The 110,653-nt window shown below is 40.7% G+C and overlaps 2 protein-coding genes across 2 annotated transcripts in view; both read left to right on the forward strand.

Annotated features, from left to right (window-relative positions):
* Positions 1–5,966, forward strand: part of DMGDH (dimethylglycine dehydrogenase) — a gene marked incomplete at its 3' end in the record, with an annotated part of 43,812 nt that extends 37,846 nt beyond the window's left edge. Inside the window, exons 15-16 of the mRNA XM_081319740.1 lie at positions 4,416–4,550; positions 5,751–5,966. Of these exons, the coding sequence (XP_081175866.1) occupies positions 4,416–4,550; positions 5,751–5,966 (351 nt within the window). The remainder of the gene's footprint in view (positions 1–4,415; positions 4,551–5,750) is intronic.
* Positions 5,967–10,274: 4,308 nt separating this feature from the next.
* On the forward strand, positions 10,275–91,766 carry ARSB (arylsulfatase B). Its single transcript, XM_081316556.1, has 8 exons — positions 10,275–10,538; positions 16,523–16,709; positions 17,672–17,862; positions 18,978–19,185; positions 42,981–43,224; positions 45,275–45,345; positions 88,955–89,080; positions 90,855–91,766. Exons 1-8 carry the CDS (start codon positions 10,278–10,280, stop codon positions 91,118–91,120), a joined length of 1,554 nt encoding a protein of 517 aa, XP_081172682.1. The 5' UTR covers positions 10,275–10,277; the 3' UTR covers positions 91,121–91,766.
* Positions 91,767–110,653: the final 18,887 nt, after the last annotated feature.

The raw sequence follows: 110,653 nt of genomic DNA on the forward strand, positions 1-110,653 counted from the left end.
TTTTAAGGTGGCAGTCAAAGCAGATTGCAGCAGATGCTGTGCTCTCATGCAGCTGAGTAGTTTTGTGTGTATAATTTGGATCTATTCCAGCATTCACAAGTGATTTAGCAAATAAATCATGCTATTAAAAGATTACACATATCTTTTGACAGATTTCGGCACACTAAAAACAGAGAGGTTTTTTATTGTCCTTAATTGCCTCGTTTTATTTTCCTCACCAGATAAAATAATAATCTTATAATCTGGGAGTTATTATCCATATTCCATGCTATTTTGGGTACTTAAATTCTTCTAATTTCTACAGCTATTGAGGCTGGGCTAGTCCTTATTATCTTTGGGAATTATCTTTGATAATGCACCACAGAGTATAAACAGATTTTATCACAAAAATATACTGTAATGAAGGAAATAAGTCTGGTCACCTCTTGCCTTCTTTATTTCTATTACCATTACAATTAGGAAAGAAAATACCAGAAAATACATTTTCAGAAATTAAATTATGAAAGCAAGAATATAAATTAAAATGATTTGCATATGTTGCATTTAATTTAACCACCAAAAGACTTTTTAGAACTAATAATGAAAAACATACACAATATTTTCTTGATTATGTATCTTTAGAAAAATACATTTGGCACAACTATTTGAAACATGAATCTGGTTGCCTTTAGGGGTAAAATGCCATATCTCTGTTTAAATTACCAGGATATTGAGTTAACATTTAAGATTTAATTTTAAGAGTAAATTTGTTCATTATTTATTTACTCCATTTTTTTTTATTGAAAAGTTTTAACATACAATTTTCCTTTAAAAACCCCCCTCCCCCTCCCTTCTCCCTCCCCCCTACCTCTCCCCCCTCCCCCCCTCCCCCCCCGACTTCCCAGAGCTAAATACAAGGTATATAAAAAAAAACAATCATAAACAACCATATACTAACAACTATAAACTCTAAAATCCATCACTCTCTAGCTTATATAGGATAAAACAAACCTTAGTAATATTGAATATATATAAAAAAAACTAAAAGAAAAAAAGAAAAAAAGAAAGAAGACTCATTCAAATGCTACATAAAATATATAAAATATGCTACATATTTACTCCATTTTTGTCAACTATCCAAATAAATAAACCAATAAAATGAACTTAATAGAGTATCACATTCATATAAAAGAAAATGTACAATATAACTTGTCAGCCAAATTCAAGTCTTCAATTACAGCATACCTTTCCCCCATACTTAATAAAATTACCAAATTTTAACAGTTCTCCCCCCTTCATGGATTACTGCCTTGTCGTGGCGAAGGGGCTTGCATAATTCAGTGAAGCTATGAGCTGTGCCATGCAGGGCCACCCAAGACGGACAGGTCATAGCAGAGAGTTCTGACAAAATGTGATCCACTGGAGAAGGAAATGGCAACGCACTCCAGTATCTTTGCCATGAAAACCCCATGGACAGTACCAAAAGGCAAAAAGATATGACGCTGCAAGATGAGCCCCTCAGGTCGGAAGGCGTCCAATATGCTACTGGGGAAGAGTAGAGGGCTAGTACTAGTAGCGCCAGAAAAAATTAAGCAACTGGGCCAAAGCCGAAAGGACGCTCAGATGTGGATGTATCTGGTGGTGAAAGGAAAGTCCGATGCTGTAAAGATTTTTTCTCCATAGGAACCTGGAATGTAAGATCCATTAATCAAGGAAAGCTGGACATGGTCAAACAAGAGATGACAAGACTGAAAATTGACATCTTAGGAATCAGCGAACTAAAATGGACAGGAATGGGTGAATTTAATTCAGATGACCATCAGGTATACTACTGCGGGCAAGAATCCCTCAGAAGAAATGGAGTAGCCTTCATAGTCAATAAAAGAGTAGGAAAAGCAATACTGGGATACAATCCCCAAAATGACAATGATCTCAGTTCGAATCCAAGGCAAACCATTCAATATAACAGTAGTCCAAGTCTATGCCCCAACCACCAGTGCTGAAGAGGATGAAATTGACTGGTTCTATAAAGCCCTACAGCACCTTATAGAACTAACACCAAAAAATGATGTCCTTATCATCATGGGGGATTGGAATGCTAAAGTAGGAAGCCAAAAGATAACCAGAATAACAGGCAAGTTTGGCCTTGGAGTACAAAATGAAGCAGGGCATAGGCTGACAGAATTTTGTCAAGAGAATACGATGGTCATAACAAACACTCTTTTCCAACAACCCAAGAGACGGCTCTACATATGGACATCACCAGATGGTCAACACAGAAATCAGATTGAGTATGTGCTCTGCAGCCCAAGATGGAGAAGCTCTATACAGTCAGTAAAAACAAGACCAGGAGCTGACTGTGGTTCAGACCATGACCTTCTCATTGCAAAATTTAGGCTTAAACTGAAGAAAGTAGGGAAAAGCACTAGGCCACTCAGGTATGAACTAAATCATATCCCTGACAAATGTACAGTGCACAATAATAAATTATTAAATTTCTATTATGATAATCCATAAGATGCCCAAATCCCAACAAGTGATTTACAAAATAAATAAAATAAAATAATTTTGTAAATAATTTATTTACAAAATAAATAAACACTAAATTTTTAAAAAGAAACAACAAATATAGTAAGGATGACCAAATTCACCCCCATGTTGTGCATCAGTTGTCACTGGGAAAGTGCACCTCTAATGCACAGTTCAAACTCTTCTCCGATTAACTGGGCATGACTGTGTTGGGCACTCTGTGATGCAATAAGAGCAGAGTAATAACTACTTTTTGCTGCCCTTATCACCATGAGGTAATCCCCCCAAAAAGGCTCTTCTCATGTTCAGTTGGGTTCACTCTTTATCCTCCAATAGCATTTCTAAGCATCTCTCGTTATCTTCTCAGCCACCATTTTATTAAAGTGAACTGTAGAAATTGGCCATGATTACTGCAGAAATCATTGTTGACCATATATTTAAGCAGACTTTATTGTTTTCATTTTTTATGGTTTGCTCTCACTTAAAAAATGTTTCTCTTCTCTTTTCTGGCCCAGAATATTTATACAAATTAGCTGATTCTTGGATGACATATGATGCTGTTGTCACTGTTCTTTTTATCTGCAAATTGAATGATCATGATTTTTCATAGCATAGCCTTCACTTCTGACTAATGCAGAGAAAAGCTAAAATAAATAGGAGGGAGAGATAATGAATACAGTAGTATTCACAATATTTCATAATACTATGTTCCTATGGAAAGAAAAAGGCGTCATATTTTCTTCCTACCTTTTTATTTTGACCCCTTGCTGAGGAGGTAAAATATACATCTTTTTCCATTGAAAAAAGACTGGCTGAAAAGCTGCTCGTCTGAATGTGTTGCTTAGGTTGTGGAACTGCTAGAAGGTTTTCTCCACTCTGTTGAATATATAATTACTTCATAATGACAATCTGGCACAGGCACTTCTTTGTAATCTAACCAATGTAAATTGCAATTCTGGAGGCAGGAGCATAGGCATCCGTCTCTATTCTATTCCAGTAACTAGTGGAAGTGCCATCTCTTGATAAAATTGTTCCTGTTGAACTCACTATTCCATAAAAAGTCCTTATGGATAAAAACAAGAAACTAATTAAATGGCTTTGGGAAGCCTTCCAATTGCTCTGCGCTCCAGTAACTATTCAGAAGCATCCAGGTTTCACTTAGAAATCAGGCTTCCAACTGTAGACAGATTTATGTGTCACAGAACTTTATGGCCTTCCGACCCTTAGCTTGCGACCTGCTTTTTCAAAAGGAGCTGAGTCTAGGAAGACTCAGGGCCCAGTTTCAAATAAGAACATGCCACGCTGTTTAGTTCAAAGGTGGAAGGTTCCTAGTAGCAGGAGGCCAAGGACCAACAGCCATTCAATTTTGTGGTAAAGGTAAAGGTTCCCCCGCACATGCGTGCTAGTCGTTTCCGACTCTAGGGGCCGGTGCTCATCTCCGTTTCAAAGCCAAAGAGCCAGCGCTTGTCCGAGGACGTCTCCGTGGTCATGTGGCCGGCATGACTAGACACCAAAGGCGCACGGAACACTGTTACCTTCCCACCGTAGCGGTCCCTATTTTTCTACTTGCATTTTTACGTGCTTTCGAACTGCTAGGTTGGCAGAAGCTGGGACGAGTAACAGGCGCTCACTCTGTTACGCGGCACTCGGGATTCGACCCGCCAAACTGCCGACCTTCTGATCGACAAGCTCAGCGTCCTAACCCACCTATTCTTCTCCATGAAAACCCAGCCTCCAGGCATTGGACATCCCCCACCATCCTGGCTCTGCAAACCAGCACAACCAATGCTGTCTTCCACATTATGTCCAGACCTGAAACCTGACTATTAATTTCCAGTTAATTCTCCAAAACCTACATCTATAGCCTTGTCAGAATCTACTAATCACTTACTATCATTTTTCCCTAGCCAGCAGACTTCATAGGAAAGAAAGCACTGGAACAAATTAAAGAAAAGGGGCTTGAACGAAAACTTGTGTGTCTCACCTTGAAAACAGACGACGTTGACCCTGAAGGAAATGAAAGTGTCTGGTATAATAACAAGGCAAGCAGATTTCAGTTCAAATAATTGAAGAACATTTTTCTGGATCCTCCTTTGTATTTACTTCCATTTTTAAAAATGGCTATCATTTTCAGTAGATTTTGTTGCAAAAGCTAATGTGCTTTTCAGAAAGCAGAAGGTGTGGGTGCGTGTATACTATATTTGCTGTAAATCAGCGTTTCTCAGTCTGACACACCCCCCACTTGAGTTGGGATTGTAGCTTTTACAGAAGTCAGAGAATATTTAGCCTCTAGTAGAGTTTTTGTCAAGCATGGGAATTAACTTGCAATATTTTCCCCATTGGACAAAGATGACCCAAACAGAATTATATCATCTAAGCATCAATATAATCTCAATATTTTGTCACTGTGTTTAAACTAATATATTTGATTTTATTACACACTATATATGTTAGAGGTTAACTATTTAGAAACCCACATTTATTTATTTTTTATTTATTTTATTTTATTAAATTTATATACCACCCTTTCCTGAAGGACTCAGGGCGGTTTACAGGGCATTTAAAACAACCAATACAAAAGTTAAAAACAAATTAAAAAAGATTAAATCATCCCTAGAATTGAAAACCCCAGTTAAAAATTCTCAGCCTGGGCCGGAGAGCTCAAAGAGCCAGGTTTTCAGGTCCCAGCGAAATGTGCGGAGGTTGGGGGCAGTCTTAAGCTCCACGGGCAGCTGGTTCCAGAGGGCAGGAGCACCCACAGAGAAGGCCCTACCCCTGGGTGTTATCCGCCGACAATCTTTTATCGGCGGCACCCTGAGAAGACCCTCCCTGTGGGAGCGCACTGGACGAAGGGAGCTTGATGCCGGCAGCAGGTGTTCCCTCAGATATCCCGGACCCAAGCCATTCAGGGCTTTATTTATTTATTTATTTGATTTATATACCGCCCTTCTCCCGAAGGACTCAGGGCGGTGTACAGGGCAATAAAAATAAGAATACAGGATACAAGATTTAAAGTTAAATGATTGTGCCCAATGTGGTAAGTTAGTTAAAAATAATGTTAAAACCCTGAACCCATCAGGCCAGGCCGGCTTGTTCGAATAAATAAGTTTTTAGATCACGCCGGAAGGAGCGAAGGTCGGGGGCCATCCGTAGTTCAGCCGGTAAGCTAGGTCATCACCAGCATCAACTGTGTATTTTATACTGTAAATCTATAGTGATAAATTTTAATTTTAATTTTTCAGGTTATTGGCAACACCACATCTGGATGTTACAGCTATAGTACTCAGCAAAGTCTGGCTTTTGCATATGTTCCTATGGAACTCAGTAAAGTTGGACAGAAGGTGGAGGTTGAGTTGCTAGGCAAAAATTACCCAGCAACTCTTGTTCAAGAACCACTGGTAATGACTGAACCAACAAGAACACGGCTTCAAAGGAAAGGCAGAAGTTCTAAAGTATAAATAAAGGATCACATAATTGTCATGATTGACAATTAAGATGGGATTAACTTGATTTGAAATATTGCTATATTTGAAATCTGTGTGACTTGAATTACATAAGATAGAAAATACAAAAGTTCATTTGAAAGAGCTTGTCTGGAGTAAAAAAAATGTGAATATTTGCATTTCATTTGGGGAAAAATGTAACAAAAATGTCAGCAACAATAATAATCGTCCATAAGGAAATATTCAACAGAAAAAAAGCATGTTTACATACTTAAAACATTCAATACTGTAGTGTTTAGTAGGCTCCCCCAAACTGATTTTAAGAACACTGATTTTATCTGTATGCCTATATCCAAATTACCTGTACCTTTATTGTGTGAAGTATTTGATTATGTGCCAGAAATATAATAGCTCATCTCCAAATAATTGATAAAAGGGACGTGGTGGCTCAGTGGGTTAGGACGCTGAGCTTGTCGATCAGAAGGTCGGCAGTTTGGCGGGTCGATTCCCGAGTGCTGTGTAACAGAGTGAGCGCCTGTTACTCATCCCAGCTTCTGCCAACCTAGCAGTTCGAAAGCACGTAAAAATGCAAGTCGAAAAATAGGGACCATTACAGTGGGAAGGTAACAGCGTTCCGTGCGCCTTTGGCGTCTAGTCATGCCGGCCACATGACCACGGAGACGTCCTCGGACAAGCGCTGGCTCTTTGGCTTTGAAACGGAGATGAGCACTGGCCCCTAGAGTTGGAAACGACTAGCACGCATGTGCGGGGGAACCTTTACCTTTACCTTAAATAATTGATGAGTAATTCTGATCTAAAGCAGATATTGATATCTTTAAAAATCAAGGGGAAAAGAAAGGGAGAAGAATTATAACTTGCAAAACAGTATAGTAAAAAGAAAACAAGGATTTTGCAAAGCTACTGTTTTTGTACTGCTGGAACAAAATATGAGGTTACAGGTAGTCCTCAAGTTATGTCCACACGTTTAGCAGGTATTCCAAGTCATGATGGTGCTGAAAACAGTGATTTATGACCAGTTCTCATTTTAACAACCTTCCCAGTGTCCTCACAGTCATGTGATTGCAATTTAGGCACTTGGAAACCAGAATATAATTATTTTATGATTTGCTTAATGACCTGGTGATTTACTTAACAATTGTGGCAAAAAAGGATGTAAAATTGGGCACAGTCCTCCGTTTATTTCAGTCCTAATTGTGGTTATAATTCGAGGACTATTTGTATATAACTTCCTTCCCAAAATAACAAGCAGACAAAAATTCTACCTGTTTTGAAGTTACACTATTACTTGACGGGATTGAACAAGACCAATGAAGAAGATACTAGTTTCTGTATTTCCTATCAGTTGAAAGAACTTGAGTTTGAAATAACTTCATGAGTGCTTCCATCTGCCACCAGAGCATTAAGAGCATGATCAACTCCTTGTAAGATTTTTTAAGATAACAAAATAGCAAAAAAAAGTGGATTTTATTGCTTATATTTATGCTTGGAATGTTTTATATTGGCAGAAAAAGTTGTTGCATTAAAGATAACAGAACTATTATAAAAAGAAAAAGGCCTTTTCTGGACAACAAAATATTGTTGGGAAAATGTGAATACTGCCATCTGGATATACTATTAAAAATCGCATATCAAATCAATTTAAACATATATTTTTTTCTTTTATGCTCTGCTCCTGTGAAGCACCTGAAGCAGGTTAAAATGAATCACATAACTAATGGACATATCTGATTCAATCTGAACAGAGGAAATTTCAGCAAAATTTTGTAAAGCAGAAAATTCTGTGTGAATATTGAGAATATTCTATTAGGACTATAAGTAGTTCAAATGGCATTTGGGACTGAATTTTCTGCGCTAAGCAAGGTGACCATATAACATGTCACATGACAGAGTCACTTAGTGATAACAGTTCCTGCTTTCTTCTTCCTGCATCCTGAATAACTGGTGCCTTCTTCATTACCTTCCTCTGATCTCCAGAAATGTTTAATCTCACAAAAGGTCAAAAATGTATCTTTTTGTTATTGTGGAAAGAAAACTGTAACACAATCTCTGCATCAAGAAGTTTGTAGTTTAGAAAATTAACAGCCTTTTCACATAAGGCTTCCTACTCCCCCTCTCTTTTTTTAAAATAAAAAAGCATATATATTATACAGGAAATCATCTACACAGCATGAAATATTTTTCTGCTGCTTTCCTTTAAATATCTATAAAATTGAATTAATAAATCTATCACATAACCAACTTCAAAATTTGTTTTATGATATTAAACAATTCTGTTCTCTTTGAACATTCAGTTAATATAACTGCTAAGCTTGTAAGCCGCCCTGAGTCTTCGGAGAAGGGCGGGATATAAATGGAATTAAAATAAAATAAATAAATAAAATAATAGTTGGGAGATTGCTTATATAAAAAAGGCATACATACTCAGGTTCTTATAAGATATATGAGTCCATGAGTTTTGCTGTCAGTAAATAAAATACCTTTTTATTATAAGTCTTTATTGATTAGCCCTTGGGCCATATCAAAGTGCAAAGTTCCAGCAACAAATTATTACTAAAATTAGATAAAAGCAATTTAAAATGTAATTTGATAAAATACAATTTAAAATGGAATTAGAATAAAATACAATTTAAAATGAAATGGGAATAAAATACAATCTAAAATGAAATTATAATAGTGTACAATAATTTAAGATATAGATAAAATATTATAAAATTATATTTTGGAGTCGCCCTTGCAATCTACCCCAAACAGTCCCACATATGCAGATCTCAACCGAACCATTTTAAGTATTGTCCTACATTAAATAAAATACCTTTTTAGAGGTGAAACTAGCTATCAATGTCAACTGCCAGAAAAAATTACTATCCCTTTATTATATTATCTATAATATGAAAAAGTGATGAAGCACTGAGGACAAACATGCAGCTGAATTCTACAGATCAAATATATTTTTAGTCCGATTCAGCGTGACTATACTTTTAAGTGACTTGAATTTAATTGGTACTTCAGATTATTCTTGCAGATATTATTGCAATTTTATACACACACATACACAGTATAGACACCTATATGTGTATGTATATGTATACATATATATAGTATAAGGTAATGTGTCAAATGGACAACACATATCTTTTCTATTGACTTAATTTCATTGACTGGATAATCATAAATCAGCTGTGAATATTGGTCTAAAAGCCAACTCTTTAATGTTTAGATTAATATTTATATATTTTCTCTGATAAGCACAATAGGCATTACTATTTCCATGTTTTATTACAACAGATTTTTGTAAGAAAATAGCAGCAAAGGGTCTGTGGATGCAATAGTGTTGAGTGATTATTACACTTCCTGACCACTAACTGAAATTCTGTACATTACAGCAAGAAAAAAATAAGTTGTTTGGTAGATAGAATCCTGCCACAAAGTTTACATCAGACCATGCTTCGATTACAGTTCCCTGAAGTTTACGCCAATATTAGTTAAAATCATTCTTGTGGCTAATTCCATGAAGCATATTGTGTAGCGAGGTGTGTGCGTCTGTGTCTGTGTAAAACAAGTGGAGTTAATCTAGGTTCAGCAAAGCGGAGGGCGAAGGATACTTGAGGTTGTCTTCCAGCAAGATTGCACTGGTGCAAACCTGCTCTCTGAATGGGGATTTTTTTTTAAAATGGGAACTGGGCATAGCTAAAGGTGCACAAAACAGGCCAGCGGGTTCTCGGGGTTGTTGAAAAGAGCCTTGGTGGAGCAGTGGGCTAATGCCTCCTTAAGTAACACCAGCTGCCTGCAATTAGTGCAGGTTCGCGTCCCACCAGGCTCAAGGTTGACTCAGCCTTCCATCCTTCCGAGGTAGGTAAAATGAGGACCCAGATTGTTGGGGGCAATAAGCTGACTTTGTAATAATGCCGCTTGGGGGGGGGGCAAAAGCCCTAATAAGCAGGCATATACATAGAATGAAGGCTACTGCTAAGCTTGTAAGCCGCCCTGAGTCTTCGGAGAAGGGCGGGATATAAATGGAATAAAAATAAAATAAAATAAAATTCTGCACCCAATATTCACTTCATCACACCATGGGCTACTAGCCCAATTCTCCCAACCGCATCTCGGTGAAGTTCAGCCAGAAAAAAAGGCGCTTCAAGCGAACCAGCGGGCTTCTAGTTCCGCCTCCTTTTATTGCTATGGGCGGAGACGCTTCGTTCGGATTGAGCGGATACGCTAAATCTGATGGTGGTCCCGCCTCTCGATCATAGTTCTTCCTTATAGGCGGGCGATCGACCCAGTTCCTGCTTGATCAGGCGAGAAGCGATGGTTCGGCGACTCCTGTTCCTAGGGTTGCAGGTCTTAATGCAACTGTGTCGTCTGAATGCAGGGTCTCCAAACACGTCACCGCATCTGGTCTTTATCCTGGCCGACGATCTCGGATGGAACGACGTGGGCTGGCACGGCTCCCAGATCCGCACCCCGAACTTGGACGCTCTGGGTGCCGGCGGAGTACGTCTGGAGCGCTACTATACGCAGCCCCTGTGTACTCCCTCTCGCAGTCAGTTGCTAACCGGCAGGTACCAGGTAGGAGCGAAAAACAGTTGAACTTGTCCCCAAGAAAGTGAGATTTATAACAACATTGGCTAGTTCTTTTCTCACTCTGCTCCTCTTGCAGGAGGAGGTAAAACTCTGGTGTTCATGCTTTGAATGTCCCCAGATAGGATAAAGCGTTTTATAATAGAGTCTCCTGTTATAAAATAGCATAGGGTCTCCTGTTTGAATAGAGCAGACATGTCAAACACATCCCAGAAACATTGTGGCTGATTACACACACCCCTCATACACACTCTTCACTCTTTTGCCATCTGGAAAGAGGTACAGGAGCATTCGGGCTCGGACATCCAGATTGTGTAACATTTTCTTCCTACAAGCCATTAGAATTCTCAACACGAAGAAACTGGAACTATAAATACTTGTATTTGTAGTTTTTTTTAAGTTTTTAGTTTAGAGTTATGTGTAGTTTGTGTTCTGTTCTTTTTTTGATTCATGTTGTCTGATGTAGCACCTTGGTCCGGGGGAAACGTTGTTTCATTTCACTGTGTACTGTACTGTATATTGTTGAAATGACAATAAAGTCGTCTACTACTACTACTACTACTACTACTACTACTACTACTACTATCTTAGGTTGTTGATATTTCTCCCGGCAATCTTAATTCCAACTTTTGATTCATCGAGCCCTGCCTTTCTCATGATGTGCTCTGCATATAAGTTAAATAGGCAGGGCGACAGTATACAGCCTTGCCGGACTCCTTTCCCAATTTTGAACCAATCAGTGGTTCTGTGTCCAGTTCTCACTGTTGCTTCTTGACCCGCATATAGGTTTCTCAGAGTTGGAAAAGTTACGAAGAAGAGCAATAGTCACTTCTAAGGAAATATTGCAATATTTGGGGTATTTTGGTTTTTTTAAAAAGCAAATAAAAAATAATAAGAGATGTGTGCAGGTATAGTTAGTGCAGAGAAAATGAGAATCATCCAATCGTGCTGAATTATGGCAGATTCAGGTTAAATGAAAGAATGCATTTCACACAGGATACATTTAAATGTTGAATTCCTCCAACAAAATAAAAAGATGCCTTGGATAGTATTAAAGGGAGATGAGAAACATAATGATTTGATTTGTTTAGCCTCACTTTGTATAAATTCGGCTAGTCTGGTTATTTATTCAGTATTTTTTTTTATTTTAATTCCATTTATATCCCGCCCTTCTCCGAAGACTCAGGGCGGCTTACAAGCTTAGCAGTAGCCTTCATTCTATGTATATGCCTGCTTATTAGGGCTTTCACACACACCCCAAGCGGCATTATTACAAAGTCAGCTTAATTGCCCCCAACAATCTGGGTCCTCATTTTACGTACCTCAGAAGGATGGAAGGCTGAGTCAACCTTGAGCCTGGTGGGATGCGAACCTGCACTAATTGCAGGCAGCTGGTGTTACTTAAGGAGGCATTAGCCCACTGCTCCACCAAGTCTCTTTTATGTTCATTCTGTTACTTAAATCAGCCTTAAACGTATGTTCATTCTGTTACTTAAATCAGCCTTAAAAGATATACAGGTAGTCCTCAACTTGCAATAGTTCATTTAGTGACTGTTCAAAGTTATAACAGCAGTGAAAAAAATGACTTATGATCATTGCAACCTTTGCAGCATCCCCGTGATCATGTGATCAAAATTCAGAATGCTTGGCAACTGATTCATATTTATGACTGTAGCTGTGTCCCAAGATTATGTGATCACCTTTTGCGACCTTCAATGGGGAAGCCAGATTCACTTAACAATCGGGTTATTAACTTATCAACTGCAGTGATTCACTTAACAGCTGTGGCAAGAAAGGTCATAAAATGGAGAAAATTCACTTAACATATGTCTTACTTAACAATAAAAATTTTGGGCTCAGTTGTGGTCATAAGGTCAAGGATTACTTGTATAAGAAATTGTCTTATGCTCTTAAAATACAGTCAAAATGGATAATCTCCTTTACAGAATCCTCTTGTGGCTTTTAATTTCCCCCCCCCAAAAAAATAGAAGCATTGTGCATTCTTAAACTTCTCTAATCTGCTATGGAAACTAACTTATAAATGGAAGCAAAGATATTTTTCCATATTAGCAAAATGTTTAGTAATAAGTTCCTTTTGCACCATGTGCCTTTTAAGATAGGAGATGAGAGAGCAGAAAACCACAAAGCCTTTTATACTTTTTTGTCAGTATTGTGCCCAAAATGTGTTAATAGTAGAATTGAGGGGGAACTAAGAAAAACTAACTGGGGTAGTTTTTGCAATTAGCACCTCTGACTTAAGTAACTTTGTGTTTATAAGTGCTTCTTGTTATCTAAGATTTTGAGGTGATTCCCTGACTCTCCCCCCCTTTTTTAATGTATTGCACCTAGGAAGTCTGAAGTTATCCATTTGGAAATAGATTAAGGAGAAGCAAAAGAATTGCGACAATTCTGAAGGAACTTGTAAGAAATTTCTGTTTCTTACAAAATCCCAAATTGCACCACACTGATTGGTTTCTGTAAGATATCACGGTGATTAACTTCTCTATGAGAACATTTTTGCAGGAGGAAATGTATGCATAAATAACATGCTGGCTTCTTCAAAAGTCTTGCTTCAAGAGTCAGAATTGTACCTCTTATTTTCCCCATTGCAAAAATTGAGATGGAGGCCAAGAGGTTGCTTCAAAGTGTTCTCAGAAACTTGGCACAGTGGTTGTTCTGGATACCATTCACCTTTTCTGTATGGAAGATTGTGTCATGAAAGCTTTGGCTCCTTGATTACAAATCAACACATGAAGCCAACTGAGGCCCATCATACAGAGAACTACATTTGTAGCAAAGATGTTTATTTATTTTATTTATTTTATTTTATTACGTTTATATACCGCCCTTTCCCGAAGGACTCAGGGCGGTTTACAGGGTAATTAAAAACCAAGATACAAAAGTTAAAACAAGTTTAAAAAAAATTATATTTGTCCCTATATATAAAACCCCAGTTAAAATAAGATTAATCCTCAGCCTGGGCCAGAGAGCTCGAAGAGCCAGGTTTTCAGGTCCCGGCGGAATGAACGGAGGTCGGGGGCAGTCCTCAGCTCCACTGGCAGCTGGTTCCAAAGGGCAGGCGCCCCCACTGAGAAGGCCCTATCCCTGGGTGTCGTCCGCCGGCAATCTCTTACCGGTGGCACCCTGAGAAGACCCTCCCTGTGGGAGCGCACTGGACAAAGGGAACTTGATGCCGGCAGCAGGTGTTCCCTCAGATATCCCGGACCCAAGCCATGTAGGGCTTTATAGGTCATCACCAGCACCTTGAATCTCACCCGGAGGGCAACCGGAAGCCAATGCAGCTCGCGGAGTAGAGGTATTACATGGGAGTATCGGGAGACCCCCATCACAACTCGCGCGGCCGCATTCTGCACCAGCTGAAGCCTCCGAGTGGTCCTCAAGGGCAGCCCCATGTAGAGAGCGTTGCAGTAGTCTAAACGGGAGGTCACGAGCGCATGAGTGACTGTGTGTAGGGCATCTCGGTCCAGATAGGGTCGCAACTGGCTCACCAGGCGAACCTGGGCAAAAGCCCCCCTGGTCACGGCTCCTATATGGTCTTCAAAATTGAGTCATGAATCCAGGAGGACGCCCAAGTTGCGAGCCCTATCAACGGGGGGTAACACCTCACCCCTCCATCGTTAGAGATGGAATAGTCTGGTTGACCCGAGATGCCGATAAGCACAGCCACTCAGTCTTGGCGGGATTGAGACGAAGCCTGTTTCTCCCCATCCAGACCTGGACCGCCTCCAGGCACCGGGACATCACGGCGAGGGCATCGCTGGGTTGGTTCAGGGTGGAAAGAAAAAGTTGGGTATCATCAGCGTACTGATGATACCCCACCTCAAAACCACGAATGATCTCACCCAGCGGCTTCATATAGATGTTGAACAGGAGGGGCGAGAGAACCGACCCCTGAGGAACTCCACAAATGAGAGGCCTCGGGGCAGATCTCTGCCCTCCTGTCAACACCGACTGCGAACGGCCCAGGAGATAGGAGGAGAACCACCGTAAAACGGTGCCTCCCACTCCCAACCCCCTGAGACGCCGCAGTAGGATACCATGGTCGATGGTATCAAAAGCCGCTGAGAGATCTAATAGGACCAGGACAGAGGAGCAACCCCTGTCCCGAGCCCTCCAGAGATCATTCACCAGCGCGACCAATGCCATCTCCGTGCTGTATCCGGGCCTGAAACCCGATTGGTACGGGTCCAGATAATCAGCTTCCTCCAGGAACAGAGGAAGCTGATGCGCCACCACACTCTCAACAACCTTCGCCAAAAAGCGAAGGTTGGAGACTGGACGAAAGTTATTTAAAACAGCCGGGTCCAGGGCAGGCTTCTTGATGAGGGGTCTCACCACCGCCTCCTTCAAGGCGGCAGGGAAGACACCCTCCTTCAAAGAAGCAGTTATTACTGCGTGGAACCAGCCTCGTGTCCCCTCCCGGGCCGCATAAGCTAGCCAGGAGGGGCACGGATCCAACAAACAGGTGGTGGTGCTCAGCCTCCCCATGATCCTGTCCACATCATCAGGGGAAACAGGGTCGAACACAGTCCAGATAACATGCTCAAGACCGTCCGATTCCTCCACATCAGACTCTGCCCAGTCAGAGTCCAGACCGGTCCGGATCTGAGCGATTTTGTCCGCCAGATGATGACTAAACTCCTCGGCTCGTCTATTTGAGCAAAATAGAGTTGTAATATTAGTACTGTATATCCTACTAATGTATCAGTTCTTTGAACTTAATAAAATTTGAGAATGAATGTAACAACCTCTTTTTCCTGCTCATTCCCCAACATCTGACAATGATCAATATTTTAATATTTAATACATACTCGGATAATAAATACAAATACAGCCATTACTATTTGTATGTTCTGTTCGAGTTACGATCACATTTGGGATCAGAACTTCTGTAGCTAAGTGAGGTCCTTAAGCTCCAGTTTTATGACCTTTTCTACTATGGCCATTAAACACAACACCATAGTCATTAAGTTAATCCACAATTGTCAAATGAGTCTGGCTTTCCCCATTGTTGGAAGCCTCCTGGAAAAGTCACAAATGGTGATCACATAACCCTGGCACGCTGCAAGCATACATGCCAGTTGCCAAGTACCCAAATTTTGATCATGCAATCATTGGGACGCTACAATAGTCATAAGTGCAAAGTCCAGTTGTAAGTCACTTTTTAAATTGTTGTTATAACTTTGAGTGATCACTAAATGAATGATCGTAAGCAAAGGAGTATTCTCTCATAAGACTTCACAAAATCTCAGCATTCATGAATGAACCTTGGGATTTTTCAAGATTTGAACAGTTAAGGGAGAATGTTTCCAGTGAAGGTCTGCTGTTATATCTGTAGCAGTGGAATAAAATATACAATCCTCTAGCCGAGTTTCCATTATTACTTCCCTTCTGCCTCTCCCTTCCTTGACTCTATCATAGAGGCAGAAGGGAAGTAATAGGTAGGGTGTTATTAAGAGGAAGAAGACAGAGTTCAGCCAATTTCAAACATTTTCTGTAATAAGATAACTGTGCCTAATCTGAAGCAACTGGAATAACAGTTCTGGGTTTGACTTCCTTTTATTTAGAATCAAACACAAATGTCCTGGTAAATGTAAGTTAACTATGTTTAAGTATTCTTTTACAAATACATCGTGCAAATTACTCTTTATCTTCATATATTTCTTTAATTTGTTATATTTTAAGTTGCCCGATTGATTTTTCCAATGTTAGATTTGTGTTGTGATAAAAAATGTCACTCTAGACCAGTATTTCTCAACTTTGACAACTTGAAGAGGTATGGACTACAACTCCCAGAATTCCCCAGCAAGCAAAATATGGAGGAATTCTGGGAGTTAAAATCCACACCTCTTCAAGTTGTCAAGGTTGAGAAACACTGCTGTAGACAGAACTGGTTAAGCTTCCTAACATTGTATGGGAACTAATATGTGAGGCACACTTGTTTTCATTAGATCCATACAGGTTTACAGCATCAAATAATTTGGGCTTGTCAGCCAAGCTGTGTCCCGCTGGACGAAAAACTCCTGCCTGAGTTGCTTAAAGAAGCAGGCTACGTTACTCACATGGTGGGGAAGTGGCATTTAGGAATGTACAGAAAAGAATGTCTTCCTACCCGTAGAGGGTTTGATACTTACTTTGGTAAGCAAACTTATTTTCATCCTTTCTTTAAGCTGAATGTTAAGAATGTTCTATCATTTCTATCAGCAGCTTGGACTGGTAATGATTTTTTTTAATGACCAAATTGTAATTGACTGACAGGAATTCTATCCTAAGGGAAACCCCATAGGCTTCAAACTCAAGGCAAAACCACACAAACCCAATGGAAACTTAGTAAGTTGGGAAATTAGGTAATACTGCATTGTTGTTTCTGTAGAGATGTTAGTTTCTAATATAATGGAAATTTACTGCGCAGTGATCTTCAGCTTTGTTGAGGATAGCTTCAGAGGAAGAACTGAAAATGAAAACCATATGCATACTCTAATTTCTTTAATCTCTCTCTTTTAAAGCTGGAGAAGTCTGTTGAAAATAGACAGAGAGGCAGAGCTTATCATTCTGTTCATAAATTGCTAATCATTGATGAATTTATTAGTTTTAAGGATTCATAATATTCCAGCAATAATAAGAGAAAAATAATTTTTCATTATTTGATAATGGTAATACCTTATTCTGATGAGACAGTCTCTAGATGACCAGTGGGTGTCAGTAGTAGATCAGACTTTTTTTTAGGTTTGCCTGAAGAATGTGAACATAAATAGCACAAAAGTTCTATGAGCAGCTGTTGCTGCAAGCCTGATTCAGTTTATTCTGGAAATTTCAAAACAAAAACAACTGTTCTTGCCTTCAATATTCTATAATTTCAATATCAATGTTTCTGATATATTAAACCACTTAATATTACTGCATTGCTTTTAATAATTTTAGCTAATGTATCTATTTATACTTTTTCTTCTTTAAATAGAGGATGGAATACATTGCCAAATAAATGATAGAGTTTATTTACTTGTTTAAAAAGAAATCTGAGAAGTTTTTTTCAGGTTTAGGGCATCCCTGTATTTTTTTCCTCCTGAAATTATATCATAATTGATCACTCCTTGTTTTAGGCTACCTTCTTGGAAGTGAAGATTATTATTCTCATGAGCGCTGCGTGCCTATTGTGTCTAAAAATGTGACCAGATGTGCTCTCGACTTTCGAGATGGAGAAAAAATTGCTGGTGGATATAAAACTATGTATTCTACTAATGTATTTACAAAAAGAGCTCTTGATCTTATAGCAAGTCATCAGACTGAGAAGGTATAATTGTATTTATTGGACATACATCCATTTTTCAACACAACTAAATATTTGAATGTTGTAAGCAGAGGATTATCTTTATGGATAGGTTCCTTATTTAAACATGCATTATTTCCAAGAGAAATAATAGTCTGGGTTCTTCCATTGCAGTAAGTGAGGTGCCGTCAATTGTTTCAAGCATGAGCTGCTATTATACAGTTTTATATGGTGTTGCAGATGCCAGTAAATAATTCAAAATGGCAAAAATGTTAGGTATTTTGGGAATTAATTCCCCAAATCCATAAGACTTTAGTTGGGAACTAATATCTCATGGGATTTGAGGCAATCATGCATGATTGTAAATTATTTTAAAAATAAATAAGATTTTTATTATTTAAAGCTTCTGAATGCTATCTGGAGGCATTGCAGCTGACATGGCATCTGTTGATTCTATGTTGCTGGTTCCTATGCTAAAGCATGATTTATTTAATTATATTTCATAGCTGAGCCTAGTTAGCTAGGATCACATGTCATACTAATCATGGTGAAAGGGACAATGAGGTCATGTGTTTAGTTACATATCCGTGAGCTACTGTTTCTCTCCTGCCATCCTCACCTTGCCATATCTTACATAATTATATTAGGGTTTTATATCATTTTGAATCCTGGGTAATCTGGATTCTAAATTGTGGGTGGAAACTTCATGAAGTTTCCTTTTGCAAAAACTAAAATGAAGGACGGAAGTCATGTTGGAAGTTATAGAACCATCGTCCAACTGTCTTTCAACTAGTCATACCTTATTGTAAATGTTTGTCAGTGCCTTTGGCTCCTGAACATTTGTTTCTGCAGGAAATGTGTTCCTCTAACTCAGCTGCCATATTCTCTATATTCTAAATATTTTTAGAATAATGCTTTTTTAAAACTAAACAAAAGTTGTATTGAGAGATTATGCTCATTATCAGAACTTCACAGACATGGAAAGCAAAGCTGTTTTCTCAAGTGCTTTTTACCCGAGCCAAGTGAAAATATAAGGAAGGCAGTATATATAGATGAAAATGTTATCATTTTTTCTTCTGACAGTTTCATTTAATGCTATGGTATCTTTTTTTTTGGTCATGTGTATGTTTGTGTCATAGCCATTATTTCTTTACTTTGCCCTGCAATCTGTCCATGAGCCCCTTCAAGTGCCTGAAAAATACATAGAACCATATTCTTTTATCAAAGATGAAAAGAGACGCAAATATGCTGGAATGGTTTCCATAATGGATGAAGCTGTGGGAAATATCACTTCAGCCTTGAAGAGATATGGCCTTTGGAATAATACCATACTAATCTTTTCTACAGGTAAGAATGAATAATTAAATATATACATACACAGTGATATATCTTCGGATACAGAAAGTAGAGGCCAGATTGCTGTGAACATGGCTACCACAAAATAACAATTCTGTATAATATCAGGACCCAATTCAGAATACTGGTCATTAACAATAAAGTCCTATATGGTATGGCCCTGGATTACATCAAAGACCACCCTACTTGTTATGATTCTGTCTTATCTAAATGTCCAGAGAAGGCCTGTGTTAAATAGTGGGTTCTTTGGCGCAGGAATGAAGACGCGGAACGGAGTACAAGGTAACTCATCGTTTATTTCGTGCAGGAACTGTTCTGGCGAAATGGTTGCAACTAGCTGCAATATATAGTCTAGCCCCTAGGTGGCAGCCAATAGGTTTGAATCAACCATTGCCGACTGGAGATAGCCAATTGCAGCAGAGGAGACTTGTAGTCTGGGTTGCTGGAGAGCCGTTAGCTGCTCCAGCAACCCACGTGGTATTCCTCAAAGAGCCCAGTACATAGCCTGGTTAAGGCCCAAACCTCAAATGAGATAAAAGATGTGTAGGCTACAAGGAAGTTGGTCTTGGTACTAGTCTCCCCATTGTGAAACATGTTGCTCTCCCCAAATACCTTTGCCCCTTTAACTTTAGGGGTTTCAGAAAGCATTAAAACTATTTTTAAGAAAATCTAATAGGCTTTCAGCTTCTATCAAAAAACATCCAGTGATTTTTTAAATATTATTTCAGGGGGGGCTGTTTAAGTTGGTACTTTTAGATGTTGTTTGTTACTGACAATTTTTCTGTATATCACCTGATATTGACATGATCAGGTCATATAGAAATAATCCAAATGATAAGTTAATAAATCTATAGAAAATGAGGAATCATAAATAGATGATTGGAATTTGATATCAAGGGCAGAATTCTGAACCAATTCTTCTTTGATTTGATTTGCTGCAGTCCTAAAACATTAAGGCAATTTGCAACATTTAATGTACTTACATGGATAAATATGATTGTCACTAATCCTACTTGTAATTGCTTTTTACTTTGGCAATTTTTCTGGGGTACCTTTTATTCTATTTTTCTTTACAAATATTAGGAAATATTTTTCCCCAAACACTCGTGAATGATGCAATACATGCAACAGTTGATGTAGTTGCATAACATACAAGTTCCAACACAAGTTTGTTTACTGTATATGGATGTATTGAGAATTTGTTCTCTAACAAGCCTATTAATGTGTGTACTTAATGTAAACTAAAATATAGTTGACTAAATATTACTTATAGGGTATGCATTAGTTTTGCCCAACTTTGCCGTATACAGGTGTTGTAAAAGTATATATGGAAAACTTGGCATGTTCTTTACAAAACTGATCTTGTGACATTTTAAATATAGAACAATATTTTTATCCAGTTTTTATTACTATGTCAGTGAACAGTTCATTTTATGTGATGCTTTCTCGAATTGCCATGTAGTTTCTCAAAAAATGTCTTCCTCTGTAAAATGGGTTTCTGTTTTTCTCCCATAATTAAGCATCTTTGAAAAATTGTTTTTAATTTCTCTTGGCAATTTTAGGTTACTTTATTATTGAAAATAATGAAGAGTGTTACTGCTGGGTTGTTTGTCTATGGATGTTCTTAGTCATCCAGGTCATAGTTGTCCCAAAGGTGCTTTTTAAAAAGGCAACTGGACTTGGTTTTTCCTTTGAAGACATTTTGGTTCTCATCCAAGAAGCTTTTCTAGTTCTAGGTTGTAGTTTTTTGTTGTATGTTACTCTATACTTCTTGAAATGGGAGAAATCAAGAGAAATACATCAAAGACCAACTTACCCATTATGATTCTGGAGAGATAATTATACAAAAAAACAAACAAACATACAGAGCCACAGGCTGGGCTTTTTAAGACATGTAAGAATATCATTCCTGAGAATTTAATCAGAATTCTCTTTATTTTTCTTAGAAAAGTGACATAACCTTTTTTTTGCATGACCATTGCAGCATCCCCATGGTCACAATATCAAAATTCAGACACTTGGCAACTGACTCATATATATGATGGTTGCAATATCCCTGGTCATGTGATCACCCTCTGCAACCTTCTGACAAGCAAAGTCAATTGGGAAGCTGGATTCATTTAACAACTATGTTATTAATTTAACACCTGAAATGATTGACTTAACTGTGACAAGAAAGGTCATAAAATGGGGCAAAACTCACTTAGCAAATGTCTCATTTAACAGCAGAAATTTTGGGCTCAATTGTCGTAACTGAAGGACTAACTGTATATTTATATTTTCATATACTTTTAAAGATTTTTTTGAAATAGTCCTGGTGTTTTTAAGAATTTCTCTTTTCAAGGAAAAAATAACTTTAATTTAGCATTATATTCACCCTCATAAAGCATCCTTAGTAATATCAGGAAAATTTTCACAGTCCAGCCATGAGATAATTGCAAAGCTCTTTACATAGATTTATACTTTTCTTTCATAGGAAGCTAGCTTATGCTGAGTCAGATAATTTATATCACTATTGTCAATTCAGCAGCAATTCTAAGTTCCAAATAGGACAGACTGTATTCAACAGATTTAACCTAGGACTTTTAGCTTACAGAAAATGGATTCTGCTACTGAAGTAAGACCAATTTTTGTTTTAGTTCTCATCTTAACCAAAATAATAGAAACCTGTAAATAAGGTGGCTACTTGGCAGACCCTATATCTTTAGCAACTGTGTGAAATGTAGAAGTTTAGCACAGTCTGTGCTCCAAATACAAATATAAAGCTGTGGAGAAGGTTGTCTTTACTACTGTATATCTGGTAATTTCCAGAAGAGGGTGCTACAAGATATGAAATTTTACTATCATGGTCAGAGATTAGTTTCATTTACATTTTTCTTTGTTTTGAAGTGTAACCTTTTCTGTATTACTTTCCTACTGTTATGATACCTTGTAGCAAAACAATGAGCTAAAAAGAGCTGAGTACCTTCTCTTCCATCAACAGCTAGAACAATTTAGTAAACATCCTGATCTTTGGTATGCTATTTGTAGTTTGGGTTGGCTTTCTGGTGCAGCAGTGAAAAATGTATTGCTGTGCAGATGTTGCTGCCATTCAGCATCCCTCACCATAGTCTTATTAGCTGAGCTTGGTGGGAGTTATAATACAACATCTGGAGGAATGTAAGTTCTTCATCCTTGTTTCAGTAGAGAGTACCAGAGAGTACTAAGTAATCTAGCTGAAATCATGAACCCAGTTGTATGGTTACTGAACTTCTAAAATTAGGACTTGAAGATCTAGGGCAGGGGTGTCAAATTCAATTTCACTGAGGGGCACATCAGGGTTGTGGTTGGCTTTGGGAGGAGGCATGCGGGCGTGGTAGGATGGGCGTGGCCAGGGTGGGTATGGCTAGCTCATTCTCACTTGTGTCGGGGGCACCTGTGTGGTCCAGGTGGGGCTGGGGGGATCCACTGTCTTCAGCGGAGGAAGGCGAGACCAGGGCGAGTGCCAAACTCTTTTCCACCAGAGGAGTCTTGCTGTCTCTCTCAGGCCACACAGAGGACCCCTGGACAGGCTGCCCGAAGCCTTGGGCAGTGGACGGCAAGCGCCCAGCTTGGTCCTTGAGCTCCCATGGCATCGGGACCCCACAGCCCAGCCCAGCCCTGCTTTCCCAAGGGGCCGCTTTGCTGCGCTTACCTCCTCCTCAAAGCTGCTGCTGCTGTTCTTACTGTCCTTGGCCAGGTTGTTCATGGTGTGCGTGGGAGGACAATGTGTATGGGACAGAAGGAGGCCCACTCCCACTCCATGCAAGGAGATCCAGCTTTGTAATTAAAGCATCCTCAGCAATAGGATGGGAGACCACCAGGAAAGATCAGGAGGAGGGAACAAGGGGATGGCGAAAGGGCAGCAGGTTTGCTGGTGACCAAGTGCCAAGGCACGACTTCCCTCAGACACTCCCTCTCTCTCATTATAATCCCCTTCCTTCCTTCTTTCCTTCCTTTTTTCCTTCTCTCCTTCCTTTCTTCCCTTTTCTTCTTTTTCCTTCCCTCTTTATTCTCCTTTCTTTTCCTTCCCGTCTTTCCTTCTTTTTCCTTCCTTGCTCTCTTTCCCTCTTTCCTTCTTTTTTTCTTTGTGTTTCCTTTCATTTTCTCCTTTCCTGTCCCTTCTTGGATGCTCAAATGCAAAAGGGGAAACATTTCTTGATGCCTGCTTGCCTTGTGATCAAATGCCACTTTTGCTAGTAGTCTGTGGCCACTTAAAAGACTGAGAAGAAACCAGGCTCAGTTTATTCCATGCTTGCATTTAGTGGGGGTGTCCTCAGACAACAGTATAACAAAACTGTCAAAATGGTGGCTGTGATAGTTGATCAAAACCCGTCTGTTTTTTATGTGCAACAGCCTTAGCATTTAGGAACAGAGGTAAGTTAGTTGCTTTTCTATTAATACATAATCCTTAAAAGGGCTCTCCTGTAAGGACCCTGTCTTGGTCTAATTCAGACTGGAAATATACCAAAGGAAAATATTTTCCCCACTCTGCTTTGTCCTCTTTTCCCCACTGGAAATGGCTGCTTGCAACATAGAAGGAGGGGATACTTTCCTAAGAGCTCACAATTCAAGAATACCAATGTTAACTTGAATTGCCAACAAGGTCCTGTCTGTGACAAAACAGAACAGAAAATTGCTTTCTCCCTTGAACTGGGGCATCTCCAACCAAGTTGCCTCTCCTTTCTTCCTCTTTCCCTCCCTCCCTGACTCCTTCCTTCCTTCCTTCCTTCCTTCCTTCCTTCCTTCCTTCCTTCCTTCCTTCCTTCCTTCCTTTTTTTTAAGCTGCCAGAGGCTCCGGGCAGGGGTGACAACAGGCAGCGGTGGGCAAAGGCTTCTTCTTATCATTGCCTCTGCGTGGCTCAGCTCACCTCTCCCAGACCCACGTACGTGTTTGTGTGTCTGTGCGCGTGCACGGTGTGTGTGTGTTTCTCACCCTTGCAGCCCTGCGCCCTCAACAGAAACTTTCTGCGATGGCAGGCTGTAAACTAATGAAAGCTGGTTTTTTGGTGTGTTTGTTTCTTTTCCTCAACATGCCGCCAATCACATTGTGCCCTGCCCACCCCCTCAGCTCCCGCCCACACCCCATGGAAGGCTGCAAGAAGGTACCATCGCAGCTTCTCTTACCTCTCCCATTCTTTTCTTCCCCAATATCACATTGTGGGGCTGCAAGAGGTGAGACCCCTCTTGTGCACGTGCACACACACACACACACACACACACATGGGTCCCATTCTGTCTCCTCCACGCTCAGGCAAGGGGAGGGGGAGAGATTGGCAGCATTGCTGGTTATGCTGCCAGCGGCCGTGTCTTTCCCATTCTGGGGTGGGACAGTCCCAGTGAAAGGGAAGCCTTGCAGGCTGCGAGGCCAGGCCAGCGAGCAGGGCATAGAGGCGCTAGTGCTGATCTACAACTTGGTGTGGAATGCGGTCAGCCTTAGATCCGCGACGCTGCCCTGTAGCCAGTGAAGGCTGACATCCTGGGTGGAAGGGAAGCATTCAGAACGCAGTCCCCAGGGATACCAGGCCTCACACATTCACTACCTCCTGCACACGTGCCCAGAGGGGGCGGGAGTGGTCCCTCATTGGTTCCAGGGCATCACGGTGGAACTAAGGCTGACCACATTGTAGATCAGTGCCCAGTTGCCCTGGACCAAGGCACTGTGGGCCAGTCCTTCGACGTTTCCAAGGTGGCTCCTTTACCGCATATGATTTAACGCATCCTTTGGAGGCTTGAAATAGAATACATATAGATATAATGCTGTCACGTAAGTTCCATAATCATCTATGGCAAACCAATGTAAGAAATTGGAGTGATGGCTGCAAGTTTGAAGAACAGCTGTTAGAAATGAATTTCCTTCTATCTAAAACATATTTTTCAAACTTGGGAACTTTAAGACATGTAGATGTTAATTCCCAGAATTCGCCAGCCAGCATGCTAATTCTCTACTAGAATCAGAGAATGGAGTATAAGAGAATTCATTCTAATTTACCAATGAAAATTGGCATTTAAAAAACTAACAGTTGCTCTGCCTGATGGCAAGGAAGTAGTCCCCCTCCCACCCAGAGCTGGTCCTCCTTAATATAGCATTTGTGTGCCTGTCTGCAGATTAGTTATATTACTACAAGTTATAAGTGCAGTTATTTATTAAATATGTGCCTTGTATGTTGTCCCCTTGTTTCCATTTTTGTGATTTCCTTCCTTGTTCCAATACATAAGCCTTGCTTTTTCATCTACAAATAAAGGAGTTATTTGCAAACTAATCAAATAAATTTAACAAATAAAATAAAAATTTCAGTGTACTGATTAATTTTTCAAACAATATATGTCTTCTGCTTTGTTCCCATGTACTCAGGACTGGATTGGGATATAATTTAAATGCTTCAAATACTGATAATGTGCAATCACCTAATCATGCATTAACAACATTTTAAATTTTTTCAGAAAACTGCTGTGTATACTCTACACACGTATCACAAGTAGGCTTTAAAATGAAAGTTGTAAAATGCATAATGTTGGGGGTGATTTTGAAGTTCAGATGGAAGCAGAAGTCTTCAATATATGGGTTTGTGTGGGTTTAAAAATGGGTGCATTTTAAAAAAAGTTTAGCAGGATGAGTGGGAAGAAGCTAATCTTGCTAGGAGAAGAATATACTTATTACAGAAATTATTCATTGTGGACAGGATTGAAACACACAATACACAAAGACCAAAAGGGAGAGCGGAGGGAGCTGCTTAATCCTTGAAGTACAGAAGTTGAAGAATCCAGGTCATTGGGAATGCCTGAGGTTAGAAATTAAGTGGCTCAGTCAAACTCTGAATGAAAGCTTTCATAGAAGCTACATAACTAATAAATATAGTGCATATTACTAACCCTTCCCTTTTATAAGTTTTGGAAGGATTCACTCCCACAGTTTAAAAATTTATAATAAAATTGAAATCGCAGGCCTCCAATGCTGTTTTTGGCAGTCAGTTCTAAATTCTCCAAGCTGATGTGAACAGAACAACTTGAATTGGTGGCAGGTTTGCCCCTTGCTTAAACTATAGCCACATGCCTTTTAAATAAGTATATGTTTCAGACATTTCATATTGGTACCGCCGTGTATAATTCTTGACATATTGGTGTCTCTTTATTGCTTTTAAGGTGTGTGTGTGTGTGTGCGTGTAGCCAGAGTCGAGGCTCAACAGATGGTCCCAGTTCCTTTTTTCAAAGTTACATTGTGCAGCTTGCTATTGATTTCTTAGCTTATTTATCTCTTATTAAGGAACTAACTTTATGCTAATATGAAATTGCTTTAAAAAAATAAATCAATACTCTTAAAGCAGTGCAATATAGTGCTATTAATTCCCCAAGATTTTCCCCTTACCTTTGATCTTACTAAGGAGAGGCATCTGAATGACCTTCAAAGGTTTTAGGCTCCAGTTGCTTTTAAACCCAGCTACTCTAGCCTGTGGTAGGAAACTCTTGAGAGATGTATAGAAAAATTAGTTGGTTCCTATGTTACCATCTCAAATTATGAGACTCAATGCTTGTATATCCATATGAATATTTTATTGATTTTTCTCTTTGAGTCTAGAACAGATTTCACCCATTCTTATCCAAGATGATCCTTGGAATACAGAGAGGAAACAAACTAAGGAAGATGTGTACATAGGTTCACACTAACCAATAATGCATTTCTTTTGATTTTGGATTAATCATATTTCACATGAATCCATCTATTTCCTTATATAAACTATAGATTGTGGGTTAGGGTGCTGTGTTGATTTTTACTTATTCGGCAAATTATTAAAGCATGGCTGACCACAGTGTACAAAGTGAATATAACATAAAAATCTTATCATAAGGTGCAAAAGATTGTGGGTTGCATTAAACAACGAAGCGCCCAGAGTCACTTTGGCTTGTGAGATGGGTGGTATATAGAAGTCTGAAAAAATTGTGCTGGCTTTAGAGGACTGCTTCGTTAATAATGCCTCCAGTACATTAACTTCCCCTTCATGGATTACTGCCTTGTTGTGGCGAAGGGGCTTGCGTAATTCAATGAAGCTATGAGCTATGCCGTGCAGGGCCACCCAAGACGGAAAGGTCATAGCAGAGAGTTCTGACAAAACGTGATCCACTGGAGAAGGAAATGGCAACCCACTCCAGTATCTTTGCCATGAAAACCCTATGGACAGTACCAAAAGGCAAAACAATATGACGCTGGAAGATGAGCCCCTCAGGTCGGAAGACATCCAATATGCTACTGGGGAAGAGCAGAGGGCTAGTACTAGTAGCGCCAGAAAGAATGAAGCAACTGGGCCAAAGCCGAAAGGACGCTCAGCTGTGGATGTGTCTGGTGGTGAAAGGAAAGTCCGATGCTGTAAAGATTTTTTCTCCATAGGAACCTGGAATGTAAGATCCATGAATCAAGGCAAGCTGGACATGGTCAAACAAGAGATGACAAGACTGAACATTGACATCTTAGGAATCAGCGAACTAAAATGGACAGGAATGGGTGAATTTAATTCAGATGACCATCAGGTATACTACTGCGGGCAAGAATCCCTCAGAAGAAATGGAGTAGCCTTCATAGTCAATAAAAGAGTAGGAAAAGCAATACTGGGATACAATCCTCAAAATGACATAATGATCTCAGTTCGAATCCAAGGCAAACCATTCAATAGCACAGTAGTCCAAGTCTATGCCCCAACCACCAGTGCTGAAGAGGATGAAATTGACCGGTTCTATGAAGCCCTACCGCACCTTATAGAACTAACACCAAAAAATGATGTTCTTATCATCATGGGGGATTGGAATGCTAAAGTAGGAAGCCAAAAGATAACCAGAATAACAGGCAAGTTTGGCCTTGGAGTGCAAAATGAAGCAGGGCACAGGCTGATAGAATTCTGTCAAGAGAATACGATGGTCATAGCAAACACTGTTTTCCAACAACCCAAGAGACGGCTCTACACATGGACATCACCAGATGGTCAACACAGAAATCAGATTGACTATATGCTCTGCAGCCAAAGATGGAGAAGCTCTATACAGTCAGTAAAAACAAGACCAGGAGCTGACTGTGGCTCAGACCATGAGCTTCTCCTTGCAAAGTTTAGGCTTAAACTGAAGAAAGTAGGGAAAAGCACTAGGCCACTCAGGTATGAATTAAATCATATCCCTGTTGAATATACAGTAGAGGTGACAAATAGATTTAAGGAATTAGATCTGATAGACAGAGTGCCTGACGAACTATGGACAGAGGTTCGCAACATTGTACAACAGGTAGCAACCAAAACCATCCCAAAGAAAAAGAAATGCAAGAAAGCAAAATGGCTGTCTGAGGAAGCTTTGCAAATAGGTGAGGAAAGGAGGGAAGTGAAAGGCAAGGGAGAAAAAGAAAGATACACCCAATTGAATGCAGAATTCCAGAGAATAGTTAGAAGAGATAAAAATGCCTTCTTAAATGAACAGTGCAAAGAAATAGAAGAAAACAATAGAATAGGGAGGACCAGAGATCTTTTCAAGAAAATTGGAGAGATGAAGGGACCGTTTAATGCAAAAATGGGCATGATAAAGGACCAAAATGGGAGGGACCTAACAGAGGTAGAAGAGGTTAAGAAGAGGTGGCAAAATTACACAGAACTATACAAGAATGAGCTTAATGTCCCTGATAATCACAATGAGGTGGTCACTGACCACGAGCCAGACATCCTAGAATGTGAAGTGAAGTGGGCCTTAGAAAATCTGAGCAACAACAAAGCTAGTGGAGGTGACAGTATTCCAGCTGAGCTACTCAAAATCTTAAAAGAATGCAGTAAAAGTGCTACACTCAATTTGCCAGCAAATTTGGAAAACTCAACAGTGGCCATAGGATTGGAAAAGATCAGTTTACATTCCAATTCCAAAGAAAGGCAGTGCCAAAGAATGTTCAAACTATCGCACCATTGCACTCATTTCACATGCTAGTAAAGTCATGCTTAAAATCCTACAAGCTAGACTTCAGCAGTATGTGGATCGAGAATTACCAGAAGTACAGGCAGGATTTCGAAGAGGCAGAGGAACTAGAGATCAAATTGCCAACATACGCTGGATCATGGAGATAGCTAGGGAGTTCCAGAAAAACATCTACTTCTGCCTCATTGACTATGCTAAAGCCTTTGATTGTGTGGATCATAACAAACTGTGGCAAGTTCTTAAAGAGATGGGAGTACCAGACCATCTTATTTGTCTCTTGAGAAACCTATATGCGGGCCAAGAAGCAACAGTGAGAACTGGACATGGAACCACTGATTGGTTCAAAATTGGGAAAGGAGTCCGGCAAGGCTGTATACTGTCGCCCTGCCTATTTAACTTATATGCAGAGCACATCATGAGAAAGGCAGGGCTAGATGAATCAAAAGCTGGAATTAAGATTGCCGGGAGAAATATCAGCAATCCAAGATATGCAGATGATACCAGTCTAATGGCAGAAAGTGAAGAACTAAAGAGCCTCTTGTTGCGGGTGAAGAAGGAGGGTGTAAAACCTGGGTTGAAACTTAACATTAAGAAAACCAAGATCATGGCATCCGGCCCTCTCAATTCCTGGCAAATAGATGGGGAAGAAATGGAGGTAGTGACACATTTTATTTTCCTGGGCTCCAAGATCACTGCAGATGGGGACTGTAGCCAAGAAATTAAAAGACGCTTGCTCCTGGGGAGGAAAGCCATGGCAAATCTAGACAGCACACTAAAAAGCAGAGACATCACCCTGTCAACAAAAGTGTGTATAGTCAAGGCTATGGTCTTCCCAGTTGCAATGTATGGCAGTGAAAGTTGGACCATAAGAAAGGCCGAGCGCCAAAGAATTGAGGCCTTTGAGCTATGGTGCTGGAGAAGACTCCTGCGAGTCCCTTGGACTGCAAGGCGATCAAACCAGTCAGTCCTAGAGGAGATCAACCCTGACTGCTCTTTAGAAGGCCAGATCCTGAAGCTAAAACTCAAATACTTTGGCCACCTAATGAGAAGGAAGGACACACTAGAGAAGAGCCTAATGCTGGGAAAGATTGAGGGCAATAGAAGAAGGGGACGACAGAGAATGAGGTGGATGGATGGAGTCACTGAAGCAGTAGGCGTGAGCTTAAATGGACTCCAGAAGATGGTAGAGGACAGGAAGGCCTGGAGGAACGTTGTCCATAGGGTCACGATGGGTCGGACACGACTTCGCAGCTAACAACAACAACAACATTAACTTGACAATTTAAATTCAACATCAGAAAGAAATATTTTGCATTAGCACATGGCATTTGAGATTCTTTTTCCAACATGCGTGAAAATGTCTTGGCAATGAGACACAGTATATGAAAGGCAAAATACTCTTTGGAAGAGGTGCTCTGAGGTTTGGAAGCAGGATTTAATATTTCAACTCCCCTGAATATAGCAGTGGATGTAGCCTAACTGGAATGGAATTCAATTTATGTTATTATTTATGAAGATCTTGAGTTTGGAGAAACCATCTGAGAAGTTAGTGGACTTCACTGTACATAAACCTAAAAAAGCTTGGGGAGGCTGGATAAATTCCAAGGGAATATGAACTTAATAACCATCTTCTGTCACCTGCATTTTTCTCTGACAGTGTATTTCCCCCTTTCAGCAAAACAGCAGCACTAAGTAGAAAGTGCATAGTGAAAAGTGTTTTACAAAGGATTTTGTTCTTGTCCCCTGAATGTCTAATACAGTTCAAAAGTAAATGTAAGGAGAGATATTTTTCTAAGCTTCCCTTTTTTAGTTCAGACAAATGATCCAAAAAAGGAGAGGGTAGAGATCATAGATTTCCCAAAAATGGGAAATCATTTATCTCAAGAGAAAAGGGTGAATTCCTTGCCAATACATATTAAGGCAAATGTGCTCACTAATTTAGTATTTTAATGTAAATTTTACCAGAGTTAAATAAGGAATACTGGGTGTAGTTCTGAATGCCCCATGAGACAATTTTGCTAATAAATATTAAATCATAGAATCATCGGGCTGGAAGGCACCTTGATCTTCTCGTCCAACCCCTACCCAAGGCATTTATACTATCCCGGACAAATTAATGTCCAAACTTTTCTTGAAAACTTCTAGCGACAAAGCATCCATAACTCCAGAAGGCAAGCCATTCCATTATTTGATTTTTCTTGCAGTTGTATGGCATATTCTGTAAGAATAGCTTATTTACACTGTTCATTTTTCTGGGATTTTTAATTCTTCAAAAATTGTTTTGTTTTCCCCATATAATAAATAATTTCACACGTCATAATTTTTTAGATATTGTAATGGTGTGGAAGAAGACAGTGAAATGTTGAAGCTGGCTATAAACCTGCAAAGGTTTTAAACCTGCAAATGTTTTTCTATTTATTACCTTGTCTTTTTCTTGACATGTAAAAAGCTCATCTGTAACTACTGTTCAGACTGTGATTGTGTCACTGTGTGATCAGGCTTCAGTGTTTATGTCAAATTTCATTTCACCATTTTGTGCTTTATGGCTTTTAATACTACACTCTGCTTATGAAGTATAAACCAAAAATTCATTGCCTCTGGCATATGTAACAGCAATCCCCTTAGGTATGTGCTAATGAAGACAATGCTGTTTATGCTTCTAAAGTAGAGTAGCAGTGATAAAGACATTCTATTAATTTGAGATGGTGTTAGTGTTTATTTTTCCAGCTTTGCACCTAACATATTGGATTTTGACTTGCATCAGCAACAGAGCCAAAGCCTTGCAACACGAGCCTGTTTTGAAACATAACCAGTCTCTGAAAAAAAATGTTGATAAAAATGGTGTGTGTGTTTGTGTGTGTGAGAGAGAACCATAATATGCCCACCACACAAGGTAAGAAAATTATTTATGTTGTTGTTGTTAGCTGCGAAGTAGTGTCCGACCCATCGCGACCCCATGGACAATGTTCCTCCAGGCCTTCCTGTCCTCTACCATCTTCTGGAGTCCATTTAAGCTCACACCTACTGCTTCAGTGACTCCATCTAGCCACCTCATTCTCTGTCGTCCCCTTCCTCTATTGCCCTCAATCTTTCCCAGCATTAGGCTCTTCTCCAGTGAGTCCTTCCTTCTCATTGGGTGGCCAAAGTATTTGAGTTTTAGCTTCAGGATCTGGCCTTCTAAAGGGCAGTCAGGGTTGATCTCCTCTAGGACTGACCGGTTTTATCACCTTGCAGTCCAAGGGACTCGCAGGAGTCTTCTCCAGCACCATAGCTCAAAGGCCTCAATTCTTTGGCGCTCAGCCTTTCTTATGGTCCAACTTTCACAGCCATACATTGCAACTGGGAAGACCATAGCCTTGACTATACGCACTTTTGTTGGCAGGGTGATGTCTGCTTTTGTTCTGAACCAGCCTGCTACCGGCCTTGCAGAAAGGCAACCCCTGTACAAACGGCAGAGGCTGGAGAGCGTCTGAAGCTGGAAGGCGTCTGCCAAGATTTATTACACAAACAACAGAACAAGAAACAAAACACTGGAACTGTGATCCTCAAACGGAGCGGTTGCTTTCAGCAACCAGCCCTTCCCCAAACACTCCCTTTATTAGAGTTCAGGGCGTGGCCTCCCTGTGCCTCCTTCCGAGGAGTCCCACAGCCTTTCTCTGCTTGTTCCTGCTTGACTGCCTCCTGCGTCGGGCGTCCTTGAACAGGGCCAGCTGTGGGTCATCATCATCCGCACTGTCGGGCTCGCGCAGCTGAGAAGAGGGCCCTGGCTGGGGGCTCTGCGAAGCCTCCAAGCCATCATCAGCAAGTTCGTCTTCAACACCCTCCTCCTCCCCCTCGTCTGAGTCATCCGAGACATCCGAGCCGGCTGCAGGACCCACAGGCTGGCCCTGAATCACAACAGCTTTTTAGTGTGCTGTCTAGATTTGCCATGGCTTTTCTCCCCAGGAACAAGCGTCTTTTAATTTCTTGGCTGCAGTCCCCATTTGCGGTGATCTTGGAGCCCAAGAAAATAAAATGTGTCACTACCTCCATTTCTTCTCCATCTATTTGCCAAGAATTGAGAGGGCCGGATGCCATGATCTTGGTTTTCTTAATGTTAAGTTTTAAGCCAACTTTTGCACTCTCCTTCTTCACCCACAACAAGAGGCTCTTTAGTTCCTCTTCACTTTCTGCCATTAGAGTGGTATCATCTGCATATCTTAGGTTGTTGATATTTCTCCCGGCAATCTTAATTCCAACTTTTGATTCATCTAGCCCTGCCTTTCTCATGATGTGCTCTGTATATAAGTTAAATAGGCAGGGCGACAGTATACAGCCTTGCCGGACTCCTTTCCCAATTTTGAACCAATCAGTGGTTCCGTGTCCAGTTCTCACTGTTGCTTCTTGACCCGCATATAGGTTTCTCAAGAGACAAATAAGATGGTCTGGTACTCCCATCTTTTTAAGAACTCGCCACAGTTTGTTGTGATCTACACAATCAAATGCTTTAGCATAATCAATGAAGCAGATGTTTTTTTCTGGAATTCCCTAGCTTTCTCCATGATCCAGTGTATGTTGCCATTATTTATACTTTTGTAAGAACCCAGAACACCAGTGAGCAGATAATATAACCTAACATTAATATTATCTCAGTTTGTCAGAAGGCTAAGTTATTGTGGTTCTGCAGATACATGGAGCTTTTCCACTACCAAAGCTACATTAGAAATAAGTTTCGATTAGGCCACAGATTTGAGATTATAATTACTAAACTATATTTATTATCTGAAATAAATTTACTGAGATGTATGTAATAACCAACGATTATTTGGATACAGATGGCATAAGCTCTTCTTCAGACATATATGCTAAATGCGTGATAGAGCATAATACCTGAGAAAATATAAAGATAGGCTTTGCTCTGCCGATACTTTTCTTTCTGTTTTGTTCTTATTCATCTATCCTACATAGCTCTGTAAACTTCAGAAGCTAGAAAGATTATTCCCAAGCTCTTTCAAACTATTTTACTAATTCACTTAAGAAATGTACAACATGAAATTCAATTTAACTTTGATTTGAAATTCAGAAAGATCATTTCCTTCAATTTTTGCATATTCCTGATCTGTGCATATATGATCCTCTCAAAGCCCTAAGCCATCTTTTTTCCTAAAATAGCTTACAACAGTTAACGTATTCTAAAAGAGTTGGATAAAGATGGAGCATGATCTTCAAAACAACTTAAATGAAAACAATTCAGTATTTGTTTTTCAATGGTGGGCCAGACAGTGTAGATGTTTATCTACCTGTCTGCCTGTGTACCTATCTATTGTGGTATGCTATTATAAATACTAGCAGATCAGATTGCAGAATCCGTATTTGCTTTAGAGACAAATGCATAAACATAAGCAATTGTTTTCCTCATTACTGACTGCATTAATATATCACTTTCCTATCACAACATTGGTATCTTACAGTGACTTACCATCTAAGATACAAAATTCACATTTGGCTTTGTGTAATGTTTAGAAATAGTTTGTGGAGAGAATTCTGGGAAAAGTGAGATATTTGGCCTCAGCCAAAAAAAGTTGGTGTCTTAATCTTTGAAAACATTTCCCTTATTAATGAGATAACTCACTCCGGGACAATATTTTTCAACTTTGGCAAGTTTAAGATATATGGATTTCCAGCTCCCAGAATTCCCCAGCCAACATTGTTCTGTACTTTTTAAGAAGTATTACAATTTTTTAAGTTCAAGGCTTATGTTAGTAGAAATTTCCTTCATGGAAAACCAATTGAACCAAAATGTTTCACTATGAATAGAATGTTCATTTCTTCAGATGCTTTCCAGGTATGTGAATTTCCTGCAATTCTCAGCAATAGCTGTGCCTGCTGGAAAGTTATATGGTATTCTTTTTTATTTGCAGTAAGTTAGTTCTTACTTGGTAATGGCTCATCCCTGTATAATTTTGAGTATAAAATCTGAATATTAGACAGGAAAAAATACACCGTAACTCATGGTTTGCAAATGGTCTGAAGCCTTGCATATTCTAGTAAGTTCAACATTTAGCAATGACATTTCAGCCAGAATTATCTTATCTTTATGTACTGTCACAATGAGTCAGTTTCAGAAAACATGCTTTGGATAAATAAGGAGAAAATCCAAGGGTGCAAACCTTTTGTTACTTGGATAAAATGATAAAATGTAAACAAAAGGTTTTGGAGAACACTTATAAATGTCCTTTTCCTCCCAGAATATTCTAGTCGGTTTGTTGGCCTGGATACTGCTGTTTTGCTTAAGATGTTGACTAAATAGCAAGAAAATATTATGACTAAGTTACAAATTTGTGTGACTTTAGGGAAAAAAATTGTATTTTCTTTCTTATGCTTAACTGGAAGTTAAAATGCTTGAAGCATGATTTTATTTCAATGGGATATAATTCATGTCAGTGTGCCCCTGTTAAAATAATTACATGGGATACCAATTGAAAATCCTCTTATGAAGACCATATATAATTTATTTTCAAGGATCACATTCCTGCAAGAATAATGTGTTAGGAATTGCATGTATGCCAACAGTAGATGGAGTTGAACCAAGCAGGCCAGACTTTTATTGGCATTCACTTTTGTTTACATCGCCTTTCATTCTTTTTCTGTATGTGCATTTCCCTTATCACTCTTCCTCATATTGTAGGTTGTTATCCAAGGGACAGTTCACTCTTTTCAGAGGTCTGAGTACCACTGCAACATCCCCATGGTCACATAATCACTGCCCCGGGGTCATGTGATCACCTTTTGTAACCTTCCCAGCTAGTTTCTGACAAGCAAAATCAATGGGGGAAGCCAGATTCACTTAACAACCACATGATTCACTTAACAACTGCAGTGATTTGCTTAACAACCATGGCAAAAGTCATAACATGGGGCACAACTCACTTGACAACTGTCTTCTTGGCAGCAGAAATTTTAGGCTCCATTGTGGTCATAAGTTGAAGACTACTTGTATAGACATTGTTATAACATTGTAATTATTTTTCTGTCATGAGTGAACAACAGTGGTCCATCTGATCATTTCAGTGAATATTTTGCGTGGATTGCGTCCCCATAAAAAATGGCCATGAAGCTATCTAAAAAGTACCTTCTCCCTAATGTGCATTTAGGTCATTGACAGAGGACTTTTAATTTATTCATTCTGAAGTAAAAACAGTTCTAGTGAATCTCATAAGTTTCCTACTCAGGGTCCTTATCCTATTATGGCTGAATCAATTCCTTCCCATTCTGCTGTTGCTTTATTTTTCATAACCCCTCTGTCTTAAATCTTGTTTTATCTCCTTTTGCATTATTTTCCTCTTTACCTTCCTATATTATGTCTGGGACTTTAATAATAATGTGGGAAACAGATGTCCAAACTCACAAGGATGGAAATAGCCTCATTATTAGCAGTCACTTCCAGGTTTAAATGCATCAGGTGCTTGGAGATACAATTTTGGCTATATTGCCTGGGAATTCTACATGATACATGCACAATACATCTGGAGACCATCAGATTAGGGAAAGTTCTTGTATGGCTCTTGGTTTCTAAGTCAGGAAAGAGTCAGCTAAAAATCCGCTTAAGAGGGTACTTAAAAATATTTACATTATGAAGATAGATGGGAGGAAGAGAATGTTATTTCCATGGGTACCAATACTTTTTTGTATGTTGCTAAGTTATTCTGAAAGTCCTTGTCCCTAGTGCCTTTGTGCTATATTCTGCAATAGCTGTTAGGAAAAAATGTTAGGAAAAAGAGATCTAGAGACAAAGTCTCTTTGCTTCTTTGTTGTAAAACTCTGAACCAAATGGGGAAGAAATAATAATAATAACAACAACAATAAAGTTGGAAGGGGCCTTGGAGGTCATCTAGTCTAACCCCCTGCTCAGGCAGGAAACCCTATACCATTTGAGACAAATGGCTGTCTAGTCTCTTCTTAAAAACTTCCAGTGTTGGAGCATTCACAGCTTCTGGAGGCAGGTTATTCCACTGATTAATTGTTCTAACTGTCAGGAAGTTTCTCCTTAGTTCTAGGTTGCTTCTCTCCTTGACTAATTTCCATCTGTTGCTTCTTGTCCTGTCTTCAGGTGCTTTGGAGAATAGCTTGACTCCTTCTTCTTTGTGGCAGCCCCTGAGATATTGGAACACTGCTATCATGACACCCCTCATCCTTCTCTTCATTAAACTAGACATATCCAATTCCAGCAAACGTTCCCTATATGTTTTAGCCTCCAGTCCCCTAATCATCTTTGTTCCTCTTCTCTGTACTTTTTCTAGGGTCTCGACATCTTTTTTACATCTTGGTAACCAAAACTGGATGCAACATTCCAAGTGTGGCCTTACCAAGGCATTGTAAAGTGGTATTAATACTTCATGTGATCTTGATTCTATCACTCTGTTAATGCAGCCCAGCACTGTGTTGGCTTTTTTGGCAGCTGCAGCACAGTGCTGGCTCATATTTAAGTGATTGTCCACTAGGACTTCAAGATCACTCTCACAGTCACTACTATTGAACAAGGTACCACCTTGAAAATCAGAAAAAGCTGAAGTACATGATACAGTAAGCATAATTTTAAAAAAGCAAAATTCAGTCTGCTTTACTTGGGAAAAAAGTAGGCATGTAAGACCTTAGCCCACATGTCTATGGAGATTCTCAGTCATCCAAAAGGTGCTTTTTCAAGAGGTGACTGGAAGTGAAAATTAAACAACCCTCTCTCAATAGAGGGGGAGGGATACAACATCTTCTATCTCCAGTCTACAACACATTCCTTTCAGCAGTTCCAAGAAGGCTCCAAACCTATTTGCACCACTCAGGTGACTTTGAGGACATAGATTAACCCCCAAGTGGCCTCAATGAATCTCTAAAAGAATGCAAATGACCAACTATCTTCAAGGAATATAAATCCTTCCATTCCCCATCATCCAGTCAGAGCTGAAGAAGCTTTTTGGATAAGAAGCGAAATGTCTTCAAAGAAAAACAAGAAAATCGAGTTGCCTCTTGAAAAAGCATCTTTGGGACTTAGCTCAGATGAAAATAAATATCTGGCAATATTTGAAGATGGGCCTTGAGAAACTAAAGAGTCAGTGAGAACTCTGCTCTGCTAAATCTGTTTTAGATAACTTGTGAATATTTAGTAGAATTTGTATCAGGTTATTAAGGTCATATGTGACCCTCAGCTAAGCCAAACTATAGAAATTTTGATTATTTTCGCTCCTTATTTCAAGGTAAATACATATAAATTCTTTGGAACAATCCTAAGACATTATTTTTTTTAAATTTAGTTCATTATGAAATCAGAGATGTGATAATACAGTTTGCCACTGAATCTATACCTTAAATCAGTCTATTATTATATGACATCTGTAGAACGTGCTGTTAATTTCTTTCTGGATATATGGAAATGACTATATGTTTCTTAAGAGTAGTGCAGATATGCATGGAAAAGATGTACTTAGGCTATTTTTTAAAAGACAGAAACGCAATATGACCAATTTAGTTCATTTTGTTTTCCTTCCGTTCAATGTCCAATTCTTGGTCTGTCAGGACAAGTCCCCACAGTTTTCTTGGCAATTTTTTTTAAAAAAAGCTGATTGCCATTGGCCTTTCCTTGGGCTGAGAGAAAGTGACTGGCCCAAAATCATCCACCTGGCATTGTGCCTAAGGCAGGACTCCTGGTTTCCCATTTTCTAGCCTGGACCCTTAACCACTACACCAAACTGGCTCTTCATTTAGCTTTAACAGGGGAAAAAAATAGGTGGACAGATTACTATTTGATTGAGAAGTAATTTTTGTAATGTTTAGAAGTCCCAAGTGCTTATCAGCATTAGATATTATTTGAAGTCATATATATATAATAAGTATTCTCAATATTTAGGTGTGAATTAATTCTTTTAGAATAATTCTTAGGTCTGTTTTAAAACATTTAGATGCAAAGTTTTAAAAAAAATTGGTCTGGTGTTATTGCCTCTTTAATAGTTGAAAATACATGTCACTCTAGGGAAAGGACTGATTTGCAAAACAGATGTACATACTATATGTCTGACTGCCTGAGCTCAGTTGCTATTCACAGTAAATAAAGCCAGTGTATTGGCTTTGGGCCTGTGTTTTGCAGATATGGTACTTTAGTTGCAGCTGCTCTTTATTTGTGAATGGAGGAGGGCAAGGAGAGGAAGGGGAAAAAGAAGCCACGTGCAGTCAGAAAATCCCTGACACTGAATTATGTCCGTGACACGCAGGCTGCTAATGCTGAAATGTTTAATCCTTTGTTGGTGTTCCTGAGCTGGCTCGGGAGGTTAGATGCTGGCCAGTTTTCATTGGCTGCAGGAAATGTTGTTGGAATGGCTGACAGCTGTCTGCCAGCCTGTCTGCAGAGCCTTCCTGTCCAAGCTGCTGTTCAGCTTCACAGAGCCATTGTTTGCCCCCTGCGCCTCCTCCCCCCTTTCTCTCCCCATTCTCCCCCCTGTAAGGCCTTTCCAGCCATATCCTGCTCGAGAATTAGCTCCAGATTGCTTTGTTTATTTTGTGTCCATAGGCGACAATGTGCAGCCCCAGCCTGCCACCTCAAGTAAATTGGGGAGAGGGGCATTAGCCATTCCCAATCCCTAAAAGTGCAGCCATAGAGATGGTCCCTTCTTCATCTCCCCACCAACCCCATCTTGCCAAGCTTTACCAGACCAAAGTATATTTGGATGGAAGAAATAGAAAGTGGGGTTCACCTTTTATTTGTCTATATATTTTAAAGGAACTGCTGTCTTGCAATCCTGCCTTGCTAGGAATCAGACTCATTTCCTGAAGGGCCTGTTTGGCCGCAATTGGAAGTGAGTCTTCTGTTGCATATCTTAATGCTAAACCTTAGGTCTTCTCAGAGAAAATCAATCTGGTGGCTATGATTGGACTTTTTTTAACCTGTGTTATGCGTATGATGTACATAAAATGGGACAGGGCTTCAGATATGCAGTTGTGGCCACCAGCTTGACGTTTTAGCCCACCTACCATGCCTGCTTTCTCATGTGTAAAATGAAAGCAGCAATACTGACATTGATCCACAAACAGGAAAGACATAGTTGTCAGAACTGTTACAGCAAAAGAGGTTCCAAGGCCTTGACAAAAATTGTATCTCTGCAGCTGACTTTTCAATTGTGTCTAGTCCCCCCTCCACCCCCCTCAGATCAGGTTGCTATGAGTGTAAGATAATGAGGTTTTTTTGTTTGTTTGAAGTTCCTACCCAACATCTGCAAAAGTATATAAGAGTGGCCTCATTTCCTCCTTGGACCTTTTGAAGATGTTATAAATATACATCTCAATTAGATCCTTAAGTTTTAAAAAAATCAGATGAGTAAATCCTGTTCTAAAAGAACATAATGTTTCAGAAGACTTTGGGAAATGCCCAAACAGTGTATTTAAGATAAACTTCCTTCAGTGCCTATACATATATATACACACACCAGACACAATTTTGCAGCATTTGAGTATTCATTCAGTAGATAGAAGGCTTTGGCAACAAATACAAGACTTTGGCTCCATTCCTAAGTAAACATGAGATAGTAAATTTCATTGAAATCAGTGGATCTTCCTTCCAAAAATTTGGTGGGCATGTACTTCTGTGCTCAAAAAAGAGTTATATATGTAGAGCAGCTATATAAATTAATCAAATAAATAAATTTGTCTCATTCATGCACTGTGCAGAAGAACATGACATGAGAAAAGTTGCCCACAGAAACTTTTTTTTTCTTTTACACAAAACTAATCATATACAGTGAATATGAAAGTTGCTGGTTTTTGCACATGTCATCAGTGGATATTTGTATCAGCTAATGTGTTTAAGATTAAGACATGAATATAATTTTTCTCTCATATTAAGCCACTGCCTTTCCATCACAGGATAATATTTAGAAATATTTTAGAGGAGACTTTCTGCTTGAAAGATTTACAAGTTGTTTTTCAATAATTTCATAAAGTACAGTAAGCTTGCAGTAGCAGTCATCCCAACTGTGAAAGTTGGCTCTTCAAATCAGTGTGATTATTATTCATCCAGTATTCCTTGGTACATCGTGTGCACATAGTTTGTACTGAATTATACTCAGCTGACAGAGTGAATGCATCAGCAGTTCTTATTCCTGTAATAGCCAAGAAAGAATGATTTTCATTACTTCTGTTACTGCATATTAAAATAAAAGGCTCCTTGGTTCTGAATTGAAACAGAAATTCTGAAATTTCCACATGCAACCAAAATCTGTAGGTATTCACCCCACAGTTTTAATTATCACACATTCAACATGGCATTGTAAATAGAGTAAGCCCTGGGGAAAGACTTATTTGGGTCATACCAAACTCAGCAAATTTCATACTTAGAGGCTTGAATTGCTGCTACATTGAACTGGTGCATAACTTGGTTTATAGCATTATTTAGAAATCCCACCATAATGGCTTGCAGACCATGGGGATTTCTTAAAATATTTTGTAAACCCAGTCTAATGTGGTTTATTCACCAAATTAAGTAAATTATGGCTTAGTGTTATACAAACAAGCAATGATGGCCAGTTGGGTAGATGAAATGCCTGTTTACAATTTTCAAAGTACCTCACCTGGACCAGATTATTGGATATTTGTCATCATGATATTTGTATCTATTGATATGTAAATATGATGTTTGATTTCTGCATACATCTCCAGTTGATGAGATAAAAACAATAGATTGGCTTGCAAGATAATCTTTAGATTTAAGACTGTAGCTTGCATAAACATTTCTGAGATTGGGTGATAAAATGACAAAAATATGCCAGAACTGACTGGCATTGTATACTTAACATCAGCAGAGAATATGGGCATATGACATGAGTACTACTAAAGCAATTATCTTATAATCTTTTCCCATTTAACTTACTAAAAACTATTTTCTGCAAATCTCAATTGACCAAAGCTTTGCAGGCTCATCTATTGGGAACCACAACATATGGAGAGTATTGTGACTTGGAAAATAAGAGGAACAAATGGTAAAAGCATTAGTTAATGTATAAAGCGAAGGAAATAATGGATGCATTGTGCGTTCCTAAAGCTAAGGAAAAAGGGAACAATATAAATCTTAATGAAGCTGGCTTGTATATGTGGATTAAATATTATGTATTTATTATTTCAATCTATATTTCTGCATATTTCAATTTCATGACTTGGTGGCTTACAACTTAAAACATCATAAAAATTTAGCAATAAAACACTATACACATAATCAGCAGCAGAGATTAAAAAACAACTAATAAATCAACATAAATACTACGCAAGTTCTGCCACACATCCAGTTCTACAGGCTTGATGACACAACTATGTTTTTAAGGCCTTATAACAGGCTAACAGGAATGGGGCCAATCTAACCTCCAGAACAGAACAATTAATTTTAAGTGGTTTTGAGTCTAGACTGAAATTCTTGTGTTTAATTTTTGTTTTAAATTAAAAGAATGTAAACATGGAATAGAAATGAAACCTGAAAGTTGATGGGCATGGTAGAGAGGTGTCCATTAACACACTGGTGCCAATAGTTGCCACACAGGGAACACAGCCCTTATTCAGTCAGGCAATTAGTCCCTTTAGTTTACATAAGGGATCTTCAAACTTGGCCCTTTTATGACTTGTGGACTTCAACTCCCAGAATTCCTCAGCCAGTGTGCTGAGGAATTGAATCATTGAATGAGATGAAGCATTGAATCATAGAATGAGATGGAGCAAGTTGGCTGTCAAGTCCAACCTTCTGCTGCACACATAAAATATTACATAAATGTCCAGTATATGACAAAAAATTTTAAGGCTCAGTTGCATATGTTGTTAAATTATTTCAGATAATGGCGGCCAAACTCTGGGAGGTGGAAACAACTGGCCCTTAAGAGGAAGAAAGTGGACATTATGGGAAGGAGGAGTGAGAGGAGTTGGATTCGTTGCCAGTCCTTTACTGAAATGGAAAGGAGTTGAAAGCCATGACCTTATCCACATTTCTGATTGGTTACCAACTTTGGTGAAGCTTGCTGGAGGATATACCAATGGCACAAAGCCTTTAGATGGCTTTGATGTCTGGAAAACACTCAGGTAACTTGCTTGAAACAGAATTTGATGAAGCCCAAGAAGCAAAGTATGCTTCTAAAATATATATTATTATAATATGAAAGTTTTTTTTAAAAAAAATAAAAAGTTTGTTCAACTCTGAAAATGTTAATATGTTGTTAAAGCAAAGAGAGAGATTTTGAACAAAATTGGGACATAGAGGGAAGTTCCATGTTATCTGTTCATCAGCACTTTTAAACAGCAAATGTGGGAAAAACAAACTATTTTGAAAATGGCATGATGAAGGTGATGATGATGAAAAAGTATTCACTTCTACATTATCTCTTATAGCACTTTGTAGGAGAAACAGATTTCCCCTGAGAAGTTTTGAAAATGTAACCTGATTAATTTTGTCATAGTAGAAAAGCAACTGGTTTTCAGAATTGTGAAGTAAATGTGGAGAGATGATAATTGCTTAATAAGCTATCAGCAGCATGAAATGACTTGCGGTGCTAACATTGTTTCAGCAGAAACTTCACACTGAGAAATATAATGGCTGGCTTTTAATAGCTGGTTTTTAACATGTGATAGATGTATTTTGACTATGGGATTATTGGGAGATAATTTCCCTCCATGGGAAAAAAAATCTGTTGCCTTTACAGTTTTGCATTAATGCCAAGTACATGAAATTGACCACACTCTCCTTCCTGCTTGATTCTGCCATGCATCAGTTACTTACAACAGCTTTCTATTAGAGCTATTTAAAATATTTTGCCTGCCCCCAGGGTAAGGTTTTTGTTATTCTCTTTGGTCAGACAAGCATCTCTGGGGATGTTTTAGGTACTGAGTTTCTGAAACAAGGATGATACTTTATGAATGATTGGGCATTCTCTGGCAGTTGGTGTCCCTGAGCTTTTCTGAGTGCAGTGGACCAACGAAGATTCTGATCTGACAAGGCTGTCTAAATAAAATTGCACCATAGCAACCAATGTTGTATAAACTGAGTACTGTAAAACTAAATCTCACATATGCGGAGCCACAGTCTCGTGACACACTCTCTCCAGCAGTCTTTGGCAGAGGGAGAGAGAACAAGAATACATTAGGTACTTTCTGGAACCTCTTTTGTATCATTAGCCCTACGTATTGAGATTCAGAAAGAGAGCTCCAGTCAGTAAGGCAAAACACAGAAAAGACATTTTCAGTAAGTGGTGCAGGAACTTTGGAACTTTTTCCACAGAAAAGGTTTTCTAAGATTCTCCCTTGAACTATTTAGAAAACAGCTTTTAAATATAAAGCCAGGTGTTGGTTTGTTGGTTTTATGGTGTAGCGTTTTTAATTTCATCTTGTAGCTCTCCTAAATTAATTGATGTACTGCATTAATAGTTTCCTATTTTAGATTATCATTCTGTAGGAAGCTAGCCATAGTGGTTTATAAATAATGAATAGGGTGTAACCCAAAATGTTAAAATAGCAATAGCACTTAGATTTATATACCGCTTCATATGCTTTATAGTGCACTCTAAGCTGTTTACAGATTCAGCATATTGCCCCCAACAATCTGGGTCCTCATTTTACCAACCTGAGAAGGATGGAATGCTGAGTCAACCTTGAGCCAGTCAGGATTGAACTGCTGGCAGTCCTCAGAATTAGCCTACAATACTGCATTCTAACCACTGTGCAGCACGGCTCTGGTGGCGCAGTGGTTATTTTGTCTTATTGAACAAACCATGTTTAAATCTCACAATATGACTTAGTGTGAGATATGAACCAGGACTGCTTTTTTAATTTCTTGAATTGGCAATTGGCTTATTGTATTACAAGAGATTAATGCAAATCTCTTTGATTTTCATTTCATATAAGGAAAACCAGATATACTCCCTAAAACATAAATAAAGTAGATAAAGTTTTCCCAGTGCAATGAAAGGGGCATCCACTATTTTAAACTTATTTTGGAGCTACTTTGAAATGTAATTGGTTAACAAGAATACTTTTATTTCTTCAATGGTACACAAAAGGAAACATTAAAGTGGGAGGAATGGGATTCTGTTGAACTATGGAAGGAGACTGAATCTTTTTATAATAAATTGTGTTTCAGTGAAGGAAAACCATCACCCAGAAAGGAGCTACTTCATAACATAGATCCAATTTTCGTGGATTCATCTCCATGTAAGTTTGACATTAATGGCTGGATCTTTTTACAAATCTATGCAGATGTATTAAAAATGAGTGCTGCTTAGTTTAGTAGAACATTCCCAGGTATGAGTGTTACATGAATGAGGACCAAGTGAGGATTTCCCCTGAAAGTGAGAACAATTTATTTTATTTTATTTTTTTATTTTAATTCCATTTATATCCCGTCCTTCTCCGAAGACTCAGGGCGGCTTACAAGCTTAGCAGTAGCCTTCATTCTATGTATATGCCTGCTTATTAGGGCTTTCACACACACCCCAAGCGGCATTATTACAAAGTCAGCTTAATTGCCCCCAACAATCTGGGTCCTCATTTTACCTACCTCGGAAGGATGGAAGGCTGAGTCAACCTTGAGCCTGGTGGGATGCGAACCTGCACTAATTGCAGGCAGCTGGTGTTACTTAAGGAGGCATTAGCCCACTGCTCCACCAAGGCTCAATTAATCAGTGGAACAACTTGCTTCCAGAAATTGTGGGTGCTCCATCACTGGAAGTTTTTAAGAAGAAATTGGACAGCCATTTGTTCAGAGTGGTATAAGGTCTCCTGCTGGAGCAGGATGTTGAAGACTTCCAAGGTCCCTTCCAACTCTGTTATTCTGTTCCCCTCCACTAGGAAGAACCTGTAAGTAAGGCTGGGTGCGAACTGTTCCACCTCTTTGTCATAACACTATCACAGTGATTGTATCTATGTTGCCACTCTAAATCATTCCCAGAAATTATTGTCCTATCTAGTGCACTCAAGTTACTCAGATGTCAATGTAGTTCACAGTGTGGAGCCACCCTAAACAGCCACATGTCCCAGATACAGATAGTCCTCAAGTTACAACAGTTTCTTTAGTGACTGTTCAAAGTTACAACAGCACTGAAAAAAGTGACTTATGACCATTTTTTACATTTACAACCATTCCAGCAACGCCATGGTGAAGTGATCAAAATTCAGACTCTTGGCAACTGACTCATGTTTATGACGATTGCAATGTCCTGAGTTCATGTGATCTCTTTTTGCAACCTTCTGACAAGCAAAATCAATGGGAAAGCTACATTCACTTAACAACTGGGTTACTAACTTATCAACAGCAGTGATTCACTTAACAACTGAGGCAAGAAAGGTTGTAAAATGGGGCAAAATTCACTTAACAACTGTCTCATTTAACCACAGAAATTTTGGGTTCAATTGTGGTCATAAGTCAAGGATTACCTGTAGACAGTTCTGGCCAAAGGTACAACCACCTCCTCCAGCCCTATTTAACCTAGCCCTTAAAACCTTGGTCTATCGTGAGGCTGGGTCAGAGTGAGCGATGAACGCCTTGTGTGATGTTGTGGTGCTATGAATGGTAGGACTTTCTCATTTTAATGATATAATTCCTTTTTAAAAACATTTGTTTTTATGTTGTATTCTATACGCTGCCCTTCTACATGCTAGAATTGTAACAGATTGGGTTGTAATGCCCCCAAATTAAATAAAATGTAGTGGTTTTGTTCTAATGAGTTGTTTTATCTGATAGATACATGGGCTCTTTCATAATGCAGTCAAGTTTCTTTGTTGACCTCTTAGAAAAGGGAGGGGAGCTGGGGGGGGGGAAGCCTGAGCTGATTTCTATCTCTGAAGTTCCAAGTACTCTGGTTGCTTTTGCATTGTAACAATATGATTTGGAGATTCCACCAGATCTCTTTTCCAGTAAACATTGTCTATTCCAAAACTCTCTCCAGGGTTGTTGTTGTTTTGCCAGACACTAAGCTTTACAATATGGAAATGATTTTAAGAGACTTTTCATTGGAACATGTCACTTTTACATTCTCTCCAGATTTCTTAATGAAATTACCATGTAATAAGAAAATGGTATCCAAAACTACAGAGGACAGCCTCTCTGCAGGATTGTGGGTTTATGCTACTTTTTTTAAACTCCTATTTCTACAAAATTAAAAGCAGAGCCACCACAAGCAGGTGTGCAAGTTGTGCATTCCACAAAAGTTCCGTGACATGGAGGGTGCCAAATGGTAGTAATGATAGAGGAAGCAGCCCATCCAGTTGCTACTTTGTGCACATGCGCTATAGAAGAAAAGGAGAATGAAATACTGGGAAGCCACAGCTGCCACGGAATGCACAAAGGGGAGTCAGTGGCAACCTTTACTGGAAGTGCAAGAAAGAAAGTTTGGGAGGCAGAATCAGGACTGCAGTATATGGTGGCTTCTGCTTCTTTTCTTTCTTCCCAAAGCAACTGTGCCAGATGGATAGGAGATGAATAATTATGCATGCATGAGAGAGAGAGAGAGAGAGAAAGTAGATAAAGAAGTGGAAGAACAAGCACATAACTATTGAAGTCATAGTGAGCATTCCAGGCTTATATCTTTCTGGAAGTCTAAAAAAAGTTTTATGAAGTATTAGGTGAGCTAGTTAGTGTGCTGTATATAACCAGAGAGCCATGTGCTGTATAAAACAGTTGGTTTGAATTCTGTATATTCCAGACAGTGCACAAAGCCCCAAAAATCATTTGTTATGAAGAAAAGCCGTTGCAGCTGCCAGATGAATTAAGGTTTTAGTTTTCTCCAAACATATCTACTTTGTTTCTAGTATCTGTAACTAAAGGTGGCATGTGTAGGAGTTCCATACCTAAACCCTGACCAACATGGTCTTACTTGCAATTTCAGCATGTAAACCACATGCAGTATTTAGGAAGATTGTCAGATATTCCTAGATTTTTATGATCTCACTGAGTTTTTACATGAGATTTTGATGTTCTCAGTAAATTTTGCAGTTTTGTGGGATTTGGGCATTCTCAATATACAGTATTATGAGACCTTATATAGGATTATAAAAGAGAGACTAAATCCCAAGATTTAGTGAGCATGGATGAACTATTTTTAATTTGTTATTTTAATGGTGGATGGACATGTAAGTGCTGTTCTGGGAGCCAGAATTATCTCACGTAAAGTGCTGTGGACCATCCAGTCCTGAACAATCGTAGATATATTGTAATAAGGCATATTGATCTATGTTGACAAAGAGGCAGTTTTCAGTATGTGGGCCATATGGAATGTCAGTTTTTCTACACATCTTGTACATTAGTTCTCTGAACATAGTTACTCTGCAGAGAATAGTAAATTTAGATAAAGGACCTCCTTTGTAGCTGATTAATAAGTTGGAGGTCATTGTGGGAAATATATGAGGTTCTTTATGCAGTGCCTAATATGAGTCAGATTTGATGGCTCCAGAATCACTTTTTGGTGCTATGGCTACTTAGCCCTAAGTATATAAAGTACGTTTTACTCACATCTGACTTTTACAGCAAACACATTCCTCTAGGATTAAGATGTTCCTAAACTAGAAGGGGTGATTTAGTTCTTAGTAATTGCATTTATTTCAGCTGTCTATGCTCAGTGAAGTGTATGTGGTTCACTTACCCATCTACCACATTTATTTCACAGTGTGATTCTATGAATGAAGACTGAGAGAAAATGGCTGGTTATCCAGTGAATTTCATATTTAAGTGGGGATTTGATTTAATTTTTCTCAATTTTCTCTTCTTACTGTGACTGCTAGTTGTTCAGATTTTGTGTGTGTGTGTGTGATTTTGAGTCATTCTTGACTCTTGGCAACTGGAGTAACCACCGCTGTTTTCTTGGCATGTTTGGAAGTGGTTTGTCATTGCTGTCTTGCTAGGACTCAGAAATTTGTGTCTAAGGTAGCAGGACTAGAATTAACAGACTCATGGTTTTTAGCCTGGTGTTTTAACCACCTGGCTCTTTTAGATATTAGATATTTAGATATGAGCCACAATTTAAACAAAAGCAAAACCTATTGGCATAGAATGGCTGTTTCTCAATATAGCAGCAACTTGAGTATGCACTCTGTTATGGAAGACAGGGAGCTCAGAGCTGGTGGATATGATGATTAGGTGTGCTAATATTTGTTCTTACCGTTTATTCAGCTGTACTCAAACTGGTGACACTTTTTTCAGTACATTTATTACAAGATATTCCTATTAAGCATTTCTGGATAGAGATAAATGGAAAAAATACTCCCTCTACTTTAATTTTGATTAATAGAATGCATTTCAAGCCATTGTAACATTTCTGCAGAAACAATATATTCATGTCTTCCAAGACATCCCATCACTTGAAAACAAAGTCTACCTTATTGTTATGAAAGGATTTCATTATTTACCTTTCTCCAGGACCATTTTCCTCAATGAATAAATGAACAAGTCTAATGTTTTTGACACATTTGTTTAACAGGGTTATCTTTATCTAATTTTAGGATTTGTGTGGAGAACAGCTTACATTTTAGATTACCGTATATTCATGCAGAAATATTGAAAATTCAAAAGGGTTCACAAATCTTTAAGCACCACTGTATTTTTCCTGTTAGGTTGAGTCAAAGGTATGCAAAGTAATATTATTTAAAAAGCACTGGGCTCTGATGATTTGCATCTGTGCATTCTTGTATTCATAGATACAAGAGTACAAGAGTAATAGTCTCTTTTTTCTGAGGCTATACAGTTACGAGCCAAAAGAAGGTTGTACTAGACGTTTTTAGGATGTTCAGCCATTCCCAGGATTCCAATCCGAAACTGTTTCCTGATATGTTCTTGACCTTGGAGTAAAACATAGTAAAAGTAAATAAAATAAATTCCTTGTAGTGCCACCAAATGTTAAAAAAATCTGTATTAAAAAAAAACTAAGCAGAATCACACTGGATAATAATTTTGTGGGAGACCACCAGGAAATACCAGAGTGGTAGACAATCTTGGAAAATTGATAAAACATTTTGGAAGAAGGTAGTGCCAACCCCCCCCTTCATGGATTACTGCCTTGTCGAGGCAAAGGGGCTTGCATAATTCAATGAACCTTTGAGCTATGCCGTGCAGGGCCACCCAAGACGGACAGGTCATAGCAGAGAGTTCTGACAAAACGTGATCCACTGGAGAAGGAAATGGCAACCCACTTCAGTATCTTTGCCATGAAAACCGTATGAACAGTACCAAAAGGCAAAAAGATATGACGCTGGAAGATGAGCCCCTCAGGTTGGAAGGCGTCCAATATGCTACTGGGGAAGAGCAGAGGGCTAGTACTAGTAGCGCCAGAAAGAATGAAGCGACTGGGCCAAAGCCGAAAGGACGCTCAGCTCCATTAATCAAGGCAAGCTGGCCATGGTCAAACAAGAGATGATAAGACTGAACATCGACATCTTAGGAATCAGCAAACTAAAATGGACAGGAATGGGTGGATTTAATTCAGATGACCATCAGGTATACTACTGCAGGCAAGAATCCCTCAGAAGAAATGGAGTAGGCTTCATAGTCAATAAAAGAGTAGGAAAAGCAATATTGGGATACAAACCCCAAAATGACAGAATGATCTCAGTTCATTCAATATCACAGTAGTCCACGTCTATGCCCCAACCACTGGTGCTGAAAAGGATGAAATTGACTGGTTCTATGAAGCCCTACAGCACCTTATAGAACTAACATCAAAAAATGATGTACTTATCATCATGAGGGATTGGAATGCTAAAGTAGAAAGCCAAAAGATAACCAGAATAACAGGCACGTTTGGCCTTGGAGTACAAAATGAAGCAGGGCACAGGCTGACAGAATTTTGTCATGAGAATACGATGGTCATTGCAAACACTCTTTTTCAACAACCCAAGAGATGGCTCTACACATGGACATCACCAGACAGTCAACACAGAAATCAGATTGACGATGTGCTCTGCAGCCAAAGATGGAGAAGCTCTATACAGTTAGTAAAAACAAGACCAGGAGCTGACTGTGGCTCAGACCATGAGCTTCTCCTTGCAAAGTTTAGGCTTAAACTGAAGAAAGTAGGAAAAAGCCCTGGGTCACTCAGGTATGAACTAATTCATATCCCTGCCGAATATACAGTAGAGGTGACAAATAGATTTAAGGAATTAGATCTGATAGACAGAGTGCCTGAAGAACTATGGACGGAGGTTCACAACATTGTACAAGAGATAGCAACTAAAACCATCCCAAAGAAAAAGAAATGCAAGAAAGCGAAATGGCTGTCTGAGGAAGCTTTGCAAATAGGTGAGGAAAGTAGGGAAGCGAAAGGCAAAGGAGAAAAAGAAAGATACACCCAATTGAATGCAGAATTCCAGAGAATAGCTAGAAGAGATAAGAATGCCTTCTTGAATGAACAGTGCAAAGAAATAGAAGAAAACAATAGAACAGGGAGGACCAGAGATCTCTTCAAAAAAATTGGAGAGATGAAGGGAACGTTTCATGCAAAAATGGGCATGATAAAGGACCAAAATGGCAGGGACCTAACAGAGGGAGAAGAGATAAAGAAGAGGTGGGAAAATTACACAGAAGAACTATACAAGGACGAGCTTAACGTCCCTGATAACCACGATGAGGTGGTCACTGACCTCGAGCCAGACATCTTAGAATGTGAAGTGAAGTGGGCCTTATGAAAGCTGAGCAACAACAAAGCTAGTGGAGGTGACAGTTTTCCAGCTGAGCTATTCAAAATCTTAAAAGACGATGTAGTAAAAGTGCTACACTCAATTTGCCAGCAAATCTGGAAAACTCAACAGTGGCCACAGGATTGGAAAAGATCAGTTTACATTCCAATTCCAAAGAAAGGCAGTGCCAAAGAATGTTCAAACTATTGCACCATTGCACTCATTTCACATGCTAGTAAAGTTATGCTTAAAATCCTACAAGCTAGACTCCAGCAGTACATGGATCAAGAACTACTAGAAGTACAGGCAGGATTTCGAAGAGGCAGAGGAACTAGAGATCAAATTGCCAACATACGCTGGATCATGGAGAAAGCTAGAGAGTTCCAGAAAAACATCTACTTCTGCTTCATTGACTATGCTAAAGCCTTTGATTGTGTGGATCACAACAAACTGTGGCAAGTTCTTAAAGAGATGGGAGTACCAGACCATCTTATTTGTCTCTTGAGAAACCTATATGCGGGTCAAGAAGCAACAGTGAGAACTGGACATGGAACCACTGATTGGTTCAAAATTGGGAAAGGAGTCCGGCAAGGCTCTATACTGTCACCCTGCCTATTTAACTTATATGCAGAGCACATCATGAGAAAGGCAGGGCTAGATGAATCAAAAGCTGGAATTAAGATTACCAGGAGAAATATCAACAATCCAAGATGATACCACTCTAATGGCAGAAAGTGAAGAGCAACTAAAAAGCCTCTTGCTGCAGGTGAAGGAGAGTGCAAAAGTTGGGTTGAAACTTAACATTAAGAAAACCAAGATCATGGCATCCGGCCCTCTCAATTCCTGGCAAATAGATGGGGAAGAAATGGAGGTAGTGACAGATTTTATTTTCCTGGGCTCCAAGATCACCGCAGATGGGGACTACAGCCAAGAAATTAAAAGACACTTGCTCCTGGGTAGGAAAGCTATGGCAAATCTAGACAGCAGACTAAAAAGCAGAGACATCACCCTGCCAAAAAAAGTGTGTATAGTCAAGGTTATGGTCTTCCCAGTTGCAATGTATGGCTGTGAAAGTTGGACCATAAGAAAGGCTGAGCGCCAAAGAATTGAGGCCTTTGAACTATGGTGCTGGAGAAGACTCATACGAGTCCCTTGGACTGCAAGGCGATTAAACCGGTCAGTCCTAGAGGAGATCAACTCTGATTGCTCTTTAGAAGGCCAGATCCTGAAGTTGAAACTCAAATACTTTGGCCACCCAATGAGAAGGAAGGACTCACTGGAGAAGAGCCTAATGCTGGGAAAGGTTGAGGGCAAGAGAAGAAGGGGACAACAGAGAATGAGGTGGCTGGATGGAGTCACTGAAGCAGTAGGCGTGAGCCTAAATGGACTCCAGAAGATGGTAGAGGACAGGAAGGCCTGGAGGAACGTTGTCCATGGGGATGCGATGGGTCGGACATGACTTTGCAACTAACAACAACAAAGTGCTTTTGTGTGTTGTTGAGAAAGCAACATGGGTGTGTCCATGAAGCTACCAGGAATCAAATTAAGATTTTTACCTTACTTTCCTAGATTTGTTTGTATTTTGTGAAGGCATTTGAGAGATTTCAGCAAAGAGAGCTTATGCAGGAAAAAGTAGATTGTTAAAAATCAATAAATTTACTAAAAACCACTAAAGTGTTCTTGTTTGTCTGGTGCTAGTTGATTGCTGCTTTTAAAACTTCTGAAATTTGTGAAAGTGACATGATAGTTGCAATTTTGCAAATGGGCAATTTTTCTGTTAGAGCAGTGGCTCCCAACCTTTTCTATACCTCTCACCCCTAGAATGATTCTGATATATTCTCACACCCCTTACAAAAGTTTGAAATAATGGCAATGAATTATGGATATACAGTATAATTTTGAAAACCCAAGTTTTTGCATCCCCTGGAATATCACCAAGCACCTACAGGGATGCGAGCACCCCCGGTTGGGAACCCCTGTGTTAGGGTATTACCATGATTGGATATTACTATGTTGACTGAATTAGAGGAGGTGAGGTGAAAGAAGATAAATTCTAAACTCTCTCTATATAGAAACAAGCTTCAGGAACAGGATATTGAAGCTCTGTAGAGGGGAATTGATGTGCACTGGCTTATTTGAGCCCCCAAAGCAGGGTGAGGTGAAAATTTCCTGCAATGGAAAATGGACCACCCATATGTTCTTCAGAATGGCAGGACAGAACTCCAAAACGAATTTGAAAATCATTGTTGCTGTAATTTCCAGTAAACCAGCTAAGAGTCAGGAATAAATCATCAAATAACGTCATGTGAACAATTAGGACTGGAGCCAATCCTGAAGTGATACAAAAAACATTTGTCTGGAAGTACTCCCATTCACACTGTTTTATATGCAAATGGGATGATTATTTTTGTTTGAGTGCTGAGAATTGGAATGGTTTGTCTGAAAGGTTAAATATCTTTCAAATATTGAATTTTAAACATTGCTAGAATAATTATTATTTCTGAAACATGTTTAGATTAGAGGATCTACCACTGATGATTTGCTCAATATAATTTCCCTTGAAAAGAATTACAGACACTTATTGCCAAACGTTTTCCTTTAAAAACAGATGTCGAAGTTACAGAATAAAGGCTGGTATGATTCTACACATTATTTTTTATAGCCTGGGAAAACTATGACTAATAGGACATGTAGAAGGTTGCTTCTGTCCTTTTCGGGTAAAAAAGCTCTGTTTTTAAGCTGCAAAAAAAAAAAAGGAAAAAGACACGGATTTCCCCATTTCTGCCCCCTGTACCGATCAAAGAACAGCTTAAAGATGTCAGTTTTATAATAATAATAAAAACGATAGCATGGATGGAAAAATGCAGCATCCTGTATAACATATTTCAGCAATCACAATGTAAGAAATTGCACAATTTTTAATATGACAGGTTCATTTTCTGAAGTGCTTCCCTAGTAAGTAGTATTTCCTCACAATGTATTGTTTTTTACAGTAAAAACAACTGTTTTGTGTTATCTTCAAGACTATCTCATTTATTTTTGGATAATTGTTTTTAAATCTAATCTTAGTTTTTAAGGTGCCAGAAGATCATTTGCTGTTTTCACTGTAAAGTGTAACACAGTTATCCACCATAAAAAGTATTCTATTATTCCTCCAATTTATTATGGTATTGTTTTAAATATTTAAAACCAGTAAGATTTATGCATGACCATGGTTAGCATAATGGTCCTGTTCACACTTTGTATGCCATAAACTTTTGTTTGGAAATCACAGTTGTGTTCATGAAACATACTAAGCAAAAATGAACCATGTTGTGTTATGGCATATAAGGGTTAACATGGCCATTATGTTAACCATAGTGATTTGCAGCCAACATACACACACAAGCACACATCCATTTATAATATTACCTAAAGTGATCCATTTGTAATATTCAGTTTGCATCATGAACAGATTTTCCTTTAGCTACCTTTGGCTCATAATTTATATTTGGATAATTTCCTTCTTCCCTGTTTGTATGTTTAATAAATAATGACAACACCATAGACACCTGGCTCCTTTGTAGGAGCGTCATAGAATTATAGAGCTGGAAAGGATCTTAGAAGTCTTCCAGTCAATCCCCTGCCCAAGGCAGCAATGCTTATACTATCCTGGACAAATGAATATTCAATCTTTTCTTGAAAATCTCCAGCTGTAGAGGATCCAAAACTGTCGGGGAGGCGGGGGGATCTGTTCCATTAGGGCAGGGGTGTCAAACTCAATTTCATTGAGGGCCACATCAGCATTGCGGTTGCCCTTAGGGGGCCGGGTGGGCGTGGCCTGGGTGGGCGTGGCCTACAGGGTGGGCATGGCTAAAGTGCGTGTGGCCTACAGGGTGGGCATGGCCAGCTCTACATCGTTCGCATCAAGGGTGCCTATGGGAGCCTGGGCAGGAGTGGGACAGATCTGAGGGTCTCTGGCAGGAGGAGGGTCTCTGGGCCAGGGCCAAGGCAGTGGGGGCCGTTCCCTCACTGTTTCCAGGATGGCTTTGCGGGCTGCATGAAACCACTTCACGGGCCAGATCTGGCCCCCGGGCCTTGTGTTTGACATGTCTGCATTAGGGTAACTGAAAGCTGCATATTTGTTCCTGATGTATTCTACAGTATACAACTGAACTCAGTGCTGAATCAAATTGGAAATGGAAGGGTTCACATATTTAATTGATGAATCAGAGCTGCCTCCTTGCCACTTCAAACATTTAAATGATAGCTAAATAATAGTGAAGAGAAGTTCTTCTGTCTAATAACTATCTTGATTTTAACAGTATTTGGATTGCATTTTCTCAAAGTTCTAATAAGCTAGCAAAATTTAATGAAAAATATTGGAATTCTGACCAATTGCAAATATACATTACTTATAAAACACATTTAAGAATTTCACACAGCTACACTATAATCCTGTGTTTGTCTGTTCAGAATTAAGTTACTTGGAATTCAGTGGAAATTGTTCACATCCATATGATATCCATAAGATTGCAACTCAGGAATAAGAACTTGGTTTTCCAGCACTTGCATCCACAGTAGCTTACAGCAATAAATGCAACACAGTGCATTATTAATGAATAATGCAGCAGCAAAATATCAAAGATAAAGGAGCTAGAATAGGACATTTCAGAGATATGATACTACTATGAGTATCAAAAGCTAAAAATAACATCTTTGTCACAATCTAATATGCAACATATTAGAGAAAATTATTTTAAAGAAGTTTGTTCATTGACAAAATTGTCAATATGTTTGAAAAATATGATTTTTCAAAGATGACAAAGACGATTAGGGGACTGGAGGCTAAAACATATATAGAACAGTTGCTGGAATTGGGTATGTGTAGTTTAACGAAGAGAAGGACAAGTGGTGACATGATAGCAGTGTTCCAATATCTCAGGGTTTGCCACAAAGAAGAGGGAGTCAAGCTATTCTCCACAACATCTGAAGGCAGGACAAGAAGCAATGGATGGAAAGAGAGAAGCAACCTAGAGAACTAAGGAGAAATGTCCTGACAGTTAGAACAATTAATCAGTGGAACAACCTGCCTCCAGAAGTTGTGAATGCTCCAACACTGGAAGTTTTTAAAAGGAGACTGGACAGCCATTTGTCTGAAATGGCATAGGGCAGGGGTCCCCAACCTCCGGTCCATGGACCGGCACCGGTCTGCAACCTGCCAGGAAGCAGGCTGCACAAACAAGCTAAGCTCCATCCTTGGGATGCAGGCAGTATTCAAAAACACACCTCCTCTGGTTCGCGGAAAAACCTTTCTCCATGGCACCGGTCCGTGATGCCCAAAAAGTTGGGAACCTCTGGCATAGGCACTTGGACTAGATGATCTCTAAGGTACCTTCTAACCTTACTACTACTACTACTACTACTATTATTATTATTATTATTATTATTATTATTATTATTATTATTATTATTATTATTATTATTATTATTTACAACAGAATACCACATCCAAATTATAACGTGGACTTGTCATAACAATTCTCAAATTCACAAATGTACAGAAATTAAAAATAAATTTCATTTATTTGCAACAACGAGAAACTGAAAGACATCAAAATTTAGCAATTTTCCTAAATTTTCCTGTCAGCATTATAACTGAATCTAAAATATCTGGAAGCAATCAAGCTTATGAAAATTGCTAGCTACTCAGAACTGTTACTGAAATCCCTTTTTCTTGATCAATAATCTATGTATTTGCAGATTCTTTTGATCTTCTGTTTAGTCAGAGTTTCACACCGAACATCAAATTAAAGACAAACTGTTCCCTGATGAGTACACTAAATTAACCATACTAAGGACTCACAAAATATATGTTTCAAATTAAGTGAACTTATATGCATTGGAACAATATTTCAAAATGTACATGTACACATTTGTTACAACTTTGCATCTTTCCTTTTGAAAAACAGCTCTGCAAGTTATTGATGGCTTGGCAGCTTCAAGGGTGACGTCAGCTCTTCCATTGCGAAGGATCTGCTTTCTTTTAGATTGTCTTATGGCATTTCATCAAGTTTCAGTGATTCAGCTGAATTAAAAACCAGCTGGCTTTGAACCAAAATTCTCTTAACTGCTAAACCAAACATATTCCTAACCACACAGACTTTGCTACATGGCCAGTTATACACAAGCCCTAAAACTTAGTGTTCTATTGTAGCCAATTTTATTTTTTCATAATCTGAATTGGATGATAAAAACAATTGAATACTTGGCACTGATGGTTGTTAATCAAAATTTCTCTATATAGTTATCATTTTAGCTTATTAATAACAGCAAGAACCTTTTTAAAAAATTAAGAAAATTTTAAATAGGATTTTTATCAAATATATCTACTTACTATTTGCATATTTTTCCGGAAGAATTCTAGATTCTATACTAATAATAATAATAATAATAATAATAATAATAATAATAATAATAATAATAATAATAATAATAATAATAATAATAATAATAATAATAATAATATATTAAATTTATATGCCATCCTACTCAATGACTCTGGGCAGCTCACAAAAACAAAAACAAGTAAATAAAATAAAAGATAAAAAAGCTATATGAAAAATCAAGATATATTATATTTGTATGCCTACTGATTGCAACTTGGACAAATTTGCTTTTTAAGCCATAGATCTATGACACTAATAAAAGAGAGACTGTTCAATAAGCCTATTTTAAAATAAAAGCTAATTTAATTTAAATTCCTTTACTGCCTATGACATCTGTAAGATCAATGCTTCAACAACTGCAAAAATAAATAACATCATGGTTGATTCAGTGTATGGGGGAAGTTGTTTTTGTTTTGCATACATAGACACATACACAATAATTGTATATTGGCAAATGCAGAATGAATTGGCTACAATTTTATTTTCAGTTTTTTGCTTGTAGTTTCATTCACTTCTTTAAGATTTTAGCACCCATAACTTATTATCAGATGTTGGTGACTTCCACTAACTGACATTCAGCGAGAGTATCAGTAACAGAGAGAAAGAGAGAAATAGACAAACCCTCTAATGAAGATACAACAGCAATTTAATCAAAAGTCTGTGGAGTTGCCAAAAGGAATAATTTAACAATTACAGTATATTCATATTTTGGGGTAAACACATTTAATAATATCTGAATATAATTTCTGTCGTATGGTATTTATGCATATCTGTATTCTGCTGAATCAGTACTTTTTCTTTTCTATGCAATTGTCATTACCTTTTTTTGAAGTAATATTTTATAATATGTGAGTACTGGATTTAGTTTATAATAAATCACATTTGAATTCCAGTGACATTATATATTTCATCTGCAGGAATACCAGAAGAATTTGTCATGATTATAGGACACTTAGCTCCTTTGGGCTCCATCTTTCATCCAGTATACAAGAGCTAGAAATGATTCTGTGAGTTATTGTACAGCCAGATTGATTTGTGCCATTCATACTTCTTTTTCAATATTAGGAGAATATAAAATTGATATAAACATAACAAACATGCAGTGCAAGGAACTGGAATGAACCGCTTTTGGGTTGAGGGCCCTTGTATAGCCTCTTAAAAAGAAGCAAACATTTTTCTTTATGTTCATGCAGATAACATTATTTGAGGGAAAAAATGTTAACAAACCTCATCAGTCTCATAGGTGACCTCTTACTACTAACTTAGTGCATTTAAACTTGTTTATCTTTACATTTGATCATAAAATTGTTTATCTTTACATTTGATCATTTCTACTGGAAAAGAGTTCAATAAATTACAATTTTACCAAGCTGTTTATGAGAAACAAAGAAATAGCTTATAATGGCAGCAGTAAGTTCTACTATACAAGCACAAAATTCTAAATACTCCCCTTTACTTTGTAGTGGGATTATACTGGTAGGTAGGTTAGCAGTATCACTTGGTATGTGTATACAATTGATAAGGATCCTTACATTCTACTTCCTAACCAATGCATCTGCATAGCTCCCTTTGAGACTTTATTTTACATGATTAAAATATTTTAATATTAAAAATGAGGTGCTGGTATGTTGCAAAGCAAAGTGTTTTCAAAAATGCCTCTTGGTCCCAAAGCATCTCATAAAGTTTATTTTAGAAAATAAAAATAATTGCTATTGATTCTTTTAAAAGTAATTTTTTAAAAATTATCTTCATAAAAAGAACAAAGACTTCTTTATAATAGAATATTATAAACATTATATTATAATAATATAAATATTATTATATTTATTGGCCAAGTGTGGTTGGACACACAAGGAATTTTTTTCTGGTGCATAAGCTCTCAGTGTACATACAAGTAATAGTGATAATCATGATCATATACAACATGAAAATACATTCATCATAAATCATTAAATGTAACACTTCATCATAAATAATTAATGATAGTCATAGAACAGGGCTTTTCAACCAGTGGTACGGGTACCACTTGTGGTACATTGACACCTGCAGGTGGTATGCGACCATCCTAGAAAAGTGGTAGCAGGGGAGGGGAATGAGCTGAACTAGTGGCAGCACTGCACAAGCCTGAGTGAGAGATAGCTGGAGCTGCAGGGCTATCAGGGCTCAGTGGAAGCGCCAGGATCAGTGCCGCTTTCCAGCTGATTGGCGCTTCTTTGGGGCTGTCAGGGCTCAGTGGAAGTGCCAGGATCAGCGCCAGGCTCCAGCTGGAGCTCGGCGCTGATCCTGGTGCTTCTGCTGAGCCTAGAAGAAGCACCGATCAGCTGGAATGTTGCAGCATCTCCAGGGTCTTGTGATTTACATTCAGATGCTTGGCAACTGATTCATATTTATGATGGTCACAGTGTCCCAGGGTCATGTGAAGTGATCAAAACCTGCTGCAACCAGTCAGCAGATGGGGGGGGGAAATAAAAACCAAAAACCCCACCCACCCCTGCTGCCAATCCTCAACAGAAATGCTCACAACAATGAAAACCTCAGACAGGAGGAAGAGCGCCACCGGGTGGGCAGGCAGGTGTCTTGCTCAGCTGTGGCTTGGGGGGCACTTTTTTCAGTGCCATTGTAACTTCAAACAGTCACTAAGCGAACTGTTGTAAGTCGAGGACTACTGGTACTTCATCACTTTTTCCCTTTTTTTTTGGTCATCAAGTTTTTGACACCTTGCTAGGTGGCTGGTGGTACTTGGATGTTGCCATATCCTAAAAGTGGTACAATGGGTGAAAAGGTTGAAAAGCCCTGTCATAGAGTTCTAGTTAAGCAGACAACATAAATCATACTAGGGTACAAAAAAACCCCAATATAAATTGTAAGATACAGGCAGCAAAATTATAGTCAAAAGAAGATAAGGATAGGTTAAAGGAAAGATGAGGAGTATCATAGTAATACAGCTTTACTAAGTATTTTGACAGTGTTGTAGGAATTAGTTGTTAAGCAGAGTGACAGCATGGGGAAAAAAACCTGTCCTTATGTCTAGTCGTTCTGGTGTCCAATGCGCTATAGTGTCATCTAGAGGGAAGAAGTTGAAATAGTTTATGTCCAGGATGTGAGGGGTCTGTAGATATTTTCACAGCTCTCTTTCTGGCTTGTGCAATATACAGGTCCTCAATGGAAGGCAGGCTGGTAGCAGTTGTTTTTTCAGCAGTTCTAACTTTGTTGAAGTCTATGTCTGTCTTGTTTTGGTTGCAGATCCAAACGAGAGTTATAGAGATGCAAATGACAGACTCAATAATTCTTTTGTAGAACTATATCAGCAGCTCTTTGGGCAGTCTTAAGTTTTCTGAATTGGCACAGGAAGAGCGTTCTTTGTTGTGCTTTTTTGATTACATTTTTGAAGTTAGATGTCCATTTTAAATCTTGAGATGTTATAGTGCTCTGGCCTTTGAGATAGAGCAAGACTTGACTTATTCTAGTGGTTTGGTAGTTTGTGATTGGTTTGGTTTCCCATGGACATCTTGTGGATGGTAAGGCTCGGATCCATGGCAAGACATTCTTATTATGGCAGATATTCTCAACAAATCCAAAAGATCATTAGAGATCCCAGAAATAGAATATGCCTATGAATGTTGTAGCAGTTCATGCCAAATTAAGACTTGCAGCCATAAATGGTGGTCCCTCAGATCACAAGCTTTTGTTTCTTTTCTGGAACTGCAGAGTGTATCAAGCTTTAAAAAGGTCATCATTTTTTGGTTATAGACTATTTTTAGTTTGGAACATCAACGAAAAAGAAAGATAGCCCAGTCAAACAGCATAGGCACCATACTTTAAATGAGAATGAACAAAATATAATTGTATACTATTAAAACTTATGTGTCTGTTAGCTTTAACTGGGTGAAACAGTGCAACACAGGGGAACAGTTTTTGAACAAAGGTATCTCAAGTGGTCTAGCTTACAGATTGTGCTCAAAATGTGTGACTCATGATTCCCATAGCTGAAGCAATTTGTGGTTGCTTCAATGCTGCTGCACTCCCATGTTGCCACCTAGAAGTTGACTAGATTAGTTCCCTCTCTAGCCTTCCAGAGGCTGACTAGACCAGGCCCACTGTCATCTGCTGAGACATTTCAGCTGCTGTTAAGCCATCAGAAAGGTGGAAGTTGCTCCTGTTCCTACTGCTTTCTGCCAGCTTCCCTCATGGAAATGCAACAGAGAAGCCTGCAGGAAGTCACTTCCACTCCTACTGCTTTTTTATTTATTTATTTATTTATTTATTTGTTTTTATAAACCGCCCTTCTCCCGAGGGACTCGGGGCGGTGTACAGAATAAGGTAGGCATACAGAATGAACAATAGTGAAAACAAACAATAGTAAAATACAAGCTGGGACCCCAGATTAGAGCTATCAGGCCAGGCCAGACTGCTGGAACAGATAAGTTTTTAATTCGCGCCGGAAGGTGCGGAGGTCGGGGGCCATCCGGATTTCGGTTGGTAAGCTGTTCCAGAGGGCTGGCGCACCCACTGAGAATGCCCTCCCCCTGGGGGCCACCAGCCGACATTCCTTGAGCGGTGGCACCCTGAGGAGGCCCTCTCTGTGGGAGCGCACAGGACGGTGGGGTGCTGACATTGGCAGAAGGTGCTCCCGTAGGTAGTCCGGACCCATGCCATGTAGGGCTTTGTAAGTCATTGTTAGCACCTTGAACTTCACACGGAAGGCAACTGGAAGCCAGTGCAGTGCACGGAGGAGAGGTGTGGTATGGGAGTATCGGGAGGCTCCCAAGAGTGTCCGTGCCGCTGCACTTTGCACCAGTTGAAGCTTCCGAGTGGATCTCAAGGGCAGCCCCAAGTAGAGAGCGTTACAGTAGTCTAGGCGAGAGGTCACAAGAGCATGGGTGACTGTACGTAAGGCATCCAGGTCCAGATAAGGCCGTAATTGGCGAACTAGTCGAACCCGGGAGAAGGCCCCCTTGGTCACAGCTCCTATGTGATCTTCCAGGGAGAGCTGCGAGTCAAGGAGGACACCCAGGTTGCGGGCCCTATCAACAGGGGGTAGTAACTTGTCCCCGATGTTAAGGGATGGGATGTTCTGAGTATCCTGGCTTGCCGGTACGTACAGCCATTCAGTCTTGTCCGGGTTCAGTTGAAGCCTGTTCCTCCCCATCCATTCCCGGACCGCTTTCAGGCAGCGAGACATCACGTCGAGGGCATCACTGATGTTGTTTGGAGTTGAGATGAAAAGCTGGGTGTCATCAGCATACTGATGGTACCCTACTCCAAAGCTGCGAATGATCTCGCCCAGCGGTTTCATGTAGATGTTGAACAGGAGAGGCGAGAGGACCGACCCCTGAGGGACTCCGCAAGCGAGAGGCCTCGGGGTCGACCTCTGTCCCCCTGCCAACACCGACTGCGAGCGACCCTGGAGAAAGGAGGAGAACCAACGCAGAACCGTGCCTCCCACTCCCAGTCCCCTGAGGCGTCGCAGCAAGATACCATGGTCGATGGTATCGAAAGCCGCCGAGAGGTCTAATAAGACTAGGACAGAGGAATGGCCCCTGTCCCGGGCTCTCCAGAGATCATTTATCAGAGCGACCAATGCTGTCTCCGTGCTGTAGCCCGGCCTGAAGCCCGATTGGTACGGGTCTAGATAAACCGCTTCATCCAGGATCTGGGGGAGTTGGTGCGCCACCACGCTCTCAACAACCTTCGCAAGGAAGCGAAGATTGGAGACTGGACGAAAGTTATTCAATGAGGATGGGTCCAAGGTGGGCTTCTTGAGGAGAGGCCTCACCACCGCCTCCTTCAAGGCGGTGGGGAAGTGACCCTCCCTCAGAGAAGCGGAGATGACCGCCAGGAACCAGCCTCGTGTCCCCTCTCGAGCTGCATATGCCAGCCAGGAAGGGCACGGGTCCAGTAAGCATGTGGAGGAGCTCAACCTCCTCATAATCCTGTCCACTTCCTTAGGAGTCACAGGATCAAATTCCTCCCAGATGACGTCGACAAGACTGTCCATGCCTTGTTCTTCCAACTCAGCCCAGTTGGAGTCCAGGCCGTTTCGGATCCGAGCAATTTTATCCAGCAGATACTGACCGAATTCCTCGGCTCGACCCTGCAAGGGTTCCTCCCTCACCTCTTGGTTCAGTAGGGAGCGAGTCACCCTGAACAAGGCAGCCGGGCGATTATCTGCGGACGCGATGAGGGTGGAAAAGTAGTTGGATTTTGCCACCCTTATCGCAGCGAGATAAGACCTGGTGAGGATTCTTAATCGCAATCGGTCGGATTCGGATCGACTGGATCTCCAACGGCTCTCTAGGCCCCGTCTCCGACGCTTCATTTCCCGGAGCTCCGCGGTGAACCATGGGGCTCGCTGGGATCTGCACCGGGTCAGAGGCCGCAAGGGTACAACTCGGTCCAGAGCCTCCGTGGCTGCCTTCTCCCAGGCTTCCACTAAGGCATCCGCCAAGCTGTGAGCAGGGAGTGCATGTGCGTCCCCAAGCGCTGCCTGGAACCTATCAGGGTCCATTAGGCGCCTAGGGCGGTACCATCTGGTTGGCACCGCGCACCCACGGCGGGGGGTGGCAAAGGGGAAGTCTAGCCGCACGAGGTGATGATCGGTCCATGACAGGGGCATAATAGTCGTGGCACCCCCACCGATATCATCGCGCCACCGTCCAGATAAGAACACCAAGTCTGGGGTGTGGCCTCTCTCATGAGTCGGTCCAGAAATTATTTGCGACAGGTCCATGGCCGCCATGGAAGCCATGAACTCCCGAGCCAGATCGGACGATCCTCCCAAGGACGGTAGGTTAAAGTCGCCCAAGACCATGAGTCTTGGGAATTCAACCACCAACCCTGAGAGGACATCGAGTAGCTCGGGCAGGGCTGCCGCTGCACGATTAGGTGGTAGGTATGCCAGCAGCAGGCCCAACTGCGCCCCCGGGCCGTATCTCAGTAGGAGAGACTCACACCCGACCATCTGAGGGACGGTGATCTCTCGCGGGCTAAGGGATTCCCTGATGATAACTGCCACTCCCCCGCCCCTCCCATGGGCCCGAGGCTGGTGCAGCACCTGGAAACCTGGCGGGCAGAGGTCAACCAGAGGGACACCACCCTCTTGGCCCAGCCAGGTTTCCGTGATGCAAGTCAGGTCCGCGTGCTCGCTCTCCACTAGGTCACGAACAAGGTGTGCCTTGTTAGCTACGGACCTGGCATTCAGGTAGACCAGCCTTAGCATGGGAGGCTGCACACCTTCGCTCCCGGGACCTCCGGGGAAGTACAGAGGGTCGGAGCGTCTCACCGCTTGTACAGGGCGGAGATGACACTCCCGGTGATGATACGGCCCTCTGTTTGTGCACCTTCTGCCGTTCCCCACCATCCTGGGAATAGGATGTTCGTCAGTACGCCATCGGTTATTGTCGGCGACTGGTCCTCGTTTCTCACCATGGCGAATGGTCGTAAGCCTGGCCTGCGTTATGGCACCCGGAAGGTCTGCCTTCCCCGAGCAGCCATACTCTTTTCCCGCCCCCCTCCCTAACCCGACAAAAAACTTAACAAGAAACTTAACCAGGGGCCTCTTGTTGGTCTTGTGATGGAGGCCCCTGACCCTGCCTGGCCATCTCTCAGAGGCCCAATGGTCGGGCCCGTCATCGAGGTATGATGAGTTGAAGGCAGGACGAACCCAGGAGAGGGGGGAACTCCTGAGGGCGAGTAGATCTATGCAAGAATATTGAAGCCGCATAGGGAGCATTGGGGAGCATTGGGAAGGCGGTCCCCTGGGTGGAGCATTAGAAGGAGGGTGTAGTCGGGTAGGTGGGTATCTGGACCGTCACCCAGCCACTGCCACTTGGTTGGGTGAACCCCAGAAGCAGTCCACTCCCCATCCTCTCACGATGGATTGTGGTTCTGCTTCTGGGGGTGGTCCAGGACCCATTCTGGGTGAAGCATACCCCATAGAGCTCTCACCTCTATGGGGCTGCAGGTGTAGGACAGGCCACTCTGCCACCGTGGCTTGCACCCAGGCCCATCATGTCCTGTGGGGCGAGGGAGGGCAGGGGGGTTCGGAGCTGGAGGAGGCCAGATGTTGATGGCCTCGGTGGTCTAGCCGCCGTCATCTCCAACGGTCAGCTGCATCCTGGCGTCTTTAGGGGTGTTGATCGGCACGGAGATCGCCACGCCGCATCTAGTGGTGCTGCCGTCGGGGGGTTTTCGGTGAGATTGGGTGACCGGGGCCTGGAGAAGTTCAGCGCCGCTATCAAGGCTCCTCGGTGGTGGTCGATCGGGTCCGCATAGCCGGTCTGCGGCACCTCCTTGATCCCAGGGAGATGCCGCCGTTGTTCAGGAGCAGGCCAGGAGGTCGAAGCAGGGCAACGACCCCGGCCCCGCTCAGGGCGGTTGCTGCGGCTGTCTCTTCCGCCGCCTAGCTGATCCATTTGATCCGCGGGGTCTTTCCTGATCATCCCTGGCGTCGCTGTTGGCCAGGGAGGCATAATAGGGAGCCGAGGGTGGAGGCACCGGCCCCACTCTGGATGGCTGCAGCAGTTGCAGCGGCTCGGGGGCGGGTTAGAGGCGCCCCATCGCCACTGCCCCCGCCGGTCTTCGGGCCCGTGGGGAGATGACAGGTTAGGGCCCCGCGGGGTACTCGCCGTCGCCGCTGCCGACGATGCTGCCGCCTCCGCTACCCAGCTGGTCCGCAGCGCCTCCGTTGGTCGCTTGGGGACGCCGCCGGAGGAGTCGAACAGGTGCGGGGGTTGGGGCAGGGCAGAGATGTTGCCGCCGTCGCCCGGGAGCCGGTCAGGGGGCCGGGGCAGAGCAGAGCCTCCGGCCCCCCCTGGATGGCTGTGATGGTTGTCGTGGACCAGGGGCGGGCTTGGAGAGGCCCTGCCGCCACCGATACCGTCGCTGCCGGCTCCCTGAATAGGCGAACAGCTGATCCGCAGAGAAGTCGCAGTCGCCAGGGAGCTGATCAGGAGCCGATCAGGGGGCCGGGGCAGAGCAGAGCCTCCGGCCCCTCCTGGATGCCTGCCAAGGGCCAGGGGCGGGCCTGGGGAAGCCCTGCCGCCACTGCCATCGTGGCTGCCGGCTCCCCGAATAGGCGACCGAGCTGGAGCTTGGGAGTCGTCGCCATCGCCGCTGAAGGCGCCTCCGCCGCACAGCTGATCCGCGGAGACGCCGCTGCAGCCCGGGAGCCGATCAGGAGCCGATCAGGGGGCCGGGGCAGAGCAGAGTCTCCGGCCCCTCCTGGATGCCTGAAGGCGCCTCCGCCGCACAGCTGATCCGCGGAAACGCCGCTGCCGCCCGGGAGCCAATCAGGAGCAGATCTGGGGGCCGGGGCAGAGCAGAGCCTCCGGCCCCTCCTGGATGCCTGAAGGCGCCTCCGCCACACAGCTGATCCGCGGAGACGCCGCTGCCGCCCGGGAGCCGATCAGGAGCAGATCTGGGGGCCGGGGCAGAGCAGAGCCTCCGGCCCCTCCTGGATGCCTGAAGGCGCCTCCGCCGCACAGCTGATCCGCGGAGACGCCGCTGCCGCCCAGGAGCCGATCAGGAGCAGATCTGAGGGCCGGGGCAGAGCAGAGCCTCCGGCCCCTCCTGGATGCCTGAAGGCGCCTCCGCCGCACAGCTGATCCGCGGAGACGCCGCTGTCGCCCGGGAGCCGATCAGGAGCAGATCTGAGGGCCGGGGCAGAGCAGAGCCTCCGGCCCCTCCTGGATGCCTGAAGGCGCCTCCGCCGCACAGCTGATCCGCGGAGACGCCGCCCCTGCCCGGCAGCATGAACAGAGGTAGAGGCAGGGCAGAGGCGCTGGCCCCCGTTTATAACGGTTGCCAACGGCCCAGGTGGCGAGGCGGAGATGTCCCGGCACCCCTGCAGCTGTTTCGGGAGGCAGCGGGCGGCACCATTGCCCAGCTCATCTGCCCGAATTTCTGGCCCCACCCCAGAAATTCCATTTCTCTGTTTAGGTAAGGAAATATCTCAAGATATGATGACCCATCAGGTTGAGAGCTGTCTAGTTCCTTATAAATGTCTCATGTTCATCTTTGCAAAATAACAAATTTAATTCCTACCTCCTTTTTCATAAGTGGGAGTGTGATAATTTTGTATTAAATGTGTATTGCAGAGCATCCAAAATTTTGGATGATTAAGGGAGCACTGAATGGTGAAAGGCAGAGGACTGCAGAGGATGACTTAATAGTGGAAAATGGGCAAGGCCATATCATACCCATAAGAGAGGCCCAATTTTCCTCTTATCTTCTGACTATTTGGGGAGGAGGGAGAGTTGGGTTGGAATTTTTCTCAGATGTTCAAATGTTATAAATTTAAATATATTTATTAAAATATAAATGTATAATACAAATACTGGGAAATAGTATTTGAGTTGTAATCAGTGCATTGTTCTGATAAACAAATGTCAGCAGTGCAGTTGAAAGCCATTCACACTTGGGTGGTTCCTATGGCCTGAAACCCCAGGATGTTCACTCCTGCTTTCCTGTAAACTTAATGAATCTCTTTTTTCCCCATTGGCTCATTACAAAATATAACTTTTGGAAGGAGGTTGATATTTTTCATCATTTCTACAGGATAATTGCCCCCTCTCCTCCTGGGACATTCCCTAAATATTTTGTTAAATAGCTTATATGGTCTTCACAGGAAACATTTTACTCTGGCATAAATTGGGGAACTTCCAATTAGGAATCAATGTATTGGCAAACAATAAAAAGTGATCTACAAAAGTCACACTTATCTGTGCTAGGAAACAGAGGATGGCTCTGTATCACGTGTGCCAGGCCAATTATATAACTAGTAGCAATCTAAATTCATAGTTCTATTTGTCAATAATGTCAGTAGCTCTTATATTTAGAAGATTGCTAAATATATGTATTTATATGATAGATATATCTTGTATATGATCAGTTCTCAGAAATTTCTAAGAAAGTGGCAAAATTCCTATTGAAATTATGTTTTTTAGAATTCCCTCGGTAGCTCCACATCATTAATTTGCTTCAATTTTTTTTATTTATCATATTTCCTATACTTTGTTTTATGATTGGTCTTGTGCAATAACACATCAATAAGATCACAAAATCAGGGTAGGTCCATAAAGTTTCATTGCACCTGCAAAAAGTCTTTGCCTTTTTACTCCTGAAGCTACCAAATATTTTCCAAATGTACTCCAAGCCTTCAGAGCAGTTTTGAATAATAAAGCATAGGAATAATGGGGAGAGAGATTTTTCTCCACTAGTGCATATTTGATTAGACACATTAATTCAAATAAATTAAATTTAAATATTGTTCCAAGAATTTTCTTCTCAAGAATTACACAGGTGGCTCAGTGGGTTAGGACGCTGAGCTTGTCGATCAGAAGGTCGGCAGTTTGGCGGGTCGAACCCCGAGTGCCGCGTAGCAGAGTGAGCGCCTGTTACTCGTCCCAGCTTCTGCCAACCTAGCAGTTCGAAAGCACGTAAAAATGCAAGTAGAAAAATAGGGACCACTCCGGTGGGAAGGTAACAGCGTTCCGTGCGCCTTTGGTGTCTAGTCGTGCCGGCCACATGACCACGGAGATGTCCTCGGACAAGTGCTGGCTCTTCGGCTTTGAAACGGAGATGAGCACCGGCCCCTAGAGTCGGAAACGACTAGCACGCATGTGCGGGGGAACCTTTACCTTTAACTATATGAACAAAGACTCCTGCCTGCCTGCCTGCCTGCCTGCCATCTGTCTCACAAATGTAAGTCTAAGCAGCAGCAATAAACAGTTAAAAACAAGTATAAAACAACCATTAAAACAATTAATCATACATAAAAAGAAATAAAATTGCCAGAGAATAGACCAATATCCTACACACAATGTAATCATTTCACAGGCTCTCTGTTTCCATGGGATCCCCAAGTTTGATGGAAAACCCCTATTTTAAGAAATTTCTGGAAAGCCTATACAGACTAATCTCACTTCAGTGGGAATGATGTTCTAAATTAGGTCTTACTTTCTGTCTTGATTTTTCTGTATAATTTTCTTCACTGTAACTTTCAGGTTTCTATGTAGCACTGTCAGAAACTGATAAATTGGTAGTGCGTTTTTTTCTTTTTTTTCTTTTAAAAAATAAAATTTCTAATAAAATTTAAGGTTTGGGAAACAGCTCACTGTGATCTTCTTGAAATAGAAATTGATTTATTTACATATTTTACTACTTTTATTGTAGCCATCCACTCCAGCAGACCTCAGGGGTGGGGGCTCACAAAATCAATTAAAACAATTATAAGCACTAAAATAGTGTTATAACACAGCACAGTAGCCCTCCTAATAATAAAATTTTTGTAGTTTTTTTAACTTGATCCCTTAAAATAATAATTAAAGACTAATTCAAAATTTGAATGAGATAAGCTTTTGCTAAGGATAAATCCTGGTTATTTTATAGTTCGCTTAATATTAAAATATAAGGGCTGAATATAATCCTGTTCAAGTTGCTACTGTTACTTTTCAGATTTGCAAAACCTTTCAACTTGAACAAAAACATCTTTATATAAAACTGATATTGTCACCAGGAAAAAAAAATCAGTAGAGGATTTATATCTAAACATCAGGTGTTAATAGTTCAGCTGATAAGTGACAAAGGTTGAATAACATTGTTTGGTTTTTATAAAAAATACTTATCATATATTATCTGTGCATTATTGCCATAACAGTAATGAATCAAAGTCTAGATAATAAATAGATTTTAGCAGTTCCTTCAAAATCAGTTTTCTATTAATTTTTTCAAAGGTCAAGGTCACCGCTATTCCTCAAGCATTCTTATTTTAATAGAGTAACTTAAATTGTCTGAGTCCTGCGGAAAATTCATTATCGCCATAAAGCCACAAAAGGTCACAAAATGTCTTTCTTCACTAAAGGAGCAAAAAATTTTTTATTTCTCCAATACTTTATTATCACAGCAGAGCCTAGAGGAAGCTTTTGACATTTCAGCATCCTCCTCTTTCAGGGGAAATAATTGTTTTCATATATCATGATTTAGAAAATGACAGAAAAATTAGTGAAAAACAAACACAAGTAACAAACCTTTCTGGTCTAAGGATCATCTGTATTATCTTTTGTTCTTAAGCTCCTCACCCGCATGGATGCTTTTTGCATCTCTTTGTGCAAAATTGGTAGGAGATCTGTCCCAAAACATACCCAGTATGCAAGACAGTTGAAATAATTTTCTGGATTCACATACTGTAATATTTCCTTTCTAGACTAGAACTACAGTTTAGTTATGCCATCATTTTGCCTCCAGTATAGGACAACCAAGTGCTTCTAGTTCAGGGGTGTCAAACTCAATTTCATTGAGGGCCGCATCAGCATTGCACTTGCCCTCAGGGGGCCAGGTGGGTATGGCCAGGGTGGGCGTGGCCTACTGGGTGGGCGTGGCTAGAGTGCATATGGCCTACTGGGTGGGCATGGCCAGCTCTACATCGTTCGCATCAAGGGTGCCTATGGGGGCCTGGGCAGGGGTGGGACAGATCTGAGGGTCTCTGGCAGGAGGAGGGTCTCTGGACCAGGGCCAAGGCAGTGGGGACTGTTCCCTCACTGTTTCCAGGATGGCTTTGCGGGCCGCATAAAACCACTTCGCGGGCCGGATCCAACCCCCGGGCCTTGTGTTTGACATGTCTGTTCTAGTTGGCTATCTGTGTCGAAATGGGGAAATTTCTCTAGTCATAACATTTTTATTTTATAATTTATAGTATTTTACTATTTAAGCCAACAATGGTTTCAAGGAATGTGGTGGCAATGTATCTGAAGAGGGTGGGGGTGTATTGGAGGTAAAAAGTAAAGATTTCCCTGTCAGTCATGTCTGACTCTAGGGCATGGTGGTCATCTCCATTTCAGCCAACATTGTCTGAAAACAATTTTCATGATCGTATGGCCAGCATGGCTATATGCCAGAGATGCATGGAATGCTGTTACCTTCCCACTGAAGTGGTATATATGAATCTACTTGCGTATGCATGCTTTCAAACTGCTAGGTGGGCAGGAGCTGGAGCAAGTAACAGGAGCTCACCCCATTGCGCAGAGCTTGAGTCTCCAACTGACAAGCTTAGCATCTTTAACTGCTGAGCCATGATGCCCCTATTGTATTGTAGGACAGTGATAAAAAAACTGTACCAGAGATTTTACCTATCTACTTTAGGATGTAGATGAGGGAGGAAAGGAAAGAGGAAAAACATTATATTCTCAAATATTGCCACTATTTCAACAACATGGTTTGAAATTCTAGAGGCAGCACAAATGTCTGTATGTGCTCAGGGCTTGCTCTACATTACTTTCAAATTATGTATTTACACTACTTAATATTTGGTTAAATTCTTGAGAGCTGCAGTTGATTTGAGAACACACACATTTCATGTAGAATTCCAAGTTCAATTATGATACCTTCCTTTTCAGATAGAATGTGTTATAAGATGTGCTTGACATCTTGAAGCGTAACTTCCAAGCAGTATTTGTTTAATGGATTTTGCAGCTCCCTGTATTTTATCTATGAGCATAAAGTTATTGATATCCTGATTAGGAACTGCCCAGAAATTTATTTAAGATGAGTATCTATATAAATGTTTTGAATAAATAAACCTTATTTTTCATTATTATGAAAGCCTTAGAACAGGGGTGTCAAACTGCCAGCCCGCGGGTCAATTTCATCATACCGAAGCCGCGCCCACCCCATTGCCGGCAATGCAAAAAGAGTTGCAATATGTTGCAACATGTGACATGACGTGATGAGTTTGGCACCTGTGCCTTAGAAGCTAATGTGCCAATTCATTCTTATTAAATGACCAATAGCCAGGTGTTCAAAGTCAGTAGCAATTTTTTAAATTAAAGCCTTAGCTTACAGCAGTGTTTTTAAAAGTGTTGTCCTAGGACCCCTGGGAATGACTTAAGACTCTCTCAGGGTAACCAAAATCAAAATTATTTGAAAAATAAGACAATATTAAAATCTCAAACAACTGTGAGAAGTAGCAGCAATGGTGACTACATTAATTTTAATATGATGAATATCAGTAAATATAACCAGCAAAAACAAAAGCTCTTTGGGGATTTTCCATAATTTTTAAAAGTGGAAAGGGCCCTGAGAAGAAAAAAAAAACTTAAGAACCACTGGCTTATAGAAACCATCTGGTTTTTTCAATGAAATGTTAATTTTATAGGATTTCTTCCTGTTACATATGATGTGCTATTTACCTACGCATGTTATTTATATATGTATTAATGGGGTGCTTTATTTTTTATTTCTGTGACTTGGACCATAAATAAACAAATAGCTATTTTTAATTTAAATTTATACTCTGACTGATTTCCAATGAATCATTGTACCTATGAGCTTTTTGTATGAATACATGTTCTCCAAATCATCAATTACCAATAAATATTATATTATTCATAATTCTAGGTCGTGTTTTCCATTTCTCTTTTAGAGTTATAGTTGTAAACTTTAAAAATGGCAGACTTTTTCTTTATGAAAAAAATGGCAAGACGTTCTGAGAATAAAATCAGATTTTCATAGCTTTATGGAAATATTTTAGAAGGTGAGCTGGTAAGAGCTGGTGATATATGATTTTTCAATTTGGTTACTGCATACTTATATAATTATATTACATTTTATCTGAAAAACTAAACTTAGTTATCCCACTGGGATAAATAGGACTTAAAACATAACCTGATTTTTCACACTGATTTTAATGGATAAATACCTTTTTCTGGATCCCGCATACTGTTTAATGTCAGTTTTTATATTCTTAGTTTCTTTTCCAGCCAAGCCATTGGATTTACCATTTATACAGCTACAGTCTACTTTGCAACCATTTGCTCTGCACTTTCCATCTGAAATTTTGCTTGGAAATTATGTTTTCAACTCCATCCACAATATGTAGTAGGAAGGTCAGAAAGTTTAATGTAAGATAAATGCTTTTAAATATTTTTGACTAAACTTTAGCTAAACTTTTTATTTTTCCGTTGGTTGGTCTTTGACTCAGCAGTAAGTCCTTTTCTTAGCAGTTATAGGCCTCTAGAAACTGCTCTTTCGACTGCATGAGTTTCTCACTGCTGGTATAAAATCTTTCCATTTCTTCTGTAGTTTTATTGGTGTTTTGTCTGTTTATTTTCATTTAATGACTTGTCATTTTACTTGGCTTTTTTCTGTTTTATTAGCCTTATTGTGTGCTACTATTATTGCTCTTCTTGAACGGTTCCAGTAAAAAGATGGAGATGTTAATTTTAAATCAACCATGGATAAAGAAATAATTCTTTTGCCACAGGGCATGGGTCTTCAAACTCGGCCCTTTTATGACTTGTGAACTTCAACTCCCAGAATTCCTCAGCCAAGTGACATGACTGTTTTTCACAATAAGTGGTTGCAGCATCCCCATGGTCATGTGATCAAACTTCAGATGCTTGGCAACTGACTCATATTTATGATGATTGCAATGTCCTAGGGTCAGATGATCATCTTTTGTGATCTTCTGATAGGTAAAGTCAATGAGAAAGCCAGATTCACTTAACAACTGTGATAAGAAAGGTCATAAAATGGGGCAAAACTCACTTAACAAATGTCTTGCTTAGAAACAGAAATTTTGGGCTCACTTGTGATTGTAAGTTGAGGACTACTTGTATTTCATGTGAAATAGCATGTTATACTATGATCTCGGTCTTCTCTAGTTTCTTTTTCAAGAGTTTATTAGAAGGAATAAAGGATGAATATATCATCCTTTTATACAAATGTAACTGGAACAGGAAAACTGTTGTTGGCAGAGCACAACTCAAATCTTGAACTAATGAATGGAAACATTCTGGAAGCAATTATTTTACAAAGGTTTTCTGTTTGTTTGTTTTTTTTTACTTTCCTCTTACTTCTAAATGTCTGTTCAGAATATCTGAGGCACCAATATTTCTTAGAACTCAAATGGTCTTGGAATCATGAGTTTTAAGCATTTTTTTAGATCATCTATATTTGGGAAGTGTTTACAATACAACGGAAAGGATTGTGCTTATGTGAAGTTTCTGAAATTGACTTAATTTATGTGTGTTTTAATTGGTTGTAGAGGTGACTACTTAGAATACATAAAAACTGTTGATGCAAACACTTGTCAGGGCCACTTATCCCTAGAGAAAAATATAGTACTTTGGAGAGGAAGCATCATTTTCCTGGCTTTCCCCCAATCCCAACCTCTGTTTTGGTATATAAATTATAAGCTGGGAAATAGTATCATTTTAGTTATCTGTTTGTACATTTGTATGACTGTCCTCAAATGTGCCTTACCTTCATTTTTTCTGGTTTGGTTCAACTCTTTTGAGCAATGCTGCAAAGAAAAGCACTGTCAGCCCTTGAAATTATTCTTATACTTGAGAGAATAGCATACAAAATTGTTTATATTGAGGAAAAATGCATCTAAAAATATGCGCAAATGTAGTTTTTGTTTTAAATCACAGATGGGGAAATAGAATGAACTATGCTTAAGGCTGGAAAAATAAGAAATCCAAATTGGCAAGTGTTCTATCCAAATCATCTAGGAAAAGTTAATCCACCAACAGTATATGGCAATCCACCAGCATTTCATAAAACCTCTTATTTTTAATATTTGTCAAGGACTGCAATACTTGTTTGATTGCATGCTTATTCCTTCTCTTCCCCCCTCCATTTTTTTTTACTTGATGTGCCTTAATATGTGTATATCTTATGTGAATCCAACATTGAAACAAACCAATGCTTGCAATTCTGAATTGTACATCATTTGATATCCATTAAGCTGAAGCAGCAACTGTGTAATGCAATGTAATCTTCCAATGATACCAGAATTGGGATAATGGGATTTGTAATCCAAAACATTTGGTGTGCATCAGGTGGGAAAAAACTGTTGTAATACATTAAAGCAGGGGTGTCAAACTCAATTTCATGGAGGGCCGCATCAGCATTGCGGTTGCCCTCAGGGGGGCAGGGGGGCGTGGCCAGGGTGGGTGTGGCCTACCGGGTGGGCGTGGCTAGAGCGTGTATGGCCTACTGGGTGGGCGTGGCCAGCTCTACATCATTTGCATCAAGGGTGCCTGTGGGGGCCTGGGCAGGAGTGGGACAGATCTGAGGGTCTCTGGCAGGAGGAGGGTCTCTGGGCCAGGGCCAAGGCAGTGGGGTCCGTTCCCTCACTGTTTCCAGGATGGCTTCGCGGGCCACATGAAACCACTTTGTGGGCCGGATCCGGCCCCCGGGCCTTGTGTTTGACATGTCTGCATTAAAGGGTAATCTTAGTTTAACTGCTAAATGAGGGTGTAATTTTAACACAAAGATAGAGTTTAAAACTGTATTGGGAGGAAGAGGAGGAGGCACTGAAGCTAGTATATCCTGAACACCAAATGAGAAACAAAAAAGAGACATAGCAAGGCAAAGTATCATATGGCCAGTAAATTAAAACAAAATAGCAGGCAAAGCAGATAAGAAGACCTGACAATGGCTAAGAACAGGAAAGTTGAAGAAAGAGACATAGGGGCTAATTCTGGCTGCACAATATCAAGCCTTGAGAGCAAATGCAGACAAAGTCAGAACTGAGAGGATAGCAAGGGACAGCAAATGATGTGTCTGCAAAGAAGCTGAAAAAGCAGTGGACTACCTAGTTAGCTGCTGCAAGAACTTCATACAGACTGACTACAAACACTGGCATGCCGTAGTAACATGGTGCATTGGAATATCTGCAAGAATTATCATTTGCAAGCAAGAACTGGTGGGGCTACAAAACAGCCATAGAAAACAAAGAAGCTGAAATGCTCTGGGACTTTAGAATTCAAACAAATAAGTATCTGCCACATAGCATCACAGACTTAACAATTGCGAATAAGAAATATAGCATTTCACTCAATAAGTTTACAAAGAAAGCCTCAGTGAAAGACACCTACAAGATACAAAACCATGTATACAATATAATTACTCGTGAATTTCAGGGAGGAGGGCCTCACAGGAGGGAGAGAACATTAGAGAAAGCTGAAGAGCATAAGGTGTTTGTCTGCCAACCTTGGCCCACACAGTAAGATATCATCTGATGATCTTAGTAAACAACCAGACCTGTAAGAATGAAATCAGTTGATCGTGCAGTATTGCAGGCTAACTTTGCCCACAGCCAGGAATTTGATCCTAACTGGCTCAAGGTTGAATCAGCCTTCCATTCTTCCAAGGTCAATAAAATGAGGACCCAGATTGTTGGGGGCAATATGCTGACATATGTAAACCTTTACAGAGTGCTGTAATGCACAATGGAGCAGTATATAAGTCTAAGTGTTATTGCTGTTATTGCTGTTGCTACAATTAAGCAGCCTGAACTAGTTGTGCCACTACTCTAGCCTTTGTACATATAAGGCTTTTTGCTTACATTATCTTTAACTTAAATAAATAAAAACATTTGAATGTTTTTAATTAGCCAGTGAAAGAATGTATTTAATTTTTTAGCCCATTCATACCTCCTGCTCTCAATTATATTGTCTTATAAAAAGGAACTTCATGAATTCCTGACTTTTTTAAAAAAAAATGGAAAAGAGGTCTCATAACATCAAGGCCATGTGTAAGAGTGTGGAACATGCATACTTTTGTAAGCACCACTCAACATAATTTTACCATCTTTTCAGCTTGAAGCTCTTTCCTTTTCCTTTCGATTAGAATATAACTAAACAGTTGCCTTCTATTAAGAATCTGCAAAGTAGACTTTGTGTTTCCCAGTTTTTGATAGAAATTTTTGTGTGTTTGTATCCTCCCACCTTCTGTGGATGCCTAAAATACACAAACCTGACAAACCTCTTCATCCACTTGTATCATTACCAGGGACCCCAACATAACTAAAGAAATTACAAGAAAGCGTGGAGGTCTCGCAAAGGAGAGTGAATGTTCTATGAACTTTCCACTGCGATACCTCCAAAAAATCAAATTCTTAATAATAATAGAAGAAGATATTACAATTTTATTCAATGTCACAATGCTCTTTAAATACTTGGAACAGAACTAGCAAAAGAATCCATAGCAGCAAGACTATATAATACACCCAATTTTACCAAATTACTAAGATCAAAATACCCAGAATCATGGATCTCATCAACCTCTGCCTCACTATCTACTTTCAGTTTGATGGACAAATACACCAACAAATCAGAGTAATAACCATGGGATCACCACTCTCAGGACTTATAGCACAGAATGTGATGTGGCATCTAAAAACTATAATGCTCCCGCACAGAACCAAAAATATGAATCCAATATGTAGATGATAATTTTGTCATAATAAAAAGGAACAGCTAAAGAAGACACATGAAATACATTTTCAAAGGAATAAATTTTGCAAGGAAGAAAAAAACAACATATAACGCTTCCTGGATAATCCTCATCAACAAAGGAAATGGCAGCAAACTAGAATACAAGTCTATTGAAAAACTAGCCACACTAACCAAGTGCTCCACTTGGAGCACCAAGGTAACAGCCCAGCTTTTCACAAGAGGAACTATGTAAACATTATTGAAATGACCATAAATACACTGCAGCAACCCAGAACACCAGGAAAAAAAACAGATCACTACACAACGTCTTCCAACAAAATGGATACCCATGCAATTTTATCAAAAGGTGCATGCCCATTCAACTAACAGCACAACCAACATAAGCTGTGAAAAGAATAACATTGCCATATATGAAAAACATCTCAGAAACAACCATCATCTAATCACAGCACACAAACAACCAAAGCCCTCTAAAAATTTTAAGTGAACTAAAAGAAGATAAAACCGAACTCATCTACAACATACTGTGTAAAGACTATAACAGTTACTATTTAGGACAGACATGAGACTAGCAAAGTACATCCATGAAGATCAATTACCAGTCAGTTCAGATACAATAAAAGCTGTTTAATTTCACAGCATATGGACAGACTTAACCATAGTTTCAACAATCCTAAAGCAAGCTAAATAAAAAAATGCTGGAGAATTAGTGGAAGCCTGTCATTCAGACAAATCAGCTATCAGTGGGCGTATGGAGATAAACAACATTTACATATTATTCATAAGGAACAATAAAATAGCTAAAAAGGAAACAAAAGAACAACACACCTCCACTTCAGCAATCAACACCAGATAAGCAGGGATTAAAAACAGGATGTACAATCAACAATCCATTAACAACAGCCTAATCAAGGAACTACCGCGGTGAAAAGAATATTCCCATCAACAGTGACAGAGCAAGCTATTGAATATAAACAGAGACCAAATTGCACTCCCTTCTGGTACTGAAAATATTACATATTCTGGTTAATGAAAAGTCTGCAAGCAAACAACCAACATTGGAAGACACCAAGGACTCCACATACATATGCATACAGAATATATACATTCAGTGTGGTTAACCACAAGTTCCATTAAATCCTTTGGATTTTTTTTTAGTATATGAATTCCTATAAAGCAGAATTAGAAACTAATAATAGCTTTTGAATGATAAACTAAACTAAACCATTAAGTGATTTAGGCTAGAGAGTTGATTTAAGAAGTATGGAATAAATGGTAATATATATGATTAGATATAATGGAAAAAGACAAGATATTTTAAGAAGGACTTTCATTTATTAAATATTGAACTGGTAAGTGTTAGTAGGTCCTTTTTGTTCAGATAATTGATGGTTGCATCAAATATCTCTTGCATATTTAATGCGTTGCTTGCTGCTACTCTCCATCCTTTTTAATACTTGCATGAACTGACCTGCATATTACTGATAAATATGGAATTATAAACCCCAGCACAGAAAAGAGACAAAGGGGGGAAATTAGTACAATAGCAAAGTTTAAAGTAGCATAATAATTTACTAGGAGGTATATTACACAAAAGAAGGATGTTTAATATGCCAGTGTGTCACACTCTTCTTAATGTAATTGTAGCAGAGCTGGGGTGAGAATGGGGCCGGCTGAAAGGTTTTGTGGGAGCCCTGCCGATCCGGCAGGGAAATGAGGAGCTCTGGTAGCTGCTGTGGGTCAGGTGGCATGGTGTGACTCTGAGGAGGGAAGAAAAGGAAGGAGGAAGCCGATGGAAGGGAGGAGAGAAAGAGACCGGAGGGAGGTTTTTGGCGGGAGATCAGGTGTAGCCAGCTGAGGAAAAGGGGAGAAAACTTAGCTTAATGGAGCCTGCCATCCAGAGTTAGCTGAGCGAAGAGATAGAGAGAAAGAAGGCCATACGAAGAGAGGGTAGGTTGGGGAGTTTTATTTCTTCTCCCTTGTTGGAGACAGCTGGGTGAAGGGAGATCCAGGAAAGAGTTTGACCGGGTTGAGGTCTTTTAGTGGGAAGTAGAGGGGTTTTTATAGGATCCGCTGAGGAGGCAAAAAGGGGATAAGGAAGGGAAGGGGGGGGATTACATATAGTGAGGGCAGAGAGAGACAAGGAGAGTGGATAAAGGAAGGCCCTTGTGAGCTCCAGAAAGGGACTGATTACCATCGTTTTAGGCAAGTTGCTGTCACCAGAGACTGATTACCATCACTCGAGGCAAGTCTAACATTGTCTTAGGCAAGTCACTGTTACCAGAGACTGACTAACATTGTCATAGGCAAGTTGCTACTATCAGAGACTGGCTAACATCGTCCTAAGCAGGTTGCTGTTACTAGGGGTTGACTACTACTGTTGTAGGCCAGTTGCTGCTACCAGGACTTGACTACCATCGTCTCCTGTAAGCCTTACTGCCTGAGGTCAACTATCATCATCCCACGTGAGTTACCGTCGAAAGAGATCAACCATCACTGTCCTATGTGCGTGGCTGCCAACCGTGACTTAATATCACCATGCTATGTGCCCTGTCAGGCAGAGATGCCAATGTGAGAGACCCCTTGGGTCGGCAGCCAGCCGAAGAGGAGGCCAGGAGGGTCTGGACTTTAGCGGTCCCCTCGGGGGTGGCATTACATAGTCAGTAAATAAAATGGGATAGAATTTATTTTTGTCAAACAAGGAATAGGAAGATTGCTATGGAAGCCTTATTATGAATACATACCATCAGTCTATGTGGGGTATAGGATTAATGAAACCTAAGAACTTAAGAAATAAAGAAAGAAATGGAGCTTAAATTGACATGAAAGCAATACCAGTAGCACTTAGACTTATATACTGCTTCACAGAGCTTTACAGCTCTCTCTAAGCAGTTTACAGAGTCAGCATATTACCCCCAACAGTCTGGGTTCTCATTTTACCCACCTCAGAAGTATGGAAGGCTGAGTCAACCTTGAGCCGGTGGGAATCAAATTTTGGCAATCAACAGAAACAGCCTGCAATACTGCATGCTAATCACTGCACCACCGCGACTCTTATGTACCACCTCAACTCTTTTTATTATGTATTATCTTCATAGTAGGGACGCGGTGGCCCCTAGAGTTGGAAACGACTAGCACGCATGTGCGGGGGAACCTTTACCTTTACCTTTTATCTTCATAGTAAAAGACTCACCCTGGACTGCTGCTCATTTCTATCTATAGATTGGGTCCATGATGTTTCCCTTTTCAGCTAAAAACTGATGAGCATTTGCATTTTCTACTAGCATAGGTGCATGGCCTGAGGCCCAGTGCACACATGCAGCCTTACGGAGTTTTCAAGTTTGATGCACTGATGTGGCTTAGATTCTACTGCTTTGTTTTGAGGTCATTAGACACACTGCCCCTTCTGCCATCTCTGATCCTTCTTCCTCAATTTCCACTTTAACCTTCCATGGCAGCCTCTGTATGATCGTCCCATTGCTACATCTTCCATTGCCACATTCTCTCACCTGCTGTCTCCTCAGGCAGCCAACTCCATTACTCCATCCTCATCCTAGATTCTCAAGTCTTCCTTCCAATCTATGTAACTACTCCCATTTTTATATTTATTTATGTATAGATCAATTATTTACATATTTATGTATTATTTACATATTTAAATATTTAATTTTTTTGTCAAGCTTCCTCTGGGTTTTTTTTGGTGTGGCCCCACTCCCTTTTGGTAATAATGCTCTCTTATATGCCATTTAAAGTCTGTTGCAGCCCCTTGAACAAATAATGATGTACACCTCCTATTTACAGAATCCAGTCCTGGCCAAATCATTATTATTGTAAAATAATGGTATGTATTGTGGTATTCAATATTTTGAATTGTCATGTATTCATTTGACTACTTTCATTGAAGTCTGAGCAAGTTAGGATAACTAAATTGAACAGCAACAAAATGTACAATAGTGGCAAAAATAAATGCAGTGCTTTGAAAGTGAGACATGTTTCAGTGTAAAAATCCCTTAGTTAATTGGATAATTACTTAGATAAGCCATCTACAACTGTTGGATGGATTCAGCAATCTAAATCATTAGAGATGATTTACAGGCAAACTGGCAAGTGTTAATACATTTTTATAGAATTCCTTATTAGCATGAGAAAACTCACCTGTTTCCCACATAAAGACATGTTCAGAAACTAAAAAATTGTTCCCTTATAGCCATTGTCAAAAGAATATTCTCCACAGAAAGCAATAGTTTACAAAAGGATTGTAAACTATTATGGCATGCTTGGACCAATACTATTTGTAAGATTGCAAGATAAACTGAGCTATTTAGATTTTTTAGATCAATGGCCCCTTTTGGTTAGTTATAATACGTCGGCAGTTGCAATCATGTGATAATCTATGCTAGTAACAAAATCTTTCCTTACCACCATTTCCGTGAAGTGGGAGGTAGCCAGCCAGCAAGTCTAAATAGAAAAAAAATATAGAAACTCTGTTCATATGAAATGCATAGTGGAAAGATGATTGAACATAGCTCTGCCTCCAAACAAAGTATTACATTTATATGGTTTCACTGTTCTTTTCATTTTTTCTTCAGGCCCCAAAATATACTGCCTACTCATTGGAAGAAGAGATCACAAATCTCCTGTAGTACAGAATGCCTTGACTTTTGTGGTTGAGTTTTTACTAAATTACACCAAAATCATGTGCTCTTTGATCACTTGCCACATAGGAGGAGGAAAGAAATCCCTCTCTGCCAAGTTTTCTCTCATCATTTTAATCACAGACTAAAGAATGTATTTGGTTATCTTCCTTTCTTCTTTTCTTTTCCTACACACTGAGTATCTATTTGTATCTCATCTATTGCTAAGCACATTGGTTTGTGCTTAAACTGTAAGCCGCCCTGAGTCTTCGGAGAAGGGCGGGATATAAATGGGATTAAAAATAAAAATAAATAAATAAAAAATATTGGCTGTACAGTAATAATGTTGGAGTTTCAAATGAATGAACATGAGTAAAATAAATAATGAGCCTTTGAGGTTAATGCTGAAATCGTTAAACTATAACCTGGTGTTTGCTAAGCTGGCATTCCTGCAGTTGGGATTTCAACTCCCAGAATTCCTAGCTAGCATGACAAGGGCTTTTGGTCTTGCAAGTTGTAGTTCAACAAAACGTGGAGAATGCAAGACTGGGGACAGTGTTTATGAGGGATTGGTGGCCAGGTGCTGTACCATTGGCTGGCAAAGTCTCTCCAGAGAAAGAGGAGATCATGTCATTGCATACATGTTCTCCAGACAGCTTCTTCTCTTGAATAGACTGCAAGAACTGATGTTTTTGCAATTGGCTTATGAGTCAAGCACTGAGAATTGAGAGATACCATCAAAACTCATAGTCGTAAGGTAAACCTTATGGACACAAAGCTCAAATGAGCCTCATTTCTTAAACACTTTAGAATTTACTTTTCAAATATTAAGTACTTTTTGAATGATATTCATCACGTGCGTCTTCTTCTCCTTAGCAAAAAAAAGATTTAATTGTAAATCTAAGGATTTAGAAACAATACTTTTTGGAATGAAAAGGAAAGAGTGTTTGGTTTGGAAAATTAAAAACTGACTAGAGGTCCAGATGAATTTGAAATAAGGCTTTGAAATTACCGGTAAATGCAAGAATCCTTTCCTATCGGAAATTTCTGGGCTTTTGGATTCTTTAGCAAAAAATATCATGGGATGAGACTTCGAAAGTTGGATATCAGAAGGAATTAGAAGACACTAAAAATTTCAATTAAAGGGGAAGAATACTTAAAGTCAAAGTGTTGACACAAAATGGAGCAAAATACTTTAACATTAGATATTTTGAAGGATATTTGTGAGCAATGGTCACAAAAGTAAATTTTAAGAACTTCATCATAGATAGATGGTGTATAAATGATATTACAGAAGAGGAACAAGATATATCAGATAAGATTGAAATTGATTTGAGAGTGGATTCAGAAAGATAAGCTACAACAATAATACTGTAATGTTATGAGGGAATGACTTTGAAGGACGAAGGGAAGAGATGCTTCCAAGAGAATGATGGGCCAAGAAGGAGAGGAGGCTGCAGTTGTTTAGCTGTTAGATGAGGGCTTTTTTTGTCATACAACGCCCAGAATGGAGTTCCGGCACCTTTTTGGGATAGAACCTTGTAGGGCAGGCAAGGCGTGTGTGAGTTCTGGCACCTTTTTTTTTAACAAAAAAAAAAGCACTGAACCTAGGGGGGGAAAATGACTTCTTTACTTAGTTATTGACAGGGACAACCTGTATGCCCATACATGCTGTGATATCACTTTTTTCCCTTTGAATCTGGATCATTCCACTATCTGAGTAAAAATTATCTTCCCAGAATCCTTGAAGAGGCAGAAGTCACTTTCATAGGATGGGACAATGATTCTGTCCTTAGATAGCCTTAAAATGGGAGGAAGGAAATCCCATCCCTGCCCCGCACTAGATCCCAGCTTTTGAAGCCGCATGTAAGAGGATAAGAGGATCTGGACAGACTTGAACACTGTGCACTATAACAAAATGAAATTCAGTGGTGAAAAAAGTAAGGTTCTACATTTAGGCAAGAAAAACCAAATGTACAGGTATAGTATAGGGGGTACCTTGCTCAATAGTAGTAACTATGAGAGGGATCTTGGAGTCCTAGTGGACAGTCGCTTAAATATGAACCAGCAGTGTGCTGCAGCTGCCAAAAAAAGCCAACACAGTGCTAGGCTGCATTAACAGAGGGATAGAATCAAGATCACATGAAGTACTAATACCATTTTACAATGCCTTGTTACGGCCACACTTGGAATACTGCATCTAGTTTTGGTCACCACAATGTAAAAAAGATGTTGAGAGTCTAGAAAGAGTACAGAGAAGAGCAACAAAGATGATTAGGGGACTGGAGGCTAAAACATATAAGGAACAGTTGCTGGAATTGGGTATGTCTAGTTCAATGAAGAGAAGGGCGAGGGGTGACATGACAGCAGTGTTCCAATATCTCAGGGTTTGCCACAAAGAAGAGGGAATCAAGCTATTTTCTAAAGCACCTGGAGGCAGGACAAGAAGCAATGGATGTAAACTAATCAAGGAAAGAAGCAACCTAGAACTAAGGAGAAACTTCCTGACAGTTAGAACAATTAACCAGTGGAACAACCTGCCTCCAGAAGCGGTGAATGTTCCAACACTGAAAGTTTTTAAGAAGAGACTGGACAGCCATTTGTCTGAAATGGTATAGGGTTTTCTGCCTGAGCAGGGAGTTGAACTATTATTATTATTATTATATTCCCAGCAAGCACTGTTGTCATTGTTGGCTGTGAATTCTCATAGTTGTAGAGCAACACATATTGGAAGATCCAGCAAGTTGGGGAAAGTTATACAGGTAGTCCTCGAGTTAACAACCACAGTTGTGACCAGAATTTTGCTTGCTAAGCAGGGTGGTAGTTAAGTGGGTCATGACCAATTTTACAACCTTTATTGTCATGGTTGTTAAACGAATCACCGCAGTTTAGTGAATCACGTGATTGTTAAGTGAACCCGGCTTCCTCCACTGATTTTGTTTGCTTGCTAACTGGGAAAAATCACAAATGGCAATCACATGACTCCAGGATTCTGCAACCTTCTGCAAAGGTATGCTGGTTGCCAATCACCCGAATTTTGATCATATGATCGTGGGGATGCTGTGATGATAATAAGTGTGAGGAACAGTTGCGAGTCACTTTTTTGAGTGCCATTGTAACTTCACATGGTCACTAAATGAGTGGTTGTAAGTTGAAGACTACCTGTAATGTTGGATATTACTATTGTAATAATAATAGTAACCTATATCACAAAGCTTAATACTAAGGTTAGTTTACAGTTATATAGTATAGTCTTAGCAATTAAGGAACATTACATTACCTTCAAATGTTTCCCCTGTGTACCCTTACTAATGTATAGAAGCCTTATTATTAAGCTTTGTAAACTAGCTGTATTATTAAACTTTGGCTTGCTAAGTCTTAAGTGACAAAAAAACTGCCCATGGGCATCATGCTTTCTTTGATCAGATTAATAATGCTAACTATGTAGAGGACAATATGAACTAGAGCTTCTCCTACCTTTAGTCATATTGGCTAGAAACGATGGGAATTCTAGTTCTATGGCAGGCATGTCAAACTCACAATGTCACATGACATCGCACAAGTTATTGTGACTTTTTCCCTGTTGCTGGCATTGGGTGGGCGTAGTTTCAGTGGGATGCATCTGGCCCGTGGGCCAGCAGTTTGCAATACCTGTTCAATGGCATTTAAGGAATCAATATTGCCATTCCTTTCGTAAAAGGTCTCAAAATTTGTTCAAATTAGCTCTTTTATGTATCTTGCCTTAATCATTATGTGGTTGTTGAGAATGTAAGAGACATCTCAGTTGTGAACTACCTAATGTTATCATAATTCATTGATCCATTCTTTGATCTTGGACAAGAGTAAGAATATTCTGGGCTAAACATAGGATTCTTCCACTCTGGAAGCATAATACAGTGTCATGATGAGTGAAATTCAGAAGGAAGAATAGTACAGTGTCTTTAGCTATATGCAAAAAAAGGAACTTAAATAAAAGTCTATATTTACAAAATATAATCTGAACCTAGATTCTTATATTTAAGGGCGGAAGGCCTCCAAACACAAGAATTTCCACTCTGCAGAACTGCCTTTCCTGGGGGAATTGAAAACTGTCTCTGCTTTGCTGATCTCTGCCTGCTGTTGAAGTAATTTTTATTTAGCTTTTGCTTTGCCTCAAAAGTTGAATATTTACTTTCAACTGGCTTCTCTGCATTTTATAGTATGATTTGTTTTTTATTCATTTATATTTCTACTCCTAGTCCATCTTTCCTTAAAACAGGGCATAACAATAATATAAAACCACTAATGATAAAATATTATTAAAACCTTTTTTAAAAAATCATCTAATCCCAATACATCCAACACTAAAGAAAACAAGATTGCAATGTATTTATTACATTCATGAATACTTGAAGTAAGAGGATCTATCCAGGTGATAAAATGTCAGCAGGGTTGATGGAACAAATTGTGAATATCGTGAAAAGGCAGCAGATTGTTTATTTTGCTATTTATATATCTGTCTTATTGCCAGGGATGAAAGTCGCACTGATAGAATCTTCTGTTTCATATGAAAAATTAATTAATAGTTAATTAATGCAGCTTTCTCAGGATCACTTTAATATAACCCCCGTGTTCTATTCCTCTCAGTATCCTAGAAGCCTTGCATTTTGATTCAAATATGGTTTTCAGATTGTCTTCAAAAAAGTTCTTTGTAGGATGTCCTAAAATAATTTAAATGAAAGTTTAATTTAATCAAAGTTTATTGGAACATTGGCAAAACTGAGGAAAGGCACTCTCACCCATGTGTATCTCTCCCATCTCTGCCTTTTTGACTGCCCTTCACCCTACATTGCAGGGCAGCAAGCAATGTGCAGCTCTAGGACTAGTTGAAATGCCCCAGGAAGCTGCACCCACCCCAGTCTAACCCCACTTGCTTTCACCACCCTGCACTCTGAGACCTCTGCTCCCTACACTCTGCCCACCCCCAGCTGACCTTCACCATCATCTTTTCGCTTCCAGTGATGAGATGCATCGGGCCTGACCATTGGACTATATGGGGCTGCTTTAGTGCTATGAAAAAAAGGGAATGAATAGGCTTCTTTCGGCTCCCCCCACTTTTTTTTTACAGAGCAAAACCATACAGCCCAGCAGCCAGGCCAGGCATGCTTCAGTAGCAGAAAAAGCAATAAAGCAAAAGTCAGCTGGGGCAATGAAGCGCAAGGTGGCAGGGGCCCCCAAAAGGACACAGATGGAGATGGTTGGGGGAGTTGCAGTACCTCTTTGGTCATAAGTGGGGGATGGATTGCCAAGTGCACAAATGTTGATCATGTGACTACAGAGGCACAGCAATGTCCATAAGTTCATAAATCCCTGCAGTGCCATCATAATTTCAAATGATTGCTGAACAAATGGTTGTAAGACAAGGATTACCTGCAGTGACAAGTAATAATCTTAGAATTCAAAGACATTACCTTCTTAAGATTTAATTCTCTGTTTTTGATTGGTTGGATTTTGAGGTTGGCTCAGGAATTCTGGGAATTGAAGTCCACGAATCATAAAAGAGCCAAGGTTGCCTACCCCTGAGCTAGTTGATAAACTTTAAAAATACAGTTAACCATCATCAGAGTGACCGGTTTGGAAATCTGATATTGTTAATCCCTTGAAAGGTGCCAAGGTAGGGAAGGTTTGCTTTCAACATTGTATAAATGTTTCTCCTGTCCTTAGGCAAAAATATATCTGTGAACACTTTGAAGTGTTTCTTTCAAAATACAGAATAAGATTGAAGTACTCAATCTGATTGTCACCTAATTTTCATCTGAATCCACACAACATGTTTGCAGAATCATCCTTACCTAGCTTTCCTTTCTTTTTTTAGGTGTTGTCAGCAGCCACAAAATTTCATCACAGAATAATTATTTTTCATGGGAAGATTCCATTTTCAATACCTCCATACATGCTGCAATTCGACATGGAAAATGGAAACTACTCACAGGCAATCCAGGTAAATTTCTAGCAGTATTTGGAAAATGTTTGTTGAGCACTGGGTACTTTGACAGTTCTCTTTTGAAAGCAATTGATGTTTCAAAGCAGGACTTGCAATGTGGAGGTCCTTTGAAATCCTGTTTTGCTCCTGCTGGATTCTCTGCCTTTCCTGAGCTGATTTTTTTAAAAGATTCTTTTACTCAACAAAATTAAAGGGGAAATTGATTAAAACAAAGTAACAGCCCTTAAATGGTCTTGTAAAAATGCATCTAGGCCCTGCATAGGCCTCACAATCATTGTTGCAGCCAACCATTCTTGCAGAAAGCGTGATTCCTTTGCCTTGACAAAAAGAAAAAGCTAGATTGAACATGTTCCTCTTCTACCATTGGACAGAACTTTCTTCTATCCGCTAAAAACCGCAGGTGATTATGACTGTAAGCACGTTTGCTCAGTGGTAGCTACCACTTCTTTCTATTTCAAGCACCAAGCTTGGAGTGGAATTGCCAAGTATACCTGCAAGAAAGTGTCTTATTTATGTCATGTTGTTTTAAATCTCTTTTTTTCTTATTATCCATCTTTCATGCTTTCTTTTACTCAGAAATTACAATCAACAAAACAACCCCAACAGCTTACATGCGTAGTTTTATTAGTGCAGGGCTGTCCTTCATTCTCTATTTTCATAGAATATCTGATTACACAGTAGCTATGCTTGGTGAGATCATAATTACTGGAGTGAATGGAAATGCAGGAGGAATGAAAGCTAATATGAATTTTTGCATGGATGCCTTTTTTTTAAAACAAAAGAAAAATTGAAGGACACATTTTTAGCCACAATAAAAAGGTAAGTCAGATTCTTCTTTCCCAATCAATTCCTGTGCAGATGCATAGAATGGAAAGAAACTGGAAGACGTAAGATACAGGACTGGGCCTACTTTACTTAAAGCAGTGTTTCTCAATTTTAGCAGTTTGATGAAGTAGAATATGGACTTCAAATCCACATATCTTAAAGCCCTGAAGGTTGAGAAGTACTGACTTAAAGCATTAAAATATTGCTCTTCGGTATAGTACATTCCATGATGATTCACTGTAAAATACAACTATATGATTAAAAAGCTGTCTTCAATTCAAAATTTTCTAGAATCTCAAAACTAATCTAGATAGCCAATAGAAGCTCTCTTGTTTTAATCTTTAAATGTATCTTCTTGTTTCCATCAAATCTAAAAATACTAATTTTGTCTAAAAAGGTCAACAGTTGAAGAAACAATCTCAAGTGGAGAAGATTGTAGCCTAGAACAACATCAATGGAAAATCCATCACTTTTGAAAATTGATGCTGGTAGCACTCTGAAAAAGGGGAAAGTTAAGCTAGTTTACAGTTTAATGGGGAGAGTATGCACTTGGTGGCACTTAAGTTCCTTTTCTGTATCTTGAAAAACATTGTGTATCTCTGTCTTGTGATTTGTTTTTTCCTGTGCACACACACAGGCTGAATGAGGCATAGTGAGATATAAAGGAAAATATCAAAAGAAGCCAAAAAGTAATGAACTGCAGCTCATTTTCATACATTTTATACATTTTATTTATAGGATTCCTAGTTTATATTAACATTTAATTTCTCTTCACAGTACCTGATACTGTCTTGTTCATTTGACATTACCACCATAACAGAATCAAATCTAGGTAGTAAATTCAATTCCATGTCAATGTAATTGAAGAACCAAGATTGGCAAACATGTTGGGTTCCAATTATGAGGCAAATACTTTCCCAACTAATCTTTGCTCTTCTCTTTATAGGCTGTAGCCATTGGTTTCCACCACCATCTTTATTCAATGAATCAAATACTTTGTCATTAGATCCATCTACAAAGAAGCTTTGGTTGTTTGATGTTGTTCATGATGCTGAAGAAAGAAATGATTTGTCAGAACAATATCCTAACATTGTGAAAAAATTGCTGTTGCGACTCCGGCATTACTATAAGAACTCTGTCCCTGTGTTCTACCCGGATGAGGATCCACGCTGTGATCCATCTGCAGAAGCTGCTTGGGGGCCTTGGTTGTAGGAATTTGCATAGAAAACATTATTATATTATGCAGTGGAGTTGAAAAATGGTTTGCCATGCTCCATTTGTCTACATCAGATTTATGTGTTCTTGCATAACGATACACCAATCATTTCACAGACTGGGGAATACAGGTAAAGAATTCTGGGATTATTTTATTGTATCTTGACAGCTTCAATTTCAGACATTTGGATTTATTTCTTACTCAACAAATCTGGGCAATTTTAATTTCACATTTGATTGGCCTTGAAGTTCTACCGAAATCATAAGTCTATAATTTGGAAGTTAGTTTTTATTCAAAACAGAAAGTAAAGAGATGCTGCCTTTCCAAAATTGCTGGGTAGCAGCTGGGAAACATTATTTCATTTGGAAAGCTCGGAGTCATGGGTGGTGGTGGGATGGTAGGGGCTTCTAAATTCCTTCACATTTGAAGTCAGATCCAGGATTTCAATATTTGCTTGAAGCAGTCAGCATTAGTGGGGGTGTGGGAGGATGCCGAAAGAATTGAGAAGAAAAAGTGAAGAAGCAGATTATTGTACTGTCTTGGCATTTCGTTGTTCACCTTTACCTTCCCAATTAGAAAATCCACAGAACCTCTTTAGAAACTGCTGCCAAACTGTAAGAAAGTATTAAATACTATTTTAATTCCAATAATCGTTTTTTTCTGATTTCATGTTTTAACCCTGGCTCTGTTAACTTGTTAACCCTGGAATTTGACATTCAGAGGCAAAGTGTGGCTCATAGACTGAAGAGGAATCATACACTCCTGTCTTACCTACAGTTTACAAGGTCTTTGCTTGTAAAACCTTCATTTAAAGTCTCTCTCTAAATTCTGCAGTTTGAACAGGGCAATCTTTACATATTTATTTAAACTTCAGACTTGGGCTCTCTCGTGGACTAATAACTGGTTAAAAAACCCGAGGTGCAATTAGCAGTTATCACAACAGGGAAATAAGAACTAGCATCCTGGAACAATCTCTGCTGCTATAAGAGTTTTTTAATTTGTACATAATTACCTAGCATTAGTAATGAAATGAAAAGAAGACAAATTGTTGATAACATCTAATAATTTAAGGAGATGGTATAAAAATAATTATCAAGAAAATCTGTCCAAAATAAGTGGTTGATAATATGTTCAAAATGAGAAGACAAAATGATATAGAAAGCTTACCTTTGCAAATACACTGATATAGTCTAAACTTGCGGTCATAGTCTACTAAAGGTTCTCAAAGTTCTGCTAGCTAGTATAGACAGTCCTCAACCTACCATCATAATTGGAACCAGAATTTCTGTTGCTCAAGCAAGGTTGTTTTAAGTGAGACATGTCTGATTTTATGATGTTTTTGGCACAGTTGCTAAGTGGATCATGCAGTTGTTAAGCAAGTATTGCTTCCCCCATTGACCTAGTTCATCAGAAGCCACCTGGGATGATCACAAATAGTGATCACATAACCCCAGGATGCAACCATTGTAAACACATGCCAGTTGCCAAGAACCTGAATTTTGATCACATGACTGGAAGGATGCTACTATGGTTGTAAGTGAGAACTGGTTGTGTATAACTTTTCAGTGCTATTGCAACTTTAAAAAATGCCTAAACAAATGGTTTTAAATCAATGACTTAACCTGTGTATTAAACTGGCCCAACGTGCAGAAGGTCTATAAAAGATAAATTGAGTGCCTAGGGTTCATTGGGATGCGACTTTCAAAATTATTTATTTATCAGGGATACAACTACATCTGAACCATGCACAATTCTCTCTCCAGCATTATCAAAAAGAATGATCTAGGGCTAGGATATGTGCTGGGAAAGGGCAACTAAGATTGTTCTATGAGAAAAAGATTATTTTATTCAAAGTTACTAATTTAAAAGAAAACATGTAACTGGGCTACAGCAGAATATGGTGGTCTCCAAATACTTTGGACTTTAGTTTTCATAATCTCCAATCATCATGGTTATTTGAGACTGTAGAAAGGAGGTTTTAGGTTTTGGTTTACAACATCCTTTGCGGTAATCAGATCATTTTGGGGTCAACATGGATATAGGTCTGCTGACTTAGAAAAGAGTGGCAGTGTGATTAAGATGATCCTTCCTAAGTGACTAATTGGCCCTTGGGATTTTCTGGGGTGCTTGAGGATTTTCTTAGCAATCTTGCGGACATTTTCACCATGTGTCTAGTTGATCTCTGGAACTCAGATATGGCAAGAACGGTGAACAAAATTGGTCTAAGCAGCTGCTCTTCCCTGAGCAGCCACTCTTACCTAATAGATCCCAGCAGGTTTACTTAGTAGCTATGGGAAATGAAGCAAGCGAAGCTATGCCTAGACTAAGAATGAAAGAAAACAGAGTGAACACATGGTTGCATGTCCATGTTTGGGAGTATGCCATGGTGATAAAAACAGTAAAACAATCTCACTTCTTCACTCTTACTGCATTTGCAGAATCACATCCCATAGTCCTTTTCAAGTTTATCTGTTGCCTTTTAGGGAACAGTGGAGATGGGGAGGCCACTTTGACATATTTTGCAAGTTTTTTGCTAATAAAATTGCACACTTGTCAAGAATGAAACTTTGGCAGCTACGTGCCTCTTTGTTTCTACTTGCCATTAGAGTAAGGGGGGGGAGGTGTTGCTTTAAAATGGGTTAGATCACGGGTGTCAAACTCACTGTGTCACATGACATGTCATGACGTATTGTGACTTTTTTTGCATTGCCGGAGCTGGGCATGGCCTCCGCATGATGCAACTGGCCCATGGGCCAGCAGTTTGACACCTCTGGGTTAGAGGGAGAAATGAAACCTCTATGATTCCACTAAAGACCATGAGAGGCTGAAATCTTTCCAAGGTCACCGCAGCAGGTGTGGAGAGTAAGCAGATGGTTCCCATAACAAAGTGAGATTGTTTACATGGACTATGTTGAGGTTGGGGGTTTGACTGGAGAAATTATTGTTTAATTCTATGAACTAGTGTCCGGGAACCTGAGAGTTAGTTTTGCTTCAACATTACCATGTAGTGTAGTCAATAAACAGTAAGATTTTTGGAAATGGAACGAACCTGGAGTTTTATTTGGATTCTCGAGCTGGATGTTGACAGCACTTTCAATCAGACCTAGAACCCAAGTTGGGCTGAATCTGGTGAGATGAATTGGATGGTATTTTTTGAGCGTACAACATTTAAGATTCTTCTGAATGTGTGGCGATCGAAGGATCCATCTTTGGCAAGAGCTCTGCCCTCTCTAGGCTTTACCCATGACCCAACAGACTTATTCATGTGCCTCAGCAAGGCAAGTGTGGCTGGATTCAGAAGATGCTTGATGCAGCTTTGACAGAAAAGCTGGTGCCAGACACCTTGAAATAGGCAGTAGTAGACCTTTTGCCTTAATCTGCCATTTTAAATAAATATTGGCTAATGTTAGGGCCCAACCTTTTCTGAGAAATTTTTGGAGAAGGAGATGAGGATAACAGCTATAGAGAATTTGGTAATCACCTGTCAAACCTGGGATGAAAGAAATATGGCCCTTTCTGGTCCTATTAAACTTCTTCAGTATCACCAATCATGGTGTTATGGTGATTGATCTAGCTTGATTTTGATTTCATGTTTAACTATGAAGTTGTGCACTTCTTAAAGAAGCAGGAAGGTCCCCCTGAATTCATAACTCCAGGTAGAGAAGATGGAGGCATGAGTAAGGAGGACTTTTTCCAGTTTGTTAGTGCAGCAGTTGCAAGCCTTTTTGGATCAGGGGATCTTGACAACAATGTTCCATCATGTCCTCATCACTATATTGCAACACACTATACATGTATGTAACATATTTTTGAAGAAGCGTCAGCTGAACTATAATCCTATCTCCCACCAATCAAATAGAAATAGATTTATCAATGTTTTTATATATGCTGCAATAACTGCATTAACTTGTAGAGATTACAGCCAGTTAGGAAAGTGTAAATCCCCAAGTTGGTCAGCTTTCAAAAGATTAGTTGAATTCATGGAAGTTAAAGCTTTGCAAGGATACATAAGATGATTGCAGGTGAGATTCTGTATCTCTGAATATCAGTTATTGAGGAAATTAATTGCAAAAAACTGCCTGACTTGAGTCAAGCTATCAGATTTGAAGTATAAAAATCTGGATGACCAGTAGGTAGCAGCAAAGAGATACTGGAAATTCAGAACCAGCAATCAATAATTGAGGGCCAAGGGGCTTCCTCCCATTAAGCTGTGAAGGAAGCTATTTCAGGCAATTGATTTTGGATGTCATAAAAAGGCAATCAACTTCTTAGTACTATAATGATGTTGTTTTTACAATCAGTGAGATGCACCTATGAGATTTCATGGCATATAAGACAAAGCAACTTAGCCTGTCTTGAGTACATATGCCTCTGAAATTAGGGAAGCAAGAATGCCTTGTTAAGGGCTTCCTGTTTTTCTTAGGCTGGCCACTCTGGGAATAAAACACAGATCTAAATTTGGCTTTGACCTGTCTGATCAATTAGGCCTTTTATTACAGTAAGCAATTCTAAGGATGTGTAAAACCTACTTCAAGAAATGAAACATTCTGGAGAATTCTGGAATGTTCCATCACTCCTGTGGACCACCCATATTTCTTGCCAGATTGGCATGTTTCAGAAGAGAAATAGAATCTTTGAAGGTTCTCTGGAATGTAGCAGCATAATTGTTTTTAAATCACTTCAAATAGTGCTTGGCAACATTTTTTTTATAGCTCTTCTTCTGAGGCTTTAGATAAGATATCCAGGGCCATTCATCGTCCCACCCCAAGACAATAATTACCTGAACATTAAAATTGCATATTGTTAAAAAGTAGTTTTACTATTAACTAATACATTTCCCAACTGAAGTTTTTGACTTCCTATGTAAGCTCTGTAAGCTTTTCTACAATTCAGTGCCTTGCCAATAATGCAATTCTAAATGGAAACATTAGCAATAAAATATCTTGAAAACAACTTAAACCAATATTGTTAAATCTTACATTTTTGCTGATACACTTTCTTTAGAAATATGAACATCCATATTTTAGCAGAAAATTAAGGCAAAAGGCATATTGTAAATAGGCAACTATTTTTATCATTTCTTTTGTACCATAATCTTAGAAGTCAAAATTATATTAAAGCTATCCACCATAATACACTCTCTGAAAGCAACAAGAGTGACTATATTTATACTTACAGGGTATAATTTTTGCATTGTTTTCATGCTCTAGTGATATTTGACTTTATTTCCACAGATTCTACTTTTGCAATGGTAGTTCCAAAAAAAGGTTTTGTCAAAGAACTAATTGATTTGAAAGATCATTTATCATTTAATACTGTTTTGGTAAAACTCTTTCCTCAACTTCTATTTCTTAGATTTTAAACCTTAGATTTTATTAGAAATTATAAAATTGTTTATATTAAATTACTTTATTTAGGTCACTTACAGTATCTTCAGGTTACAATGTCAATTGGGACCTAACAATGATATTGTAAAGTGTAAACCGTCCCATGATTTCATCACTTAGCCATGGCAATCCTGTTATCCTAACTGCCATTGTAACCCCCAAGATGTACAGATCATTAAGCAGGGAGTGGCAGGAGTCCCCACTATCATGGGGGGAGTGGGAGAGGCCTGGAAGTGTATGTGGGGTGCTGCAGGCAACTTACAGGACTGAATTGTGATCTTTCCTGCCAGCTTTCCCATTACCTTTGGAATTTAGAATTGGAATATTCTTCATTGGCTAAGTGTGATTGGACACACAAGGAATTTGTCTTCAGTGTATAAGCTCTCAGTTTACATACAAACAACAAAGTGATAAGTCATAGATCATAAGACACAAACAAGTGATAAATCATAAGATACCAATAGGAGAAGGTACTAATAGTAGGAAAGATGAGAAAGATGAGAAGGTTAATAGCAATACAGCCCTACTAAATGGGTAAATATCTTTAGGCATAAGACAGCTGTGGGAATTGGATGTTTAACAATGATGGCATGGGGGGAAAACTATCTTTATGTCTAGTTGTTTTGACATGCAGTGCCCTATAGCAGCATCCTGAGGGGAGAAGTTGAAATGCTGAAGGGCCACAATTCCCTGCAACACAACCACAGTAGTGCTGCGATGGCTTGAACTTCAGAGACTGGTTGTGTGCCCATTTTTTCCAGTGCCATTGTAGTTTTGAACAGTCACATGGTAAATCAAGGACTACCTATAATTCAATGGAAGGATGTAGCATAGAAGTCAAGATGGATTATGCTTATATCTGTTTGTATGTTCAGTTTAACTGGCGAGTGTAATCTTTAAACAAGTATCTGATTTTTTAAAGTATAACTTTCTTGTCATCATGCTGAATTTCAGAGCTGATTGCTAAAATAGAATGCAGAAAACAAAGTAACATGTACTAAAATCAAAATACGCATTCAAGCCCCACCAGAGAGATTCAGCATTGCACAGAGGACTGCAATATAAGTCATAACTTCATAAAAAAACCTTCAGATATTTTAAGAATTAAAGGCCCTTTGTAAACCCCATATTTTTGTCATTGCTTGAGATGCCAGCATGTGCCCACAGTGAACCCATGTGGTTTTGCAAGGCTTGCTCGTTGTGGTTTTTAAAGAGTATGTTCTTTACATCTAAATCTAGTGTTTCTTCTTGACTGTACTTATTCTAACTATAGCTATGCAGATAAAACACACCATGTTTTATACCACACGTCCAAACAGAAGAAAGTATAAGTAGCAGAGTGGAGGGTTTCCTTTAAAAAAAAGTTTTGTTTTATTTCTTCTAGTAGAAGTTTTCTTCTTCTCTTTAGTTCTTGCATCGATACAGGAGATAATGTGGTATGATGAACACTTGATATATCTGTTAAGAATAAAGTTGAGGTTTGTGTAATCAGACCTCATGCACCTTTATTTGGTAAATTTTATTTGTTGTTACCTTTATATCTTTGCTTTGGGAACTCAAGTGTGTGTATGTGTGTGATGTTGACTCCTGGCAAGTCCCTGCAGTTTTCATGGCAAAATCTCAGAAATGGTTTGCCATTCCTGGAGCTAAGAGAGACTGATTGGTCCAGATGGCTTTGTGCCTAAGATAGGACTAGAACTCATGGTTTCCTGGTTTCTAGCCTGATGCTTTAACTACTACACAAAACTAACTTTCATGAGCATAATGTCCCTCCTCCAATTTAATTATCATAGCAGCCACATCAAGGAGCTTAGGCTAAAATGGTCTGGATTACATGACTTAATAGGAATTTGTACCTAATTCTCCACTGTCCAAGTGCAACATTAACCCAACACTATATGTGACTGTCCAAGTGTATCTGACTTCAATTCCCAATTATTATTAAATCAAACAAAAAGTTAGAGTTGTAGCACAATCCCTGGGAATCCATTCACCATGAGGATCTTTCTCTATTAGCCCATGAAAACACAGCACCTAGAGATAAATTACACGATGTAATGGTTAAAAACAAACTTACCCAACCAGCAAGGGAAAAATCAGATTCAAAAGCAAAAGAGAAATGTGTGGCTTCCTGATTTCCGTTTATTTGACATGTTGATGGCTTGCCAGCTCATAAATGACATCCTTCTAGAAAGAAAAGTGTAACCTAGTAAAATGTGTCTAATTCATTCCATTCCACTGCTGCTCCAACTAGGTTTCCAATTAACCATTAAAACAGTCCAGTGCGTAATCACTTGAGAATCAAGTCAACTTTACTTGTATAAATGTACTGCATTTATGTACATCCACTACTGCATAAATGTGCATAAGATTTGCTTTTAGTATTCAAATATTAAATGTATTTTTCTACTCCACATGTAACTTCAGGGTGTTGGTAAATCATCTTTAAACCCCTTCAGGCTATTTGACGGACCATCTCAACTCACTGGGATTGGCCTGTCCCACCTGTGCCAGCAGAGGAGGCATGCTGCAGGTCCTGTCAGCCCGCTTGTTCTGGCTTCCAGGAGAAGGACCTTCTCTGCTGTTGCACCTGCCCTCTGGAACATCTTGCCCCCAATTTGAGATTGTCTCCAACCCTCCTGACCTTTACACATATTTTTATCTTTTATGATTGTAAACCACCCAGAGTTCCCTTGTGGTAAGATTGGCGGCCAATAAATTTAATAAATATAGCTGTAGTGCTATGTTTCTTCCTTGGGTATCAAAGGCAGGACTGCAAGCTTGGAGCTCAGAACTCAACATCAATTAATCTAAGCTTCCAGCTTCCTATTTCAGAAACCCCTAACAAATTGGGTATGAAGAGAATCCAATACCTTCATGTGTGCCCAATTATGATTTAAGCAAAATGAAAGTTACCCTTTCCGATAATATTTTCCTAAGGCTAACTAATAATAACTATTATCTGTACACAAAAATTTGAAGTTACAGCTACCACTTCTTTGCTGATGTTGCCCTTCATATGCATTGAGATCTTCCAAAAAATCTAGGGTAGTGTAATGTATCAGCATAGCACATGTGTAGATCCAAGGAGTGTACTCTTCTGCAGTTTGGAGAAGGAGGAAAAAGAGGAGTTATTCCCAGTTCTATTTTGACATCTCTAGGTAGGGCTGGAAGAATCAATGAGCCACTGCAACTCAGCATTGACCGTATCAGATGAGAGAGCCAACAATAGGCAACCTACAGTCCAACAATCATCATCACCATCACAGCACAGATTATGCCCAGTCTATTCCTAAACCCACTAATATATTATAATAATAATAATAATAATAATAATAATAATAATAATAATAATAATAATAATAATAATAATAATAATAATAATAATAATAATAATTTGGAAGGGACCTTGGAGGTCATCTAGTCCAACCCCCTGCTCAGGCAGGAAACCCTATACCATTTCAGACCAATGGCTGGCCAGTCTCTTCTTAAAAACTTCCAGTGTTGGAGCATTCACTGCTTCTGCAGGCAGGTTGTTCCACTGGTTAATTGTTCTAACTGTCAGGAAGTTTCTCCTTAGTTCTAGGTTGCTTCTCTCCTTGACTAGTTTCCATCCGTTGCTTCTTGTCCTGCCTTTGGGCCCTTTGGAGAATAGCTTGACTCCCTCTTCTTTGTGGCAGCCCCTGAGGTATTGGAACACTGCTATCATGTCACCCCTCACCCTTCTGTTCATTAAACTACACATACCCAATTCCAGCAACTGTTCCCTATATGTTTTAGCCTCCAGTCCCCCAATCATCTTTGTTGCTCTTCTCTGTACTCTTTCTAGGGTCTCGACATCTTTTTTACATCGTGGTGACCAAAACTGGATGCAGTATTCCAGGTGTGGCCTTACCAAGGCATTGTAAAGTGGTATATAACCAATATAAAAAAGGCCGAAATAGGGAAAAAATGCTCCCCCACCCAAGTTAAATTATGTAACCAACTCCACTCCCTGCAATCTTTGGAGCAAAATTAAAAGAACAGTTTCCCAACCACAAGAAAGTTACAGAGCCCTTAAGACAGACAAGCAGTCTGACTCAGAATGGCACTTTCCTAGGCTTGGTGCAACAAGAAGTGTTTGGCCACTTCCTTGCTTTCCCTGAACAACTACCCTAGCTAGACATCTCTCCACATTCAGATATTAAGACGTGCTATCATCTAATGGTAGAAAGTGAAGAAGAACTAAAGAGCCTCTTGTTGCGCGTGAAGAAGGAGAGTGCAAAACTTGGGTTGAAACTAAACATTAAGAAAACCAAGATCATGGCATCTGGCCCTCTCAATTCCTGGCAAATAGATGGGGAAGAAATGGAGGTAGTGACAGATTTTATTTTCCTGGGCTCCAAGATCACTGCAGATGGGGACTGTAGCCAAGAAATTAAAAGACGCTTGCTCCTTGGGAGGAAAGCCATGGCAAATCTAGACAGCACACTAAAAAGCAGAGACATCACCCTGCCAACAAAAGTGCGTATAGTCAAGGCTATGGTCTTCCCAGTTGCAATGTATGGCAGTGAAAGCTGGACCATAAGAAAGGCTGAGCGCCAAAGAACTGAAGCCTTTGAACTATGGTGTTGGAGAAGACTCCTGCGAATTCCTTGGACTGCAAGGCGATCAAACCGGTCAGTCCTAGAGGAGATCAACCCTGACTGCTCTTTAGAAGGCCAGATCCTGAAGCTAAAACTCAAATACTTTGGCCACCTAATGAGAAGGAAGGACTCACTGGAGAAGAGCCTAATGCTGGGAAAGATTGAGGGCAATAGAAGAAGGGGACGACAGAGAATGAGGTGGCTGGATGGAGTCACTGAAGCAGTAGGCGTGAGCTTAAATGGACTCCAGAAGATGGTAGAGGACAGGAAGGCCTGGAGGAACATTGTCCATAGGGTCGCGATGGGTCGGACACGACTTCGCATCTAACAACAACAACAATCATCCAAAGGCAAAACTTCTTCCAAGTACTACAGGCAGTACCGTTCCGGCACAACTAAAGAGGAACACAGTATTGTGTGGACCGATGCAAACATTAAATCTCATCAGTGTGCCAATTTACTCACTCAAGAAAATCATAGACCCACTTTATGATGCTACTATCCCTAAAAGCAGAATGATTTTTGTCCCCTTTTTCAATGAAAGATTTAGGTCCATTAGAACTCGATGAGTTCAAGTAATTTCAAAATGATAAGAGCCATGTTATTTGTCAAATGGAGCTTGTTGAAGATACATTCTTATGTAAAATGTGATAACTAGGCCAGGGAATCATTGTTAGCATTAACTAGGGAGTGGGTGGGGATAAATTTGGGTTAATTGATAAAGTAAGCTTCTGAAATACATTAGTCAAATTGGCAAAAGGAGGACATGAAACCCAAGCTCTGCTTCCTCTGAGGGATTGTAAGATTTATTTTCTTTTCAAAACACCTGAAAAATGCTCTGTCGCTGCTCCTCAAAAACTTCTAGCATGTCGTACTTCTCCTTTATGTACAAAGTGTGCGTGTTTTACTTGTAAACTGTGGATATTGTATTGTACTGGGTGTCATATATCTGATGAGAAACAACTGAATTTGGAATGACACCACCATAGTTATCTCATACTTGGAAACGTTTCCACTGTAAGTTCTGTTCTCTTTATTGCTTAAATGTAAGATATGTGCTAATGTTCTGGTTGCCTCCCACCTACATAGATATGATTAGTTTTCTCCTTAACTTTTGCTAACACTCTTCAAAAAACCAGGGATGGTCTTTGCAATTTCAATTCTCATCAACTATATGCAGGTAATCCTTGACCTATGACCATTATTGAGCCCCGAATTTATGTTGCTAAGTGAGAAATTTGTTGCCCCATTTTACAACTTTCCTTGCCACATTTGTTAAGTGAATCACTGCTGTTGTTAAATTATTTATTTATTTATTTATTTTATTTATTTGTTTTTATAAACCGCCCTTCTCCCGAGGGACTCGGGGCGGTGTACAGAGTAAGATAGGCAACAAAACGAAACAGTATTGAAAAACAATAATCAAAACAAAACAAACTGGGACCCCAATTAGAGCTATCAGAGCTATCAGGCCAGGCCGGACTGCTGGAATAAGTAAGTCTTTAAGTCGCGCCGGAAGGTGCGGAGGTCGGGGGCCATCCGGATTTCAGTTGGTAAGCAGTTCCAGAGGGCTGGCGCACCCACTGAGAATGCCCTCCCCCTGGGCGCCACAAGCCGACATTCCTTGAGCGGTGGCACCCTGAGGAGGCCGTCTCTGTGGGAGCGCACAGGGCGGAAGGTGCTCCCGTAGGTAGTCCGGACCCATGCCATGTAGGGCTTTGTATGTCATTGTTAGCACCTTGAACTTCACACGGAAGGCAACCGGAAGCCAGTGCAGCGCACGGAGGAGAGGTGTGATATGGGAGTATCGGGAGGCTCCCAAAAGTGTCCGTGCCGCTGCACTTTGCACCAGTTGAAGCTTCCGAGTGGATCTCAAGGGCAGCCCCATGTAGAGAGCGTTACAATAGTCTAGGCGAGAGGTCACAAGGGCATGGGTGACTGTACGTAAGGCATCCAGGTCCAGATAAGGCCGTAGTTGGCGCACCAGTCGAACCCGGGAGAAGGCCCCCTTGGTCACAGCTCCTATGTGATCTTCCAGGGAGAGCTGTGAGTCTAGGAGGACACCCAGGTTGCGGGCCCTATCAGCAGGGGGTAGTAACTTGTCCCCGATGTTAAGGGATGGGATGCTTTGAGTATCCTGGCTTGCCGGTACGTACAGCCATTCAGTCTTGTCCGGGTTCAGTTGAAGCCTGTTCCTCCCCATCCATTCCCGGACCGCTTTCAGGCAGCGGGACATCACGTCGAGGGCATCACTGATGTTGTTTGGAGTTGAGATGAAAAGCTGGGTGTCATCAGCATACTGATGGTACCCTACTCCAAAGCTGCGAATGATCTCACCCAGCGGTTTCATGTAGATGTTGAACAGGAGAGGCGAGAGGACCGACCCCTGAGGGACTCCGCAAACGAGAGGCCTCGGGGTCGACCTCTGTCCCCCTGCCAGCACCGACTGCGAGCGACCTTGGAGAAAGGAGGAGAACCAACGCAGAACCGTGCCTCCCACTCCCAGTCCCTTGAGGCGTCGCAGCAAGATACCATGGTCGATGGTATCGAAAGCCGCCGAAAGGTCTAATAAGACTAGGACAGAGGAATGGCCCCTGTCCCGGGCTCTCCAGAGATCATTCATCAGAGCGACCAATGCCGTCTCCGTGCTGTAGCCCGGCCTGAAACCCGATTGGTACGGGTCTACATAAACCGCTTCATTCAGGATCTGAGGAAGTTGGTGCGCCACCACGCTCTCAACAACCTTCGCAAGGAAGCGAAGATTGGAGACTGGACGAAAGTTATTCAATGAGGATGGGTCCAAGGTGGGCTTCTTGAGGAGAGGTCTCACCACCGCCTCCTTCAAGGCGGTGGGGATGTGACCCTCACTCAGAGAAGCAGAGATGACCGCCAGGAACCAGCCTCGTGTCCCCTCTCGAGCTGCATAAGCCAGCCAGGAAGGGCACGGGTCCAGTAAGCATGTGGAGGAGCTCAACCTCCTCATAATCCTGTCCACTTCCTTAGGAGTCACAGGATCAAATTCCTCCCAGATGACGTCGACAAGACTGTCCATGTCTTGTTCTTCCAACTCAGCCCAGTTGGAGTCCAGGCCGGTTCGAATCCGAGCAATTTTATCCAGCAGATATTGACCGAATTCCTCGGCTCGACCCTGCAAGGGTTCCTCCCTCACCTCTTGGTTCATTAGGGAGCGAGTCACCCTGAACAAGGCAGCCGGGCGATTATCTGCGGACGCGATGAGGGTGGAAAAGTAGTTGGATTTTGCCACCCTTATCGCAGCGAGATAAGACCTGGTGAGGATTCTTAATCGCAATCGGTCGGATTCGGATCGACTGGATCTCCAACGGCTCTCTAGGCCCCGTCTCCGACGCTTCATCTCCTGGAGCTCCGCGGTGAACCATGGGGTTCGCTGGGATCTGCGCCGGGTCAGAGGCCGCAAGGGTACAACTCGGTCCAGAGACTCCGTGGCTGCCTTTTCCCAGGCTTCCACTAAGGCATCCGCCGAGCTGTGAGCAGGGAGTGCATGTGCGTCCCCAAGCGCTGCCTGGAACCTATCAGGGTCCATTAGGCGCCTAGGGCGGTACCATCTGGTTGGCACCGTGCACCCACGGCGGGGGGTGGCAAAGGGGAAGTCTAGCCGCAGGAGGTGGTGATCGGTCCATGACAGGGGCGTAGCAGTCGTGGCACCCCCACCGATATCATCACGCCACCGTCCAGACAAGAACACCAAGTCTGGGGTGTGGCCTCTCTCATGAGTCGGTCCAGAGATTATTTGCGACAGGTCCATGGCCGCCATGGAAGCCATGAACTCCCGAGCCAGTTCGGACGATCCTCCCAGGGACGGTAGGTTAAAGTCGCCCAAGACCATGAGTTTTGGGAATTCAACCACCAACCCTGAGAGGACATCGAGTAGCTCGGGCAGGGCTGCCGCTGCACGATTAGGTGGTAGGTACGCCAGCAGCAGGCCCAACTGCGCCCCCAGGCCGTATCTCAGTAGGAGAGACTCACACCCGACCATCTGAGGGACGGTGGTCTCTCGCGGGCTAAAGGATTCCCTGATGATAACTGCCACTCCCCTGCCCCTCCCATGGGTCCGAGGCTGGTGCAGCACCTGGAAACCTGGCGGGCAGAGGTCAACCAGAGGGACACCACCCTCTGGGCCCAGCCAGGTTTCCGTGATGCAAGCCAGGTCCGCATGCTCGCTCTCCACTAGGTCACGAACGAGGTGAGCCTTGTTAGCTACGGACCTGGCATTCAGGTAGACCAGCCTTAGCATAGGAGGCTGCACACCTTCGCTCCCGGGTCCTCCGGGGAAGTACAGAGGGTCGGAGCGTCTCACCGCTTGTACAGAGCGGAGATGACACTCCCGGTGACGATACGGCCCTCTGTTTGTGCACCTTCTGCCGTTCCCCACCATCCTGGGAATAGGCTGTTCGTCAGTACGCCACTGGGTATTATCGGCGACTGGTCCTCGTTTATCACCATCGCGAATGGTCGTAGGCCTGGCCTGCGTTATGGTAGCTGGAAGGCCTGCCTTTCCCGAGCAACCATAGTCTTCTCCCACCCCCCTCCCTAACCCCACAAAAAACTTAACTAAGAACTTAATCAGGGGCCTCTTGTTGGGCTTATGCTGGAGGCCCCTGACCCTGCCCGGCCATCTCTCAGAGGCCCAGTGGTCGGGCCCGTCATCGAGATTGGATGTAGTGTAGGCGGGTCGCACCCAGGAGAGGGGGGAACCCCTGAGGGCATGCAGTACTGTGCTGGAGTATTGAAGGAGCATAGAGTCACAAGGGGTTCCGGGAAGGCAGTCCCCTGGATGGTGAATTTGCAGGAGGGTCGAGTCGGGTAGGTGGGTTTCTGGACCGTCACCCTGCCACTGCCACTTGGCCGGGTGAACCCTAGAAGCAGGCCACTCCTCATCCTCTCACGATGGGTTGTGACTCTGCTTCCGGGGGTGGTCCAGAACGTACTCTGGGTGAAGCATACCCCATAGAGCTCCCACCTCTATGGGGTTGCAGATGTAAGGCCAAGCCACTCTGCCACCGTGGCTTGCACCCAGGCCCGTCATGTCCTGTGGGGAGAGAGTGGGCAAGGATGGTTGAGAGTGGGCAGAAGGCAAGGTGGAGGGATTCATTAACTGGCGTCGGCTTTGGTGGTTCAGCCGCCCAAACAGTTTCCTCCCTGATACTTTGGGCGTTGTTCCCAGCCGCAGCTCCATAGGCCCCTATTGGTTGGGGACCGTCCGGAGCGTGGCCTCCCAGAGGTATGGGAGTCCCTGGTGTCGTGTCGCTGTCGTTGCCGTCTCTGTTCAAGGTGCCTCGAAGAAGGCTCAGGGTGTGGGCCGTAGAAGCCACGCCGCCGTCGCTACCGCCACTGTCAAAGGCCCCTGGGCAAAAACGGTCGACCGGGGCCCGGAGACGCTGTTACCGCCGCCCTCACCTTCGTTGCCGCCGCTTCCGCCGTACAGTTGGTCCGCGGCGCCTCCTTTGATCCCTTGGAGACGCCGATGCCGCCTAGGGGCAGACCAGGTGGTCGAGGTGGAGCAGAGACGCCGGCCCCATTCAAGACGGCTGCAACGGCTGCAGCGGCTCAGGGGGCGGGTCGGGGACGCCATGCTGCCACCGCTATCGTCGCTGTCAGAGACCCCTGGGAAAACGATCGGCTGGGGCCCGGGGAAGCTGTCACCGCCGCCCTCGCCTTCGCTGCCGCCGCTTCCGACGCACAGCTGATCTGCGGCGCCTCCTTGATCCCTCGGAGACGCTGCTGCTGCTCAGGAGCAGATCTGGTGGCCGAGGCAGAGCGGAGATGCAGGCTCCACTCAAGACAGCTGTAGCGGCTGCAGCGGCTCAGGGGGTGGGCAGAGGATGCCACGCCGCCACTGCTACCGGTGCTGTCAAAGGCCCTGAGGAAGCGATCGGCTGGGGCCCGGAGGAGCTGCCACCGCCGTCGTCTTTGTTGCAGCCACTTCCGCCACACAGCTGATCTGCGGCCGCCGATTGCCCAGGAGCAGATCAGGTGGACGAGTCAGGGTAGAGAAGACGGCCCACTCAAGCCGGCTGCAACGGCTGCAGTGGCTCGGGGCGGGCCGAAGATGCCACGCCGCCACCGCTATCGCCGCTGTCAAGGCCCTGGGAGGGCGATCAGTTGGGGGCCGGAGGAGCAGCCGCTGCCGCCGTCGTCTTCGTTGCCGCCGCCTCCGCTGCACAGTTGATCCGCGGCGTCTCCTTGTTCCCTCGGAGACGCCACCGACGCCCAGGGGCAGATCAGCTGGCCGAGGCAGAGCAGGGGCGCCGGCTCCACTCCAGACGCCTGTACGGTTGCAGCGGTTCAGGGGCAGGGCCGGGGACGCCACGCCGCCACCGCTATCGCCGCTGTCAAGGCTCCTGGGAAAGCGATCGACTGGGGCTCGGAGCAGCTGTCACCGTCGCTGTTGTTTTTGTTGGTGCCGTTTCCGCCGCACAGCTGACCCGCGGCGTCTCCTTTGATCCCTCGGAGGCGCCGCCGTCGCCCAGGAGTAGATCGAGGCAGGGCGGAGACGTTGGTTCCATTCAAATCGGCCGCCCAACGGCCTAGGGGCAGGCAGGAGATGTCCCGGCGCCCCTACGGGTTGCCCGGGGGGCCAGCGGGCGGCGTATTGCCCAACTTAGTTGCCCAAACTTCTGACCCAATCCCAGGGGTCTAACGACATCCCTGGGGGGCTCCTGGGGGGCGCCTTGCCACTGGGGCTCACGGAGCTCTCCCCAGCACGTCCGCCATCTTTGGATGGCGTAACATTGTTGTTAAGTGAATCTTGCTTCCCCATTGACTGTTTGTCAGAAGATCTCAAAAGATGATCACATGACCTGGGACATGCAACCATCATAAATTTGAACCAGTTGTCAAGCTTCTGAATTTAAATCACGTGACCATGGGGATGCTGCATAAGTGTGAAAAATTATCATGTCACTTTTCTCAGTGCCGTTCTAAACGCACTAAATGAACTGTTGTAAGTCGAAGACTACTTGTATGTAGAAATCACTTTCTGATACAGACTTGCTAAATTGGAATGACTCCTTTTAAGTGTATTAAGAATGTAGCTGCACATAGTTATGGCATACTATTGGCAGAAAAAGTGCATTCCGTATTTTTTAAACAATATATTGGAAAAGAAACACATTAATATTTGCTTTAGGGTAAAAGCTCTTTTAACAATTCTTAAGAATACTGTTTAGTAGAAATAAAGATTTACATAGTCCCAAATTACCATTTCCAGAATGAACACGCATGCTAAATTAAGAACCAGGATGAAAGCTTTTATTGTCTCAAAGAGAAACTTGGGATTTTTTGAATTGTCCCCAGTTACATCATTGGCCATCTGTTGCATAAAAATCTGTTGTTTGAAGGCCAGGAGTTGTTCCCAATGTTAGTCTGAAAACAGCTCAAAGCAGTTGTGTCAAAATATCATTCTTTGGCATTCTACATGGCTCACAAAGTCAAAAAAAGTTTTAGTTCTTGTTGTTGAAGCTTTCACGTATCCAATTAAATCAGTCTAGCAAATTTCTCCAGCTTCCACGCATATCCACCATATTGATAAGCTCATGGTAAATTTAACCATAATTACCTGATACAAATAGTTCTTTAGATCACAGTACTGCTCTACTTACAACTGGGATGCAAATATCCTATCATTTTGATACCTTGTTCCCAGTCTGTCTCCTTGCTCAGAATCTATCAAGGTGGCTATATCTTAGCTTCTAACGGCCCATCTCAACCCAGGTACATCTATAATTTTGCCCTGATTTGATGTGGTCTACTTCACCATGTATACAGTAATTTATTGCTCAATATATAGTTTAAAAGGTCTTTCTTTAACTTAGTATAGTAGTGTTTGATATTTCTATCTTCTAAGATTTTTTTTATTCTCAGCCTAAAGTACAACCCTGGTGTTCTCTGGAACTCTGGCTGAAATAAAAATAACCCATATTATGTCATAACTCTATCAGACCTATTTTTAATTGTTATTTGCCATCAAGTTATTGTTAACTCTTAGCAACCTCACAGATGGATTTTCTACAAGAATAAATCCAACTGTAGTGACAAGATAATGTGTAGTTCTTCAATTTTGCAAAACTCTGCTGTTTTTAAGATGTTTTATTTAATGCCATTATTATTGCCAATCCTGGTATGTTTGTCCTTTCTATCTTACTCTTTGTGATGCCTCAAGTTGAGATTATACCCTTGTTTCACTTCTAGAGCCTAATTTTTATCAAATTTTCACCTGTTGCTATCATCAATTAAGCCTCACTGCTATACTGCCCATTGTCCATTCACAACCAAGGCTTTCTAGACTCTCCTTTGGTTTGTTTCTTCTCTGATAACTACAGTATATGGATAGATGGGGTTATTAACCAGAATATGCAATTTTTAGAACAAGCAGTCTTTACAGGGTTGACAATTATCCGGGGTTATAATAATTTATCCCATTCAAAATGAGGTACTTGTTCATTTAATTACAGTTGGTTAGTAGACATATTAGTAGATGTTCCAAACAATGGAGATCTCTCTCAACAATATCCACAATGAGATGTACTGCAATATTTGATGGGAAACAGTATTTAGCACTACAAAAAATCCTTCAGAAGCTTTTGTCCTGACCTTTTGGTCTCTATAGTACCGGTAATGCCTATTCTGAAATTTAGTCTGTAGTACGCCATTCCCATACAAACCACATTACTTTTTTGCAATTATTTTTTAAAATGACAAGTTATTCTAATACTGATAGGCACGGAGTTGTTCAAATATGTGAATATGTTTCCAAACTATTACTGTTATGTGACAATGTGATATCCAATGTAACACCAGATGAAACTGATGATGAAACATTTCAGTTTAAGATTGGCTATCAGGAAAACAAAAACTTGAGATTTATACAATTCTGCAATTGCATGCTGCATTGAAAAAAATCTCTACAACAAAATACATGTTATTGCCCTAAACAACATTATGACTTGCTCAGGCAGAACAATATCCTATCAAAATATACTATCACTACAAGTGCACAATCCAAACTTCAATTTCAATGTATTATCCTATTATTAGTTATTATAATAGCTGTTATTCTTTCTCATGGATGAGTCATTTCCTAGGAATAATTCCAAATTGTCTTCTAACTTATTGGCCGTGTTACTAAATGTGTAAAAGGAAATGGTTTAGTATTATCTCTAGGAATTGTTTATTTTAGGAGTTGTTATTCTTTAGCCATCTTAAATACTATATATTGTCTTTTAACAGTTGTAGAAAACCTGTAACAGATATGCATGCACAAAAGAGCCATCCAATTTTGTTCCAGAATAACACTTCAATAAAAATAACACTTCAATAAAAGTATTACATACTCCTAGTTGACATTCCACTCAAGCTGCAAGCGTGCAAAGAAGGCTGAAGCCAAATAGCTTAAGCAAGAAAATGTTGCTTAGTTCCTCGTCTCTGGCTCTGGCCTCTTTTCTCCACAGGTGTCTTTAAGACAGCGATTCTCGATCTT

Source organism: Vipera berus, assembly GCF_964194415.1.
Source record: "Vipera berus genome assembly, chromosome: 2".
Lineage (NCBI taxonomy): Eukaryota > Metazoa > Chordata > Lepidosauria > Squamata > Viperidae > Vipera > Vipera berus.

What these genes read in the sequence shown, in the direction of transcription:
- ARSB (XM_081316556.1), top strand. Translation starts at nt 10,278, where the DNA reads ATGGTTCGGCGACTCCTGTTCCTAGGGTTGCAGGTCTTAATGCAACTG. An exon ending in TGCTAACCGGCAGGTACCAG is followed by an intron (nt 10,539 to 16,522) that starts GTAGGAGCGAAA and finishes TGTTTTCATTAG; the next exon opens with ATCCATACAGGTTTACAGCA. An exon ending in TTTCGTGGATTCATCTCCAT is followed by an intron (nt 45,346 to 88,954) that starts GTAAGTTTGACA and finishes TTCTTTTTTTAG; the next exon opens with GTGTTGTCAGCAGCCACAAA.